A 134,839-nucleotide genomic window follows, 5' to 3' on the forward strand; every position below is an offset into this window, starting at 1 on the left:
TGCAGAAATTATAGCAAAGTATTTGGAGGCGTTAGACATGGAAAATATTTTTATAATCTTGCATCACTATACCTTTTCTGACAGAGGCAATGAACGTGGTGTTTCAATTATAGATCTTACACACACAACTGGGCAACAAGCCTACAATTTTCATCTGTGTATTCCAGGACCAGTAGCATTTGTTTAGCTATAAATTCAGAGATGCTGCTGGGAAAATGCATGCCATGATTAAGATCTTTTTCAAAATAGTTTAATTCAAATAATTGCTTTCCAGTTAAGCTCCAGAGACTAAAGCTAACAAAATGTGATAAAATTAGGAATACTTGATGAGAAATCGAGAAGGGAGCTTATGCTGCTGTACTGATTCTTTGTCTTCCAGTTCAGCAGCAATGTTAACATCAAGTCTTACCACAGTATAAAATGAGAGGTGGATGTTATGGAAGAGAACATTATGGTCATGAAATGTATGTCTTTCCTCTTTCACCTGGAATGTTTAGCATTAATTTGGCCAAAGCAACAGAAAAGTACAAGACAAATCTTGACTTTCTCCAGAGATGAGGACAGATGACATACCCACCTCTAATCTGTGTCATTTTATCTTCTGAAAATATTAGACTGCAAAGGTAGAGACAACAACATGTGGACATGTCTTCATTTTCTAGTAACAAATTTGCACACACAAAAACACATACACTTGCATAACCAAAATATGTGTGCAAATATATACAAGATACTTCTTAATACTACATCATGAGCAACAAAAAATACAAAATTTAGAGTGAATATTAGTGTCACCAGAAATACTATCATAAGTCAAATTCTCTGAATTAATAATGTCATGCACTGTTTGCTAACAGAAAACTAATAAAAAAAGTAAGAAAAAGAGTGAGTTAATACAATTTTTAAATTCAGTGTTATCATTGGCATCATTTTCATTATTTAGTTTTAATTTTTTTAAATAAATTCAAATTGAGTATATGTTGTTATCTAAAATGAAAATGAATATGTCAAAACAAAATGTTTTACTTTCTAGTATTTTTTCCATTTATTTTAATAATACCTATCACCAGATTCAGTTCAAACTCGCTGATCAGAAACTGCATAAAATATTTGCATGAAAAATTTTGCTCAGCTCTATTCTCAAGTTGACTGCTACAAACCTCAGAGAACTATATAAGATTCCAAATAGGTTTATCATTTTATGTACACCAAATGCAAGAAGGTCAGAGAACTCCACGCATCTGCAGTTGCAGGTTACATCTGTACTGCAAGCTGTCCAAGATTAGGCTTAATTCTTACCAAATCATCTAATCACTCCCAGAGTTTCTGTAATAATTTCCAAAGGGTACATTCATGTTCTGCATATCAGACAATCTACCCTGCAAATAGAGTTCCAGAGTTCAAATCTCAAACTTCTTCCTTTAGAAGACATATGACATCTACAGCTTTCCTGAGCTGCCCTAGGCTGCTGGCAGAGACTGCCAACTAATTGCTGCTGACTCAGATCAAAGACGTTCTCAGCACGTAGCTAGCTACCAGGAGAAAATATTCATCTCAATAAACACCTGAAAGGGATACTGCAAATTCTACTGTTTTGGCTACTGAAGCAAGAACATCCACCACTAAGGTTACCCAACTAAGCTCTCACAGGGCTATGTCAACATATCAGTTAAATGGAAAAGCAAAATATGAAACCCAGAGAACAGGTCACTCCTCCAAGGAGCTGAGCAGTATTGCAGCTTCCCAGTCACTGGCTCCTCCTCTGACAGCCCCATTCTTCCACGAGGAGATTTCTCCAGAAAGCAAGAAGAAGCACTTCTGAAGGAGAGCTCCTTGGATGTGACACTGAACCTGCAGGAAACCTTAGGCAATCAGCTCAAGACATCCTAAGGAATATGCTTGTGAAGCCATGGGTGATCTCACACAGGTGGACATGTACCAGCTGGAGCTTCCTCCACAGAGCACTACCTGCTGTGTTTGCTGCCATGTGTGTGGCTGTGGTGAGGAACTGACAAGATTTCATGATGAATGGCAAAATAATTTTTAGTGAAGGGTCTCTTCAGCTTCTCAAGGTCTGATTAAGTTTGTTTATGGTGGAATGACCTCAAATGCTGCTCTTCTCCCTTCTCTGTTCTAGTTTGAATATGGTCACCAGGCATGAAAAAATGTAAGATAGATAAGAAAAGAAAGATAAGAAAATTTCTTGCAGTTTCGCAATATTGCTTTATCGGTTCTCACACAATTGGACTGCCATTTGTTCCTCAAATGTATTTCTTTTAATACCTTGTCATCCACTTGCATTGTGTAAAAATATTTTATCCTTAAATTACAGTTTGTAAAAACAACAAACTAGAAGGAATGAAGCTTCTCCTGAGAACTGTGCATCCTCTTGAATGGAGAAATTCTGTCAGTAATCTATCAGTGTTAAAAGTGCCAGGAATCTGTTCTGTTTTTGCAAACCCCTCCCCAAAGAAAACTCACTTGTGGTAGACAGAAGATATTCTTTTTTCGGTCAGAGATCCTATTGCACGATTAGTGTTTCCGCAGAGTGAAATCATTGCATTTGGGAGAAGTGTGGGTAGTAATATTTTATCTTTATAAATAAGTTTAGTTTTATTAATGATTTTACGGTAGTACTCCAGATTGTCTTGTACTCAAACATGAAAAAGATTTACATAATCATCACCAGCTGAGCATCCAGTGCATTGTTCTCAAGCTTTTATTCTACTTGTCTGAGTTTAACAAAGGTCCATGTTTAACCACTTTTGTCCATTAAAAACCCCCCGTAATCATGACAAAACATTATGCTCAAATATAGTAAAATAAAAGTCTACCTAAACCATACAAATAAATACAAAGAATTCTGTTTAAATTACTAGATACATTATCCATGAAATCAGCTAACCTTTATCCAATACAATCTCTAAAATTAGTCAGCATTTAAGCTATTTCTATGCGAACTAGTAGAGCCTTAAAAAAACCCAAACAAACAGTATCTTAAGTCTCTTTTTAGCATCAGCATATTTCACAATATTTCATTGTGTACAGGACATCCTCTCGATTGAATCCTGCCAAATCTACCAGTTTTGACAGTAGTCTACTGCTTTTGATAATAGTGTATAGTCTTCTTACTTTGTGTGGTAAACTGCTAAGCTTATGTCTATTAACACTCACTATTAAGCATCCTAAAATTCCAGAAAGTGAAAATTTTGGATGTACAGAGTAAACTGATATACATATGTATATGTACCACCAGTCTGTGATTATTTCCTTGTCTATGTAGCTGACATTTGGGTAGTGCATGTGGAGATCAGCAGTGCAGTATGTGTGCAGCAGCTTAACACATAGCCTATGCAATGTGCAGAGGAGCTTTAGGCTAACACCTGGCCCACTGGAGTTTTGTTTTGTCTTTGGTGGGATTTTTTGTTTTGTTTTGTTTTGTTTTTAGGAGTGACAGCTTACTAAAATCCTCATACCATGGAATAGAATGAATCCTGTGGAACCATTAATTGTCTTTGTCTCCTTATCCTGTTTTGAAGGGTTTTCTAATTGCATTCAGCCCATATTGATAGTCCTCTCAATATGAAAATACCTCAGGATGTGGTTCAGGATGCCCAAAGTCATATACCAAACTGTTTCTCCATCAAAGGTATATATTTTAAGAGACATGTCTATACACAATCTGATCACAGGAGTGTTCCTAAACATGAGTCATTTGGTATTAAGAATATTTTCTTACTTTTCAGGTAAAAGATGCATTAGACAAGAATTGATGTTTCTCCTTTGTAAATTGCCATTTTAGCACTGGAGACTCAGTCGAAGCAAGTAACATTCCCCTTCTTAGCATGCTTAAATAACCTCCAGTAGTGGAGCTGGATCGTATATCAAAATCTGGAAACATTTTACAAAGATCTGGATGCAAATACTATGAACTATGAGATTCATTTCCTTTAAAAGGAAAAAAAAAGTATCTATTTTTGCACAGCAGGAACTAAATAGCCAGCTCTAAACACAGCCGGCACTTGCATCAGTCACCTCTATTTCAGGTAAACCTAGGAAGCCAGATCCCCTCAGCGGAAGATGGACATTCAACAGTGGAACAGTTGTGGAATGGGACCTCAGACATTTATAATCGCATGAACATCATCTAATAAATCATCCTATAACATAAATCACTTCCTTTTCTTTCTCCTATAATCAAAATGTGTATTAAAAAAAGTTGCTATCAAAGATTATTTTGAGAAAATAAAGGATGTGAATAAAAACAGTATCTTGTAGTTGTGGAGTAGTCTTTTTTTAGATCCATTTACCGTAGGTGCTGTAAAACGGCTACTTTGGCCAGAACATATCAAATATTTCTGTCATCTGTCATCCAAACAGATCATGAAGTCTTAGCCTTGACTTAAGACTAAGATCTGCTGTTATTAAGATTTGCTTAAACAGTCACTTGGATATTCATTAAATCATTTCTTCTTATTGCCAAATAATTAAAGCTTTTGTTTGTTTAGTATGATGAGGAAGAAAACAGTAGTTACATGGAGTAGTGATATCCTGTCATAGTGACAAATCTGTGCTATGGAGGACAAAATGTAGGCAAGATACTCTGAAGCCATTCCCTGCCCCGAAAACCAGCAAAAAGGACTGCTGTAGGTAGGAAAGCCATCTAGCACACACACCCAGCCAAGAATAGCATTGAGGAATATGCAGAATTCTAAGTTTATAATCAGCTCTTTTGATTTCAGTTCAACTCCTCACCATACATGTCAACAGCAAAGGCCAAGGCAGCACTTTGCTGGCCCCTTATGAGGGAAAAGATCTCCCATATCCCTTTGCCCATCCTCTATGAGGATCTGAATAGTTGCATAGCTGTGTCCTCTGAAAACTTTTGGGAACAGAGAATGTGATCTACGCAGAAGGGACATCATCATCCTCCATCAGATTATTATATTGTTACTACAAATATTTTTAAATAATCAGTTAAATAGTAATGAGAACATTTCTAAGAAGAGTATATTTTCTTTTGAGAGGAAAGGGATTCTGTTTTCTTCAGCAATACAACTATTTTCTTAATAATTTACAGTACAGGTTACAGATTTTAGGAGTGTCATCTATAGACATGTAAATCAAATTAATACAAATTAATGACAATTAATTGTGATGTAATTTCAATTTCAAGTATATTCCAATATAATAGGAAAACAGTCCTTTAGAAATCAGAGCTTCATTAAAGGAAAAGTATTCATTGTAGTAAACTTAAAAGACTGTCCTAAGATAATGGCAGATGAGACTGTGTTTGTAAGATTTGTTTCCCTGTCTGCACTTACTACATGACACTTGATCTTACTATGGTATTGCACTTTGGAATGGAAAAAACCCAACAGTTTAGTTAGGCTTTTAGGAAGCATTAGCTAATTATAGCTTTTATAATCCATTTCATTTAGAAGTAGTCTCTTGTAATAGTTGAGATCATCTCTATCTTGCAACATCCCACACAGTCACCTGCTGGATACCCTGTTTTTCCTACAAACATACCTCTCTGAACTCTCAATTCTATTAGCTTATCTTAAGCAAAGTTATACATTCTGGACTGTTTGCTGTTTACTTTATTCACATGATTGATTTCACCATAGATACAAATTCAGAGAACAGCCATTTATCCACACAATTTGTTTATCTTAATCCATTGTAAATTGTTTTTCTTAATCCAAATGTTATGAAATATAAGGATCATTGCTCAGCAATATTCCATATCCATAGACGATGTCAAAATCTCTGACTTATCCTCCTTATTCTATAACTCTGTGTGCATTCTCTATACAACACCTTTTTAATTCCGATAGCTGATCACAAAGAAAAACAAAAAAATTATCATTTTCTTGAAACTTAATATAATTCTCGCCTAGTGATCCATTTTTTTTTGCAGGAAAATATTTTATAACACTTCAGACAAAACTTCAATTCTGAGATCATAGAAAAATTCAAATTGGAAGGGACCCTGCAGGTTGGAAAGGACTTCAGGGAGTCATCTAGTGCAACCTCCTGCACAAGTAGCTACAGCTTCCCCAAAAATATTTCAGATATGCTTCAGAACTTATATGAAAATGGCATATTGTTAATTTAACTTGGCATATTGAGCTCACGTGTGCATGCAAAACTTATTCTGTTTCATTTCACTTATTGATACAAATTTTGGAAAGAAGTAGAATAACAAGTGGTATCAGTAGAAAAAAACTCTGGATAGAAAAAATATATGTCTTGTGTGGTTGGCCACATAAAAAGAAATGTGCAGTGTTAATGCACAGGAACCGTCCAGGTAGATCATATGCTGATATTCAAAAAAATAATATTGAAACAGTAAGGGAAAATAGAATTTCTGAAGTCCAAAGTCTCATGTTAGATGAGGTTAACATCTCTAGAAGGACAACTGGTTCTAATACAAAGACAACAACAATTTCAGACTGGACAATCAAGAAAACTTTCAGAGTACCACATCTGGTAAGGAAAATAGAGACCAGAAATTTTGTGGCTGCTGCATACAATTGCAGAAATAAAAAAATAAAAAATAAAAAATAAAAGAGAGCCCACCCTCAGTTAAAATTAGCATCTCCATCAACTGTAATAGTATCAAAGAATAAAGTTTTTTGCTTTATTGCTGAAACATAAATTGCTAACATCAAACTGTGGTTTGATGATATCCAAGATATCCAAGTTATCTGAATCTGCATTAGAGATACTCAAGGCAAAGGAGGGAGCCACAGGCCAGAACACTTGTCCACCACATACATTTCCCTCCCATCTTACAGTATGTCTTCAGTACCAGTCTGGTCCCTTTATATTTTGCACCTCTCAGATTTTTTTCTACATCCCTAACACTTCTTCAGTTCCTTCATTTTCCCATTGGCATCCAGGCATCCCTCCAAGGCTCTTCAAAATTTTCTGGTCGGGATCTAAATCACAGAACCCAAATATCTCTTATTTACAACTGTTTCCTTGGCACCTCAGGAAGCTGTCAGAGAGTATTAGACACATTTATTGGCTAATTTAAGTGACTTCAATCTTTCACAAAAGAAGCACAAGGTAACAGTCAATATAAATAAGGACAAACATTTTAAGACACTACTATTGGGAAATATGAAATTATGGAAAACTGTAAAGAAATGTACAGAATTTGGATTCTTCACCGAACTAATAATTCATATTTTTGACTAGTTATCCCATCACGTATGGATTTTGTTCAGAGCTGAAGTGAAATAGGTGGGAGACTTTTTTTGGCAAATTGCTGCTTATTGGCTAGGCCTGGCAAATGAGTGTCCCACTGTTTTGTTTTTTTACTGAGAAAACAGACCTGGAAAAAAAAGGAAATAAATTCTTTGGGATAGGGAAGTTAAATAGAGGAATGAAGCTTCAAGATGCCTCTCCATAGCATCCTCTTCGACTCCAAGAGGAAGGAGGTGGCCACCCACATCCCTGTTCTGTCAGCAGGCAGCAGCACAGGAAATGGTTTGGGGCAGGGGGTTCAGAGACATGGTTCAGGAAATGGTTCAGGGATGGGGGGGGGTTGTCCTCAGGGTTGCTTCTTACTTAACTTTTCCAAAAAAGTAAGAGTGTGAACGTGTGGCTCTACAAGCATGCATTTCTCTCCCTTCAGGAACACTCGTGTGTTGTGCCTGTCTGTTGTTGAGCTGAGCTCAGCCCCCTGGCTCCTTTCCTCCGTCTCAGTCTGTTTACATCATTTCAGGTTTTTAAGGCCATCTCTGCACAGAAAAGGGCTGGAAAACTTTTCTTTTTTTAAAACTGGGACCCACAGTCTGCTCTGTTGACCTGAGATTTGCACAATTCTCTCTGATCCTTTGCCAGGAAGGACATCAGAGGTGGGGGAGGTTTTTGGTTTTCGTTTTGCATCTGTGAGAGGAATAGCATAGCTTGATAGTACTCAGCGTGATTTCATGATGACAGGGAAATGCAATATGTGGTTTCTCTAACCTGCCACAGATTTTAAAATACTGGAGGAAACAGGGTAAGCAGGTCTTATTTTTGACATTTTCAGGCTTCTGTCAGAAATTTGGGGAAGCTGCTATTCATTTAAGAATAGAATAGGTATCTATCAACTGTAACACTTCAGTTATTAAAAACACCAAATGCCTCAGCCCTGTTTAGCATCATGGACTCTGTTACATCCCAGGGGAAGTGCCAACAGTGAAGTACTCTTTTTTTCTCAGTATGTGTGGCTGCTGCAAATACCTTGCTCTGTTTCTATATAATTTGCATTAAATCCTGACCATTCAACACATTTCTGTATTTCTGGTTTACACAATGGGATTCCCAATTAGGATGCCTGTTATTTCCACCTCTGTAAGAACTATAAGCAGGATAAGGTGGATTGTTTTGTTTTGTGTTGTTTTTAATATGGATACACAAATAGGGTGTCTGTAAGTGGCAACATTGATCTAGTGGTTGTTATGGTGTACTCATGATTTCTGTGGCATTTCTGAAGTTATTTCTCTTTTTTAACAAATGTGATTTTTAGATTACAATTGTTCAGTCACAGGTTTCAGATTTTAAACAAGCCCTAGTGGAAAGGCAAAAGTACTGACAAATCAGCCTTTGCACCATCCGTGCTGCAGACATGCCATCAGAGGTGGACACATTTACAGTTTGTACTAAGTCTGTGAGATTTAATGTAGAGTAGTCAAATAGACTACACGGCTAGAACCATTATATCTTTAGAATGAACATTAATGAAACTACATCTGTGATACATAAATATGTTTATTTGCATATGTACATATTTACTTTATACATTTGCAATAAAATCTACATACTTTACTTGTATTTCAGTACTCCCATAAGAGAAATACTTTCACAAAACAAAAGTCTTGCAACACTGAAGTTATATTCCCTTCATATGACTTTATTATTCATAACTCTTTCTGGAAATTCAAGAAATTACAACAGAATCATTGCAGCCACTAACAGGTTCACAGAAACTATTTTTTGTGCACACCACCAATGAGAATAGTAAAATTAAAAGATATGGCAAATTAAAGACAGAATAGCCATCCAGAAAACATTTCCAAGCAAATATAGCCTTAAATCAAGGTCTAAGCAGGATTTGATGGAAAAGGTCCAACAATCATAAAATGAAGCTTTCAAAAGCAATATATCATTTGTTTTTTTTTTTTTTACTTACTCTTTCAGAAGAAATAATGAATTTTCATGCTTTGTCACTGATGAAAGAAAAAAACCTCTAAAAATGCTACCCCTCCTGTTTTTCATTATATGAGGTATAGCTCAGTCTCTTGGGAGACTAGAAACAAAAAATACTCACAACCAACCAATACAGCTTACAATAAAATTTAAACTTCCTGTAACAATTTAACAAAATTCCTAGCATCAAAAATTACTGTAAGGCAAAAAGTTTACTTTGTAGTTATGTTAGAAATGTCACTGAATTGTCCCATTTCACCCATGTTTCAGGTCGAAGGAGCACAGGCTAAATTTCTTTCTTCCTTCTGTTCAAGCAAGCAGCAGAGGGCACAGTTCACTGCCGAAAACCTTCAAAGCAGGAAGCTGTGTGACTATGCCTCATCCTGGCCAAAACTAAGTTTTCCGTCTATCACAAGTGAAGCTTTGATTAAAATATCCAAAGCCAGCAATACAGCAATACATCTGAAGGAAGGGATTTGTGTTTCCTTATCTCTTCCACAGTCAATGGGGATAAATACACAAAACCGTGGGCTTTAGCTATGCCTTATTTGATTTCTAGAACATAAGTGTTACCATAGGTCACTGAAGTAATTATTTATTTTCTCTTTTTACTGAACTCGTAAAATTGAATACATTTGAAATAAAAAATACTGGTCACTTTGGACAAATGTCTCCACAAACAGAGCTCGATTTGTTCACAAACAATAGCAGTAGCACGAGGCGAAGCTGTATTACAACTGCTCAGCAGCTCCTGCTGAAGAGCCCAAATCCTGAACATTTATCATGCAGATATCATTCAGCATTTTCACAGCACAGAAATGTGATTTTCATCTTCTGGCCCCAAATCTTGGGGTCTATAAATTCTTTTTGAAAAGAAAGGCAACTAAAAGCAAGCCTGCTTTCAGCAGGCATAGATTTTCCATTTCTTTGCTGGTCAATGTATAAAGGCTGGAAAACAAAGGCTTGAAAACCCTTAATATAGGAAAAGTAAAATTTGTCATCATTTGTTACAGATCGAAGCCAGAGTCACTCTGTTGCAGCTGTACATAATTCTTTCACACTATGAGACAGAATTAAAAGGGAGAAAAAGCACAGAATTGCTCCATTATTTCTAATACCAATTGCTTAATGCTGCACCAGTGTAAGTGCAAAGGCATATAACATGTATTTATTACCATATCGTGCCTACCATATGAGGTTGCTTTTTGTTTGTTTGTTTGTTTGTTTGTTTGTTTTTTGCCCTTCAGGTCTGTTTTAGTATTGAAATATATTAGGTCAAATTCAACAGATTCCGTGAATATGACATGCTTAATGACACTTGAAATGTTTTATTACTAGAAAGTAGGGACTGAATAGGCTCATTGAACATCTAGAAACAAAAAAAAAAGGGGGGGAATACGTCATTATTTGGGGAAAACATTTTTTCTTGGCTTCAGACTTTGGCTGTTCTCATAACTAGGACAGGCAGTTACAGTACTGACAGTTTTATATTTTGCAGGTCTGTCTGCAAGTAAAAATAAAGAGCTATATTGTCTTTCATCACTTGTAATTAAGTGCTCCCTTAGTGTCAAGAACCTAGGGCTGTAGCTCATACCAAGTAAAGTTCTTCTGTTAAGGCGGCACTTTCCTGCACACGAAGGGAGGCTGGATTTGATCCTGAATGCACCAACCAGCTACAAATAAGCAAACTGGGCAGCATCTCTCCCCTTCCCAAACCCCAGAGTGAGAAGTACGTATAAGGTAATACGACACAACCCTCCGTGACCTGCTGTTTCCCACCTTCATGCCAAAGGCCAGTATTTAGTTTGCGGCTTATTTTTATTTTTAAGGAGATCTCTCTGTCTTCATTCCTATGTCTGAGCCCTTATCCTGATATGTATTCAGGAGCTTGAATTATCACTAAATTTAAGCCTGAAGTGTCAGTGAAAGTTGAGAATACCCAGTATTGTGCACTGGGCCTGATCTTTCTCAGATCCAGCAATGCCTCACAGCTTGGGAACCTCCTTCTCCTCGTATTTAATGCCCAAACTTTCCCCACCTTGTAACATTCCTATCACTAGCGTATCTACAATATCAATAGGGGAAGATTATCTAATACCTTCTATTTAGTTTAATCTAATAACAATGATATATTGACCCTGCAAAAACAAACTAAAAATGAGCACTACAGAAGCTAATGAAGAATTTTTGAAACTTTTATTATTTACAAAAAAAGTCACTATCAAGATATGTAGTGTTTGACACTTCAGAAATGCAAAGTTTCCTTTACTTGTTCTTTTGGTTTAATACTTTTTCAGAATTATTTTCTGCTTTTCTGGACAGTGTCCTTTAAATAAGACTGTTTTTCATTCATTCCTATAGAAACATTCATCTTTAATTTCATCTGCCCAAATAAGGTGAATTGGTGTTATACTATGCATAAAGTTAAACGCACCTGTACTGTTTTGCAGAAATAATGCTTTAGACATAAAAACTTTGTCCACACTGGTCTGGAAAGCCAAGGATCCACTTCTATTTATATGGTGAAGGTTTTGCCAAGGATATCACATTTCTTTAATCCTAGTTTCCTGGAAAGGTGCTAACACTTTCCCTGCAGACTGTGGATAGCCTAAAATGTGGAGGCAATAATCAAGGACTGATGGAATATAAACTTTTTTTTTAAGAACCTTATTATTATCCACGATCCACAAACTTTTTACTCCCTGTGCTTCTGAAATGTTTTCTGTGGTTGCTGCCTTAGCAGTTTATTTTTCTAGTTCTAATGCATTAGTATAATGTGACAAAGTCTGGACCACAAGTAATCTAGAGTAATGCACAAAAACCACAAAAGTAATTATAAAAGGATTTAAATCATATTATTTTAATTTACATTTGTAGATATTTTACTGCAATCACTATTGCACTTTGTAAAAGCTTTTAATTTCAGAATAACATTCATTGGGCTCCTACCATTATATTTTTGTAAAAAGCATTTAGTGGTTTTTGTCAGGTGGAAGAGAAAACTGACAGAAGTTGCCCTAAGTGCAAATGCTGTGCAGCGAGCAATAACGAGATGTCAGCCACCCTTCCTAAGCTGCATCAACTTAGTTCCTGTGACTTGGTCTAAAGTCAAATACAATTTCTTCCTCACCTGGATAAGGGCTGATCCAGACTGTTACTTCAGGAATTAACAAGTCATAAGAGTCTATTCACAGAAATATTTCCTTTGCACTCTGGTTCAAGAGCTCTTAAAAAGTGCTCCTTCCTAACATTAACCCTTTCATCTACATTCATGCAGCAAAAAAAATACATTTTTTCTTGGCAGTTTTTAATTTGAAATTGTAAGAACAAGCAGCTTAGACTTGAATTAAGCAATATTAATAATGAATTAATTTAGCAACATTGACAGAGTCAAAGTTAAAAACTGAAGTGCACTTAGGGGGTATAAAAAGGTGCATAGGGAGGAATCATAAGCCAGTTGTGTTGGGTTTCAAGAAGGAAACCAGTTGTCCTGTCAGTCACACATGGACTGCAGCATTTGAATTGGAGATCTAGAATTACTTTAGAGACTGTCTGATGAGACACTAAAAAGGTCATAACTGTGAAATCTGGCTCCTGTTCCAAGCGATCATTTTACTGAATCTGTGCCATGCTCACCTCGCAGAGAAAGAATATTTTTCATAGTCAGAAAATTGTCATTGATTATCTGACCAAGCAAAAGATACTGTGGCAGTTTTTCCACATTAAATTCCTATTGCATCCATCTAATAGGGCAAGATTTATAATTCCTTTGGCTATTATTCCTAACACTTAATTTCTTTCTTTCTTAGAAAATTCAGAATGCTCTCTCCCCAGTCTTTCTTTGGCACTGCATTTCTTAATATTATATTGTCGAGTACTGCGTCCAGTTCTGGGCTCCCCGGTACAAGAGAGACATGGAGCTACTGGAGAGAGTGCAGCGTAGGGCTACAAAGATGATCAGAGGGCTGGAGCACCTGCCCCGTGAGAAAGGGTTGCGAGAGCTGGGCCTCTTCAGCCTGGGGAAGAGAAGGCTGAAATGTCTACAAGTACCTGAAGGGAGGGTGTCAAGGGAATGGGGCTAAACTCTTTTCAGTTGTCCCATGTGAAAGGACAAGGGGCAACGGGCAAAATCTGAAACACAGGAAGTTCTGCCTGAGCGTGAGGGGGAATTTCTTCCCTGTGAGAGTGACAGAGCACTGGCACAGGTTGCCCAGAGAGGTTGTGGAGTCTCCTTCTCTGGAGATCTTCAAAGCCCGCCTGGATGCAACCCTGTCTATCATGCTCTGGGTGACCCTGCTGAGCAGGGAGGTTGGACTAGATGATCTCCAGAGGTCCCTTCCAACCTTATCCATTCTGTGATTCGCTGTGATTCTGTCCCCATATCATGCTGGAATACATCACCTGTTTAACTCAACCTATAAACACAATTTAAGATCTCTTTGCATGAGTCCTATCTAATAGGTCACTCATGCTTTTCCATGGTCTAGCAAGTAGCACTTAAACAGAAGGTCTTTGATTTTATCTTCATAACTAACTCTCATTGACCACCACTGCCTACTGATTACTTGGGCAAGGAATTCAGGGTTGTCTGACTCTTCTTACTAACTGCAGTAAGGATATTTCCTGCATTTGGTGCTATAGCTCTAGCAGAAATGAATCCTACATTATTCTCAAGGAATAGCAATGGTTGACATGAGAGCTGAGTCAAAACTCAGGATTTCCATTCTGCAAGAAATGCATTCTGTTTTAAAACAGTTCTTTAAATAGTTTACAAATGTTGCTAATAGCTGCCCACTCACCCCAAATTTGCTGAAAAGAGTCCTGATTCTCAAAATGAAAAACTATTGAGCCTTGAACACCTATGCCCTGACTTACCAGGCTCAGCCATCCCTGACTGCCTTGCAGGTGCAGGGGGCGGGCAGGAAGCTGGGACACTTTCATGCCACTAATACCACAACTTTGGGACTCAGAACCCAAAACTTGTCCTTCGCTAGGAGAAAGGCTGCCAAGTCCTGAATCTCTTTCAACACCAAAGAGGATATGAAGCAACAATAATTTTTCAGGGTCATGCTGGACAACATCAGCCAAGATTGCAGCAGTCCCCCACCCCTCGCTGGAAATGCTGAGGTGCCAAGGGCCTTGACGTGACCCAGCTGCTGAGCTCTTCACACTCTCTGCTAGGGAACTGGAAGCTAAACCCTTGCCACCACCTTGCTTTCAGGTGCTCTGCCAGTTTTGGTAGTGTTGTTTTTCATGTAGCTCGTAGAGCAAGGTTGCCTAGGGGCAGTAATGCATTCTTCACATTAAGCAGAAATTTCACCGTATAGCAAAAGACTGATAATCATCTTAGTAGTCAGGTTAGAAAAATGGCCAGAGACTAAGCAAATGAAGCTGTATCTTCCTCAGTTTGTGGAGGAAATTTTCCTCTGAATCTTTACATTCTGGTAATTCATAATTTCTGAATAAAAAAATTAACAAAAAAATGCTATCCACCTACAGCTGAGAAGAATCTAAAAGTTATTATATTCCTACATATCAGTGCCACAAGTTCTACAGGTTATAACATTACTTGCACAATAGTATCTGAAATTCCTGTCGTCAGCTGCAGACATCTGCCAAACCAGATATCAGTAGTTTCCTATTACCGAGAACAGTCTGTAGGAAAAACAGAAAATGTCAACAGATCCCTTTTTTGCAACTCAGGATGACAAGGCAATGCTCTCATAGTCTGTAATAAACCTTATTTTATATAGAAATAATTACTCACTGATGTGCTCAATTCAAATGGTTACAAACAGAGTTAGTAGTAGAACCATTTAACTATGCAGCAGGACTTGTAAAGCATATGGGCCTAAAAATAACAGTCAAACCAAAATCCCATATGTATTGGTAGAACTTAGCTTTACAACAAAGAGGGTCAGGACATGATATCTTATTACTGAAGAGAGAAGTGATTGTGTGTAAATCTTCTCAAAGAACATGATGGGCCCTGCTTCAGGAAGACACTTTGAGTGCTGTATCTCAATTTTGCACTTCGGTAAGTATCAATTCTAAAGAAGATGACCTTGAAGATTCCTATCACTACAAAAATGGCTTAAAATAATTCCCCAAACAGCTGAAGCAGGTAGGTTCTGGATCTCCTCTTTTATTAATGAAAGCATTGCTAATAATTAAAGTGATATTTAGTAATTATAGCAATCATTTTATCAGATCTTGACATTACTATTTGCTTTCCATCACTGAAAAACACTGAGATTGATTTCTTTTAGTGAATGCCTAAAGTATAGGGCCCTAAATCCACACATGGATCCATTGACATGGATTTTCAAAAAGGCTGAGCATCCACTGATTTCCATGTATGTGCACTTTTATACCAGAATCATCCTTTGGCTTTAGAAGGTTGAGTTAAGAAGCCATTGGCCAACATTTGAACAATTAGAATGATGTATCTTTTAATTTGGCATCTAACTCTTATCATATCTATCTTAATATATGTACTGAACCAAAAAGTAAATAAACTGTAATCCACTATTTCCTTGTTACAATCCATTCTCTTATTACAGTTTCTTATGTCATTCTGAAATCATATGAAATCAATAAAGGTTGATTAGAAAGTATTGCTGTCTTTATCATTGAAAAAAAATTGTATAAAAGCCCAGGCGTTAAGCCAGAAATTCAGAATAAAATCAAAGCACAGGCACCAGTACCTTCTTTTTAAAGAAGACAATATCTTTCAAGCAGAAAAAAAATGGCAAATTTGAACTGGAGTTATCAAGGCAACAATGGTAAAGACTTTCTTTAACAGCAAATCATTTTTTTTAAAAAATATATGGAATACTTCTTTCCTTTCCATTATAAAAATTCTTTAAAATGATATTGGCTACCTATCAAATATATTAACCGTTATGAATATGATTGGTTTCAAGGGAGTGGCACAAATTCAGCATTGATACAGAATTTAAACTAGATTTTTTGTTTGTTTGTTTTGTTTTGTTTTGTTTTTTGCCTAGAACCTGACCACTGGCACAAGCTATACCCTATAGCCAATGGAGACCATCAATCTCCTATAGATACTAAAACCAAGGAAGTAAAAAGATGCCTCTCTAGGGCATCTCCAGATCACCTGGAAGCCTTCCACATGCAAAGAGATTGTCAACATTGGACATTCTTTCCACGTGAATTTTGAGAATAAGGATCAGGTTAGTAAAAAGGCAGCCTGGAGAGAGGAACTGGAAACATTTTTTTCAATCTTTTTTCCTTACTTTGTATTGAAAACAAGACTAGCAGCTTTTCAGGAGTATTTATACAGCTCAGAGTATGTTTTCTGATTTTGTAAGTTAATACCAGCTGCCAGTACCCTTTAAGTGTCACAGAAGATCCAAATTATGTCCTTTAAATGTATGATTTCTTGGAAAGTGTTCCTGTGCTAATGTCAAAAGGATTGTTATTTCCTAGTAGAAAACCTCCAGGATAATCACTGATTTTAGGGTTGGACAGTAGGAGGAGAGCTTCTAAACATGATAGAGTTTGAGTGTTTGTTCATTTAACCAACACGGGCTGGGAGATTTATACATATATCAAAGTTACTGATGTGTGTAACTCCTTATGGAATCACTCTGGACTACGTTATTTTTCTCAGAGAATCTTATTATCTTGGCAACAAAGAAGGGGATTGATATGTGCTGTTGTGCAAATGCTATTGATAATACCATCCTAAAAGAGCTCCAGGCATGTATTGCTAAGCATCATGCACAAACGCAGGTTCCTGTCACCACAGTGGGAATGAATACACATTCATGTGCTTTTGGTCAGAGGAGCACTGGTAATAACCTAAAAACAACACATCAGTAACATCCAGGTATACCTGTAACATTTTATAAGTTAAATTCAGAAAATGTCAAGTACCCATAACTATTACCACTGTGTAGAAAGGGACTGCTACTGTCACAAATGAGACAAGTTTTAATGGGAAGGTGAACTCCATGAGGCAGGACTTTTCATCTGTAATTATTAAAATCTAATTACTCTTTCTGGAAAACTACTGTTTTTCTACTTCTGTTTTCACCCTGGAGTAGCTGCTCTAGTTACATGTATTTGATCTGAATTTTGGAACTGTGTCTGGGAGACGTGCAGATTTACTGTACCAAAGCACTCTTATACACATATTTAGAATTGAAACCTTAATAACTTTGGCTTAACTGCACAAACTTTTTTCTTTTTCTATGGCTAAAAACAGTTTGTTAGATAAATATGTTAACTTCCACTTTTGAGAAAAGTGCTTACATGTTATGAAATCTTTGAAATCTATGACCCATGGTTTTCAGGAAGAGTTTACTGATTAATGTTTTTAATTTGCTCCGTGTGTTTGCAGTGCTGGCTGGTGGACCCCTCGCTGGAAATTACAAATTGTGCCAGTTTCACTTCCACTGGGGGCAAACTGATGAACAAGGCTCGGAGTCCACTGTGAACGGGCAGCAATATGCCTCAGAGGCAGAGTCAATGAAAGAGATATCAGAGGCACTTTTTCAAAATCCAGTCACATACCTCATCCCCAGAAGAAACAAAATTGCATGTGTAAACTGCTCTGATAATTATTTTATTTTGTAAAACAGCACCATCTCTGCACATGCAAAGCTGACTCCACAAAAGCAAGTTAGGATCTATGGTCAGTACTGAATAGGATAAATTTTGATGATCTAAATCCATGTTTAAATAATGAACTAGGGCTGATAGGTGCACATACAGAAGTGAATAGCACCTGCTATCTTCCTATTGGTAAAAAGGTCACATATAAAGGCACATTAAGTTTTAGACTCAATTAGCTGTTTTTCAAAGAGTCCGAGCACTCAGTTCCCTGCTCTCATTGTAGCTGGAGCTGCCCAACTCCTCGCCAGTATGAGCGAGGTGATTACTGTGAGGTGCTATTCTTTGGCTTTTCAAGAGCAGCAAATAAGAAGGAAAACCAGAAGAAAATAATGAAGAGAAAGCAGTAGAAACAGGTACTTAACAAGAGTTCTAGCTGCTGCCAAGCACATTAACTATCTTCAGATAATGAAATAAGCTCCATTTTATAGGAAATAAACACCTGTAAACTACTTTTCATTTGTTTCCTAATGTCTTAGTATCATGCCATTAGTTAACAATATGCCAATAAACAACCCATGCTCAATCCATGTAATGTTATCTTTGGCAGCAATTTAGATTTTAAGAACATTACTAAATGCAAATCTAATGAGATAATTAGAATATTGATTTTTAATTCAGGCATTAGGAGCACAGAGCCAAAAGTGTGTTCATAATAGGAAATTTTCCACTGTTGAGAGTGCTGGAGCTATCTCATTTGATACAGCCAAGCTATGAAAGGGGTGTTCCTTTAGAATTACTTCCTGCCATAAAAAGATAGTGCACATAAGCTGAGTTTAAGCAGCACATGATTAAAAGTGTTTATTAGCTTTCTTTGAATCAGTAGTTTAGAATACTTTAAAACAATAAAGATGTTACATTGAAAAGACAGCTTTAAAATGTACCTGAGGATTCACAAAGGTGGAACCACAGTTTTAAAACTATTTGCATTATATAATGAATTCCATGTTCTGTCTCTAGTTTTAGAACCTCCTGCTTGTATTTTAGGAAGCTTTGATAATTTTTTTGACCATGATGCTGAAACATTATAGAAATAATCCTGGACTAGACTAATACCATGGAGTTACATAGTTGCGAAGGAATTGCTAAGTCTTCTCCGGTGTTCATGGATGAGAAGACATTAAAATAAGTTATTATGACATCAGCTTCTGTAAGTTTGGGGAATTTGTATTTTACACTTGAAAAAATAACTCAAGATATAATAAGCAACACACTAAACTGAACAAAAGTTTCTTGAAATACTTTTAAGGCAAATACTGTCAAAACTGCAAAGTTGCTGAAAGGTCTGTATTGAATATATATCATCCACAGCTATGATGTTTGTGCCATACCAGCAGTCTATTGCAGTAAATTGAACTACTGTGAATAAATAGTGCACCCTGTGTGACAAAGGGGTTACACTCCTTGAAATGCTATTTAATCTATTACATTTGTAAAGACATGGAAATAAAGACATGCACAGGTGGAATTAGAGGTGAAATTAGAAAAATCTATGCTCTGACACAGTCAGAGCAATTCGGCAGAATGCCAGAAGCCAACAGGCGCTCGTGAACATGCTCATGCTTTCAGGGTCAGATCCGCAGAGTGCAGTTTCTAATGTGTTTTACCTTAATTGCAACATTTCCTTGCAATAGAACCAGCAGAATTTATCCTGTTAATTGCTTTTTAGCTTCATCTCATTCACTGGAACTCAGACAAATATTCCAGCAGAGCAGAGGCTTTCAACAAGCCAGATGGTTTGGCAGTTGTCACTGTTTTCCTGAAGGTCAGTTAATGACATCCTGAAAACACATGTGTCTCCCCTCCCTATCTTAATCAAAGTTGCACTCAGTACTGAGATTTAGAAAAAAATCATCTTTGTACTAAATTGGTGGAGAAGACTGTCTCTCATCCTGATTTAGCCCCTGTTGCCAACTTTGCCCACGCTTTTACATAGGTGTTTTGCCCAGACTCCCATTTCACCCATACAACCTTCAAGAAGATCTGTGCTTAAATGACATGGTTACTAGTGAGCCTGTGCTCTTTCATCCACCTTTGCGACAGTTAGTGCTCACATATTTTGTGTTTGCCTTTCCCTCCATTTACAATGATGTGAACTTTCACAGAAAGACAATGTCAGTCACCTGTGCAATTATTACCAGAAAATAAATTTTTAAATCATAATTCCAAGACACCTTGAAGCTATGGATGTGACATATTTGACCTTTCAAAACCACTGAGGCAGCAAAAATAATTCCTTATGAATATATATATGGAAATGCGATATCACAATATTATAATATAACATAGTACTAAAATATAACTGTTCATAATTCACATTATAAAAAAAGATACCAGCAAAGCTACCTCTCTGAATGCTTCCAAAGAAAAGTGCATTTCAAGGATAAACACTACCACTGCAGAACAAAGCAATAGTATACCTCTTAACTATTCCCACTACTGGTAGAATTAGTTTGCCAAACAGAAAACTTTACTTCCAGCAAAACATCTTGTTATTTCCTCAAAGTTCTAAATATTATCTCCTTCACAGTGGGTTTGCAAAACTAATCAGCATTTGTAAAGCATATTCATATTTTTAGGTGGAAGGTGTTCCTTTAGAATAAAACTATTGTTACATATTTAGGATTTTTAAAATATTTTTTTATATTTACAGCTTGGTTCAGGCAATGAAAACCTGAAGGATGTTTTGAAGGCCTTGGATTCAGTGAAGACAGCCTCGTCATGGTAATATACAGAGTCATTAAATTAAAATCTACTCAGTCTCTCATCTGCCTTTTTGAAGGCTTCTGAATAACTCAGGAGTTCAGCTGCAGGAGGCTGTTGAGACATAAGGCTGAAAGCATCTTCCTGAAGATGAGCCTATAGGAGCCCATGAGATACCATGTATTCTTGGGTCTCTACCCTGGAGATGGCTGTAGGCTCTTGGTGAAAGATTAAGAGTTCTTATTTCCTGATTCCTAGCTAATCCTATGCTTCCATCCATCTGTCTGTCTATTTAAAATTATCCCTGGTGTCTATCATCCGCACACCCTAGCAATAACTGAACTGGAGTTTTGCTTGGTGGAGGAGGGAGAGGAAATGAGTGACACCAGAACTGCGCCTTTCTTAAGCGCTTGTGTAAACTAAACCTTTGGCTTTTCCCACTAAGTCTCACACATAATAAGCTGAGATAGGACCTGCATTTTCATAGGCATGTTAAAAATACAGTACTGCATCTTCTATAGGAGGAATGTGGGCTTTGACACAGAACGTCCAAATGTTATAAATATATGTGAATACGTTTATATTTTTATATAAAATTAGCCTCAGCAGGCAAATTTAAATTAATTGTCTGCTGAAGTGTTTCACTTTCTCAGCGGCATAGAGTTCAGTATCTCACAAAAAGAAACCCCTTAGTCAGTGCTGACAAAAACTCTTTGGTATCCAATAGCTGTTTCAGGGGATTTTTGTTTGGTTGGTTGGTTAGGCTTTTTTTTTTTTTTTTTTTTTTAAGATATGCTGCCTATTTTTGTTGATGTCAGCCTAGATCTATCTCAGTGTCAAACTTGCCAGCAATGTCAGCAAATCACCTCTGCTGCTGTGAGACAATGCTAGTGTTTTGAAGTGACCTCCTCTATATTTTGATTTAGACTTCCTTGTAGTCCCAATTTTATGTAAATCGTATCTTTCTCATGGATGGGCCTCATTAACTCTATGTATCTTCCACAGGGTAAGCATGCTCCATTTTCTAACTTTGATCCTACAAGCCTGTTGGCTAAATCCTTGGATTACTGGACCTACAATGGCTCTCTGACTCATCCTCCCCTCCATGAGAGTGTTAACAGGATTATCCTCAAGGAGCCCATTACTATCAGCTCAGAGCAGATATGGTATTGCAAACAACAAAAACCTCTCTTGTGTTTTAGCTTCAGTGGTGGTATCATTTTATAGCGTATTATCATTTTATATTATTAATCTCATTTTTACTATAAAATTAATATTACCTTTATACCACATTATTGCTCTTAATAAATACTTATGATTCTACCTCAGCCCACTTAGGCTACTAAGATCTTACAAAGTCTTGTGGGAATTGAGATAAGAAGACCAGATTTGTGGACTTGTTTCCACTACTGAGGTAAAGGCTGTTTGCTTATTTTAATTTCCTTGCAGTGCTGTGGCTCCCAGAGCAGGAGCCAGGCAGAAAGCTGAATTCTTCCTATCCTAATTCCTGCATGACTTCCCCAGAGAAATGCATATTCCCATCAGATCTCAGCCAAACACCTGCCTGAGCAGGGGGGTTTGAGGCATGCCACAAAGGTCAAATGGCCAGAGCACAGTTCTCCATTCAGTGATAGGTCTGTTCTGTTTTATTGTTCTGTTTTATTTCACCTGCATCATCTAATAAAGAACCAGATATGTGCACTAACATACATCCATGCAAATTAAAACACCCGAGTCTCATTGTACATTTAAGTCACACACTTATAATTCCAGATTTTTTTTCCAAGGAGAGCAGCACTTAACTTTGCAAATGGCTCCAGTAGTGACAACTGAATTATTCAACAACCCACAGGGGCAAAGGTCTAAGGAAGATAAGGTCAGATTTTACAACAAATGACATCATGCATTAGAACAGAAATTAGGTTTTCAGGTGACCTCATTACGTAACTTCAATGGTATTTAACTAAAATGATGAAGTACCTTCATTAATTTACATTGATAATTATTATCTGTTGCAAAATTACAGCATATGTTGCTACCTTGTTTCTTTTTAATGTTTGTATGCCTTTGACTATACAGCAAAAGTGGTGCAGTAAATATATACAATTTCTCACATTTTTCATAAGCTACAGAAAAATTTAAAATGCTTCTTCCCAACATATTCCAAAGCAGTATTGCTTTAAATGCAAATGTTTTAAATGCAAAATACCATCTATACTACATGTCAGCTGCATTCAGTAGGACACATCCCTTGATCTGCTTTACTCTTCAGTCAGCCAGTGTGTGAATCCAGTGACCAGAGCAATAAGGCCTTGGTCTGTGACTGCAATTTCTTGAGAACTGCACCATAATCTAGTGGCAATGGCATCAGATGATAAGATATTAATAATTAATTACTCACTCTGATTAAATTATCCTATACCTGTTTTGCTTCTATGTCATTGCTGCATTTTACATTGTGCCATTGGCCTTCTTGGCTACCAGGGCACATCGCTGGCTCATGATCAACTTGTTGTCCACCAGGACTCTGAGGTCCTTCTCTGCAGAGCTGCTCTCCAGCAGGTCAGCCCCCAACCTGTACTGCTGCATGTGATTATTCCTCCCTAGTTGCAGGACCCTCCACTTGCCCTTGTTGAACCTCAGGAGGTTCCTCTCCGCCCAGCTCTCCAGCCTGTCCAGGTCTCTCTGAATGGCAGCACAGCCCTCAGGTGTGTCAGCCACTCCTCCCAGCTTGGTATCATCAGCAAACTTGCTGAGGAGGCACTCTGTCCCCTCATCCAGGTCATTGATGAAGATGTTAAACAAGACTGGACTGCAGAACTTCTGCTAAGCTTTTTCTTATCCCCAAAACGATTAAACTGCTTCATTCTGCTAAAGTTCCCACATGTAACCTCAGATTAATTACACGTAACATTTAGCTTCTGATCAACAGGCTTCTGGTCAGGTTCCAGCAACACCTCCCATCTCTGGATGGGACAGCTGTAACAGGCACGTTAACTAGGACTCCTTCATTAGGGAAATAAAATCAAATTGTGTTAGTTAATGTTCCACACTCATTTTTGCTTTATCAGATGCTTCCTGGTTCCATTTTTCCTTCACGCTGAGGGAAGGAGTGCACTGTTATAAGCATGTAGGCAGTAAATGAACGATACAGAGCTGGTTGCCTAGAGCAGGTTAGAAAAGCTGTTTGCATTCAGTGAATTCTGCTGGGTTCTCAGTTTCTCCTGAAGAGTCAGGTGCCACATGCAGGATGTGTTTCACAGCTTTACAGGAAAATATCAAAACACTTTTTTTTTTGAAAGCTGAAATTCTTGACCTACTGTGGCTGGTCCTGCTTTTCCATCTTTCTTTTCCAGTCTTTTATCATCCAGTTCTCTCCCTCAGTGCTACCTAAATCAGTATGGGATGATAAAGTTCATGAAATTGGAGAAATTTTGTTTTGCAATACAGAGATCAGTGTAATAGCAACATTCATTTTCAGAAATAAAAGGTACAGTTATGGAGATCTATGAGTGGACAAGTAAAACACAATGTTTTGCTACACTTATTAATTCACATGGCTGCCAAATCTCTGAAAGCAGGGTATGTTGTAATGAAGTAAGGAGAAGCACCTGTTAAACAACTGAAATGAATATGACAGGAGAGTCTTCACAGGAGTGTCTTCATGCACTATGGAGCAAACAGAGTCTTTACACTTCAAGAAGTATTTAGTTCAGTCCTAAAACCCTTTTTTAGAAATGTTTTTCAGAAGGGGGTTTATACTCCTACTCAGACCTTACAGAAAGAATGTGAACATTCAGCAGAAGACTGGAGCCAGCGTCTCTTCTTTCTGTGAGGCCTCTAAGTGCAGGGCCAGGCTCATAAACACTTGTCGAACCATGGGACTGTTCTTTATTCCCAGGCACGAATTTGCTATGCCAGCTATAGAGGCGGCAGCACAGCCCTCCTGGTGGGATACTAAGCTTCTAGTCGTGTGATGGGTCTCAGCCAAGCGTCAGAGCAGTGCTCTACCCATGCTGTTTCCCCACCAGCCCTGCTGTCAGCAGAAAAACCCCACAGGTTGGTTGCACTAGCAAGATGGGTGACGCGGGTTAAAATTCAGTTTATCACAGTCCTACAGAGATCCTCATGAAAGAGGAGAGCATCATTGCTCCCATCTCTCTCTCATCTGGGGCCAAGCACACTCGCTGGATAAGCCCTTCCAGACGAGACAGCCTGAGGAAGACCTAGTTAGAGGCTCCTGGCAAAGCTTAGGACTTTACCGTAGGGTGTATAGATCTTTCAGAAAAGGAAAGACTTAGTATAGGAAGTCTTCCTTCTGTCATGGCACCTACTGGGAAGCCTCTGCATCACTGATCCCCTCTGCAACATGTGAAGCCCAGCAGCCTGGTGCGGGAAACTGAAGGAGCTGCAGCAGCTAACAACAGCGCTGGCTGGTGCAAGCAACCACTTAAAACTGAAGTCAATCACAGTAGATCATTCAGGAAGTGTCAGAATGTGATACTACATCTTGAAGCTTTTAAAATTATTTTCCTAGACAAATCATTGTTAAAATAACCACATTCTCTAGCTATTTTGAAGTTCTTAATTTCATTCCTTAGCAAAAAAAAAAAAAGAAAAAAGAAAAGAAAAAAAAAGACTTGCTGAAAAAGTCCACAGGATAAATGGTATACGGCTGCCTATGTTAAGGTAAGGCATTATAGCTTCATTGCTTGCCTTACTCAAGTTTTTCTGTGTTAGCACAGAGGTCAAGTAAAACACTTTCATTTTTAGACCACTTAATCCTTAGCGCATTACCCTTTTGCAGGTCTCTGAAGCAAGCAAAAGATAACATCGTAAACACCGTAAAATCAACAAACTGAATTGTACCACAAAGTCCACCGTAATACAGCTGGAGTCAGGCGAGCCGAGACGGGCGCGCTGCAGGACGAGCGCGCCGGCGCGGTCACGCTCGTGTCAGTGCAATACAGGGCGGCTAATTTCCCCGAGAGCTCTGGGCTACGGCGGCGCCAAGGCTGCGGGAGGCAGACGGCTCCCCGCAGAAGGGCGCTGCAGAACGAGCCGGGGGACGGCGAGGCGCCGGCCGCCCCGCGGCACCGCGCGCCCTTCGCCCCCGGGGCCGCTCGGCCGCTCGCGGCGCGGCCCCGGCAGCGGGTGCCGGAGCTGGCGGGGGGCTCTCGCGCCCCGGGGGGGGTCTCGGCGGCCCAGCGCCCGGGAGGGCTCCGCGTGCCTTTGCCATTTTGAGAGCAGCGGCGGCAGTGGCAGTGGCGGCAGCGCTTTCTGCTCCTGTGCTCTGAAACGAACCCTTCCCTCATGGCTAAACTATCGCCACCTGATCCCCTCTTTTCATGTCCGTTACATTCACTTCCTATTTTGTCTGTGGAGCACCACCGCCTGCTTTTGGATAAACCCAGGAAATCAAGAGGCTGGACTCTCACCTCTAGTATTCACCATATCATGCAGCTGTGGCAGCTATTTTCTCATAAACACATGTGTGGGTGGAAATTTAAGAGAAAACTTGGGACACAGCCCAACTTTCTCTCTATCCTCTCCCCCAAGGGGGATCAGAGTCATTTATCGCATACCCGTTGAACAGCAGCCACCCCTCCTCAAAAGACCCGTGAGCTTAAACTGATCCTCCCCGAGCAGGAGAAAGCCGAGGATGACCAAAGGGCGAGTGCTCCCGTAACCGGACACGGCGGGGAGGTTCGCGCGGCTCCTCAGACGCAATGCCGCCGAGCGCGGCCTGGAGGACGGGCCCGCGGCCCGGTCTGCGCCGCCTGCGCCACGGCCGGCCCGCGGTGTCCCGGCCGCCGCCGTGCAGCTGAACCTCACCCCGGCAGAGCCCCGGGGCCGGGGTGCTCGCGGGGCAGCCAAGCGCCGGCTCCGCTCGGGATGTTCGCCTACGACGGTGACGCACGAATATGAACCGTGTAAAAGACTAAATCTTCCGTTGCCCGTGTCGCCGCAGAGGCCGCCCCCGAGCGGGTCCTCCTGCCGTGCTGCGATGGTCAGGAGGCGGCAGCGGAGGAGCTGCAAAATCTGTTCGTCTGGGCTGCTCATTAAAGCCAACTGCCTCCTCGTGACAAGGGGACACCAACCCTTGGCACACAGACAATGTGCAGTCAGGAAACATTTAGATTTACCCTTGAAACATGCGGTAGGAGAGGTTTAGTAGAAGTAGCACAAAGAACCATCAGTATCTGACACAACAAGACCTTGCTGTCCTACCGAGCGGTGCTCCGTGAGGACGAGCAAGGAGCAGGACACCCACCGGCGCTCCTGCGTTTCCACCCAGGAGGGGTGTGCGCCCCAGGCAGCGCGGCTTCTCTGCAGCGCTCTGCTGGAGGCCAAACCAGCGTGTTGCCTCCTTTCCTCACGAGGCTGTGCGCCCTTCCACTGACTCCCGCTGCCGTGAGGTGTAGTCTAGGATCACATTTCAAAGTCATAAGCCATTTCTACAAAGGCACCATGCTTTTGAGGCACGATCCAGTGGAATCCTTGTGTTGTCCACCTGTAAAAATATGCATGTGCAAGAGGAATGCCTGAAATGGTCACACTCCTTCCACTATTCAGAGTGCTTTCAGGCCTTGAACAGCCCTTTACATTAACTTTAAGTAGGATCTTTACAAGGTTGCCAGCTATCAACATTACATATTGTCTCTTTCCATTACATCTCCCACAGAAAATTCTGCAACTTGGATTCTTTTGTGATTTGGTCAAGAGAAAGAAAGCCTCCAGGGAAAGCCTCCAGACAGCTTTGGATGATTATTGCAAAGGAAAGCTCTGCCAAGTCCCACAGAATTGTTTCCTATTTCACTCATTGTATCCTGCTTCTGGCCTCCTAGGTTTTCCTGCTATGAACATTGCTGACCTATCTCTGATCCCCTAGTCCTCCTTCCAAGTATTTGTTGTATGCACATTTCTTTCTTCAAGTGACATTTTAACTCATTTGAGCATATTTGATTGATGAGAGGGTGGGCAGAGAACAGATGTTTGGCTCAAGCCATTGCAAGACCGGACACACATCTCCACACAGGAGATCAAGCTCAAGGCCCATCTCTGAAATCTTATTTCTATACTAATAGATACTGAAGCAAGTTAGGTCTATTGTGAAATGAGCATAGAATGAACTCAAATAAATAATTCGGAATAACTATGTTGAAGTATAAAGAAGTAAATATTATAACTTAATAGTGGTGAAGAATGTGACATTCACTCTATTCATATTCATATTCATGTTCTTCTCTAGCTCTCTAAGAGTAAAGGGATATAGCTATTTTGATGAAATGGCTAGAGTAATGCTAAGATTCGGCATCTATTCCTGAACTCTTGCAGCTAAAGATTTGTGATTTGAAATCTCAAAGTATTGCAACATAAGTGACACAACTTGCTGTAGGCAGGAGCTGCTGTTGACTAAGCGATCTCTTTGGTAGTCAGTACTTCATGAAAATTAATTCTTTTAAAATGGCTAAATTAAGCTCCTTATTTCAGGAAACCAGCTTTTTTTTTTTTTAAAAAAAAAATTGACATTATGTGACCGCCCCCTCCAAAAAAAAAAGATTGCAAAGTTATGAAGAGAGCACAGCATTTCTGCCCTGTTCTCCCACCACTAGAGGTGGTTCAGCCCCAACACAGCTTTTCAAAGCTGCCTTCCATTGCTCTCCCTGAGATAGATACACGACCCACCGCAGCCTGAAAGTCAACTTCTTCCACCCACTGAGCCTTCCAGGCTGTGAACCAGGAGGCTCTTCTCTCCGCATAAAGAAAGGAGTTGAGACGGAATCCAAAAGATTTATTCTGGCATCTAAAATGAAACTTAAGCTAAATGTATGTGGCTAAATTCAGTAAAGAATTCTGGAAAGCCTCTCTCATTTATGAACCACATAAATATCACTGCTGTGCAGGAACGCCATGTGCGGTGGTGCCTACACATCAGCCAGCTTCCAGAGAACTAGGTGTCCAGATCTAGTGGGGACAAGGCGCAAAGGCTCCAGTGGGACTCAGAAAGGAGAGAGGCCCTCCTGAAGCCCAGTGTCGTACTGCTAGGCACAGCACTCAGCATGCACAAGTCACGGTGCCCGGGGCTCGGGCTCTGGCCATGGTCCTTTCTTCTGGGAAATTTTGGCATGATTTTGGCAGATATCAACGAGCACTGCCTGGGAGAGCGCCCAGGGGGTGGTGGCAGTGGAGCATGGGCCAGCAACCATTGTCCATAGGCCTTGTGGAGAAAGGGATCCACAGCTCCTGTGTCCAGCTGTACACATGCAGGGCATTTCCTGGACACAGGACCAGGACCACCACCCTTGTTCTCAGGACCAGAAAGCAGATGCTGCCCTGTTTCATTTACCATGATAGTCATACTTACTAAGTTCACTGCAAAGCACAGCAGACCCACTCACTTTTCTTGCTGGAGAAGCAGGGGGTGCTAGTACTTAAAACAGTCCTCTGAAAAGCAGTGGCTTTTCACCACTCATACTGAGGAAATCCTGCCATCTTTGCAAGTGTCCTAGTTGGTAGGCTTTAAAAAGTCCATCACGGTCATCCACTTCCCCTGCGCTGCAATCGGGGTGCTGTGCAAGCCAGGATGCTCCCAGAGGCTTGTGGAGGAGCTGGTCCTGCAGCCTTGCAGTCAGGCAAGGGCTCTAGTTTTCAGAGTATTTATTTATATCGCACAGTCGGGGAGCAAAAACTCCCTGACTCCAGTTCGTCACTAGAGTCAGTCCTGAAAGAGAGATCAGAAATTCATCTCCTCCCTCATCGTCCACTCCCCTTTCCCTCTGCCATTTCATTCAGCGATGCCTGCAGCAAAACGCAGTCCCGGCTTGACCAGTTTCCCAAAAGAGCTTCACTCTTACCCAAACTGGTACTGCTGTGAACACAGTCCTTTTCCATGCATTACATGGTGCCCCTGGTTCTCAACACAAACTCTCCACTGTTGATAGCACTTACCCATTAGCTATGATACAGCACCTCTCTAATAAAAGTTCTAGCAATGAGAATATGCAACTAAATCATTTCTTTTTACTAAGGACTAACTATTTATTCTGCTGTTGGTTTTGTGCTTTGACTGGGTAGCTTTCCTCTTCCAGATGATAAAGACATCTCTCACAGCCAGTAACAAGTATTAGGTAATGCTTGTACTGTGCCTACCAATGGTGCTAAACATGAGAAGTGAAGCACATCTTAGGACTCAAAAAAATGCATGTTAAGCAGCTGACTCAGTACCCAGACTGGGACAAGTCCTGAGGCCCACAGAGGCTGAATATAACCTTAAAACCATAACAGAAAAAACTCCAGTACAGATATACAAGTAACAGCATGTAAAGCACAACTAAACAGCAATACACATTTCAGAAAAGGAGAAGGGGCTTTCTCTGCTTCAATGCAAAGAATTTCAGTTGGTCACATTTTCCTCCTGCATGAATTACTGTATGCAAAGCACAAAAAAAAATAATTTAATCCTTTCTAATCTTAATCATTTTTAGTGGAAGCTCAGTGCAGGTGACTTGGCAACATTCAGGGAGTTGTTTTGTCATGAGCTACCAACACCCCTGACCACATTGCCGTGATGCAACACGCCCTCGCCCGGCACTAGGGAAAAGTGGAGCATCATTGTCAGACTTTGGTATTATTTAAGCAATATTGCATATAGGCAGGGCCTGTCTCCGACAGCTGTACAGCCCTGATATCCTGGGTGTTCCCACTTCGCTATTGGATGTCCAGGTTGCAGGACCAGATTATTTCCTGATTGTCGTAATGCAGCAGGGGTTATGTACACCCTCCACGCACTGACACTGCGGGCAGCCCAGATCACTGGACACGTGGACACACTGCCAGGGAAGCTGGTGGTGCTGGAATTTCATTCCAGCTCATGCTGTCTAGCTTAAGGCATCTAATATAATGTACCTGGATCCGGCACCTGGAACACTTCTGCAACCATGTAGGCAAGCTCTGTCACCTGATACTCTAGCAAGCATATGCTGATAGCATAGGTGTTTAAGCTAGATGTCTAAGAATAAATGGTGTCAGTGGTCTTTAAAAATCTGACAGTCAAATTTCACTTTTTATTGTTCAGCAAAACAACATTCTTACCAGATGCTCTAGGTGTAGTCCTTATTGGTTTATTACTGATCCTGTTTGAAAACTCAAATGAATTAGTTGCACTGTGAGTTTAGTGCTCAGAAAATGTTTTAGGCTTAAATTTCTGAGTTTTTTGACTTACCCAATAAATGATATAAAACAAAAGCAGGACAAAAAGGAAGATTTTGGTGGTTCATTGCCCTGTTCACAATCACATCTTCCATCTTTCCATGCTCACTCAGATCCATTTCCAGTTACTACATGTTTGCAGTTTGCTTGTGTGAACCAAGAAACTCACCTTGGCACCAGGACGGTGGGGAGAATTTAGTCTCCAAATTCAACAAAGTCATCCAGAAAGCCCACAATGCTTCGACTTCCCTAACTGTAGTGCCACCTAAATTCAGTTAATGCCTGTAATCTAGGCTGCCTTAAAATGAAGCTCAAATCTCAGATTTGATACAAACCTGTCCAGTACAGTTCTTGGTCCAGTCCTCAGCAGGAGTAAATTGTTTCTTCGCTGACTTTGAAAGTTCAGCAACCAAAGATCTAATTTGTTGTGTCAGCTTCAGGAGAGTATCAAGGACATTACATACAAAAACCTTTAAACTGCACTTCAGAGACCCCTACCTGGCAATAAGCAGGAACCAAACGCTCTTTGCTGTTCAGAGATTTAACTAGAGGGCAGGCACACTTGTGACTGTGGGATCTCAGCAGTGTGCTGGTCTCAGCATGCTTCACCATGTTTACTGCAGGTATTTGACAAAGGAAAAAGGAGTGAAATCCTTTGCATGTGTTTAACTATAGAGGCTAATGTATCTTGAGCCTGATTTTTTTGTTTTGGGGTTTTTTTTGAAAAGGACTTGAAAACTCATGTAAGTGATTTAAAATGTAAGTATTTAGTGACTGGTTAGCTGAATTCTGATTTTTTTTTTCTTCTCCTTTTTATCCTTTCTTTTACAGTTAGTGTTAATTATCAGTTGTTAGTGTTCCAAGATTTCTTTTAGTTCCTTTTTAGTTTAGTGAAGAAAGAGCTTCATTTTGCCAAGGAAAAATTCCTTACCTAGTACAAAGCCAAGATTAGAAAAAATGGCTGTGAGCACCTTTTGCAGAGCAAAAGACATAACGTTTCACTATTTCCTGCCTTAAACTCTACAAAGTGACCGACTCGGTCGCTGGGCCTGGAGAAGGCTCGTGTCTTCCTCCTGGAATGGTCTTTACCCATTACGGTGGGCAGTCGCGCCGAGAAAGTGGGCAGCTGGGCCAAGGCAGGGGACGAGACTCCAGCCTGGACTATCTCCCCAGGAGCCTGGCGCCAGGGTTGCTTGTGCCACTGCAAGACAGGAATACCATACTAAAGCAAAACTATAAAAATTTTGCAAGTAAGCTCGCTGTTTTTTATATTTTAAGAAGTTATTTAATTTCTGATGTAAAGGAAACATTTTGATGCATTAAACAGAATGAATCTAATTAATCTGCACTTGCCTGAATTGTTGTAGTGCTTTGTAAAAGATGCATTTTCACCCTTTCCGATCCGCTCCCCGCGGCGTGCTGGGACTCCTGCCCCGGTGACGATACCACCTTTCCCGCTGGGTGGGCACCACCGGGCACGCGGAGCGCGGCCCCGCCGCCCGGCTCGCCCTCCATCCGAGCACGCGTGCGAAGCGCTCGGGTCGGGACTGACGCCCGGGCAGCGGCACGTCCCCCGCGCCCGCCACACCGGGCTGTCGCAGCAGAAGCCGGAGCTGGGGACCGTTTCATTTAGCTCGACGAGCCCCATTAGAGACAGCGATCTCTGAGCGGGTCACCCCAGGGATCGGCACCCGACCGGGTGAAACCCAGCCTGAATGCTACTGCCTAGCAGAGGACGCATTTCGTTTGAGCTGAAATATCACAGGCACGCGTTTCACAATTTACCTGAGGACAACGTTTTCGGGAAGCCGCGATAGCTTTTGCTAGACCAGGTGATACATCTGGAGAAACCTGAAATGGCTGCAGATGTGAATTTATCTTTTTTTAATTTGCTGTCCTGTGACAAATGGTCAGACATTCTGACTTTTTTCTTCTTCTTTGGAACAAAAAGAAAGGTCAAATTAATGAAATTATCTATGGACAGGAATTTTAACTTTTTAGTGCTTTTAATTAATTTCTTTTCAAGGTCTGATGCACTTAACTGAGACTTGCACAGAGCTGTCCAAATGTTACCCATTCCTGCAGCGTTATTAACACTAAAATATCCTTTCTTATCCAAAATCTCCCCGCAATGTGCATTAAGATAAATTCTGTCCTCTTGAATCCCAGGCAAATTTTGTGTAAGAAAGAGGTTAATACAAATAAAAGAGTGGCATTGACACACGGAATTTCATGAATAATGGGAGACTACTACTCAAATAATGAAAATTTATTTTGAGTAGAATACTAGAATACCAGTCTGCCTCCAAGGATTTCACTCGAGCTGCTTCTGTTTACACCAATGGAGATGAGAAGAGAGCAAATCCAAAAGAACCGAGTTTACCACCGGTAGTTACACTGCAGCTGTGCACGAGTAGTCCCATTATAGACAAAATAGTTTTGTTAGTGTAAAAACTATCTGGAAAAAAAAAGAAGAAAAGTGACCCAGAATCTAAAAATGTTCTTGTCCCTCACTTACCAATCCCAAAGGCCAGGATTTCATTGAAGGGGGAAGGGTTGGTGCACTTGGGCTTGCAGGCTGTCACTGCAGCCCGCGAACCATGAAGCGTGGGGTGGAGGTCCGCAGGCGTGAGGCAGCCACCGTGCCCAACGCAAGGCTGCAGGTCCAGGCATCCTCCACGCTGCAGCGCAACACATTTTGACCAGGGCTGAAAAATATTTCTGCATAAAGCTTTTCCTCAACCCTGTGGTTTAATGAAATGGGCAAGTTCTAAATTGCTCAATGTATCAGTCAAGAAATAATCTCTCAAATTACATTTTCAGTGAAGAGATAATAAGCTCAGAGACATACCTTATATATCGAGCAGCATTTTTCTTTGATTCTACCTCTCCTACCCCAGAAAGCAAGCTTTCTGCCAGTCCAAAATAATATTTCTGCCTTTGTTCCATACAGCAGAGAAATAAATCCATAATTTATTCGTTATTTATTCATATTTCTCTGCTCCATCTTGAAGAATCAGGATGATCCTTCTGTTTTCCCCCAAGGCTGTGATAGGTGGTGGTTTTTTTAGAAGGAAATCCTCATCCACTGCTTCTTTTGCTCCTTCTGCAATCATACACTGATGTGTACAGGTACAGCAGCTGACTTCTTACACCCACCCGCAAGACTGAGCAAAGCCCTGCAGAACAGTTAGCATTACTAATCAAGGCATACAAAAAAAATAACAAATAAATAAAAATAAATAAAAGCAAGCACTCAATGATGATCGCCTTTGCTTGTCTGCGTTTCTGGAAGAGTGAATTTGTCCTTGCGCAGAACTTGCTCACAGAGCTAGGTGCGCCTGCGCGGTCCTGCCGGCTGCCCACTCTGCCACTTGCTTCTCGTATGCTCAGTAAAATCCAGCTAATCCACAACAAGAGGGATTTCCAGTGCCTGCTTGGCAGCACTGACCTGGCCGTGCCAGGCCAGGACGCCCTGCACCCGAACGACCCCAATTCTCTTTTTCTTTAATGCCTTTGGAAAATTTCCAGCTGGGAGAAAACACAGAGAAACTTGATTGTGTAGTGGCTATTTCCATCGAAAAGCTGCTAGGCTTGTGTAAACCTATGTGATGGCTATTTCTTATTAAGATGTACGGATTTGCCTAAATGTGGTGGTTTAAATCCGCACACGGGTTTTGTTGTGTATCGGAAACCCATCCTTTTTCCTCCACTCCTTCGTTCCCTCTTGAGAAGGGCAGAAGTCCCAGCCCACGGCACATCCTCGGCACTGGGTCGCGTCGCCTGCCCGACGTGGGTGTCGCACCTGCGCCTTGCTCGCAGTGACACCTTTGGCAAAAGCAGCCCGCAAAGGGCCTTGTATTCTATCCACGCGTTTTTCCAGTGTTTATCTCCCCAGCTTCTGTGTTTTTCTTCCCCTGCACAGCTCCCCAGGCACCTGTTCACATTCAGCTCAGCTGTCTACACTATTGAATATATTTTAGCCTGTCGTCATCCTTTTGAAGACAGTACCACTTTCCTCAAAGAACCGTATACCCGTCGCCTTCTCCGGAGGACATGCCAGCAGAGAAGAGGACTGTGTGACGCTCGTGGCTTGTCCCTGCACGAAAGCACAGGCAGCATTTCCAGCAACCTGGGAGCTACAGCTTCTGCTGAGGATGGCATGTTCGCAGTGTCATATATTTAGCGGTCCTACATCCTTATCAACTGATGCTAACGTAGCTGTCACCAGCACCGTCCGCAGAGCAAAACTGAGGTCTCTCCAGGCTCTAGGACATTGTCTTCAGATCTCAGGGGACTGGTGAAATCTAGTTTGCGCTCAGTTCAGCGATGCTCTGTACAATCTGCTGGGCTACCGTGTCCTCCTCTAGATCTTCCTACGTCCCGTGTAGTATCTAGCATGGGCAGTGTAAGGGGGTATATGTACATGCATAGTATGTTTCTAGGAAAAAAAAATAGGGAGAGAGAACATATATAGACAGTTTATTATAGTCCCTAAACTATTCAGGAATTATATATAGCAGCAGTAGGTACATTAACACTGTCAGACTGTGAGTACAGAACTATCCACAATGTTCATATAATAGCTTTGCTTTGATTATGCTATACACAGTTATTGCCATGTACCAGTCAATTGAGAACAATTTCTGTCAAACAGAAACAAGCCTGTTCTGACAACATTTAGCCATGGCCTAAGGGTCAGCATTGCCCTGATGAGTAATTCAGTTTCTGATTGTTTTAAACATGAAGTAAAAACTGGCACTGCAATTTATCTGTTCCCAGTAAACCAAGTAACTCTTATGTTAGCACTTCAGGACACCTTTGGTAAAAATAATCCTCACCTGCCTCTTAGCTGCAGACTCTCCTGGATTTTAGTCTACAAATGACATGGAACAAAAGACACATAATAGGATGCTATCAGGAAATAAATTGACCTTGAAAACAGATTCAGAACACAAATACTTTTGCTGGTGAGATCGCTATCTCATCTTTTACATGGCTACATGTAAGTCAGCCTTAGGAAATGTCACATATGAATATGCTCACACTCTTCCTCGAAAGCTTTCACCGTGCGAGGCAGAAGTTGGTGAAATTAAGGGTGCATCATTTTTCTTGGGAAGATTAAGTCTGCACAAAATACAAATCAGAATTATTCTAAATGTTAAAACCTTTCTAATCACCAAAGATGCTGGGTGCCCCCCAAAAAAAAGACAAGTTTTTTTTTTAAAAAAATAATTTATTGAAACCACATTTGCCTAGTTTCCATATAGCCATAGAAAACAAAAGAATTGGTAACAAAATGTTGACTTTTAAATAGTTGATGTTTCATTCAAAATATTTTCAAATCAGAGCCACAGTGAAAAACTAAATCAGATCTTCACAGAAACATTTATTTCAACTATCTCTTGTATACAAGCTGTACAATTTATATCTGAAAAAAAAGAAGCTCTCAGCAGCATCCAAAATTATTCAAATTTTATCTCCCCAAGTACATGAGTGAGCCTTGATAAAAGAGAAGCCACACAGGATCTGACCCTACAGTACCCACTGGGCCTCTTAAGCGGGGACAGAGAATCTTGGCTTTCACAGGAGAGTCAAGGACCCTCCTCCCGGAGCTGCCCACTGTCCCCATACTTTGTTGCACAGGCGAATCCAACACAGATTAGGCACGTAAATGTTTCACCACTAGCTGTGTGTTTCTAGCCCTAGCTCTCATTCCTCGCCCATGTTACCAACTTCTTTAAAACTTCATCTTTCCTGACTGCCTGAGTTTGTGGTTGACTTGTAATGGGTTTTTACCCGACCCATACAGACGAGAAGGACATAAAGAGCATTTGCCTTCCCAAGTAGAGCACCGTCCTGCTTGAACAAAAATATCTGCAGCACTGGATTTCGCCTTGCCCATTTGCAGACTGAGGGAAGCCCAGAAGATGTCTTTACAGCATAAGAAGGGGGCACTATGGGCAACCCTGGGAGACTGCTCTTGCCCACATCTTCCAGGGGAGCTCAAGGTCACCCGCAGGTCAGGAGGCAGCATGTCCCCATGTTCCCGGGTGGCCCCAGGGACCCACTGATAACAGAGGCCAAAGGCGAGAGCCTGACCCCACTGTACGCCAGGAGGGCAGATAGCCTGCTGCCCAGGTCATTTCATCGATATAAAGAAAATACGCAGCTAAAGGGTGTCCTTGTGTCCTGAAAGGCAGTATGAGCTTGACTGGCAAAGGCTACAACCGCAGCAGAGTGGACTGCTTCCCTGCCTGTTAGCTCCTGTACCGAACCCAGCACAGCAGACCCCAGGCACCTGCTGCAGTTTAATTCTGAGGATATGTTTATGGGTGACCGATCATCCAGCCGTATAAAACCCACCCTTGACAGCTACTGTTCTCAGCACATGCCCTGTATGTTTTTTGGTCATGGGGCATTTCATTCTTCTCAGTATGATGGCTCCAAGGGTCTCAGAGAGTAAAGAGTTGACCAAAGAGCCCTGCATATTTTAGCCTTGTCTGCCCTAGATTCAGTGCTCATGTAATCAGAGCACTGAAACCACACAGGAGATTTAACTCCACGGGAGCACCTGGCAAATAGTCTGGAAGAGATTAAGCGTAGACAGAGAGTAGGGTGAGCGACTGACCGAGGACGCAACCTAGTGCTCACTGCTGAGACTGAAACTTGCTCCTACTTTGCAGTCACAGCAGAGAGAGAATCTAGGAAGCTGTTCCTAAAGGATTTCAGAAAAATGAGCATCCTCAATCTTTCTGAGATGCTACTAGCTACCAGTCCAGATCCAGCACCATAATTTACTGCAAACAACAATATCTCCACTTTAGGAGAATTACTGTGAATTACTTCTTGTACCAGAAGTTATTGTATAAATCTATACAAACGCTCAATAGTTCAAAAGAGCTATCAAAATATTTAAATACAATCAATTAAATGTCTTATCATTGCCAAAGACACTTCATTTAGAACAGTAGACAAATACCAATACACTGCCTAAAGATAGACTTAAAATGAGAAGTGATTTTTTTTTCCAAAACTAGAGCCACAGGCTCTAGTTATAAAACTGCAGGCTTCTCTGTACAACTTCAATCTCTTTGATACAAAATACAAGATACATTCATAAAATCCATTTTTATTTTGATAAAATCCTTATAAATATCAAAGCTCTGGATCGGCTCCACTGTTTTCAATGTGTAAAAACATCTGAAATTTGCTTCTGATATGAATTAGTAGGCTTATTACTTCCTCTTCTCAGGCAAACAAGCTTTATAACCTTCATACAACTTGTAAACAATTTGGTCATGTGCTGCAGCTACTTACAATAGAGAAATACATCAGATGCAACGTTACATCTTAAAAAAGGGATGTGAAAATGCACAACACACTCGCTCTCTCTCCACGCACACTTTCCACAAGCCCTGATTCGGAGGGGACCAGGCTGAGGACTTTCCAGCTGGGTTTTTCTCCCTGTGCTGGAAAACATAAGAGTGCCTCCAGGTTTTACCCTGTGGTTAGTACTAGTACTGCTACTGCAAAACGCCTTTTTATTTCTTCCATGACCTATTTGTGCTTGTTCCTTCAGAAAACATTCATAAGGCGGAGAGGTCTCGCAGTGACACTAGCTATATCCAGGGGAGGAGAGAACAAAAATATCCACCTATCTTAAACTAAGCTAAAATATCTATGTCTCTACATCTATTTTATTTGGTTACAAACATGAACACAAAGTCAATCCAGTTTGTGATTTCTCTCCTATTTGTCCATCTAAGGTCAAAAACTCTGTTGAAGCAAGAGGCACAGCCTATAAAACCTGCGAAAGAACAAATTCATGGAGCTTAATAGCAGAAAATTAGTTTAGTCAGAAGTACTACAGAGGTTGGTGCTGCCCATGAAACTCGAGTTGCCTCTCAGCTATCTTTGGCTTTCACTATGTAGTTCCCACAGTCTAAGAGTAATCTAATCCTATACTTACTACATCTTATGGCTAGTGCATTAAAAATAATAAAAATAAATTTGACATAAAACAATTACATTCAAATAACAAAAATTCCTGAGAGAAACGCAGGCTCAAGCCAGTTCATAAGGATGGTCACTTCAAGGTATTGCTCGCAAGGTTGCTCTTCTGTTAGATATTGGCTTGATTATGATTTCTTTATCGTGCTCTCAACGCTATCTTTGGTCACGGAGTATTAAAAAGCGCAGCTCTTTGGGGCCACCTCTGCTGACAGCAAAGCTTTAGTGGGTTTTGCAGGAGGTGCCAGCGCCAAAGTAAAGCTGTTCTCCATGGTGAGACACAGGTGGACGACATGCAGCCAGGCTAAGAACAGGCTAGAGCACGAGTGCTCCCATTGCCCTCAGGAGCCGTAAGCAGCAGGAGCACCACGCTACAGCGATGTAGTGGTCCACGGGCTATCTCCAGCGCGGGACTGCAAGGTGCAGTCCCTTACCGATCACCGGGTGCGACAGGCTGGACTTTGGCAGGTACGAAGGAAGCCTCTCTGCCCTTCCACCTTGCAGACTGGCTAGTTTCAGGACAACTTCAGCACTATACCGGGTAGAACTTAGGAACGCCTCATCCATCATCCCACAATCCTTATTATTTCCTTCTTTTTTACTTTTTTTTTTCATAATCACTGCTACAAAGCAGTGGGAACAAAAGGATCATACAGATATCGGTATCCCTTCAATCTACATCTAGCTCATGGATTTAAACACTATTATTTGCTGCTGTTTCTTCAGGATGGTATCCCAGAGGTCAGTGAGGAAATTATGCCAGCCTTGCAATCTTTTTTCCTTGAGAACTACAGTGCAAAGACTCACGCAGAGGCTATATCTTATGTTACAGACCAGAAGCGTAGTCCCACAACACCCTTTACTGCCATTAACATCTGGGATTCCCTTCAGGAATTTGGTGGCAAATTCTGGCCAGCTCCTTCACTGTTTCTGGCCCCTAGGGTTAGCACTGCACTCCGTGCACTTAACACTAACATCTCAACACTCTCATACCCACACACCCAAATGCATTTGGATCGGCTAACGCTGATGAATTCGCAGCAACTCAGGACATATTTATCTGAGAAATGACTGCATGGTAACCAATAATAAAATAACACCTATTTGTTATAACTCACCAAAAAAAAAAAAAAAAAAAAAAAAAAAAACCCCACAACATATATTAACTATTAAAATTAATTCAGCATCCTAAATGGTTTTGGAGGTGACCAATTCTTGCTTTATTCCTTAATTCCTCCTGACTTCTCGTCCCTTTAAAGGCTGGGGAGGCCGGTAGTTTCTCAGCAGACAGCAGGCTACCTCGTCCTCAGCCGTGCTCAGGAGGCTGCGGAATTTGGCTAGCTGCAAAGAAAAACAGATACAAGGCTCAGTGGAAAACTGTCACACTCATACTAATGAAAAACTATGTAGTAAACATTAAAGATACTTTTTCACCTTTTTTTTGGCCAAGAAGAATGGAATCGCATTTTTCTATGGCATGTGTGGAATGGCAATTCTACCATTTCTGTCCTTGTAAATGAAAAACAGTGACTAACACAAAAAAACTCCTGAAATATATGTCAGCATGAAATTGCACAAGAAAGTTATTTATTTCATATATTCACACTTTTGTCTTCCCTAATCTGATCTGAAAAAGAGCTTTCTATATTCTTTCAGTTTGATTCTCCAGCTCAGAAACTCAGGAATATTTTGTGCTAAAATCAGATTTCTTATGCATACCTGTTTATATCCTCTTATTCAAAGAATATATTTACATTAACTTGGAAGAACAGGTGCTGTGCTATAGAAAGCTTTGTAATTACCACTTGGGACATATTAAATGTGTGCCCAAACCAGGAGAGATTCAGAACTTTTCCCTTATGCAGACACAGAACTGGCAGTTATTTAAATCTCAGCATAAACTTCTCTGCCTAAGCCTGTCTCAGCAGAAGTCCAAATCAGATGTCCATGTCTAACCCTCAGGAAACCAGAATCTTTTTAGTATTTTGTCCCATTTCTAATATACTAATTCTATACGCTTATTCTTATACTAACTCGATATTCAACATTTGATGTTCGATACTCTATATTCTTATTTCCTTTCTACATTACCACGGTAGAACAGCACAAAAATTGTCCCATTCAGTAGTGCATTTTCGCATAGTTGCGCAGCACACTGGGAGTGTCAGGAGCTACTGAGGCAAATGGAATATCTTCCTTCAGAAACCAAACCATTTTAAAATAAAAGTGATGCAAAGTATAAAATATCCAAATCCCCTCTCCTTTACTCATGAATGGAACTCCTGAAATTGTCCCATTCATTTCATCTAGGGCTCTCTCTTCAGTTTAGGGTTAAGTCAGTATAAAATCCGACCTGTTAGCAGAGCTGTAGGATGAGCCAGGAGACCCTGGGGATGCTCTGTGCCTGAGGCAGTGTGTGTATTTGTTACATGAATAAATACAAACATATTTCCAGTTGTTCACCATTCACAGTGCAAGGTACACAGAACAGAAGTATCAGCTGCCGAGTACTTTTAAAATCACATTTTCATTGACAAGATACCTTACTTTTGCATCAAAGTCGAGAACTTTCACCATTATGTCAAAGTACTTAAATAATCATAATTAATGCCATGCTTAACTAAGGCAAACATCTGATAATAATTAATCGCCCTAAGAACAATAAAAGTCAGTATTATCTTCCCCACCCCATTCTAAAGCTAATATTTGCAAACTCCTTGTGAGTGCCTACAAGCTTAAAATTTATTTTTAATTTCCTTCAGCCTGTAAAGGATACCAAAAAAAAGTAGGAAGAAAAATGTAAAGCCCCAAAGAGATACAAACAGGAAGAATAAAATTAAATGGTCATGGTATGAATCAGAACTGTGGGCATGACTGGAAACTAACCCCAGATGCATGTTTATATGACTACAGTACATTTATATTTGAATACATAAGATATACACAATAGCGTGTGAAAAACAACTAGTAAAGAATCATGTTGCTTTGTATCGTTTCCAGTGTTGTATCCTCCTGTCATACATGGCTGTTTGTGTTCAACATTTCATATCATAGAGCATATTAACTATAGTTTAGACCAAATAAAAACCTTCAAATCTGAACAAGGGCTTGTCTTTGGGAAGCTCGATACAAATTTTGCACTCTAGGGATATAAGCAATGCAGAGTCTCGCATCGCCAGACGGAGGGGTCGGGGGAAAAGATCCAGATGAACAAAATGGAAGTGTTGTGTGAGTACTTGACTTAAAATCAGGTACAAACAGCACTGGAGGTCTCCTGACTGACTAGCATATCCCACTCAGTGTCTATCCTACTCCACCCCCAGGGCAGAGACCGAGGTCCTCATTTCTGCTGAGCATGGGACTTATTTGTAACATCCATCACGAATTAGACAAATGCCGTGGTGCAAAGATCTTGAGATTTACAGTGTGCCCAGCATATGGATGACTTATATTACAGGAGAACTACTTATCAGCTTCCCAAATTAGAAGTTAATCTTTAGCATCTCCACTGGGAAGAAATCTTTAGATATACAGTGAAGAGCCCGCTGGATGTCACTGTTGCACCACTGCACACAGCAAGAAGCTTCACTGAACAGTAATGTGTGGTATCAAACTTCTCCTAACAAAGCCTAAACATGAAAACCAACAAATTATACTAGTATTTGCTATTCATTATTGTAGCAAAGTCACTGAGATGTCCACATCTGGAATGTGAGAAATTTACTGTACACCTGCCAAATTAGAGTGCCAGAAAATAGGTGTGAGCAAGACAAGGAAATAACCAAACTGAGCAGAATCCAAACATTTTTTAGTATCACTTGAGCAAGAATGAATTTTGTTTCCATGAGGGTTTCATCAGTTTTTTGTCAGTTACTGTTTTTTAGAGTATGCAGATTTCTTTTTAAAACACAGATAATAAATTCTTATACAAAGAAAGGCAACAAGAAGTCATGACAAACTTGAGAGATACATTTTGTTCTTTGGAAATTTGATAAGGTAAGCAGTGTCATGTTCTGCAAATAAATACATTTTTGATCAGCATTTAAAATTAGAAGTTTTGCAAAAGGGACTTTTAGAGCAGTGAAGAATTAAAGCGTACCTGTTCAGAACAAACATTTATGGGCTCTCTCAGAACAATCCAGATGACACTTTCAAGCAGAGGTGGAACAGTGAGAGAGCCAAAATATGTCCAGTAGTCCAGGGATTTGGGAAGCAGACAGCTAGGATCAAAGTTTGTGAATAGTGCTCTTTTACCCTGGAAAGAAAAAAAACAAAAACAAAAAAGCACATTATGGATCTAGATTAAATATATTTAGCAAATTATTTCTTAGGTAAGGTCACTGATGCCTTATGTTCATGAAGAAATTTTTTTAAAAGGCAAGACAATATTATTTAAAAGCAATGGGCCAAGAGGATAAATCGTGCCAAAGGATGTAGAGCTTGTGCAGCTATGGGGAGGGTTTGCACCATCCCGGATGATCTTAGCGGATGAGCTAGTGCCTTCAAACGAGGTCTCTCCTCCTTTGACACCTCTGCTGCTAGTATCCTTCTCCCCCTGTACCTCAGCAAAACCAGGGAGAAAACCTTTCTTTTGACTGGTATGTTCTTTTCCTGTTAATAAAACCTTTATTTGCCAGAGATTAAGTTCTGTGAGGAGTCAGCCCCTTCTCTGACCTCTTATCATACAAAAATTATTCTTTTCCAGCTTGTTCTTCAACTTTACCTAACTAGAACGCTCCTGAATTGCCCCAAATCAGAGTTAGAAAGAAACAGCTCAGAAACTAGAGACTAGGGGACATGACTGTGAAGGGAGTAGCAGCCAAGTTACTGGAAAATAAAACAGCAAAACCAGCGACCAATATTCATGTTCTTTCAGAAGCATTCATTCACCTTGATTCTGATCATGTCCAAATGGTCCGTAATCTTCTTCAGCTGAGGGTTACATTCACCAATCTATTAAAAGAGATAAAAAAAAATACTTGAGCCTTGAGCTCTGGAGAAAATAAACAAAAGCAAACGATCAGAAAGCAAATGCATACTGAAACGTATTCATATAGTTTTACTTAAATACCTGTGAAACCTGAATAATTTTGTGAGTATGAGCCCATGAAAAGCTGCAACAAATACTTACTGTAAGGAAGATCCACTCCTCTGCTGACAATATTCATTCTTCCTACTCATATTATTTACTTCAGCTACAAAGAAAACCCCATGAACTTTACACTGCAGGGGAACTAAAGCAACTTATTTTTCATGCTTCATGCTTTCTGTAGAGAAGCTTTAAGTTTTGGGCTTAAAACTGAAATCTGAAATCCTTGAAATACAGTGAGAAGTACAGAAGCACAGTCCCTAGGTATCCTGAGTAGAACTTTATCAGGAAGGAAGCGCTGCATTTTCGTGCCCGGATAAAACAAGTCTCTCCTTAGCAGGAGCTACAGCGGCACGACCCTTATCCCCCACCTGGGCTCGAAACGCAGATCTGCTGGCGGGCTGCGCCATTCTTCGCTCACCTTTAGAAACACGGCCATGACTGCTAATCCGTCCGACTGACGGGCCGCCTCAACAAAACTGGAATATTTTTCCGAGTTCCAGTGAACCACATGAAGCTGCAAAGCAAGAAGCACAGACAGCATCAACTCCTGCTGAACTGGGACAGCTACAAACTAATGCTTCAGTTGCACCGGGGTCAATTTTCTAGTTGTTCGTGTTCAGAGCCACTCCATTTTCTAACTGCAAATATTTATTGAAATCAGTAAATATATAATTCACACGAACAGCAAAAAAGCTCTGCCAATGGCTGGGATTACAGTCAAACTGGATTTGGCATAATCATGCCTGTAATCATCAAACCCTTCTGTCTTCTAGGTCGCTACTAGTGAAAGTCAAAATTCAGTAGCAATCAGCCCACGACCATGCCTGGGAAACTGCTGTTAGCTCCCCAGCGTTTTGAACAGAGAGGCGAAGACAAGATGTCTATATACCTAAAGCTAGGATTTTAAATCCATTTTTAGTACAGCTGATTAAAAAAGTGATTGAAAAGCATGTCATTAGTATTTTGCCCCTCTTTTTCCTTAATCAAATCTCAAGCTTTCAATAACATTAATCAGCTACATAGACAGCTACAGAGATAGCTAAAAGGTAGAGGAACATACATTAAACATTTACTGACCCTTTTTTGTTTATTTTATGCCATCTTTAATACTTTCTAAATGTCATTTTTCTACAATTACTAGTACTTAGGCACTTAAAAGTGGCTTTACTATCTAAGGTGTTGAGCGTTTGCATTTCCAACATAAAACTGTGCTAGTTGCTTAAGCAGCTCAAAGACCCCTTGGGCATATGAAATATAACTGCTTGAATGCCCAAAGAAAGGTTTAAAGGATGGAAGAACTCCTCAAACCTAAGATTGCTACCATCTAGCCAGGGTGGGGGAAGGAAAAGGTAGCGATTCCCGCCCCTGCACCACTTCAGTTGCTCCTCCTGAGCCAGGGTGCTGGAGCCGTGCCCGCTCCTCGGCGGGAGCTCCCAGGTCCCAGGAAGAGCAAGGTCCCAGGCAGGGTGCCCCAGCCTCGAGCAGGGCGCCGGCGGCCCAGCCGAAGAGGCCACCAAAAATCACACTCTGCTTCAGGCTAAGTGCTCCACCAACATTAATTACGCTCGCAAATCCTCAGCGGATCAGCAAATCTTATTATCCGTAGCTTTTAGATAAGGAAATAGAGGCTCAGAAGTAGGGCGTGCGATTAGTTTTTCTAAAATCAGTGCCCTTTGGGAATCCTGAAGAAAAGTCTTCCGTTCGGAATACGGAGCCCTAAAGGGCAATTTAGGAGAGCTGGAACTTGCTTTAAACAACCTGTATGGGAGGCAACACAGCTACGGAGATCCAGGAGTGCAAAGGGTTTGATTCTAAATCTCAACTCTTGCCTGGGTGCCGTGAAGCTCACCATCTAGTGACCTTCAAGTCTCCGCACCTGCGACATCTGTTAAACCCTTGGGCTCTAAACGGCTGGAACGTTACTTTCGGCAGGTAAGGACTCCCGCCGACCTCAGCAGTATCACGCAGATGCTCCCAGCGAGCGTGCTGGATCGCAGCCGCAGAGATCCTTGAAGGAAGGCTGCTAAAAGCTCCGTCAGTCAGAGCGGGAGGAGGACGCAGGAGCCCGCGGCTCGCCGCAGCCCACCGAGCCGCCCCGCGGAGCGCCCGCGCGCCGCTGCCGGAGCTGGCAGCGCCTGCGCGACCCACCCGCAGGGCTCCGCAGAAGCTACGTTGAACAAGTCACATTTTTACACACGCAAAAAGGAAACAGATACTCTCAGTCGGAATTGACTTTATTGTGGATTTTTAAAAAGCAAAAAAAAAAAAAAAAAAAAAAAAGCAAAGAACAAAAAGTGAAATTCCCACAACTAAATAAAGCTCACTCCCGTTCCCTCCTAACTTTGCCCCACTCAGAACCCCGAAAAATAATTTTTTAAAAAAATCAAAAACCCCAAAACAGAGCTGTGAAACATTTTTGGGTACAGCCCCCATTCTCAATGGCTTGCGACTTCTCTTTTAAGGAATATATCCCGTCTTACCACCGCTCTGTCACCGCAGCTTGTGAAGAGACCTTGATCAGACCATATGTTGTCACAAAGAATGGAGCCATGGATCCCTTCTGCTTCCCGGTGGGTTTAGGGGGCTGAACCTTGCAGTCTTCTTTACCCTGTAAACTACTTCTTTCTTCGTTTCGGCGGACGTTTTTTCTTGAAATCTTACACATCTTGCTCACGAAGGTGAGCACTGAAACCATCTTCGTATGTCCTTCTGAGGTATTTTCTTTCATTTGAACAGTGCTCAGAAGCCTTCATCTTAATTCTGGTTCCTTATCCCCAAACCAGTGTGACATCTAGAGAGCTTCTTGTGGCAGGTTACCAAACCAACAGGTATTGGAAAGGTTTTTAGACTGGCTAGAAATTCAGAGATATTTTCTCCTTCCATTTGGTTTCTTAGGTGTGAAATATATATATATTTTCTCAGCTAGAAATTTGGGTTTGGTACTTAAAGCACCTCTATTAATTCTTTATATTCCATCTCACCTGGTTCCTGTGGAAAACATAAGCCTTTAAACACTGCAAATGTTACTTTTCCCCATTAGTGTTAGAAAACTGATTTTTTTTTTCCTGGCCACTCTCTCTTATAGCATTTCCAATAAAATCTGATCACAGCACTGTGCACACACATTTTATTTTTTTCCTCTTTAGCATTATTTTAGTCTTTTATTTTTCCGTTACCATTTTTTTAATACTTTTTTCTTTTCCCTTCTTTTTAACCCAAAACACTCTTCACTGCCTGAGCTATGTGTTGTTAAAGATCTCAGTAGCATCAAAATAGTCCACATTGCTTCCAGTGGCAAAGAGAAAGCACACTAGCACACTGACTGCTTTTTACCGCAGACTATTCAAATGCACCAAAGGAGAAAGAGCAAAAGCAAAGTCTCCGTGCCAGGAGCAGACAGGGCGCTTCTCCTGCGCGACACCCTGCCTCGACTGCAACGCGGTACAACGGCTGCCGTCCTCCACAGGCAGCACAGACCCCACTGATTTTAAGGTGCAGTTCTCAAAATGCGCCACAAGATATAATATCCCTACGGCTTTCATAAGTGTTAGACTGCACAGGCCCCAAGTCAGGTAATTCTGTGGTTTGTGACCGAAGCTGACTTTGAAAATACTCTCCAAGGAACAGATAGTGAACGACAAAGATTAAAATAACTCTTCAACATTAAATCTCTGAATATCAAGTTTTTGTCTTCTGTATTCCTTTTTTTTTTTTAATCCTCTCCAAAGTTTTCAAACAGGTTCTCCTTTGAGAAAGGACCAGACATGCAACACACTTCAGGAAGACTGCTTGTCTTTTCAGAAAACGAGGGGAGAAGGAAAAGCGGGAGAGAGAGGGGGGGCAAAATAGGTCTTAAAAAAGTCAAACAGTAGGAAACTAGTCACAACCTTCAACACGCAGGCAGCTCCGTGCAAGACCTTACCTCTGCTGCGTACTTCATGCCGTCCACCGCGTGCTCAGAGCCAGCTTCATCGCTGGACCCCCAGTGGAAGTGGACCTGGCGCAGGCGGTACGTCCCACTGAGCGGTCCCCCCGTCAGCACTAGGAGCCAGAACACATGGAGAGGCTCAGCTGCAGGCACCGAACTCCACCGCCAAACCCTCTACACTTACGCTGCGCTCCCGCCTTCAGACCTTTCCCTCGTTCTCTGCAAGAAGGTATCTCAATGGAGTCTCATCCCTTTGGCGTTCCTGCAAGGATGGCTTTCAAAACTGCACCTATGTGTAGACTAGCAGGTTATTGCCAGCTAAAGCATATGGTGTTATCGTCAGCTTTGTCTTGCTATGGGCTGGATATTTCTCAGAAGATGGGAAAATATTTTGCAAATATGTTCTCTAGAACATATTTGAAAGGATCACTGAGAAATTAAGCCTAAAGAATATTTTATGAATATTTATGAGTACAGTTTTATGAACAAAGGGGAGGATCAGAAAAACTGAGAAACAGAAGCAAACACTAACATATGTAAAATGAATTCAGTACTGTATCTGCACGGTACAAGTGCAATATTAGTGGTGTTTAATTAGCCATTTATTTAAACTCAGCACCCACACGAGTGGGCTTTTTAGTGTTTTGCTTTCATAAGTATTCATCTTTTTCTAATCAGAGTTGAACCCGAACCATCTCTGTCAAGTCCATTTAGCGACTTCAGGTGAATGTGAATTGCCTCTACTTCAGGAATATTCCTTCTTCACCAAAAAAAAAAAAAAAGAAAAAAGAAAAAAGAAAAAAAAAATCACCCCATTCTCCTGCTCTGTATCTCCTCTGGTGATTTGGGGATCACTCTGGGTGGTTTTATTGGCTCATTACAGAGCTCTTGAGGAGAAAGGACCAGAACCTCAACCAAATGGGCTCTAAATTGGGAGCACGGGGGGAGGAAAGTGCTCTTTTTCATCTCTTCTAGGTTTAATATAAACCTTAAACTTTGTTAGGAGCAAAATAACACCAAACAATGGTAAAAGAAGAAATTCTTCAATTGCCTTTTTGGCTAACAAATAGAAACTGTAACTGTTTATTCGTGGGGAAAAATATTTGACCTACCTAAAACACCAACTCAGAGAGATGCTTTTACAGAGCCTATAAACCCAGTGAACAGAGGGGATGGGGAAGTGGTGCTCCTGAAAAAATCCCTCCTTTCAGGGACTGAAAACTTGGAAGCAAATGATCCTGAAAGCATGCAGAGATCAGTGCTCTGCCCTGCTTGGGAAAAATGATTACAGAGAAAAGTATCCACGCTCAGTGAACTGCCTCCGCTGAACACCACGGAAAGTGGCTTGACAATGTCCCTGCGTCGCACCACACAACGGCGGTGAAAATCTTCCAGCCCAACAGCAATTAAGGAGGAAGTTAACCAAAAGCTTTTCACCACAAGGATCAGTATCTCAGAGCTTGAAAAGAGCTGTACGAAGAGGCCTCTGAAACACTAATGGGGCAATTTTGCAGAACGGAGCTAATGTGGCACCAAATATGATAATTACACAAATAAATACAGTCCTGACAGCCTAATTGCAATACTGGGCAAAGTAAAGAAATATTTTTTGTCTTTTTGTGGAATTCAGTTAATAATGAATTAAAAGATGGCAATATATTTAGTATCAATAACTGGATTTTTTGTCATAAAACCATCATATGGCAGGAGCGCTTGCTTCATAGGGGTGCCCCAGAGACCAAATTTTGGCCCTAGAAAATTCAGTATTTTTTGATCAATGACCTGAAAGAAAACAAAAACATTACAGACGAACTTTGTCAGTGGCAAATATTAAGGGAAATAGCAAATAGTTAAGTTTATGGAAACAGAAGGATTTGGATTTTTTGATAAGTAAGGCATGATTCTGGCCAAAATGCAAGCTGTGCATGTGCGACTGAAGAACCTAGTCCATACACAGAAGTTATGAGGTCTTCGGAAAGAGACTTGGGATTACAACTCCTTAATTATCTGATCATCAGCTACCAGCACTTTGCAGCGACATGGACAATAACCTCAGATATATGGATAGCAATAGGAAGAGGCTCTCCTTATCCCTGTTCTGAAACAGGGCAAGCCTACAGAAAGAGTATGTTCAGTTCCTATCACCTCATTGAGGGAGTTAGGAAGCAGAAGAGGTTTTTGGTGCATTCATATTCACATTTATTTTAAAAAGGAAAGTAGTTTAAAGGCCAAGTTGATCAAACTCTCACCAGAAATAAAGCATGAGTTATATTTTTTTAATTGGGAGGGTAAGTAAGAATTAGAATAACTTACCAAAGGCAGTGGTAGATTCATCATTGCTGGAAATTTTGAAATCAAGATTTTGTATTTTTCTAACAGATGTGCTTTAGTTCACCCACACCTACTAGACTTGAAGCAGAAATTAATTCTGGAAGTCCTGTGGTCTCTGACACTCATGAGGTCAGATTAGATGACTGATGCTCAGCTGTTGGCTCTCAGGCAACACCCAAATGTTGCTTGTATCAACAGGAAACGTAAGAGAGAAACTAAGACTGTCAGGGAAAGCAAAATATGATGTTGTCTCCATCTATGTCTCTCTCTGTTGCCTCCATAAGTCAAAAACATTGCTGATGAAGTTTATCACTGACAAATGTTAAGGGAAATAGCAAATAATTAAGTTTATGGATACAGACGGATTTGGATTTTTTGATAAGTCAGTCATGATACTGGCCAAAATGTAAGCTGTGCATGAGCAGCTGAAGAACGTAGGCCATACCTAGAAGATACAGAGTCTCCTGAAGGAGACCAGGGATTACAGTGATTAGTAATACTGGGGACTAACTGTCAACATGATCACAAAGTTGCCCTCTTCTGGCTTTGCCACATTTGTGAACATATTATTTGGGCTTGGATCCTCAGCTATGTCTAATGCAACCACAAAAGGACTTTGCTTGAAGAAACTGCACTCCTACAGTTTCAGGGAAGGTATGCAAGCTACCATCCAAGAGAAGTATTCGAAGATGAAGACATTACAGAGACTACGCTAAACCAGAGAATGTCTAAATAATTACTGCTTGCAAAAGGGGAACCTGTGTGCACCGGTAAGAGTGGGACGACGACACTTTCCAGAGAAGAAAAGAGATCACTTGGGATATATTTCATTTGTTTTGCATTGGCTCTTTCCTGACATAACAAGTCCAGGCATGGATTATAAAGGAGAAAAAAATATATAACCAAACCTGCAACTAAAGTCAGGTAAGAGACTTGAGCGATTCGGTTGGAACGAACCTGTAATGAGACACAAAGGGTTCATCTGCAGTGAGAGAGAGCAGCATTTGAGAAATCGTATAACAACACTGTTGAAACCGGGGTGCTGACACTAGCGAGCTGGGTGGGGTGCATCCAACCATCCGTGAGGAAAGGGAACCCTAGACCTTTCTGACAACCACTACTTAGCACTTCTGTCACAATATGTTCCCAAATTATAATGCTCTGAAAGGCAGGGGAAGAAAAAGGGAATCTCTCATCCGGAGGGCCAAAGCTTTACTGTTTAAGAGAAGTCATGTATCTGGCAGTGAGGCATGCCCAGGCCATCCTCTACTCAAGAAATGGAGACAGGAAATACGGAGCAATATGAAAGGAACAAACCTGATTTGTTTACGGTGTCATCGAATTCGACACTGGTGGAGTGGCCGTTGTTAAGGATGATTTTAGCAGAAGCTGGATCGTAGTTGGGATTTAGAGGACGGAGAGAGGGATCATACTTGGTTTCCTCAGTTTTGATGTCGATGGGGGACTGGCGGTCCCCATTAGCGACAGGAAAAATCTCCTTCCAGTGGGCAGGCCCTGCAAGGCATTGGAGGAGAAGCCTGAATTGATGGCAGTGCTCTGCTTCATAAGAAAGATGACTCTGCTTGAACCTTTCTTGTTTACATTATTTTCTAATTCAGAACAAGTGCATTCAGAAAAACACACACCAAAATAAATATTCAGCTGCTTCTGCTGCACCACCTCTCAGGGCCCTTCTAGACACCTCTACCATGTGTGATGTATCTAACCGTATTTGGCCAGTCTTCGTGCAGTAGACAGATATTTAATTATACATCGTTAAGACTCAATTATGCATCAGACATATCCAACAAATTATCATTCTTATCAAGCATCCTGAGCCAAACAGACACTCTGCCCCACTACACTTATGGCATAAGACATCCTACTGATGTCTCATATGATTTACCTCTTATCTATCCGAAGTCCCTCCTTTAAGAGGTTTTTATATAGTAATCACCTGTTACAGAAGATCTGACAACACATCTGCCACTGACTGTGCTGAATAAGACTTGGGGGTGCCAAAAACAACACAAGAGTGGTGTGGGCAATCCGCTGGGGTCCGAGAGCAGGGCCTGCAACGCAATCATCTCTGCAGCGCGCGCGCGTGCGCGCACGCACCAGTGCACTGCTGCCAACCAGCGAAGAACAGAAACACTCAGGACAGAGGTGCCTGCCTGAGGCGCTGTTTCCTACCATCTCCCAGCGATAAACAACGGCAGACGTTGCAGACAGATTTGCACCATCATTTACCAGAGTTGGTTAGAAATTAAAATACTGAAGAAGCCATTAATCTATACTATTGATCTCAGCTAAACCTTTCTCTATGTAAACTAATCCCAAAATCCAAACCTGCAACTAAAACTGCTAAAAAGTGTTGTCTTTGTAAATCAACAATATGGAAATGAGAAAAATGGCAAAAGTCACTCTACAATAGTAAGAAATGTTTTGCAGATGAGAGGTATGTGTATTCTTACCTACCAAATATTAGGGAGCTCTCAGTAAGAATATATGTTATTTTTAAAACTTACTTCAATAAAAATCAATCTGGAAAGAGTCCAGAGAAGAAAAATAGAATAGTCATTTGTTTGGGGAATGTGTCCTATAACGTAAAGGTAGCAAACAATATTGAGTCTGGAAAAAAAAAGGAAAGTGAAAGTCTGCAGGGCTGATGAACCTTCACTATTATTAAGAGCATAGTACTTTTTTTTTCCTCCAGACTTTTCATGAGTAAGAAGAATAATGATTTGCTTAACAAAGAGATACTAGATATCAGAAAAAAATAAATATGAGCATCGGAAACTGAATTTATAAAATCTGCATGACTAGAAATCCTCATAATTCCTGCACTGAGGGTAATTGATTTCAGTTTTAAGTCAGCACAATGATTTGTGTCTTTTGGGGTAGCTTAGTGCTTAAACATGCTGACAAAAAAGGATCCAAATGGATGGATTTGAATGATTAACAATCTAACATCAGAAGGTGTTATTTCTCATCCCTTGACTTCAACAGAAGTGAACTAAGCTCAAAAATTCTCAAGCACCACAACAGGAAATCGGGGAGGCCACACTTGGGGCTGGGGGAGAGCAGCTGCAGAGCCTCCTTGGCAGAGTCTGGCAGTCTTTACAGAATTACACAGAACAGCTGAGGTTGGAAGGGACCTCTGGAGACCATCTAGTCCAAACCCCCTGTTCAAGCAGCATCACCTGGAGCATGCTGCCCGTGATCACATCCAGGTGGGTTTTGAATATCTCCAGAGGAGACTCCAGAACCCCTCTGGGCAACCTGTTCCAGTGCTCTGTCACCCTCACAGAAAAGCTTTTCCTTATGCTCAGATAGAACTGTTTCAGTTTGTGCCCATTGCCTCTTGTCCTATTGCTGGGCACCACTGAGAAGAGTATGGCCCCATCTTCTTGACACTCTCCCTTTGGATACTTACATACATTCATAAGATACCCCCTGAGCCTTCTCTTCCCCAGGCTAAGCAGCCCCCCCTCATACGAGAGGCCCTTCATCATCTTAGTAGCCCTCTGCTGACTCTGGGGAGCCTAGAATTGCGCACGGTACTCCAGATGTGGCCTCACCAGGACTGAGCAGAAGAGGAGGACTACCTCCCTCAACCTGCTGGCAACGCTCTTCCCAATGCACCCCAGGATACCCTTGGCCTTCCTGGCCACAAGGGCACATTGCTGGCTCATGGTCAATTTGTTGTCCACCAGGGCCTTCTCTGCAGAGCTGCTTTCCAGCAGGTCAGCCCCCAACCTGTACTGGTGCATGGAGTTATTCCTCCCTAGTTGCAGGATCCTCCACTTGCCCTTGTTGAACCTCAGGAGGTTCCTCTCTGCCCAGCTCTCCAGCCTGCCCAGGTCTCTCTGAATGGCAGCACAGCCCTCTGGTGTGTCAGCCACTCCTCCCAGCTTGGTATTGTCAGCAAACTTGCTGAGGAGGCACTCTGTCCCCTCATCCAGGTCACTGATGAAGAAGTTAAACAAGATGGACCCAGTACAGACCCCTCTGGGACACTGCTAGCTAAAGGCCTCCAACTAGACTCCACGCCACTGAGCCGCCTGACCTCCGCCTTTCAGCCAGTTCTCAATCCATCTCACCATCCACTCATCTAGCCCGTGCTTGCTGAGCTTGCCTGTGAGGCTGTTACGAGAGACAGTGCCAAAAGCCTTCCTGAAGCCAAGGTAGACAGCAACTACTGCTCTCTCCTCATCCACCCAGCCAGTTAGTCCATCACAGAGGGCTATCAGATTGTCTACAGATGATTTCCCCTTGCTGAATCCATGCTGACTACTCCTGATCACTTTCTTGTCCTTCATATGCTTGGAGATGATATCCAGGATGAGCTTTTCATCCCTTTTCCATGGATGGAGGTGAGGTTCACTAGCCTTAGTTTCCTGGGTCCTCCTCCTTGCCCTTTTTGAAGACAGGAATGACACCAGCTTTCTTCCAGTCCTCAAGTACCTCTCCTGTTCTCCACAACCTTTCAAAGATGATGGATAGTGGCCTAGCAATGACATTTGCCAGCTCCCTCAGTACTCGTGGGTGCATCCCATCAAGGCCCACGGATTTGTGGGTGTCAGTTTTGCTTAAATGATCTCTAACCTGATCCTCCTTGACCAAAGGAAAGTCTTCCTTTCTCCAGACTTTGTCTTGTCTTCAGGCTCTGGAATTCCTGAGGGCTGGTCTTAGCAGTAAAGACTGAAGCAAAGAAGGCATTCAGTAACTCTGCCTTCTCTGTATCCTCTGTCACCAGGACACCCACCCCATTCAGCAGTGGGGATATACTTAAAGAAGCCATTTTTGCTGTCTTTGACATCCCTTGCTAGGTTAAATCCTAGATGGGGTTTGGCCTTCTTTGTTCCATCCCTGCATGGCATCCCTGTATTTCTCTCAAGTGGCCTGTCCCCACTTCCACCTTCTGTGCACTTCCTTCTTCTGAGTTTTGCAAGGAGCTCCTTGTTCATCTGTGCAGGTCTCCCACCCCTTTTTCTCTGTTGCTCATTAGGATGCACCATTCTCAAGCTTAGGGGAGGTGATCCTTGAATATTTACCATCTCTCTTGGACCCCTCCCTTCCTTCCAGGGCCCTATCCCATGGGATTCTTCCAAGAAGGTCCCTGAAGAGGCCATAGTCTGCTCTTCTGAAGTACAGGGTTGCAATCACACTTTTTGCCCTGCTTCCTCCTCGCAGGATCCTGAACTCCCCCATCTCTTGGTCACTGCAGCCAAAGCTGCGCCCCGACCTTCACACCTCCAAGCAGCTCTTCCTTGTTTGTTAGTACAAAACAGGTCCAGAAGCACACATCTCCTCGATGGCTCCTCCATCAACTATGTCAGGAAGTTATCATCATGCTCTCCAGGAATCTCCTGGATTGCTTGTGCCTTGCTGTGTTGTTCCTCCAGCAGATACTGGGGTGGCTGAAGTCCCCCATAAGAACCATGGCCTATGATTGTCAAGCTACTTCCACCTCTCTGTAGAAAGCCTCATCTGCTTCCTTTTCTCCATCAAGTGGCCTGTAGTCAACACCAGCAACAGTGTCACCCAGGTTAATCTGCCCTTTAATCCTTTCCCACAAGCTATTGAACCACTCATCATCCACCTCTAGCCTTCTGAGCACCACAGAAAAATGAAGAGGGAAAGAGGAGTTTTTAAAGACTAGCTAAGGCTTAAATTTCAGGTAGAACAAAGGCATGGGCCTTCAGTCTTGAATTTGTTAGAAAGTCATTTTGCTAATGACTTAATTAACTAAATCCATTAAGCAAGCCATTACTAAGATACCAGATAAACATCTTCCTGGCTTGAAATATTTATGCACATATTTACACATTTAAATGTAGTACTTATTACTTCAAAAACAATAGTCAAAGTCATTCAGTATTTTAGCTGTTTAGAATATTACACAACATTAACTGTGTTTAAATTCTAGTACCTTGTAGTTAGTGATGCGGTGCACAACTCTACCCATTTAGGAAGCAACATTCCATCATTTATATCTTACTGCTGCAATTTAGGATACTGAGAAAAAGCTTATTGCTACTTAATTTTGAATACGCTTACAACATTGCTAAGCTGAGGAAAAGCAAAATATATTTATGTGCTTAATTACTTGGTCCTATTGCTTCAGCTCAGCAATAACTACAGTTACTATAGAGTAAACAATATAAAATATTTGTAATAGAAATACTACCCACTCAATTAAAGTTCATGCAAACAAAGTATTAGTAAGACAAAAATGGAGTCCCTCACTGGATTCTCCATATCAAATCTGCTCAGTTGTCTAAGAGGAACCTGAAATACAAAGCTATGACTGAAGCATTCTACAAAATCCACAGTGATGATAAAAAATATGCTCTATCTAATTTATCTAAACAACACCCTTAGATAGAAAATAAAGTAGCATAATTTATGCCAAGACTATTTTAATCTCTTGGACTTGGGACAAAAAGAGGACCCAGGTCTGTGGTCCTAGTATTAACTAATTATTCTACAATAAACTTTGGTTCTAAAAAGACACTGTATCTGCATTTGTACTTGTCCTTAGATCAGATTATCAAAATGATGCCTTTGCTTTGGTGATTAAGTATTTCTCACGAACATGAGACTGCCAAAAATCTTGCCTTTTTAACATATATAGGAAAATAACAAAAAGCTTACGTTCATTTTTCCTCTGTTGTATGAAGCAGTATTCCTTTACTAGATTATCCACTAACAATCTAGCAATAAAATTATCACTCGTCAGTCTAGGAAAATTGTGGCTAAATTTGTGGCTATGGAACACATCCCAAAGCAAACATCATGCATGACCATCCAAAAATACGTCATTACAAGAGGAGGACCATAGACATGATGTCCACATCAGGCAGCTGGATTTAAGCCAGTGGGACTTCCAGGGTGAAAATCACTTCTGAATTTGGACCTTAACTGCATGCCTCCATTCCAATGTAAGAGGCATTTTAATTTTCCAGGTACGTATTTAAGATATAGTCAGCAATGTGTAACTCATCAATTTATCTTCCTGAATGTTTTAATTTACTGAAGGAACTTGGTTACAATGAACCTATGAAATTCCTTCCTGTTTATGAAAAAAAATATTTTGCCAGGAGATTAGCCAATTCATGACAAAAAAGCGAAACCATCTGCTCTGAAGGTTGCGTGCCCTTACCTTGGACACAGAGCTGACTACATGCCCGGCACACCACTGCCGCTTTGAGGTTCGGCTACTGCTACTTATGGTGCCGCGGCACTGCATACACTCGCTCTATGAGCTGCATCTTGTAAGGAATGTGGTTATGAATTTGTCAGGAAATACAACTCACTACAGCACCTAAAAGCAGCTGCCAATTATTGATCTTTTCGCAGCTGGAGTTAAAGGCGAGGAGCGTCATCAAAAGCCCCGACAAAGCTGAAGGAAGCCTGGCGAGATGCTGAGGGCTGCGGGTCACAGGCAGCGAGCCTGTACATGTGCCTCGATGGATACGTACAGGTGAAACTGGGATTTTTTTGAACAGCTTGAAATTATGTGCAGAAAGTCTATCAGTTTGGTATGGGCTAATCTTTGCAGGACCACATCCTAACTTATTTCTAAAGAGAGCCCACTGCTCAGTCCATTACACACAAAATGCTTACAGTTGTAATATCAGGTTTGCGAGCAATTTAGTTATGTGGTGGTTTACAACACCATTATCACTAATGAAATCAATTAGAAATTCATAATGGGTAAAATTCAGTGACAGTTCTCAAAGCAGACATCAAGACAACGTAATTATTCCCAGAGAGAAAAAAATAAAATTGGGAATTCATAACACTTTTTTATTTATAAAACACTTGAGCATTAGACATTTTTGCAGTAAAACACAATATACATAAATACTTTCCATATATTTGATTAAATAAGTCACAAACTAAAGGCAATCAATTCTGAATGTGTCTTTCAGCTAAAGCAATGGCCCAGTTACCTAAAAAGAAAAGTTTATGTGAAGGGGTGAGGACATTCGCCTCTTCGCAGGAGACCATCAAAACTGTGAAGAACAGCACTGGCATAGAAATTAAATAACATCTCTTAGCATTTCAGAAATGCAGGCATCAAAGCAGTTGGAAACATTTCGTTCTGTTTATTCCACTCAGTCCTTACATATACATATATTATATATGTAGACAAATGTGTGCAATATTTGCAAGTTTACAGTAGGGACCAAATAACTTTTGTTATGGTCATTATGGCTAAGGGGGCAAAACATTTTTCCCCTACTTTTAAAAATAAGCAGTTTTATCCCTGCAAACAACAAATGCAGAAATCAAAGTGAATATAGATGTCTTTCCAACTTCTCAGGAAGTCAATCTTAGTACGTGACTGCAGCCAAATTTAATTAATTTTACTCCGTTGCTACTTCCTTAGTTGCAAGAGTTAATCTTAGCATCGGGAAAACTATTTGCAGCCACACAGGGCGAAAGAATTTGTCACGATTCGGAGCGATCTCACGCCTCCGCTACTCAGCAAAACAAGAAACAAGCTTAAAGCGATGAAATGAATGCCTAAAAAGAGAGAAGCTGACAGGTAAGCCTGCTGCCGGGGAAGCGGGGGAAGCCCCGGCTGCCCCGGCACCCCGCGGGCGAGGGGAAGGTGATGCGCTTGCGGAAAGCTGCCCACCAGCGACAGCCGGGGCTCCGGCGGGGAGGCAAGGGCAACCTCCCCCCGCACTTGCTATCAGCCAGAAAACAGAGTTTGATACCGGAGATGGGGCCTCAAGCAAGGTGCAGGGCGACTGCCCGATAGGAACTGGGGCACCCTCCCCTTCCTAGAAGCTGAGGATAGCCAGGGAGGGGGCTAGGATAAGGGAGGGAAAATGGGCTTCTTATCTGGACCTTGCAGGTGATGTCCACAGCACCCCTGGAAAACATATGGAGACGTAAATTTGAAAAACAAGCCCCATTTGCGTCTTAAGGGGAGGGGTACTGCACACTGCGTAATATTAGATAATGCGCCTAATCGTTGCAACATCACTACGATCCACCACCACCCAGTTTTTCTGGAAAAGTGTATCTATCCAGGAGAGACTGAACAAAAGGACCTTGAAGGAAAGGTAGGACTTGCACAAACACTATTCCAAACTCTAAATAAAAATACTCCTGGAGGTATTGGTATGTGCAATATACACTTCTCCTTACACACTTCGTGACTTACTATCACGGTGTTTTATTTCTCTATGTATTAAAACAGACAACACAAGTTTTTAGGACTTCACCAGAGCTGACTCTCTCCAACTTAAAAAGTACCTTGATTTCTGCAGGCGTGGAGCACCAGCCCGTCTGCACACCGGGCGCGTCTGCATGACTTACAACGCAAAGCGCAGGAAAGTCTTGAAGTCGGCTGATGAATCTGCAGCGTGACTTCAAAGCAGGGCTAGATTAAGGAAACTATGAAATAACTGAGACCTAAAAGCGTCTGCTCAAGACTCTCTCAAGTAACTAGCACCTAAAAGTTTCTGCTCCTCGGCGCCTAGCCGTGAGTTCAGATTACTCCGCTGACCGTAGCACCTGCCGCCGCCCCCGGGGAACACGAGCCGGGCACGGCCGAGCCGACACCGCCAGCGCCACCGTCCAACAGGCGCGACCCGCGCCCGCCGCCGGCCGAGCGAGCCGCAGCCGGGGGCGCAGGCACCGCCGCCGCCCAGCGCCCGCCGCCCGCCCCGCCGCCGCCCGGCCCCTACCGTTGTGCTCGTCGTATCCCCAGTGCAGCATGGTGCGAGCGCCGAGCCGAGCCGAGCCGAGCCGCCAAAAGCGGCCGTCGCGGCACCGCCGCCCGCTTTGAAGGGGGCGAGCGGCGCCGCCCCGATGCTGTGGCGCCGATAAGGAACATGCTGCGCGGCGCTGCGCACCCGCGCAGCCCGCCCTCGGCCCGGCCCGGCCCCGGCCCCGGCCCGTCCCGTCCCGTCCCGCGGGTGGGCGCTGGCGCCGCGCCCGCGCAGCCCCAACGCGCGGGGGTCTCCGCCGGCTGTGATGGCAGCTGCCCCCGCCCCGGCCACCGCGGGGAACCGTCGCCTGCTGCCGCCCAGCGCAGCTCCGCGCCCGGCGGCGGCTGCTGGCGCGGCGCTTCCGCGGGCGCGGCCGGAGGCGGCGGCGGCTCAGCGGGAACCGCCGCCCCGCGAGCGTTACGCGCCGCCAGACGCGGACGGGGGGAGGACGGCGGCGGGTCGCTCCTGCGCGCTCTCCTCGCGCCCGCCGGCCGCGGCGCCCGCGGGGGCAGCACGCGCGCGCGCCTCGGAGCCGGCGCGGGGCTCCTCGGAGGAAAACGGCAACAATACTGCTAGCAGCAGGGCGGCCCCGGCGGCCCCGGCCCCGGCCCCGGCCCCGGCCCCGGCCCCGGCGGCTCCCGTCGCGCGGCGGTGACGTCAGGCGCGGCGGCGGCTCCCGTCGCGCGGCGGTGACGTCAGGCGCGGCGGCGGCGCGGCCATGGCGAAGAGCCGGCGGCGGGCGCGGGCCTTCGGCGGGGCCGGCGCGAGGGCCAGGGCCAGGGGCCGGGCGCGGCCCGTCACCACGGCGCTGCGCAAGGTGAGCGTCGAGCTGCGCGGGAAGAGCGGGCCGGCGTGGGGCCCGGGTCGGGCAGCGCGCCCCGTCCGGCCGCGCCGCGCCGCGGTGGCTGGGGCGCCCCGCAGGCCCTCCCGCGGGCTGACTTGACACACCAAAGCCATGGGGAAGTAAACAAGCGAAAACGCAGGTTTTGCCATTTTAGAGGTTCAAACGGACTCATGCGAGGGCCCAGAGAGCGTCACTGGGAGACGATGGACTGCGCGGCCGGGGCGACGGGGGGAGAGGAACGGGGAGGGGGCTGAGCAGGGCTTTCCCGTGGGGTAGGAGCTCGTCAAGGTGTCGCAGCCCCTTCTCCAGGCCTGCCCGCAGCCTGGGCCGCGGGGAGCTCGGCGGTTCCCCCAGAACGGCATCGGATGATAAAGGCAGCAAGCGAGCAGGTTAATGCTCCCGTTACAGCGTGCTGGGCAAACAGAGCTTAACTGAACTGCAGCCCTAAAACAGCCCCCCTCAGATTTTCTCCTGGAGAAGAAAGCTGCTTGGCCAGCTAGCCTGGCAGACAGACGGGAGCATAACAAGCTCTGGACATTAACAGGGAGACCAAAACAGCTTCGGGTACTGGCGCCAAATCGCCTCTTAGTGAGTTTTGTATAATAAAGGGAGAAACAGCTTTGAAATCATCTTAATGAAAAATCAGTATCTCATTACGAGTAAAATTTTATTCTGTGTGTTTGAAGCTGTATTCTTTAATTCATTAGGCCTTTGGGATTTACTTATTTCACCAGTATAATAAGATGCTCAGAAAAATTTGTTCAAACAGGTTTTAACAGATAAAAGCCAGTTATAACTATTTAAGCAAATCTTGATATAGACACACATGGAATCTACAGAGCCTCTTCCTACAGATGTCATTTCCAGAGTATCAGAGATTATCACTTCTTAAAACCCACAGTACCCTTTCAGCGTCATCATGAGGCTGGAAAATGTTAGCAGGCCTCTAAACGCTTTGTAAATTGAGCTCACTACAATCCCATCTACTTTAATTTGAGCTACAAGCTGAATTATTTCTTGAGGCATTACAAATCAAACTGCTGCTCCTAAATAGGCTTGTTTGATCAGCTTCTTGCCACTGCCTTACTACTATTTTGATTCTCTTAGTCACTTGTTTGGAATAACGTGTCCATGTTGTGACGTTAAGGAAGCACTGAAAGCAACAGGCATAGGTTTAACAGTTTATGGTTTGCCTCTGCCTACATATTCTGCTACAAAGTGTATTATACTGGGAGCCTTTGGAACAGTAGTAGGTATCCTGAAATCTGGGATTGCCTGCAGAGGTATTACCATGCTTCTGGAACGTTTTGCAATGTAATATGCCGTTATCTGGCTAATATTCTGTTCAAAACTTGGTGCTTCAGAAGCAACAGGTGCCAGGGCTGAGATCAGCCAAATCTTTCTTTACTGCAGCAAAGAAAGTGCTCGTGGCTGTAGGTATCCAGCCTGCTCCTCTCCTACAGATTTTTGTCCCCAGAGCAGAGCGCAGCACATCCATGTCTTAGTTGTTCCCATTCAGAAGGAAGCATCTTTGTGAATGCTTGTGAACAAACACTGTTCTGCTACAGCTGCAGGTTCTTTAAAAAAGACTACCACAGCAAAATCTGGTAGACATTGTTGGTCAAACCTACAGTAGGAACAAATAGGAATGCAATGTATGATGCTCAAAGGTGAACTGCTGGAAAGTTTCAGACTGGTCTGATCATTTACAAATTAAGGAATCCTTCCCTGAGCCATGTTCTCTCACTACAGCTGAGAAGAACTGAAGGTAGCAAGGCGTATCTTCAGCCAGGCTTTTGTTCTCTGTGTGTTCCGTTTCTGGACCAGAAGCACATTCTCCCTTTCCAACAGAACATGTTTAACTATTTTCATGAATGTCAATTTACTAGAACATTATTAATGTCATGATATTTACATGAGTAGACAGTACAATGGGGTACCAACAAATAAACCCTAACTTCAGTGTTGCCTGCAAAAAGCAATTTGGAAGACACACAGTATGTAGGCTGTGTAGTAGCTGTACACAAAAGAGGCAATTTGACAATATGCCTATGGAATTCCAGTCTAAAATACCAACTTCTGGGTTTTTCTCATCTTTGCAGATAAATATTATAAACAATGAGAAAGTCAGAGCACTAAATAAAGTATTTACAGAAGTTCAGAAAGAAGTAAAGCATCTATCAAAAGACATGGAAGCAGAGCCTCAAAAGGAACATCAGGTAATCGTATTCTTCTCATTTCCCTCCTCATTTTTTTTAACAAAGTGCCACATCAAAGCATTGTGCTCTGTCTCTAAGACTGCAGACAATTCAATGTGCTGTTGCTCTAGTGCTGTAAAACAGCTTTATTTCAGTTGTGTGGTAATGCTGAAACCTGGTTAGCATACTGAAGTATTATATAGCTGTTAAAGTCAAAAGCAAAAAGGGTGGGCAACCAAGCCTGAGTGTGCTTCCTAAACATTTTAATGGTGATCTATTTGTAAATAAAATTTTAAGGGCAGTTCTAGCTACAGATTTAAGGCTTGCGTCTCAACGTGAATAGACAGAGAAAGTAAAAGTGACTTACAGGGCTAGATGGTTTTGAGCACTGGCACACAATTTAATTTCTGACATGCTCCTCCTTTTGCCAACTCTTTGATAATCTGGTCATGGTTTGCAGGACAGAAAAAAGCAGTGGGCCAGTAGGAAGTAAAGATGAATCCATGCTGGCTGTTAGGTGAAGCAGAACAATTAGTGCAGTAATGTGGCCACAAGTTTTATTTACTGTGCCTGAGGGGGTCAAGTGTCTGTATGGCTGGGAGCACCAGGATCAGCACCAAATACCTTAGGAAGAGGCTGTGAAGAAAAGGAACTGCAGATGACAGAGCCTCCAGCAGAGCCTCCAGCACAGGATGAAGCTGAGCAAGGGTTTCAAGGCAGCTGGTGCCATTGGCCTTAGCCCTGCTGGCTTACATATGGCTGGGAATTCAGACTGCTCTTCATGTGCTAGTTCATGACATAACCATGAATTTGATCACCCAGGCTGTAAGTAACAGTATTTCTTCCAGTGTTTCAAAATTATGCTGTCCAGAGCATAACTCCCTCAACTAAAAGCTGAGCCTGTTTCCATTCATGTTATTGGCACAATGTTTTGTCTTTCTCCCGTAGCAAACAGTACTGGCAACTGATCTGTCAGATTTAGTGAATCTTTTAATCTCCCCCAAATTATTGAATTATGACTGCATAATTAGCCTAAATTAAATATATCAAAGACTAACCTAGACAGCAGATACTTAATAAATCTTTTTTCCCAAGCTGTTATTAAAAAAAAAGAAAAAAGAAAAGAAATTATGCTCTACTTAAAAGTGAAACTTGTTATTTTCAGGTTTCCAAGCATCTGGAACATGAACCAGCAAACGTGGATGCCGCCACAAACCTATTAGCTCAGTTGTAATGTGTAATAGTTGATGCAGGAATTCCAAGAAATGAAGAGTGCACAGAGTGGTTGCTTTGTTTGTACAATTTTATTAAAAAAATCTTGTTAATATACAAGTATTGGCACACTTTAATACAAACTACAAACAGACCTTTCCTATAATCTAGGAAAGTGGAATGTCAGAAGTCAGTGTGAGAAACTTAAAGTGCTAAAACAGAAGGCACTTCACAAAATTGGTTCACTGAAACAATTTAGCATAACTCAAGTTGATGTCCTTCACTTTTCAGCTTGGCAGTGAAAGCTTCAAAATTGATTGAAAGGTTATTGATTGAAAGGTACAGAAAGCTTCTTGGCAGTAAAGCTTCAAAAAAAATGCTGATAACTGTGAGCAGGAAGCCAAATCATTTTTTTAATGATCAAAAGGCTGTAAAGTGTTTTTGCTTTTCTTACAAAAGAAAATTTCAAATCATTGGATTACAAAGGACATGCAAGTGAAAAAATTGCCAGAATTTTTGATGAAAGCCCTTTTATCTGGTTATTCCATTTGTTTTGTGAAGTAATTAAAGGAAGCAAAAGGAAATACACTCCCAGTCAGTGAACTAAGAAGTTATACATTCATTATTCAAATACTTAAGTTATGAAGAAGTCTAGAATGTTAGAGGTAGATAAGATAGTCTGGCTGACACAATATCTAATAATTTAGTATCTGCACATCAAAGAGATCACAGACTCCTTCATTATCATCCAGGTTAAAGTTGTAGTCATCTCCGGGAGTAGGAGAGAGTCGTAAGAGAGGAAAAACTGTAAAGCAGGAATAGTTTAGTTTAAATTAAAACACTTCTGGAATGTCAATCCTGTCTCATAATTCAGCATGTCTGTCATCCTCAGTGCCAGGTTTAGTCGTAATGATTAAAGTATTGTCTTGACAATCTGACAAACATGCTGGAATACGTGCTAGGAAGACCTGTATTGCCTTAAAACTAAAGCAGTAGATGATAAGTCTCCATTTTTTAAAAATATTTTAAGTGAATTCGCTGGCACGGAGTGATTGCTGTGGAATACAGAATTAACCTTTATTTGTGCAACAAAGGAGCTGCTAAGGAGCTTTTGAAATTTCCATCAGAAAGCTGTCACTTACATAGGTATTTTTCCTTCTTCCTGTTACAACACTGTAGTCTTCAAACATTTATCATTTCACGTAAGGAAGTTACCATCATCCCCATTTTACATGGATGGAAAACGGAGGCTGGCAGGCTAGGCTGTCTGTGCACCGCATTTCAAGCGTGGACTGGAAGCAGTCTTTGGGCAATGTAAGAAGAGAAGCCCTAGCCCTCATGGCTTGCCTCAGGAGCACAGTAACACAGCATGCCCAGCTACCTCATCTGCTCTAAAAGGGAGCCTACTTCCATTTTGGCTATGTATTTTATTGGCCCATTCACATACTCCTGTCTCCCCTCTTGGATCTTACAATTGCAGACTTCCTCCTGGATAAACCCTGAGGCTGTCTGCTTGAAAAGCAGATGATAACATAAGCTGCTCGCAGGACAGCATAGGGGAAGACGAAGAATGCTAGCTGAGTTCAGCTCTTTGCCTGGCACCCCCCGTGCAATACAACAGAGAGGCAGGGAGCACATACATTTACTAGCTCAGCTCAGTTCCACATTGCAGTGGTGACCAAAGTGCAAGACTAGAAGTAGGTTACATTTGTCTGTTCTGCCAGTGTACCAAAGCTGGCCATGTATCAGTCTGCAAGCAGGCATGTAAATACACTCTGAACTATTTACTTAAAGTTCCTGCAGGAAGCCTGGGGCAGAACAGAACCAAACCAGACCTTTTTTAAGGTAGCACCCTAGTCATTAACCTATTCCTTCTTGTTCCTAAATTAAGGACTGTTGAGTTATTTTTGCATGTAATTGCTTGCTGGATCGAGACGCTCACATTTTGATTGTTAGATAAAACTTACAGGGGAACTGAAAGGGGAGCAAAGACCAGAATGACAAGGATAGAGGAGACAATACAGGGGAAAGAAGTAGTTTCATGCTGACTCTTGGCATCGGATTTAATAGACGCCTACCAAGAGTACTGTTCATGCAAAAAACACATTACTATTTGTCACTATTAAAAACTGAAGATTCTGAATACTTACCATCAGAAGACATGAGTTCATCAATAATATCCCCACTGATAGTTCCTGTGAAAGACAGGAGAATGCATTTATGGTAGCTAATGCAGATTCTCTGCATTAAAACACTGAATTGCAAAGTACAGAATGGCTCATGTGCACATTGCAGGAGCTGTGGAGATAGTCAGTGTGCCATGTATACATAAAAGATGTTCGTCTCTTTATCCCTCAGTTGTTCCTGCTAAATTTCTCCCCCTCCTTGTGCTGTACAGCTGATCTCTTATAACCTTAAGCTTGGGTGCAATACAAAGTTTATTTGGCAGCAGAGGAGGGTCTTTTACTCTGAATAAGACTGCTACTCGAAAGTGGCTCAATGGCTTTGTTAGGAGGTAGACAAAGGCCTGTCATTTCCTCTGTAGCAAAAGTGTTCATCTTTATCCCTCAATAACTCATTGGTAACTTGGTCACAAAAAACAGCTCAGGAAACTAATAAAACTGTTAAAATAGTAACTGGTTCTTCCTACCTGTGGGCTCATCCATCTTTGCTATGTCAAATGAATTTGGCTTGAGAATACAGTTAACATCCAAAGGGAGCAAAGCCTGATAGTCATTCGAGCTAGCTGTAGCTTGGGCGACATCTCCTGGAAGGCTGGGGTATAAGACAGAGTCTGGAAGGCTGGAATAAGTAGTTGCTGAAGTTGTACTGTTCTGCTGCAAACTGCTGTCTACAAAAAGTGAAAAGCACATTATAAAGTCTGTTTTGGTAAAAAGGAACACAGAACACCTACACCTGTCTTTGTCTTACTAGAAGAACATAGCCAATGTTAGGGTTGAGGTGAATCTCCCCCTTCTGAAGTCATGGGCACAATTTAATCAGGATCCCTCAGAAAGCTAGTTTGCTATACTGATAGTGTTTTCTTAAGCACTTTTATGTTATCCTACCATTATTATGAAAAAAATATGTCGTGTGCAGGCAGTCTAACACTGGGATTGTGCTGAAGAAGGTGAGCCATCTTGTGGCACAAAAGCAGGAAGTGCTGCCTGTATTGCCAGGCATGTGCCATGCATAAAAGATGCATGTTCAAATCATATACTCCATTAGAGGTCGGCAATCTCATTCCACACTGCATGCATTCATTCTGGAGAAGCATCTCAGAATATTTAACAGGATCACATCCAAAATCTTTTTGGTGTAAGATGATAAGCTACCAAGGGGCAATGTGCTTCACCAGATGAAAGAAGAGAAGAGGTTTCTCTGCAACCTCCAGAGAGCTCTTAGTAAGTTCTTGGAGTAGCTTCTCAACAGACAGCTGCTGTGTTATGCAAATTGTTATCTGCCTTTCTACTCCCCTTTTAACTTCTTTCCTCCTTCTGGTCTCCTTCCTCCTCCCACCCAGCTGAAGTGGAAAACACCCCCTCCCTCCCAAACTTACCTGATGATGTGTCTGCAACAGATGTTTGTGGTAAATGTTGCCCCTGGTTAAGACCATGTTGTTCTGGTGGATTCTGAGTAGTGGTGGTAGGTTTAGGGGGAGTCACTGGAGTTGCAGGTTGAGATGGAGGTTGTGCAAGGTCATCAGGTGGAGGAACTGGAAACACCATGGGCTTGGAGGAATTTGATTCTTTATTTATAAGCAGCACATGGATGGGTCCTGAACTACTTTTAAGATTGATCTGGTATTTCTTTTGTCCATTCTGTCCCTGTGAAGCCACATATGAGGAAAGTTACAACTCCTTGAGAGCTTGAAATTTAAAAAAATTAACAGTAATTTCACATAGTTATTTCCCACAGAAAGTGAAGAATGTGTTTAAATAGAATTCTCAAATTGTTGTACCTTTTTACCTTCTAGGAGATAAGTGACTCTTCTTGTCAGAACACTAAGAGAGAACTGACAAACTTATCAGATCATACTCAGAAAGAAAAAAAGTAATTTAAAACAGATGTGACCTAATAAAAAACAAATTACAAACCTGTTATGCATTTACCTGACCATAACACAGTTACAGAAGACAAAAATATACACTCCTCCAAAATGCTCAGCTGATCTTGAATTAAAGTTACACAAGACTTCTATCAGGGCTACATCTTAGCAACAATGATAAATAATGATTTCTGTACATTTAGATTGCTTCCTTTTAAACTGAGCTTCACAATTATCTTAACTGGAACCAACCATCAAACTACAGCTGGATATCCCACTTGGATTCAGGAATCATGAGTCAGCAGAAACAATTTCTTAGCTGATTTGCCAATTCTTCTCATTGGTAAGTTATTTGAACAATTTAGCTAGGACTAGCTTCTTGTAGTACAGTTTCAATGAGATTGCTGACCTCACTGTGGTTAATTCAACAAACAGGTTTTCAGCAAATACATTCTGAAAAAAAAATGAGGATTAGGAAAGTGGAGAGAGGGGGCAGAAAGGGGAACAACATCCCATTTGAAGTTGCTGATGAAGACTGAGATCAGCTCTTTTAGTCCTCAACAAAAAGTCGAAAAAATACAGCAAGCAACTCTGGTCACATAGAGAATCTTACCACTGCCTGAACTGTCCTTAACACAGATAGATGAAGCTTCATGGTTCTAGTTTTGGATTTTGTTAGATATCAGTGTGCTTAGCCTCACTAAAAATAGCTTGTGAAACTTGTCACATGAATATTATCTTTCTACAAGCATAGCGGGTGGCTAACATGCTTCATACAATGGTTTCTCCCAATTATGTAAGCCCTATTTAAAACAGAGCACTGCAATACAAAAATTAAAGATGGACAGAGATAAGTAATTTGACTTCCTATTTCAACCCTGCTCGTTCAAGGCTTCTGGCTAAGGTAAGACTGTAGCCTGTGTTGCTCTGTCCAGTCTAGTGCCATATAACTAAACATATTTCTGCAAATATGTTTATTATTTTATAGATTATAAATCTAAAAGGCTTTTTCATATGGGATCTTGATATAAAGGTCAAACTGAGAAATTTGATCTACAAAAGTCAGTGCTACTAAATTATCAAGGGAATTCAAAACAAGTACGTCACACTTCAGAGCTGTAACTTTTAAGAGTAAGAGAAAAAAAGGGGGCACAGAAACCCTACGTTTTATCTTTTTTTTAAAAAACAGAAGACATAATTTATAATAGTCTATCTAGGTGTACAAAAGCTCTTATTCCCCATCCTGCCCCTCCACTTTCAAATGAGATCATCTTATTTTTCTTCTCCTCTAACACATGGCTAGGAATAAACTCAGTTCTTTTCCATTGCCACTCTCAAACACTTAGGTAAACAAGAAACCAGTACATACCATTTCGGGTATAGGTACTTCTAACTGTGTACCACAAGGTGCTTGAATTGCTAGAAGTGTGTCTCCTGGTTAAATAGCAATTTTTAAGAAAGTGTTAACTGTGCATATTTTTCTGAAGTCTTGCATGGTATGTACTGAAATGAGATACAGTAAATCTCTAAGGCCACTTAAAATACTGCCAAATTCTAGCATAAATAGAAGGCTTGGGGTGGGAACTCACATAGTTCCTATAAGATCCAAGTATATCACATAATATAAATCATAGTATTCCAACATTTAGACCATATCCACAAGGACCTTTTCTTGCAGCAGTGCCAGATTTAGCAATTCTTTTACCTGCTTGTTACTGTCCTCAGATCTCCCAGCTATATACATAATGTGATGTGAAAATATATACTTAATTAACTAGGTCATTTTGCAGCTAAAATAGTTCTGTGATACAGCTCACTTTATGGCTGTGAAGAATGGTGGCAATACAGAGAGAATTCACAAGGGCAGCAAAAGAAAGATCTTCATGGTTGTCTTCCATGACAGTATTTCCAAGCGTCTAAGTTCAAAACTTCTGCAGCACATACAACTGGGATATAAAAGCTGATTATCAAATTCACCTATAGCTCACTGTATGTGCGCTACAATTTAGTGGTTGAAGTCATGAGATTACAATTAAATCAACACACTGACACAAACTGCCTGATACTGCAGGTCACTCACTTATCTGCACTTCACTTTTCCTTTGCTCATAATTTGGAACAATGCTTTTCTCTCTCTCTGAGATATTTACATGAAGTACTATGTGACTGGCATACTAAATACTTTGTAATTACTAACACTTTTTAGTAAAAGCTCACAATACTTGTCCAATCTTGCACTTTTATTCAAAAACCAACCCTACCTTCCTTGTCACAAAGAAGCAAGAGATGGTATTAAGCCTTGCTGAAAGCTGAAAAACAATCTTCCCTTGGGTAACTCCCTGATCAGGAAAGGACATCAAGGGATGTAATCTCTGCCAGCAATTCTTGAAAAGTGCTTCAAACCTCCTGTATAGAAGGACTCCTTTTGATCTGGCAGTAATGTCCCACCTTTGAATTTTAGCTGGCTCCATTTACATAATATCATCAGGAATTCCCTCTGGCTGTAGTTGTCACCAGAAAATATTATTAAGTTTGGATCTGCCTGGTCTTTCTAGTGAATTTGACTAATATGTCCTCTACCTGGTTCTGTTAGTGTCCTAAGGCAAGCTGCTGCAAGTATGAATACATAAAAAAAAAAAACTTCCAAAACAGAGCTCTAAAAACAGATGAAACTCCATTCTATATGATTTGTGACTACAACCAGAAAATAACTTCCTTTATCTGCTGGGATTCATAGGTCGAAAACACTATGAGGGACATTCATTTACTACTGATTACTATTGAAAACATTTGCTAAATTCAAATTACTTTCATGGAAAAAGCAGTTGTTTTTTATTTCTAATATTCTAATGTTACTGGAAGACACAAAAACAATGCAATACATACAAGTTGGTTTTCAACAGGAACATTAAAAAATCCCTAATTTGCCTAGCAACAACTTACCATTGAAACAATTACAGATATCTTCATGGGTGACATATGAAAATGTGATTTTTGTCAAGGAATAGTTTTCTTCAAACAACATAAAACTGGTATTTGTTGCTTTTTAAGAGAGATTTGTCCAAACTGTGCCTAAACTATAAACTGCATGCTGTCAAGAACTGGTATTTAAAAATAGCACAGTTTTGTTTTGTAAAAAAGCCATTTTTTTGTTTGCAAGGAAAATACTACATAAAGAAAAATGAAGTAGCTTGAATGAGACTATTTTTAAATTGAAAATATGTAAAATCTTGTTTTTAAGAGTATCATTTGTCTCACAGACTTGACAATGGAGAATTCAACTATGTATCCAGACCTCCCAGAATCACAGAAATACACTACTAGAGAGGGTCTGGGTATTTATCTGCAGTCTCGGCCCCTTGCCTCAAGATAGGGCCAACTATTAAGACATTCCAGAGAGACATTTGCCTCTCCTGTTCCAGAAAAACTCTTATGATAGAGATACTACCATCTCCCTGGGGGATCAAGTCTAGTGCTTAACTCTCCTGACAGAAAATCCCTAATATCTAACTTAAATCTCCTTTGCAACAAAATCCATTTTATAGGAACACTTTCTGTAGAGCAACTGCATGTAATTTTAAGTACTTATCAGCATACTATAGATAAGAGGAGTATTTTCCTGCTCCAAATCCCGTATGTCTATTTTGCGCAGTATCTTGAGAGACAGTTAAATACATAGTTACAAGTAATGAACACAGTGTAGCTGAAACGCTTTGCTTTTGGAGTATTTACACACAGGATACTTTCCAAGTTCCAATCTGACCAAGCTTCTACACTTTGTCAACTTGATTTATCTTTGGGAGATGGCTAAATCTTTTCAAGAGAAGGAAACAACACAAAAAATAGTAACATGAAGTACTGCTAAGAAAGTGTAAACTGCCTGAAAGCAACATATTTCATTCAAAACCAGACACCTGAATTACATTATGGATTTAAAAATTACTGCCATATATACGTGTGCCAGATTATTTTCAGAACAGTTACACAGGTTAAAAGTAAAGTCACGTAAACAAAATTTATACTCTTTTAACGTTGAACCAAAACCAGAAAAAATTATACTTTCCTTGCTTATGGATAAATGAACTACGTTATGTTTCATCATACAACTGTTGTTTTAATTATAGTTCCAAGATGTGCACGATATTTGCTTAAAAGGATATTGGTGGTTTGTAGAGTCATCCATAACATTCTTGATACTTTGCTGTAGCCACAGTTTCTGTTGATCCAATTCTTTTTCTTTTAGCTCTAAATCTTCAATTTCAGCTTCAAGATATTTCAGTCTGTCTATGACTTCCTTTGTATTGCAGCCAGCACCTACTCCTCTTAAAAAGGTACAAGGGTTCATGAAGCCACAGTAAGAGAAAATCTGAAGCAAACATGCAAAGATCATTTATGAAGTCTACTTTACGCATTTAAAAATAATCTACTAATATTCAGTACCAAGCAAATGAATATTTACTCTCTCAGCAGTGTTTTAATAGAGAAAATGAAAATTCTAAACTTAAGATCAAATTTAAAATTCCTTTTTACCTAATTTTATATTCTTTTGGGAACATAAGTTCTTCTGTGTTAGAGCTAGTTTATAGAACCTTTCTCCTAGCCCTCCTCCTAATTCTTCAGCTTGGCTTTTCAACTTCAGTGGCTCATGAGAAAATAAGTGTGGCATACAGGCACAAATGTAGGTGGAGACAGTGTGTCCTAGTACCCTTCCCAAATGCATCCAGAGTAGATTTTTCAACTGTAAGTTTTATTTATAAGGCAGCAATACAAGTTTTCCAAAAGTTTCTCTCATATATGCTTCAAACCTGGTTTTGTGTATCAAAGATGCACGTTAAAGAGAAGACAAAGGGCATTTGCAACTCTACTGTGATTCTAATAAGCTGTATTGCTCATTGCTGACCATAATGTTAATTCTTTGTTAGTCTATCTAGTTAGAAGTGGAAGGAAGCAATTTTTGTTGCTCTGGAGCATGAGAAGATATGCAAGACTGACTTACTTCCACTGAATGCTGTTCTTTGACTTTTTCTCAATCAGATCAATTCCTTCCAAAACGTTGGTGATATCATAGATCCTTCTCTTCTGTCTCACAGCAAGAGTATCAGCAGCCTGTTAAGGGAAGAGTGACAAATGTTAGCAGCTTGCACACCGACAGCAAAAGACAGACTCCGTAAGCCATTTCTCTGGGGGGGGGGGGGGCAAGAAAGAAAAGTGCCAAGTAATAATTCTGTAATTCTGAAGGGAGAAGACTATTTTTTTCAACAGCCAGATAGATGTTCAGTCATGAATTCAAAGCAGAGCACCTGCTTCGAATGGCATGCAAAAGTGGCCTACTAGTGTCACAAAGCACACTGAGAGGAGCCACCTCTTTCAAGGCCAGGGAGCCTATCCTTGTCAGAGAGGAAAGAGTTCAAAAATATTGTGAAGACTGTGTTTGAACATGCACTCTTCATTCTCATAGAATACCTTGTAATGTTCTTTCTGGAAGGCAGGAGAAAAGAGTAGGAAAGGCAGACAGCGACACCTTGCCATGATATAAGCCTCTGAAGGCAACAACGTATCATCATTACACTCCCTCCCTCCTAACACTTAAGATATTGCAGTCCTTGTTTGGATTAAATTGTGGCCGGATCCAAAATGACAGTACTGTAATTTCACAAAGTGGTTTAAGAAGAGCCAGAACACTTTAAGTCAGAATTGTTTTACACCATTTCACTGTATTAATCTCCATTGCAGCATACTGAACTCGCTCAATCTATCACATTGAGCACTAAGAGCCATTTTGTGGCTACCAGAACTGATTATACTGAGGATCACCATTATCTCAATTTCACTTTTAGATTAAAGCTAGCTAAGCTGTGTTTCTACATGCTGTCACTGCACGGCACTCCAAGCAAAGCATGCACTCTCAGTCACTGGAAATACTCGCTTTGCTTGATCACTCTATAATTCTGTCCACGCTGATTTGCATCCCTGTGATGTGAAGTCTTCGGCTAGAATAAGCAAACCCCAGCTAGCAATGCCTTCCATACCCTTATCTTTTCAGTGGTGTAAAGTGGCTCAGGTTCAAAGATGTTACCAAAAGGAGAGAACACAAACAGGAACCTGACCCTGTAACTAGTCAAGGCACACAGACAGACATGATCCCTAAATAGTTTATCATTGTTGTATTAAACAATCAGGAAAAAAAATAATAGAAAGGGAGAGTGCAAGAGGGAGTGAGAAGATAGCTGAAAAAGACTTTTGCATCTCAAATTTGAATTTCTCTGTAAACCCAGATAATTTATATTGTAGACACATAAAAATGTATTTCAGTTTACCTAACAATCTACTAAATTCATGCTTTTAGTAAAGAAGCATATACAAGTAGTATATAGAACAACTGCAAACAAGGACAACCAAATCCTTCTTGTTATAGGATTATAAGCATAATAACCTCATAGGCAAAGCCCAAATAACTCCTTTTATAGTATTTCTGAGCTATAAACAAACTTGCTGGCCTTGCAAAAGAAATTCCATTTTCCAAATGGAGAGCTAATTACTAGGAATTAGTAGTCCAGTTCATCTTGGTGAATGTTTTGCAAGCAGAACAAAACTGTAGGAAATAGAAGGAGAAGAATGGAATTTTTAAGATTCTTATAGTCTGAATTATAAATACTGTTCTTTCTCCTTTACAATGTAATACCTACCAGTGTTACTACTGATAGTGTTACCAATACTTATCTTTTGTATGGTATTTCGTAACAGTCTGTTAAACTCTTTTTATATCGAGCATATATATATAAGTTATAAACTGCACACTTCAGTTCTCTCCAAGGAAAAAAACCTCCAGTCATTAGTCAGCTAGTATGCACCTGCCATCTTAACCTGCTGGTTTGCTGCATGCATAAATATTGCTTACAAAGATTTCTGGGAAAACCTTCAAAACCTCGCAAGTGACAAAACTGATGCTGCCTAGTGCAACTTCACCCAACACCCTGTATATTTCATAGGCTTCAGATGCACAACTTCTTACATGTCTACAAGCTCTCTATATGCAGTTGGAAGTGCAAACGGGCAGCACACACTTCAGCAGTGGCTATTCAATTCACTCTGATTTTTTCTCATTGTTCAATATATGGACCCTCGCCCTGCTGCCTGTGGTTTGAATCATGAAGAAACTGCTCTGGAGAGAGATTTCCTTTCTTCATGGTGAAGTCTAAAATGCCTGTCATACATTATATGAATGCTTCCCAAATGGTAATGTATTTTCCAAATATTCAAGTGGTAAAAAACACTGATACACAAACTTGTAGCTATAACACCAAAGGATATTAAGATTAAAAAAAAATCCACTAGTTTTGAGTGCTCAACCTCAGACATTTCAAACTTAGAGTATTCTTAGTACTCTAAATTATACTGTACTTATATAAAAGCACAGCTCCCATTAACATCAGCAGTGGAGATTCAGCACATTTGCAAACCAGACAGCAGAATACCAGGTCAGGTAGTGAGAAAATGAAGGTTACAATCAGTTATATGCATATTTGGCTTGACTATCATTATATACGCTTTCATCACAGCTATGAAGTCCAACTAACTATTACAAGAATTCCAACTGCAGAGAAGGCAAATTGGGACCAGTCTGGAAAGTTTAATCCAGCTATTTGCTTACTTTTTAATCTAATTATCTTCTCAAAATTTTACACAGCATTTCATACGTATTTTAGAAACAAACTGAAATGTTCCTCTCAGATACGCTAGCAGTTACCAATGTAGGCACACAAGTCAGTAGTGGAGTTCAGATCTCCCACATAATGCAGTCAATAAATATTTAAATAATAATTAAAAAAAAAAAAACTCCTGAGGCTTTTTAGCAAGTCTCTTGTTGTTAATAAAATTGGTTTTTAAATACTTATCATTTTTTAGCCTATGCCAAGCGGTTGATATTGATCCACCCAGCACAACAAAAGGCCATCTACCATAATTGCTCTGCTAAAATGGCTCCTTCCTCCAAATCATTTGTACTTGGAATTGCTTCATAAAATATTTTTAATGTAAAGCTACCATACTGCAGCCATTCTTTCTAATATATCTTCATACTTTGAATTAGTATGTACCCAAGACAAATGCTATCCGACAGTCTTCTAAAAAGGCTCTCAACTGGAACACAAGAACTTCAGCACGGTGCTTAGCTTCTGTGCCTATTCAGATCACGCGGATTCTGGAATACAGAAAATGTGCTGTTCAGCACAGTTTCAGCTGCACGCATACACACGCACACAACACCCTGCCCCCCCCCCCCAAAAAAAGGCGGGGAGGGGGTCATGAGAGCTTAGGCACATTCTTAGGCAACTCTTCCTTTGCTCCCTGGGAGCAGACGAAAGGCAACAGGAGTTATCAGCGCGTTTGCCGCCTTTGCACCGAAGGTACAGGAATCTGCCAGGGCACCAACGCACGCCTGACCCCCGTGTGTCCGAGGGAAGCCGCGCTGCATCTACCAGGCCCGTGCCAGCAGCAGACGACAAGGTGCTTCTCCCCAGGAGGGCTGCCGACAGTCTGGGGAGAGCTTTACACTCAACAGTGGGTTTGGCCAGCAGTACGTAAAAGTATCAAACATCACCGCACACACATGGATTAAAGGATTATAAAATTTAACAGACAGACTTTTTCCTTCTCTTCTATGGAGCAGGGCAAGTGTACGGCAGTTGTTACTTGCTCCCGATCAACACATTTCTAAGGGAGAGAGAGAAGCGTGTGCACACAGGTCAGGTCTGCAGAGTTTATGCTGCACAAGTTAAATCACAACTCTAATCTAGGAACCCTGTGGTCACTGAGAAGGCTGCTGCCAACAACACATATGAAGCCCCAAACATCAAACTAGATTTTAAAATGCTAATGGCCTAAAGTGCTTGACAAAGAGAGGCTAAATGTGGATTAGACGTTGTGGAAAAATAGGGAATTCACTGATGAGAAATTTTATTGACATTCTGGTTTCCAAGGAGTAAATATACCAAAACATCAAGTGCATTAAAGTTCAAATCTGAGTTTAGCAGTGATAGCAGGGAAGCAGACTGGGTAATGAGACAGTCTTTTCCTGTCTTGCTACCATATGCTTCCCTGACTACATCATCCGAGTGGCATACTAAACTGCCACTCTTAGATCCACACTTCCTAGGCATCCGAGACTAAGTCTGAAATGCTTTCTGCCATTCTCTTTCAAATCCTGACTCAACTAAGGGCAGAGGAGGAGGTTTAGATCACATCAGAAGCATCTCCCTTTATACCAGCATCACACAAGCAGATGAGAGCAGGGATCAGGGTCTCCTTCTATGGGGCACAAGCAGCACAAAGTGGCAGGACAAACTCTTCTCCCCTCTCCTTTTGCTTTCTCCTCTTGACTAATAGGAAGAGGCTTCAGATACTAAACACTAGTTCTTACATAACATACGTGTTTTCAGTTGGAAATTCTATCTGGGCATTTTTTAAATAGTTTTCTTTAGTGATTTGGAATTCCCAGAGACACAAGAGCCCCTTCAAGCAGCTTGGCAACAGCTGCAAATCCAAAGCTCCACAAGTGCAATGTTTTTTGTCTCTTGTGGAGGAATAAGATAAACTTCAGTGGCAAATAGGTGGATGTTAGATCACTTGATGTTTAACACTTTTGTCAGAAACACTATTTAACCTGACCTACAGTAGGGCTGGCATTATGCTACAAACAAAGCCCGTTCCAGAAACGGAGGCAGAAACACTACTCTGTTACAGAAGGGAAGAAATACAGTATGCTTTGGGAGCGATTTTGGGTGGCTTATTCACTCATTTCCACCTTTTCCTAATTTTATCTTCCCTGTAATTGATGAGTTGCTGATCACACAAACTTTTTCCTTTGTTTTCTTTCCCTTCCATCTCATCCCTTAATTTCCTAGGCTTACTTCCTTAACCAGACTTGCTTACACAGGCTTACTCAAAGACAGTTATTGGACAGTTACAAAGTTATTCAGGAAGAGCTGTATAACTTTAAAATGAACATTGTAGAATTTAATTCTAAGTAAAGAATATTCTCACTTCTGTCCCCAAGATTTCTTAGCTGTTAACAGAAAACGTCCAGTGCTAAAACATCGTCAGAAGTTAAGCGTACAGAACGAGCAGTGTTTCTTGCACCTAACGAACAGCGACCGCACAGAGGACTATGCGTCGCCCCTGTTTTACAGTGGGTCAGCACCACATGCCCAAAGTGCCACTCTACAGACTGTTTAACAATATTTTTTATTGAAAAAAAACGTACGAAGAAATGTTTATGATACCTGCAACTCCCATTTACTTTTCTCTGTCTGTTTAACCTACCAGTTGCTGTGGACAGTTACCAGCAGAAAGGAACGCCAGCCCCATTCCGTTACAGAGCCCCAACTTCACTGCTCGCATCCATCCTCTCTGGCTATTGAAGCTAAAGCTTTTGGCTTTACACACACGAATGGGGTTTTTTTGCTCCTCGGAGCGATCCGGAAGATCTCAGTGCAGGCGGCAGGTAACAGACCAGGCAGCCCCCGAGATGCGGGCGGCTGACAGAAGGAAACGGACGGTTCACAGGCGGCAAAGGCAGCGGGACGCAGGCGAAGCGCCCCGCGGCGCTCAGCGCCGCCCTGCCCCGCCGAGCCGGGCGCAGCGCGGCCGCCCTTGCTATAGCAACCGGCACCACAACAGCGCAGCGCAGCGCAGCGCAGCGCAGCGCAGGCCGGAGCCGCGCGAGGGACGCGCCGCCGCCCGGCCCGGCCCCGCCGCCGCCGCCGCCGCCGCCGCCCCGGCCGCCCCGCACCGCTTTGAGGTCCAGCACGCCGTCCTTGGCCTCCTGCAGCAGCGACACGAACTTGGTGGTCAGCAGCCCCAAGCTCTTCTCGTGGCGGCTGCTCCCGCCGCCGCCGCCGCCCGCCGCCTCGGCGGCCGCCGCCGCGGCCATGGTGCCGCCGGGCAGCGGCGAGCGGGGCCGCCCCGCGGCGCCACGTGCCGCCGCCGCCGCCGCCACAACGGCCCGAGCGCCCCGCGCAGCCCCGGCCTGGGGCAGGCCTGCGCGCCGCCGCCGCCGGAAGTGACGCGCGCCGCCGCCGTTGCCTGGAGACGGGCGGGCTGCGGCCGCGGCGCCTTGAGGCCCGGCGGGCCGGCGCGGCACGGCATGGCGCGGCGCTCAGACGTGCCGGTGGGCGAGGAGCCGCGGCCGTGCGCCCGCAGGACGCTGCGTTCAACCTGCTCCCGTCCGGAAAGCTCGCTGCCTCTGCCGAGGGCAGAGTTGCATTTTATTTTCATTTATTTAGTTATTTAATAGCTTCCAATCGTTGAATCACCAAGCTGAAATTTGTCCCCATGAATACTAAAATTTGGCATGGTTTTTAATTTCATTAATTTATCGTTTCAAGGCCTATTCCCAAGGTAGAAATTATAAGCCTAAAGTGGGAAATAACACTGAAGGCAGAATTAGTCAGCTGGAAAACAAAAAATCCAACCTCTGGGTAAACACCTGTTTACCCAAATTCCATAGTATGAGAGCAAGGAACAAAAATAATTTATGATAAAGAGTAGTAATTCTCTATGACAAAACCAGAAAATAGTAATAGAATGAAAGATTTAGAAGAAAAAATCCACATTTATGTTAATAAATTCAAAAAAAGAGTAAAATCAAGTTCCTTTATCCTGTTAATGCATTCCAGGAATTCAGTTATTTCATCAAAATTCTGGCTGTAACAAAAAATTAACAAATAAAAAAAGAGTACCACCTCAAAAGACACTGGTAAGTGCATGAGAAGAGCATTCTGATGCTTTTCAATGCTGCTGCTGCAAAAAAGCAACTCTTCCGCATGAGTGAAATCCACATAAATATTACAGGACAGTTTTCGAGATCAATGTTTTCTCAAATAACGTGGCTCCTGAAGGAGTATAGCGTGCAAAGAACAAAAATACATTTTCTGCATTTAGGTAATGATGCTATATGTATATATGTATCAGGGAATCAAGAGTTTGCTGTGCTGGGAGTGCTTAGAAAGCAGATAAATAAGCCTAATTTTAAGCTTTACAACAAAATTTACTAGATTGCCAATTATTAACAAGTTGTGAGTTCTTACCCCATATTAATCATTATCGTATGTAGTAATTATCACAGATTGACTACTAGCGCAGACCTCAGCGTCAGTCCTTAACAGTTATACCTAAACGAGCCGCGAGGGCACAGTACCGCAGAGCTGATGCCGCATCGTTAGCGCTGACGGCGATGCTCCTCGGTGGTCTCCGTCTCTGAGGTCGGGGCGGCCAGATGCGGGGACTCTTTGCTGAGGGGAGACGGAACTGAAGGAGGCGGTTTCTTTCTGCCCCCTCCCACAAATACGGGCTCTTACCCTTTTATCAGGTGGTTTAATTTCTAGACAATTGCCAGCCCATAAACTTCACCTCCCCCTTGCACTATGTTGCAGATGGTGCTGAGGATGTTACTGTGTTACTTTCCCAGGCCACTGCAGGCATTTTTTTTTATTATTTTTTGCTTTGTTGTTGTTCTTTTCTTTAAGCAAAAGCGGTCTTCTCCCAGATCTCAAGGTTGCGCGTTCTCAAAGACCAGTCAGGGAGTTGTTTATGATGCTGGGGCCTCCGCTTTCAACTTGTGCCCATGTTTCAAGGCCTTTGCTGCTATCCCACACTTAAGCTGCACATCATAACAAGAGACACCTGGCACAAAGCTCTGGTTCACACAGTAAATTCTCATAACAAAAACTGATAACAAGCCTAACAGGCTTTGCACAGTCAGCCAAGGGCCTGTGGCCCATTACCAGCAATAGCAAATAATATTTTTAGTGGGCCACTGGGCACACACACACACACAAAAATACCTATAGCATTTATGCTACATTAGTTTGCTTATGCTCAAGTTCAAAACAAACTCTGCAACTTAGGGGCTTAGGGGCTTTTGCTTTCACTGGTGCAACAGGCCTCTCTGCTTTAGCGACAATGTGTTTTGAGTTAGGAAGAAATGGCTCCACCTTGTGTACCAACAAATAATTGATTATTACTTCAGTATTTAACACTTTCAATTATGGTGTAGTGTAACAACATTCAATAGCTTCTGAAAATAAGCAAGTTGCATAAATGCATCAGTGCTATGGAGATTCTGAAGGAAAGTAGTCCATTATGAAAGTAGTGCCATTACAGAAGTGTTGGAAAAATCATATTAATGTAAGGCTTACAATTAGTTTCCATATGAAGATGTTAGTTCATTATCTCACATTTTTCAAAAGCCTGTTTGGAAACCTATTTCCACAGAGAACCAAACTGGACTAAAATAAGTAAGAACAGTAATTAAGATCATGTTTGTTACTTAGTGATTTCCTAAAGTCCAAGAACCATAATTTTGTCTGGAAGTAAATGCATATTAATTAAATAAAAACACAGTATTAAAAACTTGACTTGTTAGAGGAAACATAACGCCATAATCCAGAAGCAATCTATTCAGTACGAAAAGTCTTTGTCAAGCTCCTCTCTTTCCATTTTTATACTCCTGTGCTTAGATCCTCTTTGTATTAGATCTCCTGTTTTTACCTGCTTGTTTCTTATTAAACATAATGCTAGTTCCTAACTTCACATGATGCTTTTCAGTAGACTTGTTTTGACCCACTTTGACAGAACAGTTATAGAAAAGAATACCAGATACACAACGTAGAAATAATAATTTATTACAAAAATATTGTATAAACACTTATGCCTGATTCCTAAACTTTCAAAATATGCATCTCAGAGAATGTTTTCTTAAAATATTTCAAAGAAAAGAAGGAAAAAAGTGCATCATAGGGTATGTAAATGTTTACTTCAATATATATGCTAAGAAAGTGTATGAAGAGGAAAACTCTCAAATGTAAGGCATACCATTTCAAAGATCTTGTTGAATGTCACTCAGTGCATTTGTAAGTCGTCTTATTTTATTTTCCATTGATTTTTTGTTGTTTGCCATTTCCTGCAGAAGCTGACGCATTTCTTCTTCAACTTGGTAAACCTGAAACAGCATATAGAGATCAAATATAATTCCTGCTTTTCCTTGATATGCTTGATAATTTTTTACATTGATAAAAAAAAAGGTAGGAATTATGCACTTATATTAGCAAAGGACCCATGTTATAAACTTTACGTTGTAGCACAGACTTTTCACTAAAGCTCTAAGTATAGCTGTAAGTACTTTCAAAGAAGTAGAAATACTTCCTTGAGGAACTGCGTGGAAACATCACAAATAAAGACAAAATAAGATGAACAATTTCTGAGTTAGAAAAAACAAAGTCGATGATACATGGAATCAAATGTTTAAACAAGTGACACGCCACCTTTGCCAGTCTGTGCAGTAGCAAAGTTTGGCTTTAAAAAAAGTTTTCATTTGCTAGAAGGAGATGGCCAGTTTTCAAAAAGTAAAGCATCTGCCATGTACAAAAAGCACTAGTTATCATACCATAAAAAAGTAACATAATAGGAAAATACTGGCAAGAATAGTAATTGTTTAATCTGATTTAATCTGATATATCACCATTACTCTTTCCTCTGTAGATAAAGAATGTTTAGGTATTGACATAGCTACATAACTTGCCACTCTACTTTTTTTGAATATATAACTTCATGACTATAACGTTCTACGTATTCTCCTACTGCACAAAGACATAATACTATACAAGGGCTGTTTCCATGAAGAGATCAACCAACAGATATAAACAGGTGATCTGAAGTACCACCGTTATGGTGGCTGTAGAATGAAAGTACAACTAAACACATAATAATTTAGTATTAAAATTACTTTTTCATTTGCTTCTTCAATTTGTTTTTGCTTTTCATTTTCCAGCTGCAACAGTTCTGCCTGATGAGCTGTTAATGTTGATTCAAGTTGTTTTCTAAAAGCATCATCCATTGCATGAAGCTTTTCTACTGCAGCCCTAAAAGAAAAAAAAGTATCTCACCAGACAGCCAAAACAAACAAACAAAAAGAAGTATTATGCTTTGTCCAGTTCTGCCTTTGATAATGCTTCTAAAGATGTTGGCACCAAGACAATTCTTTCAATATCTAGCTTCAGAAGATCTTCTGTTTTCTCAAAAACACATTCTAGCTTTAGGCATCGTGTTTAGAGCTTTGGTATTCTTCGCTGAAGCAGTTAATCACTAGCAAACAAAAAAACCATTCAGGCTTGCTTCTGTCAACATGGATAAGAACTCCATGTGCTTTCAAACATTTACTTATCATAGAGGATAGTGTTTTTTCCCAAGAAAGTAAAAACTAGACTATGCAATCCTGTAAATTGCCTGTAGTCTAGTATTGCAAAAAAACAGAAAAAGTGCCTGCTCTTTATAAGCGGAGTAGACAAATCTAGCTATATCATGCACACCCTTCCACAGCAAGGAACGTTATTCCACTATGCTACTAATTTACAGTAAAATTTTGAAACAATTATTTTGTGACAAAATTTCAGTTTCGCTATTGAACTTCCAAGTATTCAAAAGCATTGTACCATCAACAATTGTTCCCCTCCCCCTCCCCCCAAAAAAAATCATCATCATCATGATGGTATCTTCTTTCACTTCTTAATCAGATGACAATTTAACCTCACCTGTCTTAAAGGAATAGTGAAAATGTGATTTTAAAAGTCTGTGTTTCACTTAAAAATATAAAGCAAAATTCCTTAGTAATACAAGCTCATTCCTTCTGTAACAGCGTGGTTAATGTTGCTTATTTATACAGTCTGAATGGAAAATTAGTTCCTTTCTTAAGAGTAACTAGGAGGAAGGAGGAAAAATAAAGATGAGAAAGGGACAAGTGAATAAGATAAAAATACTACTAACAATCCAGGCTTATCACAGGCAGCAGTTTACCGTATTTCTCAATACTGCCAAAAGCATCATTTAAATCCCTGGTCATTTTCTGGGGTGTGAATATTTGTTTCCCAGTCATCTCAAATTCACTATTAAGTGCTCTAAAAAATTTGACAATACAAGAGGAGTAATAAATTAAAACCCCATTATTAATTGTACGGGAAGAGAATGACATGTAATTTACATACAGTTTTTCATAAAGGCCTAAATTTATTAAAAATTTAAATATATATATACACATATCCTCCTTTAATGCTACCACAACAGCCAAATTAGTTTTTTCCTTGGTTAAGATAGCAAGTATTAGTAAGTCCTACCAGTTCCCTACACTGTTCACAAGACCTCTGCACATTCATCTTCCTGCACAGACATGTACTAAATCACTGTAGTCTCTCTCCTAACCTCAAATGTCAGCCACAGTTGCTTGCTTGGCTTGACCTGTGGCTTGCAACCAGTTCTGCCTCATGCACCCTGCTCACGTTCATGAGCAAGAAGTTGGGCAGGCTCCGTGCTCAAAAGACAACCCATACAGACATTGTCACGAGATGGTGCCTCACATGCACCTTCACTGCATGACTGCAGCTGGCGTGCGCAGATTGCATGCAAGTCACTATCACTTAAGTCTGACATGGAGTTTCCTGATGGTCAAAGATGTAAATTGAAAGCACTGTGGTGGAACAGGTGTTCTAGAGAGTGCCAAGTGTAGAATCTAACCATTTCCGAAGAAAATGGGAATACAGCTAAATATTTTAGAGGTTGTAACTGAATGCTACGTCCATGGAATACCAGCTGTATAGAAAAAATTACTTCTAAACAGAGAGTACTTAAAAAGGCATTATGCATTCTTTCATGGTATAATCAAATTTTTTTGTATACATATTAAAACTGAAACTCTAATAACTTAGTTATTCATGTTAAGGTATTTACTTCTGAGTTTGAAGACTTTTATTTCTCTCTTCAATCAACAACTTCTCTTTGGTATCAAAGCTCTCCTTCATTTGTTTAACTTGCACCTCCAGCTGGCTTAGTAGTTCTCCTTTACCTTGCCACTTCTTTTTCAGTGCACTGAAAATAGAATGTATGTATTTACAATGATTATAGATGTTACCACTTCTTAGGAGTGCAGGAAAAGTTTTCATTGTTTTCACTTTTCCACATTTCTCTATGTTTTAATAGTAAGCAGGTTCTCCCTGAACTAAAATTTCACAGGAGAAACATTTCATACAATTGGCAATAGCTCCTTAGAATTATAACTATATACATCACCTGTGTGATTTCTTAACATCCTCAAGTTCTACTTCTTTTTCTTCTAGCAGTTGCTTTAACTCCTCTTTTCTTTCATTTTGCCTTTCTAATTTTTCCATTAGCTCTTCAAATTCAGCAGCTTTTTCACCCAACTGTATCTGAAGAATCTTTTGAGCTTCAGTATTTTCTTCATGTTGTTTTCTAATTTGTTGATCTTTTTCTTTTAAACCCTTTAAAAAACAAATATTTTAGTATACAAAAAAACCTCTTTAGTCTAACTTTATTGTTACCCACTATCTGTTTATTCCATTCTGGAATCAATCACAGATTGATACGTGAAAGTTCACTCTTAACAAACGTAATTAAGTAATCTGACTAAATAATGGTTTTATGTTAATATATTTTGATTTTAATACATTTTTTTCTACATACATAAATTACTGAGCTCACATAACAAATAATGTATCCAATCTTGACTGCGTTAAGATACCATAAAACTTCATTCTGATAAGCTAAAGACTACAGGCTCTAAATGAGATGAATAGAATAAAAGGAACAAGCAGTTGCTCCGTCGTTATAATACTAAATTACAAAAGCAACAGAATAGAGAAGAAACATTTACATTGTAAAGTAAAAATGAAACAAATTTTAGTTTAGTTGTTTTTTCAACATGCACAGAAAAACTATGCTTTCCTACTTTTTATCTTTCAAAAGCCTTATCAAGAATAGCTTGTTTGGAAGTGATTCAAAGAGAAGCACGTCTTTACATAAATATGTTTCAGTAAGAGATTCAAAGTAATGCCTCTGACAGTCCACCAAGTTAATACAAGCTCCTCTTCCACTTTCAAAGAATTCAAATGGCACCGACAGCCTCATTATACTTCCAGAAACAGTAAAGCTTGGAACATGGAGAGGCCCTATAGTATAACTTTCACTGCAAGTCTTATTTTATATAAGCACAGTAATTGTAAAGCACTTGACTTACTTCTTTTAATTTCCTAATTGTTTCCGTCTGATCATCCACTATTTTGGTTTTAATTCTTAGAGCATCACTGTCCTGTTCCTTTTGCTTTTTTAAAATCTCAATTTCGTTTGTTAAAACCTCAATTTTTGCCTCCATTTTTCCCCGATCTTGAGCAAGATGAGCTCCTAGATAAAACAGGATATTCACACTAGAGTACTTGTTTTAAGGATGACTTCAAGATAAGTAATTTCAAGATAAATTAAAAAAAAATTTAAATCAGACACGATCATTTGGCCCACAGCAAGCACTGAAGGGCTTTAATCTACACATAGGTTATATTTAGGAGGAAATACAGAATTAAATAAATGTATTTTATCCTTTGAAGACTTATTTGACACAAATAAACAATAGCACAAATGCAAGCCACCTCAAAGATCCTACAACATAGTGCCAATTCTATATTAAGAGTCATATGGAGTGGGGTAGGGAGCAGAAGCCAAGGCCCTTTTTCATCCAATATTTAAGTCAGTTATTTTTAAGAGGTCTATTGAAATTTTCACTTTGGACTTCTGACAGATAAGCAACTTTACATAACACTATTTAGAAAAAGAAATATTTCAGAAATTTCACATTTAGAAGCACTTCATATAACATATAATGGGATTTTGGGGCAACATAACACCTGTATTCACAACTGAACCCAAATTGTAAGTGGAAAAAACCCTGCTTTTTTATACAAATGTGCAATTTATACCTAGGCCTTTTGTATGCACTGGCTTGACTTCTTGTATTTGCAGCACTCCTTAAGATGATCAGTTTAAAGTGACAGTATTTTTTTTTTTTTTTTTGCCCTCTGCATAGGGCAAACTCCCACAACTGCTGTTATAGTTCCCATAATGGCATGGGTACTACAGTAAACACAAAGACGACTTGCAATACAACTGGATAACATCAACATACAGGGACCCTGCGATCATTACCCCTATACTGGAATACTCGCTTGGAAAAGGATGACAATAAACACTAATATTTTTACCCCAACACAAAAATTTTATATTTTACCCTGTTGTGCCAACTCTTGTCCCCATATTTTTCTTTCCATTTTTAACCCATCAATCAGAGATTCCTGGGCTGCCAGCTGAGAAGCAAGCTTTGCATTTTCTTTCTTCAGAAGTTCAATTTGAACGGCCTTCTGCTTGTCCTCCTCAACCACAGTTTCAAGTTCTCCAGTTCGACACTGCATGAAAAGACAGTAAGATCCTTTTGAGTAAGTATTCAGAATTTCAATCAATTCTAACTTGCGAGGAAAGCAATACTGATATGCACTCAATTAAGCTAGCTGAGGAACATTCTGCTTACACGCAAAATTCTATCTGAAAAAAGCAAGCATCTCTGGATGCAAATGTTTTGTTTCAAATAGACACAGTTAATTCCCAGAAAATTAAGTTTGTAAAGCTTATTTCTAAATAGTCATCTTAAGTTTCTAATGCTTTAAAAAAAATGTTTAGAATTTTAAACACACAAGTTAGAAATAAGACAAATAAAGTCAAGGTAAGATGTTAAAAACCAAATGGCAAAAAGCCTACAGAGGCTGTGTTGAGCTTCCCCTTCCCATGAGAAAGTGTAATTGTAAATCACATAGGTTTCTGCTAGTGAGTGCTGTTGCTTTAAAAAAAATCTTGAAAAAGTACAAAAATAAAAATTACAATGTTAAGCAGCTGTAATCTGTAAAACACTAAAATTAGCCTATCAGCACTGTTTGCACATCAAAACAGCAACCTGCAGCAAGGAGACTAGAAACAGCTATGCAGAGGTTGTACTGCATAGATAATGATCATGATACATAGACTGTTATAAGAAGCTGTTAAATAGTTACATGTTCCTCAGAATATATATTATCCTACTTGTGGATAATACAGTATTATAAGATATATCAGTAGTACAAGGTAAAGCAATAGCACCCACAGTGTTTAACATTAAAATTACACATGATTATTAGATAATGACTCTGATATTGTTAATTACATGTAATTCTCATGTATTATGTTGCGAATACTACATTTGAATATCAGTGTAAGTTAGCCTTTACTTTGTATATAGCGGGCTCTCAGTATTTTATCTGCAGAACTATATTCTATTATTTTGACTTTACAAAAGTTCAGAGATATTAACATAGGTTTGTAAATCTCAGTTTACAGTGACTACTTGATTATATATAATATGCTAGCACTCACAAGCTTGAAGAGAATTTGTGGGACATGAATGTATGTTTAGATTTTGCTATATTACGAGCTCAATGTTTATGAGAAATGGGAAGTGGCATGACATAAAAAAGTTAAGGTTGATGTGGATATTGAGTACTGGATTTTAGTGTGACATGAAACATGTATCTTTCAGTTAATCTACCTTCTATGGATTTACTACTTTTATATATAAAAAGTTACAAAAAGTCATATGTACATGTGTGTAGTTGAAGTGTTTTGAAACAAGTACCTTGAGGTTTGCTGTGACTTCTTGTTTTGATTTTAATAATTCTGTAATTTTTGCTTTCTGTTCTTTCACTATACTTGTCAGGTCTTGGATCAGACTTGCCATCTGTTTTTCCTTCTGTTCAGACTGAAAGAGGGCCTGTTTATGTTCAGCTAGCTCAGCAGCAACATTTTCAAAAGCATCTTTAACCTAAAGTTTTAAGATAAGAAACACCCTTGAAAAATATTAACTTCCACAAAAAATCAATGGTGACACACACACACACACACACACACACAAATAACTCCACATTTCCTCTTTTATTTGAAATTCTTAATTGATTAGGAGCATGTGAAATTAACAAACATCCAAAGCAAGTTTTTTACTAGTTCCTTGATGACATTTTAACTCACTTTGCCAGTTCTGCTCAGCTACAAATTTGTAAAAAATTCAAAATAGTCTCTTGGGGGATGGGAGAAAAACAAACAGAAAAAAAATCATAATTTGAGAAGGGGAAAAAAATGTCTTTTTCCACCTCACTTAAGACTAACGCTGAAATCTGGAAAGGATCACTTAACAAGGAAAAAGAGTTGGAACTCACATTAAGAAAAATAATTGAACAGTTCTTCTTACCCCTCTTCTCTCATGTATCCAGGTTATTTAAAATTAAGTAAAACAATTTTAAATTAAAGACGACATATTTTAAATCTTTTGTGCATTTTAATTTCCATATAAAATGACATCAACACTAGCCATAGAATAAGTTAAGGACTTCAGCAAGAAAATTCCAGAAAAACTTTGAAAATTAAAACAGGGAACTTTGTTATTAAATACACTAGTAAACAAGTGGCCATAGCTTCCTGTCCAAAAAAGAGATTTTTTTTTAACAAAATACTCTATTAGCAGATCAATATATTCTAAAAAATTACCACCACCTGATAGAATCATAGAATGGTAAGGTTGGAAGGGACCTCTGGAGATCATTTAGTCCAACCCTCAGCATAGCCCATACGGGGATTGAACTCGTGACCTTAGCAGCACCACGCTCTAACCAACTGAGCTAAGTTTTCTTAACTTCATTTTAACTTTTATTTATAAACAAAAATTCAGTTTTTTTGAGTGCTAGCTTATCAACGCTTAGAGCATAGATACCAAATGTTATTTCAAAGCTTACTACCAGCATTTTACATGAATCCTTACAACTAAGACCTTAAGATCAGAAGAATTTGACACTCAAATTTAAGAGCCCCTTAACACTATCCAGTTCAAAATGGAATCCTCTGTTACCCTTACCTCTTTAAACCTTTTTGCTTCAATAGTTAAAGCTAAACGAAATTCATCTTCTAACTCCATATACTTCTGGTTTAATAAATTAATTTTCTCCTGAAATTCTTTAACACGTTCTTCATGCCTCTGTTCTTCTTTAGCCACTTCTTTTGACAAGATATGTTGGAATTCAGGTCCATTTAAAGCAACTCGAGTTTCAAGCTCTTTCCTGGAGTTACCAAACATATACATACGATAGGACCACAGCATCCAAAATGTTTATTTTAGTTGGTTTTCTTAATACTCCTTAAAAGCATAACAATGAATTTCATAATTAAAGGAGATACATTCCTTAGTTTCACTGACAAATTTCTGTTCTCCATGACATTGGCCCTGGGAGGACAAAGGTACGTCGACTACTATTAAAATATCCACAGAAAGAAAAAAAGAAATTTGCTTTTTAATTTGAATTTTAGTAGAAATTATTCAATTGCTCTTTTGGTGTTAGTGATATATCAAGGAACTATAAATATCTAGAAGACATATAGGGACTTGGGAAATCACCCTCAATCAAAAATCATTGCTCCTTACTCAACCCCGAAACCTGAAAAGTAGCAGCAGCGGAGACCGAAAGGATCCAGGATATCTGTCTGCTTTCTGACTGAACATCCCCACAGGAATATGCTGAAGCAAAAAAATCACGCTGTAACTTAAGTCTTTTCTACTCATCATTTCTATTCATCATTTAAAGTACAACACAAAACACGTCTGCTGTCCTTCACATTAAATCTTTTGGAGATCTATGTGGGAACAATTGAAAGTTCTCAAAACGCAAGTATCAGATCTTCCCCATTTATACCTGAAATTGTCTTGGTATTTGTATACAATTATCCTTGAAAAGTCAAACAATATTATCAACTTACTTTGTTACTAAAATTCCATGCACACTGCCTCCTCTATTTCTTACACATATTTGATTGTTAACTAAGTAGTAAAAGACTGCTCAAGTATTCTCTAAAAAAGGCAAATTTAGAAGGGAAATGGGAAAAGAGCCAATAAAACCACCAATCTGCACTAAAGCAAGATGCTATAAAAGCTTACACTTTTAGAGGAATATTTTGTATTATTGTAGTACATGCAGACTTTCAGATGACCAAAACTCAAACAGAAGAAGAAAGTACACAGGATGTGGAAGAGGGGACAGGCCACTTGGGAGGATTATAAGAACATGGTCAGAGTACGCAGGGATGCAACAAAGGCAGCCAAGGCCTATTTGGAATTAAATCTGGCAAGGGATGTCAAGGACAACAAGAAGAGCTTCTTCAAATATATCAGTAGCAAAAAGAAGACTAAGGAAAATGTGGGCCCACTGCTGAATAGGGTGGGTGTCCTGGTGATGGAGGATACAAAGAAGGCAGAGTTACTGAATGCCTTCTTTGCTTCAGTCTTTACTGCTAAGACCAGCCCTCAGGAATCCCAGAGCCTGCAGACAAGACAGGAAGTCTGGAGAAAAGAAGACTTCCCCTTGGTCGAGGAGGATCAGGTTAGAGATCTTTTAGGCAAACCTGACATCCACAAATCCATGGGCCCCAATGGGATGCACCCACAAATACTGAGGGAGCTGGTGGATGCTATCTCTAGACTGCTTTCCATCATCTCTGAAAGGTCATGGAGAAAAGGAGAGGTGCCTGAGGACTGGAAGAAAACCAGTGTCACTCCAATCTTCAAGAAGGGCAAAGAGGAGGAACCTCATGAAGTTCAACAAGGGCAAGTGGAGGGTCCTGCACCTAGGGAGGAATAACTCCATGCACCAGTACAGGCTGGGGGCTGGCCTGCTGGAGAGCAGCTCTGCAGAGAAGGACCTGGGAGTCCTGGGGGACAACAAGTTAACCACGAGGTAGCAATGTGCCCTTGTGGCCAGCAAGGCCAAGGGTATCCTGGGGTGTATCAGGAAGAGTGTTGCCAGCAGGTCAAGGGAGGTGATCCTGCCCCTCTACTCAGCCCTGGTGAGGCCACAGCTAGAGTCCTGTCTCCAGTTCTGGGCTCGCCAGTACAAGAGACATGGAGCTACTGGAGAAAGTCCAGCGTAGGGCTATGAAGATGATCAGAGGGCTGGAGCATCTGCCCTATGAGGAACAGCTGCAAGAGTTGAGCCTCTTTAGCCTGGAGAAGACAAGACTGAGGGGGGATCTTATCAATGTCTATAAGCACCTAAAGGGAGAGTGTCAAGAGGAATGGGGCCAGACTCTTCTCAGTGGTGCCCAGCTACAGGACAAGAGGCAATGGGTACCGACTGAAAGGCAAGAAGTTCTGTCTGAACATAAGGAAAAACTTCACTGTGAGAGTGACAGAGCCCTGGAACAGGTTGCCCAAAGAGGTTGTGGAGTCTCCTCTAGAGATATTCAAAACCCACCTGGACTCAATCTTGTGGAACATGCTCTTGGTGACCCTACTTGAGCAGGGGGTTGGACTAAATGATGTCCAGGAGGTTTCCCCCAACCTCAACCATTCTGTGATCAAATTCAATTCTATTTTTACCTGATTTTTTCCTGGATTAAAGACCAAGTATTTTAAACAACAATTTCAGCCATCTAATAATACCAGATCCTACAAAAGGAAAGACTGGAAGGACACAATTTATCTGTGTGGACTTCCAAGTCAGAAATCTAAAAGATTTGAAGACATTCTTCTCTGAGGAAAAATATGGATGGGAAGACGATCTATTTTAAAAAAAAAAAAAAAAAAACAAGAGCATCTCTCCTTTAACAAAAAGGAAAAAAATCTAGCAGAACATATTCAAACAAAACAGGCTAGCAAAACTAACATCTCCACGAGCTTGTTGTGAAAACAAAATTAAAATCTCCATACCTCTGTTCTTGCTCTCTTAATATGAGAAGTTCATGTAGTTGTTTAACCTTCTCCTTCTGTTGTCGAAGAGATGTCCGGAGCAACTGTACTTCTCTTCCATTTGCTGATGCTTTAAGTTCTGCTTCTTGAATCTGTTTCATCTGTGGAGAATTAACAAAAATGAGAGGAACAAGGTTTTGAAACTGTCTTCTATTCTTCATGTCTTGCACTAGAACACAAAGGAATAGCTGCTTTATTAACACTTCAGGCAAATCTATCTGGGCTATTATGTTTATAGCTTGCTCCACCTCAATCAATATTTTCACAAATTTTCATGGAATTTTATAGCATTATCTAACTCAAAAAAAAAGCTTTAATTTTTTATTGTTATGTTTCGTTACACTTGCAGAAATTTAAGTATATGTTTACAGTTAAATGCTAGCTTAATTTACCACAAAATAGAACAAAACACCCCCAACCAAACAGAAAAACTTCTGTGAAGAACCAAGGACATTTACTTAATATGAAGAACTGTTTTAGACATGGGACACGTATATTGGCAAAATGATTTCCTCAAATTACAAACTCTTGCATAGCAACTCTTGTGTTAGTCTCAAGGAAAATATTTTTAGATGTTTTCAACATTACCTTTTTGTAAACACTCCAATTATAACAGGTATCATTAAAATGTGCATCTTACTGAGTTTTACATTTTAACATTGCTGAACAGTGCTGCCTTCCAGTGAACTTATGAAAAACAGAATCACAGGATGAACAGAAGGTGGCATACTCCACTTTTTCCAATTGATACAAACTTTCATGAGGAATTCCTTTTTATAATGAGGCTTCTTACATACAAAGTGTATTTTCTGACTTGACAAGTAGAAAAGAAAGATCACATGGAAATAGTTATAAAAAAGGGTTTATTTACTCATGAAATGGTAATTCAGAATAAAGACATTTCAGAAGGCTGCAAGTTAGAACATGGGACAGAAACAACAGAGGCGATAAGAGATGCTCCTGCTCCTCCTAATCATTACTTGAAAAATTCATCTCTTTCTCTGTATGTCTATACAATGATGTGTCTATATACCATCTATATCTCTGTATGCTTAGGCAGTGAGTGCTAATCACTTAATTTTCCTGTCAACCTGTCCTCCAAAGCAAGTATTTAGGACAGCTTTCCCTCCACAGTCTATGCTTACACAATTCTAATCTCTTTGCTTTCCAGGGTACTAAAGCTGTGAGTAATTGCTAATTAATGAACTACTCAAGATTACCCCATGTGTTAGTTATCAAAGGGCAGAGCTGGAATGCAAAGACTACCTAGTTTACTTTTGAACTCTTGAAAGAAAAAACAAAACAAAAACAAAAATCTATTTTATCAGAATTGCATTTTAACTATTTTTCCTCCCTCAACTCCATCCCTGTTTTACAAACTTTTTAATGAGGCTTGTGTATGTTTATTTCTAAATCCTCATATTCCAAGTTAAGTCTCTTCTTGAGTAACATTTAGACACATTCCACTGTATCCTTACTGTTTTGGTGATGAAATGAGGCAACTGTCTCTTAAACTGAAAAACATAAAAATCAAAAAAAAAAAAAAAAAAAAAAATCAAGTGACAACATGTGCATACTTAAAGAAGGCCAGAAAATAAGGAATAACATAAATGTCTTGCATCCTTTGAAGCTATAATCTAATCACGTTAATTTAAATACTTAAACAGCAACTATATAGAGTAACTATCTTTCATCACTGATGGCTAAGGTTTCAGGCAGCATATTCATCTCCTTAACAGTAAGCTAACTTTCCACATGTACTGCAAGAGCAGCTCTATAAAATATTCTAAAATTACTATTAAAGTTGATAAAATAAGCTATACATATCTGAACATTCAAAATGAGACAATTCAGTTCTAGATCATGATTATTCTTTGAAACATAAATAAAGAGTATTTCTCTACAGGATCTTAAAGACAGGAGCAAAGACCTTCCCATAATAAAGCTTTTGCAGATACTAAAAACATACCCCTATTATTGAGAATAAAGATGGCTATTTCCACAAAATTGTTAAAAAAAAAAAAAAAAAAAAAAGGAAGAAAAGAAAAAGGAAAAAAAAAAGAATTAACAGCCTCATATAGCATTAAGTTATTTCCTATCTCAAAGGAAAAAGACATAGAAAACAGCCTCCTCTTCTCTACAGAAGATCAATTAATTTAGTTCTTTCAAAGTGACAAGTAGATATGTGAACAGAAGATCACCTGTAGAGCCATAGAAACCTGATACAGGAAAATAATTAAACAACAGGAAGTCTGATATTGGAAAGTGCAGCTTTTAGCCACAGGAGTTATGGAATGATTTCTTTTCCATCAAAAATAGTAGCTGTATCCGGTCTAGCATCTTGATTTTATCTATTTGCGTATTGAATAAAGAGCCTGTGGCAACAAAAATTTAGAAAATACCAGTTCTCAGTGCTCAGCACATCGGACTTAATCTCTTAGACAACATGTCACATAAAACGTATTTCCATTTTTAAAGACATTACCTAAAAATTAAAATAGATGTTTGTTACTAACTGGTACTATGTAGAGAAAAACAGCTTTTACTGTGAAAAACTCAGACTTAAGGCTTGTGACATCTAGTGTTTATTAATATCTAGAAACTTAGTAGCCCTCTTGTCACCATCATATTGTTCACTCATGAAAAATACTACCTCTATTGTTCGTTGCTGTAACCTCTGTGTCTCCATCTTGGATAGTGTTTCTTCTAAAGCTTGCATAGCCTTCTGGTATTCTGCTTCTTTATTTCTTGCTTGATTTAACTCGTTAGTAAGTCTTTCAGCTTCACCTTTCAATTGCTGTATATCTGTTTGCAATCTTGTTTTAACCTCTCTCTCTTTCAATATCAATTCCTTTAACCTGAAAATTAATGCAATGAAGTTGTTGTAATATTTATGTTAGTTTTTAGTCTGATGCCACTGAGAAAAAACACACATTTGAAGTGTTGCACTTCATTGTTCTTTGTTGAATTTTACTAAGTGCAGGATCACTATGCAGGACTGCTTAATAATATGTAAAATATTACTGAAATGTGTAGCATGACTATATTGAACTTAACTTGAAAAGAAACGAAGTTAGAGACAACCTGCTAGATACGTCTTTAAAGTCCTACTGGGAAGGTCATTTCTTATATAGGAATTGAATAATACCAATTTGTAATTTTTGATAGATTTACTTTAGAAAACTTATCAAACATTATCGGGATATTTAAGGACATTTCAATCCCTAAAGAAAAGGAGCTTAAATCTTTTAAGGAGGTGATAACAAATGAACACTAGAAATGAACCTAAAGCTAAAAGGAAAAAAAAAAAGTATTATACAGACAGTCATAGATGGTAACTCAGAAAATATTTGGCTTGTTTCTTTCTTACAAGAAAGAAAATGTGCCTTTTATACATACAGCACAATTAAGAAGACGACAAATAGAGCAGCTATCTCCAAACATCCAGACAACATACAGTATTTTGTTGGAAGGGAGGACTTCTGAGGAAGTGGAGAACGTTAGCCAGAATTGATAAGGATTAGGATGGTAACCTGTACAAAGATATGCTAGACCAGACTGGAACAACATACTCCCTATTGGCTTGCTTTGCTCTGCAAGAAATGTCTTTGTTCGGCTGTACAGGAAAGACAGAGAGCTGTGCATACAGATGGAAAGGGAGCTTGAAAATAAAAAGCTTGAAGTAAAATTTGAGGCCAGGTGCAGTAGTTAGGGCATGAGCTGAAAGGGAAAGTACAATTATGATAAGGATTGTTTAGGAAGTAGAGGGCTAGAATTAGAGGTAAGTGGTGCACTGATACTGGGGATACAAAGAGGAAGAACAGGGGAATAAACACTTTCAGAATTTCTTGTTTTCCCACATCTTCTCAAGTAAATAGTGACAACTCATCAGGTTTTGCACTGCACTTGTTTACAGCACAGTAGTGGGAACAATTTCATTAGGTAGCACTGAGAGAAGTTCTAGCAATAGTTCTTGATGCATCATTTTCCAAATATATTTTTAAAGCTGTTCTCACTTCTTGAGCTACATAAGGACTGTGACTTGATTAAGAAAAAAGAAAAAGCTAGAGCACTTTGCTTCCCTACCTATCTGTAGTATATACAGCCATACTCTGAATATTCTTTTCTTCTTTTGCATGTTTCTGTAGCTCTCTGACATGCTCTATTAATTTCTTCTCAGCTTGTTCTGCTTTCCACCTCCTTTCCTTCTCCTGATCCAGTTCTTGAATCAGTGCCTAAGCAAGAATATATTAAACATCAGCTTACTAGGAATCATTCAAGTGTAGCCAAAACTGACAAACAATATTCACAGTTGTAGAACAGAATTTCTTGATCTTTCTGGAACAGACAGAACACAGAAACAAGGCTCTGAACAGGCTAAACCTCCCCTTGAAAGTTAGATATAAAATAGTATCAGTAGGAAGAGAATTAAAAAAACTTCACTACTTTTCGATGCTATTTACATGCAGTTACTTTTGTCAGCTCTGATTTTAGAGTTTCACCAGGAGATATGTTTGGCTTCAGGTAAAAATAAACTCTTATTTAACCTGAAATGATGTAAAACATACTCGGTATGTGGATTCCTCTGTGCCATTTGAATTAGTTTCTTCTATTTTTTCTGCATGGTTCTGCTTTCCTATTAATAATTCGGCTCTTCTTCCTACTACTTCCAAGTCTGGATTATCCAGTGAAGAACTGACATGAGTGTCTCTCTGACTGGAGCGTGGACACTTTAAAGAACCCTTCTCTTCCCTGTAACAGCAGAAAATCAAGATACAAATAAGGATATGCAGAGTTGAAGCATCTCCTCATACATTATCATCAATGGTACAAGGGATTCAGATACTTTTACAGAACAAATGTTTTACAATTCTACATAGAACCTGAATTGTATACACATATAGAATAATGTGTAAACTGGTCAGAAGACTAACAACTAAACTGAAATTGTCAGCTGTAAAAATATGTAGTACCAGAAGACGTTACTTGAAAAACATCTTATGATCAGATAGTTATGAAACAACTTTAGAGGCAGAGTAGTTACAGAGCTGCAGTGGCTAATAAACTAACACAGTCCAATGTGTGTGTATATATATATATATATATATATATATATATATATATATGCATATATATATATTTTATGTAAAGTCCAATTATTTTCTTTGTCATACTTCTGATACTTACTATATAATCAAATATAAATTATTATAGCAACCTCAGCTGCATCACAAAATAAGGAGTTATATTCTTGGGTTACCAAGATGACTTTGTGAATGTATATATATATTTTAAAATCTGACTCAGGCAGTCATTGGTATATATATTTTTTACATAAACAGAATTCTGCCTCCATAAATTAAAATAAGAATGAAACTACAAGCTGCTAGAATTGTGAAAGTGTTTATTTTGGAAGATCATTTTCCCTATCTTCAATTCAGTTTCCCTTTAAATTAAAGGCAGAAAATTCTCATGTAGAGAAATGATTAAGTGAAGAATGAACATTAGAAAATTTCAAATAATCCATAAACTGAGTTTTCTAATGTTTATATATAAATATCATTTTAAAGACATGTTATTATTTCATAAAACAAAAGACGTGGAAAAACTAATAGGAAACAAGGATATAGGAGAGTATATGAAACAGGCTAGCAGATTAAGAAAAAGTGCCCATATATTAAATATTTATCCACAGTAACAGCTTAGTGCTGGCTGATTTTTTTTTTAAGAGAAGGGAGGAAACATTCAGGAGTTTGATGCAATTGCCTTCCTAAAAATCAATTTATTATGAACCTCTAGTAACTAGACTTTTAGAGCATTACTAACACAAGTAAATCAATCCAAACTACCACTTTAACATTTCAAATTAAATTACATTTACCCTGAAAACATTCAGCTTCACTTTGGCTTTATATGGCAAAACTGGAAATACCTGTCAGTTATTTTGCTCTTAGGATGATTAGCATGACATCTAGTAGATAAGGCAGCTCTACGATAAGTAGGGATCTTGCTTCTTTTCACAACCTTTCTGTCATTTTCTTTCTCACTCTCATGTTCACTCTCAGAAGTTGGATCTGTGTCTCTCTTAGCTTTGAGAACATTTGGAGGAGCATCCTTTCTTGAGGCATCAGATACCTAAGAACAGATCTAAGTCTTATTTGCATATTTTAAGATTTCTAATTGACTAACTCTAACTCTTATTGAGGTGTTACATTTGAAAAGTTAAGACTTAACATAACTTTAATAGAGAATTAAATAACTGCTTCCAAACTACCTATTCCCTCCTTACTAAAATATTTTGTTATTTTTAAATGGAACATACAACCAACAGAACAGCATGCTTGAGAATAAGTAGTTGTTTCTTTCTGGAATACCTGAAGCTTTTTAAAATCCTCAGGCATAGAAGTACATTAATAAGCTTGGTGTAAAATGCAATACAAACACAGCACTTAAAAACAAACAAACAAAAAAAAACCCCAAAACTCCTCACCCCTTTGCAAATCTTCTAGGCACAATGTAAACTCTTACAAAAACACATTTGTTAGGTATGCTTTCCTGTGTATGACACCAGCTTGACCTATTATTAGGTTTAAGGACTAAGAAGTAGCTTTCACAACCTTTATAATCCAGTCATTTGACTGCATTAAATATTTCACCTTGGTTTAATTACATATATTAATGGCGTCAGAATAAACAAATGCAGAAAACAATTTTCTATCTAATATTACATGATCAGATAGTTCTTCTAGTCCTCTACTGTATTTCCTATTTGGTACCGAGTTTTCACAATTCGGAGTACAATCTTCAGTTTTAAAGTCTTGCTTTTATCTTATTTACAGTTTTTCAAAATCATTAAGTATACATTCGCACAAAGTCAGCACATACCTACCAGTATAAATACTCCAGTCAGTCATGGTGAATTTTTGCATCATAAAGACACATTTAATTTTACAAAACTTTCTGTACAATTAAAGGAAAAAAATTAACCTTTTGCAGTATCTGTGAAATTTGATCTTCTATTTTTTTAATCCTCATCTCACTGTGCATTTTATCCAGTTTGGCCTTTTCTGGTTCTGAAGATGAGACAGCCTCTGTAGAGGAGCTGACAGCACTTTGAAGCGGTATTCTCGTTCGCTGACGAAAATGAGCTAATGCCTGGTCAATACGAGGTGTCACCACCGGTAACGTAGCAGAGTTCTATTAAAATGAAAGACAGCCCCTACAACATTAATGAGTTGTATGTGATATAAGTATCTGGTATACCAGTTTTAAGATCAGTACATGCAAACTATAGCACCTTATCTTTGTATAGGGAGGATGCAGATGGAACCAAACAGTCCAAAATATCACCTAAACATTGCAAGTTTTCTTCTACCAACTCTACTGGTTCACCATAAATATTTCTTCCATCTAGAACTGTTAGCTTAGGCAAAGTCTGAAGAACAAGTTCTCTGTAACCTTGAGGGGGAGAAAAAAAATCACATTTAAACCAAAATGAATATGTGAAAGAGATGCCTGGTATACTGTAAGTACCCTATCATCTATTAAAAATGCAATGCATAATTTAAGAAAAGGAGTAGTGCATTATCTGGATGTTGCTCCCATTTTCCACCCATAAAACCTATTAACAGGAAACATTAAAAATAGATGGTCTGAGAAGCTACCTTCATATTCCTGGTCTACACTGGCATTTCTCTACCACTATGATATCAGCACACTGCAGTTGCACAGGAAAGATTTAAAAAAAAAATCTATTGAGAATTTTTACAAACACTCAAAAATTTTATCTTTGTGAAAATAGAGCACGTAGTTTTAATCAGATTAAAACTCTTCACAGAAAAGACCTCATCTCAAGGAAGTAAGGGGACAAGATGCTGTAATATAGCTTGTTTGAATTCAGGGTGTAGTGTTTATTTGGCTCAAAAAAAGTCAAAAAAAAAAACCAAAACAAAACAAAACAAAAAATCTCAAAGGAACTCTAAACTAAACACTTGAAAATGATGTATCCACAAATAGTCCTTGAACTTCTCTCAAGCTGCCTAGTGAAATCTGTGCCTATTTTGATGAAAATGCTAATTTCCACGGAGCATCTTACAGTCTATCACTGCTTACTGAATCTGTGGGAAAAGCAGGAAGGGCCAACAGTGTTTATTACAGATAGCTCACAAGAGAGATCAAACAAAAGACCATCTACTTCCTATGTCTTCCTTCTATCGTATCTATTTGTAGTCTTTCTTTACATTTTCCATCCTCCCATTCTATAATATTCACACTTTCTTCCTCCTATTTCTGCAATACTTTCTGTTCCTATAGTTCTCTTTAAATCACTTGCCTTAATCTAAAATAACATATGAAAAGTTGAACCCGATCAAAGCACACAACTAGATTTACAATTCTGAAAACATTCCTAGTGGGGGGGGGAGAAGAAAAAGAAGCTGTCTATGTAGAACAAGTTCATTTTGACAAAATTCAGATTTCTGCAAGCTGGCCAATATATGAATTAGTTCACAAGCTTCAGAACCTGGTTTATGGTTTAAGCGAAATCACTGACCTGCAAAGCACAAAGTGATGACCTAAAATGAGATCCATACCTGCCATGTGACAAATTGGATTGGTCTTTCCATTTTTTTCTAATGTGAGACTGGTCAAAAAGTGCAGCCCCTTTGTGCACTGAAGTAAATGATTAATATTGTTTATGCAGTTGCTGTGAAGTTCAATACGACTAATCTTATGACTGGTTCCATGAAGGCATTGAAATCCTGGAAATTTGATAAAAACACAAAGTAGTGATTTCTGTTCTGGTTCAAGTCCAGTGGTCTAGGATCACACAGCATCTTGTTGAAAAACAGTCAGTAAACAACACATAACTGGAAACGTAACAACTATTACTTTACATTCCTGGCTAGATATATTAATTACAGGACAGACACTGCAACACCCAAGCTAGTCATGAGAGCTAACTTTAAAGAAAAAGGTATGTTTCCAAATGTTAAGAATCTCATAGAAATGAACATATTTTGCTTCAAGTTGATTTGCTGTAGCTTAGTTCATTAACAGAGTTGTTACAAATGTTATTCTTAATTTTGTTTTACCAAACCAATCAACGAATTTTGTAGCATAAAACTTTAATTAGAAACAATTAATTATTTAGATAAATAGTTTAGAAGAGAATACATTGTAACTAAAGTTTTATTTTTATCTTAAATAAAGGAAAGATTAATCTTCCAGAAGTATTTTGTATGATATTTTTATATTTCACTTTGCAGATAATAAGCATTTGAAACACTTATTTTACTTCTGTGTGAACCTAGTACACAGTTCAATACAAAAGACACAATACTAATATTTGTCAAAACTTTACACATGTAGTAGTAGTATAGCAGTAATAACAACTGGCAATATAAGATCTCTTAAAATTTTATTTCTTCTGCACAGCAAAAACATATAATTCAGTTCTTCATGGAAGTAAAAAGCTTTGCCTTCAGTATCCATTTTATACACAGTTAATACTTATAATACAAAACAAAAAACACGAAGGGATTAGAACAACATATTTGTTCACTAAATTACTACAATTATTCAACTTCCAGAATGATTTAGGTCAGATAACTGTAGTATATACACGAGAAAAATATTATGTAGTCCTTTTTTAAACCATTTCCTATGGACACATTCATATGGAATTATTTGTTTTAGGATTACAAACCTGAAAAAGCAGCCAAAATGAGAGTAACCACAGAGAACTCCAAAAACTTAACAAAGTTTAACAGTTAAGTCTCTGGAGAATGAAATACTACACTGAAGACTTTATCTTTTCTTCTCTAGGGAAAAAAAAATGAATGTGACCAAGGCTCCCCAGACACACAGCAATTGCTAGTGTGCAGTGTGCAGGTTACAAGAAAACTGAAAAAGGTTGCACTTAAAGATCAATTTTGACTTGTAACTCCGTGAAGATCACAGAGACCTGTTTCTGGCAGAAATGTCTGTGCTTGCTGGTTTTGGCTTACATCATTGTATACAAGGCTCTTTTGCTTCATGTAAAAGCTATGTAACCGTACTAGAGAATACCATTGCTGTGTTGCACAAAATTGAATTTCACAGTTCTCAGTGGAAGCCTTACCACAGCAGGCTAAGGCTTTGCGGCAGCTACAGTTGCCTGAACTCATGTTTTGAATGCAAAATCTAGTGATGATGGTAACTTTTTTCCACCTCTACTCCCCTATTAGCTGTGTAGCTAAATACGAGCAGCTCTAGACTGGCAGCTAGATGGCCAGGTTTACAGAGACGAAGCTCAGTCTGGTCAAATGCAGAAGAATAAAATCCAGTTCAGAACAACCTATACTGGAAGAAACTTTAGAGTCACAGCAGCTGTCACCTTTAGCAACACTGTCAGTGCAGTCAATTAGATGAGCTTCTTGAAACCTTTGAAAATACTCTTGGCTAATTCTTTTGAAATTGCAGTGAGCAGACCCTTCTTATTGCACTTGCTACTGAAAACCATAACATGCCAAAATCACTTACCAGAGAGATCATGTATGCGGTTATATGACAAATTCAGTACAGTTAAATTAAGGAGTTTTTCTAGCCCTAAACAAAGCAAGGGAAAAAGAAACAGAGTAAGATTTATTTCCAAAGTATGTTCTGCTTTCATCAAAACTTGCAAAACAAGTAAGGTTTTTAAAGTAGTAACAACAAATTATGACTAAAAGTTACAATCATAAACAATATCATAGCTTTCCATTCTCAAGTAAGGTATCTTGCTGTGACAGAACTTACAGAGACTACATACTCATTTTAAAACTTAGTGCATAATATGGCTAGTAATTAAGATGAGCTTCACATAACTTTAACTGTATGTATACTTTCAAAAAGCAAATTTTAGCATAAACCATAGAAAAAAATTGTAAGTTGTTAAACAGACAGAACTAAAGACTGCCAACCCTCCACTCTGGTGATCAAGTTACAGGACAAATTCAGCGTGCGCAGGTTAGCCAGGGAGTTTAGTCCTTCCATGAGCCGAATTTGGTTAGACGACAGATCCAAGTGCAGCAAATTCCGGAGGTGGTCCAGCCCCTCGATCCTGGCAATGCAGTTACAATGCAGGTTGAGCGTGTGCAGGTCCGGGCTCAAGGAGACCTCCAGCAAGCTGCGAAGACAAGAAACTCGGCGTCACCCGGCCGGGAGCCGCGGCCGCCAGCCCGCAGCTCAGCCCAGGGCCGGGCCCGGCCCAGCGCCCCCCGCCACGGCCGCAGCCTTCCCTCTCCCCCAACGGAGCAGCGGCGGCGGCGGCGCCTCGCCCGCTCCTCACCTCCGAACGCCCCTGTCCATGAGGCTGAGCTCCCCACGCCCGGCCCCCGCCATGACGAAGCCCTCGCCGCCGCGCCGCGCCGCGCCACCTTCCGCTTCAAATTTCCCTCGCCGCCCAACGGCGGCGCCCCGTGCTTTACGGCTGGGAGCCGCTCGCCTCACGACAGCCCTGCCGCAAAGCGCCACCCACTTCCCCCCCACCTCGCGCTTTGCGCCAGCGCCCCACGGTGGCAAAACGCACGCGCGAGGGGGGGGGCGCGGTGCCGTACGCGGCGGCGGCAAGGAGCAGAGCGGCGCATGCGCGGTGCCGTACCTGGCGGCGACGGCGGCAGGGAGCAGCGCGGCGCATGCGCGGTGCTGTGCGCGGCGGCGGGGAGCAGCGCGGCGCATGCGCGGTGCCGTGCGCGGCGGCGGCGGCCCGGGCGTGGGCCGAGGGCGGCAGTTAGCGCTGCGCGGAGAGGTGTTTGCTGCGCGCTGCAGCCGTCGGCGCGTTGACGCCGCTGCTTTCGGGCCCTCCCCGGGGCTCTGCCTGCCCAGGGCTAGTGTGCGGGGACCGGGGGCTCCGGCGCCGCATGCGTGCGCGGCGTGAACGCAGGGCGGTTCCGTGGGGCTGGCAGGCGGGGGGAAGGAGCTGCTGGTCCCCGCGGGGGGGTTCTCCCTCCGGATAGGCCCTGGGCGACAGGGAGAGCCTCTGCTCACCGTTGCAGAGCAGCTGAAATTACAAAGAGAAGTGTAGGCAGAGGTGCATTTTGGTTAGAAAATCCAGTGAGACTGGGCTGAACGTCGTAACAGACTTCTTACGTGAACCAGGAATTGTGTGTACTTGCTAATGTCAGTGCCCCTGGAGTACTCTGGCAGTACTCTAGATGTTTCTTCATGAATTACTCTTCAGAGCACCTGATCATCACTAGATGGACTTACAGTGCAACACAGAGTATTTGATGGAGAAAATGCAAACCCATCCCTGTTTGTGGGAGCAAATTTATCTAACTCTCCATCTGGAAGTAGAAAGGGAATAATAAACTGTGTGGCTAGGCTGCACAGCTCCACCTAGCACAGCTGTTGCTGGGATGAAAGTGCAAACATGGTAGCATGTCATGGGACAGTGGCTTTGCCCACTTTCTTTGGTTGAGCTATTAGCTATTCCATGGGGTTGTTTTCTTGATCAGTAACAAAAGTAGAATGGTAACATCTGGCAAGAAAATGAATAGATCCTTGGGTCTTTTACTAAAACGCCGATATAGAGTAATTTTGGGCAAGCACCAAGAGAAAAAAATCTCACCAAAGCACCTTGCCGAGGCACTAGACTATGATGTTCCTCAAGCTGCAGTTCCATTCTCTGAAAAAAACAAACCAGCTTGTGAATACAGAATCACAGAATGGTTGAGGTTGGAAGGGACCTCTGGACATCACCTAGTCCAACCTCTCTGCTCAAGAAGGATCACCAAGGGCATGTTGGACAGGATCACATCTGGGCAGTGGTTGAGTATTTCTGGAGAAGGAGACTCCATAACCTCTCTGGGCAACATCTTCCAGGGCTCTGTCACCCTCACAGTAGTTTTTACTCATATTCAGGTGGAACTTCCTGTGTTTAACTTTGTGCCTGTTGCCTCTTGTCCTGTAGCTGGGCACCACTGAGAAGAGTATGGCCCCATCCCTTTGACACCCTCCATTAAGGTATTTGTAGACATTGATCAGATCCCCCCTCAGTCTTGTCTTCCCCAGGCTGAACAGGCCCAGCTGTTGCAGCTGTTCCTCATAGGGCAGATGCTCCAGCCCTCTGATCGTTTTTGTAGCCCTACGCTGGACTCTCTCCAGTAGCTCCGTGTTTCTTTGTACTGGCGAGCCCAGAACTGGAGACAGCACTCCAAGTGAGGCCTCACCACGGCTGAGCAGAGGGGCAGGATCACCTCCTTTGACCTGCTGGCATCACTCTTCCTAACACACCCCAGGATACCCTTGGCCTTCCTGGCCACAAGGGCACATTGCTGCCTCATGGTTAACTTCTTGTCCCCCAGGACTCCCAGGTCCTTCTCTGCAGAGCTGCTCTCCAGCAGGTCAGCCCCCAGCCTGTACTGGTGCATGGAGTTATTCCTCCCTAGGTGCAGGACTCTCCACTTGCCCTTGTTGAACCTCATGAGGTTCCTCTCTGCCGAACTCTCCAGCCTGTCCAAGTCTCCACTGGGCACCACTGAGAAGAGTCTGGCCCCATCCTCTTGACATCCTCCCTTAAGATACTGTAGATATTGTTAAGATCCTCTCTCAGTCTTCTCTGGCTAAACAGGCCCAGCTCTTGCAGCCTTTCCTCACAGGGCAGATGCTCCAGTCCCCTAATCATCTTTTTAGTGCTACACTGGACTCTCTCCAGTAGTTCCATGTCTGTCTTGTACTGGAGAGACCAGTGTGGCCGATGGTAAACTGGCTTCTGTCTATTGAGACTTGTGGAAATCCTTAAAGAGCTGTCAATCAAAGCAAGACAAAGAAAATTGCTTTATAATCACATACTCTCCACAAAAGGTGAGCTAGAGAAGGGGAAAAAAGAAGGGATATACATACAATTTTTTGTTTTTTTCATGCTGACATATTCTGAAGAAAATTAACTTTTTTCTCTAATAACTCACTTCAGAACTCTCGTGTTCCTCTGTTGTATCTTTACTGAATGACAACAGCAGCAGTCTTCTTCAATTAATACTCAAAAATATTCATTGAAACTTTGCATTAGGTTCTGATTTTTGCTTCATTGTCTCCCTGCAAAGTATTTAAGTTGATGTAGAGGTAAGTCAACATCATATTTAGAACACTATGTAGTTAATTGAAGAGGAAACAATTAAAAATCCTGCACTGTTTAGATAGATGGGCTTCTTTTTTATCCATCTAATCAGTGAGTGGATCACAGAAATGATCCAACAAGTATGCAGAAAATTCTTACAAGAAAGTTTACATGGAGACACAGGATTCCTTATCAAAGTACAGTCAAATGCAGTTAATTACAATTGGGAGATAATACAAATCCATTTTAGACAGCTAAAATATTCATTTCTTTTTACTTTCTTTTAAGTAAGCAATGTATAGTGAGTGATGCAATGGTTTACAGAAATTGGAGGTATTAGGTTAAATTCTGTCCTGGAGCTGTGGTTTCTGTCACTGACTGTGCTCCGTAGTTCTAACGTGATGATGCACACTGACTTTCGCGGAATTCTATTGTTCAAGAAGCAATTCAGCACTTGTTCTACTTCATAATCAGACATGTTCCATATTCATGGTCAGAGAAATTGAGTTAAGATGAGGAATTAAGATTTTTCAATATACATATCAAATTGGATTTCTGGCCTTGAGATAAAGGCCAGAATCAACTTTAATCAACTTTTCAGTTGATTTGTAAATAAGGATAGCATTTAGTTGCCTAAAACAGTTGAAGAATATTTTAGATGCCTAACTAAGCCTCTAGTTGACACTCCAGAAGGGCATGAATATCCTGTAAAGTATGTATAATACTTGTCAAGATGCAAAGATGTCTTGAGATCCAAGAACACCTAAAATGGCTTTCAGTGCCTGTGTTTGTGCACCTGAATTACCCCTCATTTTTGTCTTTTTTTTTACTTCCCTGGGTGGTGCTAAACCTAAATTCCTAACACCTTTTCCTAGGTGCCCAATCTGATTTAAAGAAATGCTCAATATGCACAGCTACAGCAGGAGTCAGTGGAGTCATAGCTATTCACGAGGAACAAAGGTTCCTTCCTTCTCTGGCCTCTGTGTGTGTGCCCTCTCAGTTACGGTTCATCTGCCTATTTTGGGGTAGTAGTCTGTAAGTTCTACATCAGGCCCGATATTAACTATTATGATTTAGTAGGTCTGACTGTTTCTTGACACTTGCCAAATTTTTCCTTTGGTCAGCTGTAGTTAGTGATGACCGTACTGAGAAGATTTAAAAAAAAAAGACACTACGTATTGTATAAGCAACTGGGAAAAGTCATTGAAAAATTATAAAAAACCCAACAGTCTATACACATGCTTATCTTACCCAAAGTTTTTTTTTTCCTCCCCCATTGGCATGCTACACAAACCTTATTTTTAAGACCCATTTACTTTGTTCTTGAGTGACAATCCAGCTCTTCAGGACCAGTCTGCAGCACTGTGTCTTCAAGGTGGGCTTGCTAAGAGTTCTTTTGTCTCACTGGATTACTTTGACCAGTGATCCTCACTGGATTACTAGCTTTGACCTTCTGGACAAAACTGGTTCCACAGCTTGACTGGCAAAAAGTAAAAACTTTGCAGCTAGCAGTTTAGGCATAGTCCCTTAATAACTCTTAAGGTATGTGCTAAGCCATAGCTTCCTTTTTGGTCAGTTTCCCTCTTTCTGCCTATTTTTCTCTACATCTTCTGAAAATAGTGTTTTTCTTGGGGTAAACATCCACATCTGGTTGAAGAGAAGCAACTTTTCCATATTTTCAATATAAAATTTACTGGAGAATGTTGAATACTTAGAAAAATCAGTTGGCTGCACCTAAAAAGGCACCCACCAACCTACTGGGCATTTTCAAGCTTAATCTTTCTGGTTTCAAAATGTTTTGAAATCATTTGTTGAAAATTACCAGAGAAATGAAGAGCATTTACTATGTATTATTGTTATCCCAGTTTCTTTAAAAAAAAATCCCCAGACCTTAAAGATTTGCAAAGTACATATTAAACCAGCATTTATATGAGTTGTCAACGTTTCTGGAAGTATCTGGTTAATCATCTTCACACAGAAGGCATCAAAACCCAAAGTATTCTCTCCTTTCTGAATGATTAAGCCAGGCTTCCCTTAACATTTCACTAGCAAGGAGGGCCATGACCATCTTCTAACAGCAAAGTGAATGGGAAATACATGTAGTCCAGTCTCTGAAGTCGTATAATCTGCTGTAAACAACTGAAAAATGGGGAAAGGAAAGAGTGACCATGCCAAAGATGTGAAAAGAAAAGAAGAGGAGAAGATGCAACTCAAAAGAAATATAGGTTATTTTGAAGGGGTAAGTTTCATTGTAGGATCTATAGTAGGGGCAGGGATCTTTGTATCTCCCACAGGAGTGTTAAAATACTCCTTGCTTAATGTTGGGGTTGCCCTTATGATCTGGACAGCTTCTGGGCTAGTTTCTCTGATGGGTTCCCTCTGCTACGCCGAGCTGGGAACTGCGCTGCCGTTTTCTGGAGGCGAATACAGCCACATTAAAAGGGGCCTTGGATCCCTGCCAGCCTTCGTGTTCATCTGGACATCCACGTTTACCAAACCGGCGTCGAACGCTGCCCGAGCCTTGCTGTTCGCCGAATATGCCACCCAGCCCTTCTATGGGAGGTGCCCTGCGCCGCAAGTGCTGAAGAAGTGCTTGGCCTTGGCGGCTCTCTGGTCCCTGGGGATTTTGAACGGGCGCAGTGTCAAACTGGCTGCGTGGGTGCAGACGGTTTTCACTGTGCTGAAGATGATGGCGCTGTCTGTCATTGCCATCAGCGGCATAGTTCTCCTCCTGGGCGGCAGAAAGGAGCATCTGGCGAGGTTCGAGGATGCCTTCGGTTCGGAGATTCCCAACGCGTCGCAGATTGCCGAAGCCTTCTTCCAAGGGCTGTACGCCTATGGTGGTTGGTGGTCCCTCAATTACATGGCAGGTATCTCGCTGTTTTTCTTCAGATTCTGCTGTGCAGCTGTGCTGACGGTCCTCAGCTAACGTTAGCAGAACTTGTTGCTCAATCAAAACAGTAGCGTCTGTAGCTATATAAATTTTACAAAGCAAGCTTTCCAGAAGTTCTGTTTGGGTTGATAAAAGAGGAATTATGTTTCTCCATGGAACTTGCTTTTTCATGTGCAGTCTCCAGAATCAGACTGGTATTTAATAATAAAAGAAAAAATAATGTTTTTTTTTAATCTCATGTGAAAATAGAATTTTGTATATCTTAAAGAAATTGAATTCTTTCTCTCAATGTCACTGCCTTTCTAGAAGCAGATGCTTGGATTAAAATGTCTCTGCCAAGCCATATGTACAGTAAGAACCAAATTCATAAAGATAATCAAGGGATAAATTTGTATTTATATACCTACACCCTCTCTGAAGTTATTCAGCTGATTTTTATATAGACATTTCATTTTGAGTAGTATTAAAATATAGTAATTTTAAGGGATATATGGGATAGTCTGTCAGTAATCAGTTCCTTAGGAAAATACAGTTTTGCAGAGAGAATAGAGGAAAATGTAAGGAAAGTGATATAAATCCTTTCATGTAATTTATACTCAATTTTAAACATTCAAAACCCTTTTAAATATTCATTTGTTTATCCTGTTTTATACCTGATGATACCAGTGATAATAATAAATAGAACAACCATGAGTACAGAGTTCCATGAAATCTGCAAATAGTTAATGTTTACAATGTTAGTTATGCACTTTACAACCAGTTAAATGAATAGTGTTATAGTATCCCTAGATTTACAGAATTAAGTGGTAAGCCAATGGATATTGCTCTTGTATCTTTAGCCTTATTTATCCTTTCTGGCCTGTATCAGATGTCAAATATTAAATAAACCAAATGCGTGAAATGCAAAACACAAAGTTCAGTGATGAGAAGAGGGTGAAAATTGGGTTAATGTTTAAGGAAATGGCTGTTATTATTAAAATAAAGCTATTCCTGCCTTGAGAATATGCTGAAATTTAAAAAGTAGTATAAATCAGAAAAATACAATTTTGAAATATTAGGATTTTCTAAAAGCAAGCAATTAGTTTTGTAAAGCCCACAAAATGCAAAAATATTCATGAAATACTGTTTTATTTTCTGTTAACAATAGTAATAAATAGAATGCTTTAGACAGCACATCTGTTTAGACGGATGCAACCAATGTAATAGTCCTCTTTTGCAATGAATTTCCTATTTTTTAACAATAACTTTCATTCCTATGAGCTTGAGCTAAAGAATCAGGTGGCAGCTGGGTGGCAGGGCTGTAACTAGCAACAAAACAGAGAAGAATTTAAATCGGCAGTTCTAGTGATTGTCTCTTTCTGGGCTGACAATTACCAAGTGCGTTTCTTACATTTTAAATAAATCCCAAATCCTTTGCTAGACTGTATCTGCTTTTCACTGTTGTGCTCGTGCAGTCACTGTGGCGCTGGGCGCTGCACCCTGTTGGCCAGCGTTAAAACTGATGTTCTGAGTGGGAGACAGGAATGATATTTTGAGGGAGGAAAAACGATCCCTCTCCTACCACCTCGCTTAAGTGGATCCCATTCCTGCTGGACCTTTCAGTTCTCCCTCCCTTTGTGAGTTACCCATTTGTAATGTCTAGGAGTATCTTTTGGAATGCTTAGGAAGACTGGAAAAGGAGTGGGAGAAAAGGGGAAAGGAAGGAGTGAAAGAGGAGAAATGAGAAATGGCCAAGATGAGGATCAAGTATTGGAGCTTTGGAAAATGGTTACCTGTAAAGCCTCTCCAGGATGCTATCTGTGTGCAGCTTCCTTCAGAAATGAGGCCGGATCAGCTCCATCTTCTGCTGAGTTTACAGCACAGTCATTTTTTAGGGATATGTGTTAGTGAAGCACTGTGAGCGTTGTTCATATGTGAAGTTTGGAGCTTTTCCTTATTCTGATAAGGGTTGTTTTAAGCTGAGGTGACAGGCTTAGCCTTAAGTAGTGTTCTCCTGCCAGCTTTGCCCTGGCAAAGAGAATCAGCAGCAGAACCCAGCTGGGAATGGACCCTTTAAAATCACAGCATTACTGCTCTTCTGTCAGTGCTCTCCTGCTGTGTTTTCTGTATTTGCTGAAATAGCAACTGTGTTTTGTAGAGGAATAAGAAACTTTGAGCGTTAAGCTTCAAATCAGGACTCATGAGGTGATGTAAGAACAAATAGACTAATTTTAGAGTCTTGTGTTCAATCTTGTGATGTAAAAGTAAGGTTACTTAAAAATTTCTTATCCAATCTTTTTTTTTTAATGTAAAGTCAGATTTTTTGATTAGTCAAATCAGAAAATTTTGCCTGTATCTTTGCCTTCCCCCAAGATATCTGATAGTTGAAAAATAGGTAAGAAAAAAAATTTTAAACTATTATTTTTTTTTGTTGTTGTTCGTGCTTCTTTGATAACAAACTGTTTGAGAATCAGTGTAGTAGGACCTCATAGGCAATGTAGTTTAGGAGCTGTAATTATGATTTGAGGCATGACTTCAAGCCCTGTGTCAATTCAACATGGAAACACACTTGCAGAAGGTATGTTGCTTGCTTTATTCAATTTCTCTTTAAATTGTATTTTTTAGAAGAGATGAAAAACCCCAGTAGAAATATCCCCTTAACTGTGATGACTGCTGTTCCTGCAGTAATGGTGTTTTATTTACTGGTAAATGTCTCATATCTGACTGTCCTCACGCCTAAGGAAATTGTTTCCTCAGGTATGTATTTTATTTTCATCTCAGCAAAAAGGGGTGGTTCATCAGCATACCCGTGTGATGCCAGCTTGCTGGGTAGTTTGTGCTCGCCTATCATCACTGTCAGGAAGTTGGGGGTTCCCTCTCAGGTTTAGCAGAGAACCTGTGTTTAGTTTTACCATATGGCACAGGTTGAATGGAATACACAGATAGTGTTATGTATTGAAAATATCGGCTTATATCTATACTGTCTAAAGAGGAATCAGAAATGAATTAAACCCTGCTAGGGCTGCGTTTAGTATAGATTAGACCTTTGTTTTGCTGTAGTTTTATTCCTCTGTCCTCCTTCCTTCCCAACTTCATGGTGTCTTAGGCTAAAGTCATTATTATTTAGGAGATGGACAAGTCTGCCATGATAAACTATACAGAAAAGGATGTAGACTCCCAAATTGTAACCCTTTTGGGGTGGGGTTTTTCATGAGAAATATTCTCATTCCTTAGAAAAGCCTAGACAAAAAGTTCCATTTATATGAAGCCTGTCTCAGATGCTATACCTGTAAGCTGTCCGTAAAAAGTTCAAAGGAGAATTGTAGTTCTCTTGATTGTCCAACAGTACCTTTTAAATGCTACCCTCGTGTGACTGAGCTGGCCGACCTTTCCTCCAGGAGTGACAAAAGATATATCTCATTTAAATGGATCAGTTATTTTTCTTTTTGGCTGTAAATGGGAGTTTTGTAGCTGTCACTCAGTAACTTCATTTTTTCCACTCAGCCCCTTAGCAGGAGATATGCTAGGAGAGACGCACACGTTTGCAGATTTATTCCGAAGTGAAAGAAACAGTGAATACCAGAATATCAGTGAATACCAGCTGCCCAGCTGGCATAAACGGTTCCAAACATACCAGGGGAGCTATAATTATTTATTCAGTTGAGGAGAAAGCTTTAAGTTATAAACCCAGATTCAAACATTGCTGTATAATTCTGCAGTTCTTGTACATTCACTATGTTTTTTTTCCTCATTTAATCAACTTCCTGTGCTGCACAGATCACTGAAAGACCTATGTTCCTCATGATATTTGTTTACAGGCCCACTGAATAGTAATCCTCACTACAATATGGACCAGTTTCCAAGAAAGCCTGAGAATCTTCTGTTTAAAAATAATCTTTCATATCTTCTAGTTCCACCCAAAACCAAAACCCATTAATAACATATTCACTGACTGTGCATGTACATGCAGTCATTTTGGCAGTTTGTTCATGGTAGCAGATCGTGTCACTGCTGTGGTCCTGCAGGGAACTGATTTATTCATTTTCTTTCCCCAGATGGCCTTGCCCATGCGTGTGCATTCGTGACTGATAACGGTGCGGTGCAGCCGTGCAGTTCGCTCCCGCTGGGCGCTTCCATTGCCTCGGCACTGGCCACAGCACCTTTTCCCTGCTCTCTCTGACAGGCAGCAGTAATTCCTGCTGTGATTCCCTAGGAAGTTTTTAACTCCTGAATTAAATACTCTTAAGATTAGATTTTTGCTTGTTGTAACAAAAAACAGGCTTTGCTAGTAAATGATAAAGACAAGGTGTTTGTTGAGTTTCTTTTCTGTTCAGTCTGTTGCTAATTCGGAGCATGGTGCCTACGCTGTTGCTAATGCTTTGCTTCCTTGCAGTTGCTGTGGCAGTCACTTGGGCTGATCGAGTGATCCCCTCTGTTGCCTGGATCATTCCTGTCTCTGTTGCTGTCTCAATATTTGGTGCCCTCAACAGTAGCATGTTCGCGTTAGGTCGATTAAGCTACGCTGGCAGTCAGTCAGGACATTTACCTATTTTAATATCTATGCTTAATGTCCACTCCTGTACTCCAGCACCAGCCATGATTTTTTCAACCATCATTGCATCCATTTTTGTTATCCCCTCTGATCTTATTATGTTAACAAATTACTTTGGATTTTCTGCCTGGCTTATGATTGGATTGACTTGTGTAAGCCTGATTGTGCTTCGGTACCGGGAACCTAATCTACACCGACCATACAAGGTAAATGGAAATAAGTTATTACATGTTTTTACACATTTTTTTAGTAATGAATAGCACCCAAAAGTTGCAGAACAAGTGCAGTGATAGCAGCAATCATAAATTGCTAATCGCTAAAGACATTAAAATAATAATCACATTGTTTAGAGCCTTATTCATAGTCTGGAATACCTTTGTTTGTTCACTGTGCAAAGAGGGGACAAAAAACAGATATTCCCTGCCCCAGAGAGCTGAAAACTGAAATCAAGAGGTGGATTTAGACAGAAAGGGAAAAATAGGCAAACACAGTAAAATGGGAAATTGTAATAGTGTGACAGGCTGGGAGTTCATGGTAGAGTCTACTTTTATTTTTCCTGACATAACCACAGGCATTAACACAGATAAAATTTCATCTAAATTCAACTGTCAGAAAGCTGGGTTGAAAGGGTATGCTAACTGTCTAGACTTCTTCTAGGCACACCAGCTTGAGTTTCTTATAGATGCTCATGTTAACATATGTGGATGAATGACTTTCCGTGCATGCCTGCCTCTTCCCCATGACAGTAGAAGGAGCCTATACAAGCATTTTAGAAAAGATACATATCAGACAGTTTTAGATTGGATAAATCTCATGCAACAACATGAGAAATGGTATTTATAGTGCAGCAAAGACTGCATTATTACTCTTACAAATGATGCATAAAATTGCAGTTGGTCAGTTTACTTCCTCAAACATTTTTTTTCTTCTTTTGCAGGTGTTTCTACCAGTTCCATTTGTGATGGTGGCAATGTCTTTCTTCTTAGTTTTAGCTCCTATCGTGTGGTCTCCAGAGCTGCAATATGTTTATGCTTTCTTGTTTATGCTGGGGAGTCTCGTTGTTTATTTGCCTTTTATACATCTTAAATTGCATTTTGCGTTTGTTGATAAAATTACTTGCTACTTACAGTTACTGTTGGAAGTTTCTCCTGCTGATGGATCTGCAGACAGCAAATACGGATAATGGCAAACATTTAATTGCTATACAACCAACAGCCAATAGAGGATTTTCTTTAACTAAGGTTGCTGAAGCCACAAATTACATGTTAGATGTCAGGTGTATATGTGCCTGTGTGTGTGTGTATGTGTGTGTGTGCATAAATATATACATATATATATATATATATATATATATATGCAAACATCTAACTTCATGAGTTTATCTGTGTGTATATATATGCGTGTGTATGTGTGTATATATATGCATGTATATATATATACACTTTGGTACTTAAGTGCATATAAATTAAACACTTAAGTATTTAAGTGCATGTATATGTGTATATATACACACATACTTAAGTTTAATAAATGCAAATAATCTTTCTCAAACTGATGAAGTCTGTAAAATGTTCCTTCTTGCTCTTGAAACCAGGATTAAAGTTGGGTATCTATGTATGATTATCTAATAGAATTAAGACTAAATTGCAGTCCAAGTATTTGTCAATATTATAAGAAATAAGTAAATACATACTTATCAGCATCATTATACTATCAAATATACTTTTGGTCTGCAAAGTAAGCTCTTCCAATTATTTTTAGTTCTTAGTAGTTTCTTTATTAGACCTTCTTGGTTCAAAGGCTTTATAGTTCTGTTCTTCTGTTCTTATTTTTTTTTTCCTGAATTTGTTTTGAACAGAAAGCTTTGAAGAGCATTGTAATCTTGACTGAGACCTTTTTTAAACACAAGGAAAGAATATGAGGTGTACCTTAGCTATTTTAGAATAACACATGCAAATAGAGAGTGAAATCTTACTAAATATCAAATAAGGTGGTAAGAATTATTTCTCCCTTTGTCACACTGATGAAACTCAGATCTTTAAAGATCTTCACTAAATTGTTTAAATTTAAGTAAGCGTTTCTATTACAATATTCCTTACTTTATGCTTTACTGAGAAATATGAGCTTTTTTAGATCCTTTCCCTCCATTTTTATTTTGTTAATGAAAACAAAATAAATAAATTCTTGCCTATTTAATTTCGATAATTGGGCCCTGTTCAGCCCACTGAGTGTTTAAATTTAAAATCAAAGGACCAATACACACAAAAAATCACACTCTTAGGTGATTGATCTATTAATATATATTGTTATTGTTTTTATAATTACAGTAGAATTATGTGTGGAGATTGGTTTTTCAGATTTATCTGTACAGTGCTCTCCAGTACAACCACTAGATGGCTCTAGGCTGACATCACTCTGACAACACGATATGTTGCGTGGCTGAATGTTTTGTTGGTGAGAGAAATAGTTTTACAGAGCACCCCATTATAACGCTTACAGCCGAACAGATCATTCTATGCTAGAAAATTCAATTCCTTGATCAATCAATAAGTTAGATGTCAGGGTGATAGGTAGCTGGCTTTATATACAGCAATTCAAAATACAAGGTATCCATCAATAACAATGGAAAATATTTTAACTTTTAGGAGGATTTAATTTTCCAGTAGAATGGGTCTCAAAATGAAAACAAGTACAAGAGGTAAGTGGTTCTCCTTACAGCTTCAGATGTACATAGAGTGACAATCTGAGGTTGAAATAAGATCTTTCTAATGCTGTGGGAGCAAAAGTCTGTGCAAGTAAGGAGTGGAGTGAATAGAGCTGAGGTCCTGGAGACTGGACCCTACCATAAGCAAGATAGGAATCATTGTTTAAATTCACTCAGTTTAACTCTCAGAAAAGCTTTTGTCTTGCTATTTTAATTTTAAAAATCATAAGACTAGACAAATTTTATCGGTGTAGTATTTTAAGAGCTGAAGTCTACTGAGCACTAAAAGGAAGGAAGGATTTTACTGTGATTAAAGCACCAACTAGGGATTTAAAAATGCAAGTGTGGTGCCTGGCAGTATCACAGATATTCAGCTGACCTTGATCAAGTCACCTATTTAAAACTCATGTTTCAATATCTAAATAAAAATGGAAGTCATAAGAAAAAAAGGAAATGATTCAGTAATATTATAATGAAGACTACATGGTTTGAAAAAACAGAGGTCAAAGGGATGTTGCTTCATTGTGCGTCTAATTTCTATATAACTTCCTGTCAGTGGATCTACTATTCTGCTTGTATTTGTTTATACACTTGAATGTTGTAATGAATTGGTGTACTTAGCAAATAGATATGTGAGTGTATATTTGGATAATTAGAGCATGTGTCTGTTAATGGTACAAATCTTGAATTTAGAGTTTTAGTAGTCTCAGCAAATTAGGAAACTTAATACTACCAAAGAAATTTAGTATGAAATAGTTTGTGTCTATATACCTTTTTGTAATATTAAATAGGGGGTTATTTATAAACAAAAGTTTTGGAAAATGGCACATGTACAGGCATGCCTCCCCTAATACAAAGTTTATTACCAAATGATCACCAAAGAGAAGAACCTAACAGTTAGAAAAGATCAGAATTAAAACTGCCTGTGCAAACCTAATCAATGCCTATCCGTTCCACACCTCTGGATAGGAATCGATGCCTCTCGATATTGATCCTTCTCAATACAAATCGATATTGATCCCTATTGACTGGTGTTGATACCTCTCGATCTAAAAGGGCATCTACAGCTCACCATTGAGAACCGTCAGTCGTGACTGGCATCTAGAGCACCTAAGCAAGTGCCGCTTGCTCCAATTTTGCTCTCGGCAGGCACCAACAACTATCCAAGCTGACCGTTCACAGTGTGCAGAGGCCTCACTGAGTATCAGTTACCAGCCGTATTACTAGGGAATGATACGTAGCCCGATCAGTAGCCTTCAGTACCTCTTGATCTCCGCAGGCACCTCAGTTTTCTGTCCATTTCAGTTGTCTTAGCTAGCTTCTTCCTCCGCGTGTAGCCACACCCCCTGAAAAATATTTGGAAATAAAATCTAGTAATAATAGTGGAGTACTCACCAATAGTACCTATATACTAGTATTGGGTTATATAAAGAGAAATAGCAGAAAATAGTTGCACCAAAACATTTATCTTCAAGCTGTTCATGAGGCCATGCCTGTGGCAGCGTCTTCCTTTTGTGGCTATGTAAACACTCACTAGCCTGCTAGGCTCAAGAGTTTTTATATGTACCTACTAGTAAGAGTTACAACAGTCTCAAATAATCCCTTTCTTGCCATATAACTTGTCCTAACTTCTAGCTGTGTTTTTTTTTTTTTTTTTTTTTTTTTTTTTTTTTTTTTTTTTACTTAGCAGGAATGACTGTTAGTCCCATTTCCCTGAGTCACGTTAAAACAGCATGCAGCTGGCACAGTGAGGCGTCGGGGTGCCGCCTGCCACAGGACAGGAACTTCCCTGCTCCGTGGCCACTTGCTCCCCATCCCTGGTGAGGTGTATTCAGGGGGATGCTCCAGGATCAGGCAAGGCCAGTCTGCACCACTCTCCAGCGCAGCTCTCTTCAGGGTTCCTGGTGTGTTTTAGTGAACCATGTGAGTAAAAGATGTGAGATAGGCTTTAGGTACTCCTTCTGCTGAACTGTTGTGGGCAGAAAGCACAGTAGTCTGCAAATCTCTCAGTGACTTTTTGGCCAGCATGTTGGACAGTCAGCTGTCTCCATGACAATTGCCTCCTACTACTACCTTTTCACCATTTACAGAGTGAGCTTGTTTTTTCCATTGCTGTCATATAAAGTCTGCCTCCTAAATTGCCACTCCAGTATCGTGGGAGTGAAGACCCTTGTCTGACTTTTCTAATGCTGGTTTTCCTGTGGGCCCAGAGTTCTGAGACCCTCAACTACCAGTATCTCATAGAAATCTGTCACTTCCGAATCTCACTGTTCATTTGTTCCAGCCACTCTTCCAGCAGAACTTTAAAGTATTTCCTATGTCTATCTAAAAGAATAAAATAAAAAAACAATAAAGAAAGGGAAAGGAACAACCAAGACTTGCATTCTAACTGGAAGATGAGTTAAGGGTCCTCTTGTGACTTAGTTAAATTCCCTGAGGTCTTTAAGCTATCTAGTATATCAGCAGATGTCTACTCACTTGGCGTGAAAGTTTGTCAACAAAATGCACAGGAAATATACCTTCTATTTTTCAAAATGTTTCCTTCTGTGCTGAGAAGAATGGTTAGCACTATCCTTTCATTTTACATCTTAGTGCTATTCATCAGGCAATACTTTCTTTTTTCTAGAAAGATCACATCCCACAAACACAGACATGGCTGTGAGGTTTTCCAGATTTGACTAGTATCCTGTCACCCAGGACATATCTGAGATTGTCCCTGAAGCAGACAGAACATTTGGAACTTCTGTTCTATCCTGACCTCTAATAATTCCTGACTTTGTTCCTCAATCTTAGTATTTAAGTACTCCCTCCTTTTCTTGATTGCTATGAGGGCATCTCACTGGCTTAGAGGCAGAGACTGTTTGTCTTCCTCTTCTCTCATAGTTACCGGCCTTCTACTCGCAAGGTTTGCTCTTCCCTCTCACTGTAGCTCTTCTCCACTCTCACCTTAGGACTAGAAGAAAGCAAATGTCACTCCAGTCTTCAAGGGAAAAGAGGATGATCCAGGAAACTACAGGTCAATCAGCTTCACCTTAATCCCTTGAAAGGTCATCAAGTCCTGGAAACCTCTTCCAAATAAAGGCCAAGAAGTTGGTTGGGAGAAATCAGCATGGATTATTAAGCAAAAATCATACTTGGCCAACATGGTAGCCTTCTACAATGAGATGACTGGTTTGGTGGATGAAGGGAGAATAGTGGATATTGTTTATCTTGAGTTCAGTAAGGTTTTTGGCACTGTCTTCTATAATATCCTTGTGCACAAACCAATGAAGTACAAGCTAGATAAATGAACAGTGAGATGGACTGAAATCTGCCTGAACTGCTGGGTTCAGAGAGTTGTGATTAGCAGCACAAGGTCCAGCTGGAAGCCGATCACTAGTGGTGTCCCCCAGAGGTCAATATGGGAGCCAATACTGTTTAGCATCTTTATTAATGTCACGGATGACAGGACTGAGTGCACTCTCAGCAAGTTTGCAGATGATACAAAATTGGGAGGACTAGTTGATACCCCAGAGGGCGATTCTGCTATTCAGGACATTGACAGGCTGGAGAAACCAGCAAAGAGGAATCTCATGAAGTTCAACAATAGGAAATGCAGAGTCCTGCACCTGGGGAGGAATAACCACAAACACCAGTACAGGCTGGGGGCCAAGCTGCTAGAAAGCAGCTTTGCAGAGAAGGCCCTGAGGATCCTGGTGGGCATCAAGTTAACCATGAGTCGGCAATGTGCCCTTGCAGCAAAGGAGGCCGATAGCGTTCTGGGCTATGTTATGCAGAGTGTTGCCAGCAGGTTGAGGGAGGTGATCCTTCCCCTCAGCACTGATGAGACCCATCTGGAGTGCTGTGTCCAATGCTGGGCTCCCCAGTACAGGACAGACCTGGACATGTTGGAGCAAGTCCAGTGAAAGGCCACAAAGATGATTTAAGGATTGAAACATCTGTCCTCTGAAGAGAGGCTGAGAGAGTTGGGACTGTTCAGCCTGGAGAAGAGAAGGCTCAGGGGATCTTACCAATGTCTATCAATACCTGGAGGGTGGGAGGGATAAAGAAGACAGAGCCAGATCCTTTTCAGTGGTGCCTAGTGACAGGACGAGAGGCAGTGGACACAAACTGAAATACAGGAAGTTCCATCTGAACATCAGCTTTTTATTGTAAAGGGGATTGGCACAGGTTGCCCAGAGAGGTTGTGGATTTTTGATCCTTGGAGATATTAAAAGTCTGACTGGACATGATCCTGGGCAACCTGTTCTAGGTGACCCTGCTTGAACAAGGGCATTGGACTAGATGGTCTGCAGAGGTCCCATCCAACCTCAACTATTCTGTAATTCTGTGATTCTACTTCCAAATCTACCTCCCTTGTTTTACAAATGAAATATTTAAATCTTCCATTCAATTTTCCTCTTGAGAATACACTGGAAGGAAAATATTTTCTAACACTCACCAAAATAATATCAAAATGCATGGCCAGCTGAGAGTAACAAGTGAGGAACAAAGAGCTCTAACCATCACTTCCAGCTGCAGTAATAGTCTTTTCTCTTTCAAGTGCCAAGTATTGAATATATTAGAAGCATGATAAGCAACACTTTCTCAGGAACACTTTCTGGTTACTTGTGTTAATGCCACACTTAACTGCTGAACTGTGAAAGCAGTTAAAGTAAGCTATGCTATACTTTGGTTTTAGTTGTTTGCTTTTTCCACAATGTGGAACAGGCAAAACCACTTACCGCAGTACTTCTGAGGCATGATAAAACACTTCTTTTTGTCTTTTGATACCTAGTTTCTTTTCATGGATCTACATGTAATTATGAATTAAAGGAAGGGCAAGATTTGGAGAGAAGGATTATATTTTTCATCAATTGGTCCATCAAAAAAATTACCTTTCTTAGTACGCTCATTTCTCAGTTTTAACTATTAGAGTCCCAGCAACATCTATGGATATGAAGATGACAGGCAACATCAGCAGGGCAGAAAAGCATCACAGCTTTTATTAGGATTTGAGTATATTGCACAAAACCTTATCCAGAAAAACTGTAAGCATAATATGTAAGCTCAGTCTTATCATACCACCTCTCATTTAGCTATAACATTAAGTGGAAGAAGAATCAAAGTTAGCACTGAGAATGGAACTCCTCCTTGAATGTAATCTGAGCTGAGATTACAAAATACTATGATGTATCATGCAACTTTTTCTTAACAGAAGAACAGCTTACCTTCAAAAAAATCAGCTCAGTTCAGCCTTTCAGACAGGATTTATTCTCCTTATTTGAATGGAAGTAAATCTGTGTAATGTTTTCATGATTTTTTTCAATTAAAAGAACACACATGGGGCAACAATTCAGGTTGCAGCCTTCATGAAAAGGGTATTATCACTGTGGGATATACATATTGGAACAGTTCCCATTAAACGAGGACATATGCCATAACAAAACATTTAAACAATGCAGTTTTAGCCCATGCAAATTTCACAGCCCTTTCTACAGGGATCCCTTCCCCTCCCCCCCCCAAAAAAAATAAATAAATAAAGCACAGTGTTGAAAATCACCATATTGTCTCCTTTCAGGATTGTGCTCTTGATGATTTCTTATAGCAGTGTATTAGCAACTACTTATCATTGTTGCTTTGCAGAAGTACTTGCACACATATATAATATATATATATGTAGGCACATTTTTTGTTTGTTTGGATAATAAAGAAAACACCATTGACTGAGAAACAAGGATGAACATCTGAGGTATTCGGTCTTGGTTAATTTACTAACTGAGCAGAGATACAGTGTGTGTTGTGAGGAATCTGAAATTGATGTTTTGTAGTTCAGTTTGATGTTTTCTGCTGTGTTGTTAAGCTTAAAAATCAGCAGTTGAAAATCAGGAAGCCATAGCTTTCAGAAGATGTATGGTTTGCTTCTGATGGAAAGTGTGTTGTACTTGTCAAAGAAGAATGATGTAGCTTCACACATTCCCTGAGGTTGCTCTAACTTCTCTCCCCCCCCCCCCCCAGTGGAAATGCTGGGGTATGAATTATGAATCCCGATGCATTATTTTTTTTCATTGCTGGATAAGAAGGGAATATGTGAAAGATTTAAGAGCCATGGTCTTTTCACATTACCCATACAAAACAAACACTGAAATCCTAAAGGACGAAAAGACTTCCATAAATCTATGATAATCTTAGCAGGCTCAGGAAAATAGAGTAAATCCAGTTGAACTGATGGGATTCATGCACAGCAGTTCTTCTCCTGGCCATAGAGTGGTAGTAGCACTCCATTTACTGCTCACTTCTTGGGCAACTCTCCGGAAATGAAAGCACTGGAAAGATTTGCAGCTCATTTATTGCTACCCTGCCGGGCCTTTTCCCATCAGAAATTAATTCTGTTTCTAAATCTGAAAGTTTCTTAGAACTATCCCTAGAAAACTAAAACAAAACAAAGCCTGTTTTGTAAGAGCTGTGCAGAATCTATGCAATAACTCTTATCCTTGGTTCTAGCCAAGCTGTAACTGCCAAAAACTCAGCTTCCCATAGTATCTCAGTATTTCTAATCCTGCATGGGGATATTAAAATGAACACACACACACACACACACACACACACACACACAAATTCTCTTTTTGCTTCAGATAAAGCTGAAGAATCAGGAGCTGCTCCTTTTTATTAAAAATGCTATTATCCCCACCTACAACCAAAATGTGTAACACATGAATATGCATGTTGGTTTCTTGGAAGATGTTCCTTAGACAAAGTTTCTTGGACAATTTTTGTCAATCTTTTGAATAAAAATGTTACTCAGGCAAAAAACCCCCAAATGTTAAAACGTCTTTCAAAACTTTTCTAGGTTTAGTAGCTCTGACATTTCCTTCATAGTTCTGTACAACAGCGCTTTTCCAAGTAGAAAATGAGACACCATTTTGACACTAAAAACTACAACAGCAAAATCTCTCATGTTTCCTCATGCCAAACTTCTTCTTCTTCAATCAAATAATATCTGATAGGCCAGGTAATGTTTAATATGAGTGAAATAGCAACTGGTCTTTATTTTGTGCAAAAACTGAATCCAAATTAACAAAAAAATCTAGGGTCTAAAACATTTCTGCATATATAACTGCTATTTTTACAGTATCTTTTATAATGTTGTTGAAGAGCAAGAAAAGTGTTCTGAACTCATCGTTGCTTGCATAGGAAGGACCTTTTGTGATCTGAGTTTTGGCAGAATTAAAAACTTATGAAATTCTTCATTAATAGATAGTTTTTCATAAAAAAAAGCAAACAGTCTTGCTGCCTCCACAGGATGCCTATTACTCATAAATCTTCATTTGATTACTCTCAGAGGACGCAGTGGTGAATTTTGACCAACTGCATTGTTTTCAAAAAATGTTTATTTTGGGTCCTGTCCCTTGTGGGTTCTTTGTGAAATCTAATCTGTTAATCTTCTTTGGATGCAAAAGTGTTAAACTGTTAGGAAGAAGTCACACATGAACATAATAGTTGTTAAATAATAATGTTCTATTATACTCTACTAAGCAGTGACAAACTGTTTAGAGAATGCACATGGGATGAAGATGATAAAGTAACTGAATCCTCTTTACCAAGCCAAAAAGACTAGCAGCAGTCATTCTCCATAGTGCTGCCAGTCCTAATTTCCTGTGGCAGATACAGCAACATGAATGCAGTGAAGCTTGTGGACAGTTAAATCTAGAAAAGTAGATGATGAAAGAGTATTTAGAAAATCAAGGCTGTTCAAGAAAAATGAACAGGACAGCAGTATATCCTAACTGCATTTTGAGAGCAACTCAGAGCTGACATTAGAGCCAAAAGTCTCATTTACACAAGCCGCAGACTGAAAGCTTTGGGCAAGATTGATGATACTGTGTGAAAAGAAAACTTGGTGAAATTCTGACCCTTAGCATGAACCCATGAATACATGAAGTACAGTGTGGAGAAGACAACTTCTCAGTGTTTCTCACCTGCCCTTACAGCAGACAGGGGTCCTGTCTGAGCGGTCCCTCACTAGGACACAACGGCAGCCAGGCAGACTAGGCAGATATCCTAGCATACGCTGTATCCCACACCCTGGTGGTGTTGGTAACTAGACATGGGCCAGAAAATCTGCCTGCTTTCATTTTGCCTCCTTGCCCAGTGTACAATGTTGGCAAAATTTAAGTCTACTCTTTTGAGGACCATAAATATTAACAGAGCACAGTTCCTTCTCCGGAATAGCCGGTTTATGAAGCACTTCCCTGGAAATTTAGGCAAGAAAAAGCAATGAAACCTGTTCTGAGAGACTAATGGTAAATTATAGTATCTTATGAAAAGGTAAGATGTTTCTTATTATAAGCCTTGTATGACAGATGGAGGTAGCAGTGTTTTTCACAGAGTTTGAGACTAAGGAAGAAGAAGTCAACCAAAGGCAACCAAGGAACAGAATGCTTTTCATTCCTACCTCTGCAGAGGTAGGGTAAGGAATCTGCTGTATGGAAAACTGTTTAACTTTAAAGCTTAGAACTACTTAAAACTGCTTAAACTAGAAAATAAAGTAATAAATCCTTCAAAATGCTCCTTCAGTAGTGGAATACCATCGCATTAATACAAAAGCAGCAGGCAATATATTATTACTGAAATAAAAGGGAGACAATTAAACAAAATTATGGTAAAAATTAAGATCAGAGAAATGGAGGCATGGTCAGATGAAGGAGTGTTCATAAAATCCTAGGAGGTGATGTGCTCAAAGAGTTCTCTATTTCTATCTCTCTGGAGGGAACAGAGAAGAATGTTGTGGGAAGGCCCGTTATTAAAAATGAATCTTTTCCAACGTTTCTTGGGGGCAGTACTTGACATTTGTAACAAAAAGAGTTCCAGCACAGCTGTTTGCTACTGCACAGTCTGCGTTGTGCCCCTCTCTGGAGTCACACGCTCCACTTAGGTCCTTTAAGACAGTCTGCGGCCTTCTGCAGGGACAGACGGAGGAGTCCCTGGAGCAGAGCCTCTCTTACTTTTTCATTTTTCTTTGAAGATTTGTCAGCCTCTCTCTGGGTGACAATTCCCTTCTTCATAGGGGTGTAGTTCTGCAGTTACTAAGGGAAATGATAAAAAGCATAAGAACATGTTGTGCATCTCTTATTTTTCATGATAACAATGTTAAAAAATGCTTCTGCTCAGAACTTTGGAATGCTGTTGCCCTCTTCCTCCTCTACAGTGGGTTTTCTTTCAACAGTCTTGTCCAAAAAGGCTTGGACAAACTAGAAAGAAATTAAGTGCTACTATTCACTTGGCAACATTTATTATAGTCATGGACACAAATAACAGCTAGTCGCACCCCCTGAGTGCTGCTTTGACTTGCAATTTGTACAACAAAGCAAAACATCCTCTTTGGCTTCTGTTCAGTTTTATGACACATAGAAATCTGCACGAAGTATAATCCAAAAATTAGCATCATCATCACTGCAGAATTCTCTTAAACAAAATGTGTCATACCTCCTTAAAGCTTTGTACCTTTTGAGTCATTTCCATTGCTTGATTTAAATATATGCCTCTTTAAGCTTAAGCTTTATTTAATGTTAAATTTATCAATATATCTTTAAGCTAATATTAAAAATATCATTTTTAATTGATATTTACCTACATTCTTCTTATCTTCCATATAATAAAATTATTCATTGTGTGATGTCTGAATATTGTCTCGTTTTGTGCAGAGAGCTTGAATTGAAGGACAACCACAGGGTGAGAGGACCTAATCACAGAATCACAGAATCAGTAAGGTTGGAAGGGGCCTCTGCAGATCGTCTAGTCCAACCTCCCTGCTCAGCAGGGTCACTTAGAGCATGTTGGACAGGGTTGCATCCAGGTGGGCCTTGAAGATCTCCAGAGAAGGAGACTCCACAACCTCTCTGGGCAACCTGCCCCAGTGCTCCGTCACTCGCACAGGGAAGAATGTGAATTCAGGTGGAACTTCCGGTGCTTCAATTTCTGCCCATTGCCTCTTGTCCTGTCACACGGGACAACTGAAAAGAGTTTGTCCCCATCCCCTTGACACCCTCCCTTCAGGTACTTACTGCAGACAGCAACTCAGGAAAAATGTATGAAGGCAAAAAATAAGATCAGTGATTGAAGATTTCATGCAGAAAATGAAGATTTTAAAAATTTTAAAATCTTGGCAGCTGTTCGAACATGTGGCATTAATGCTGAGGTAGGATCCCAGCTTTACTAAGTATTGCAGCAGACAGCTGGTATCTGAAGGAAAGTAATTTTGTGTCTCCTATGAAGAAGTATTATAAAACAGAACTAAACATTTGCTGGGAAAATTCCTTCTGCAGCATTTCTAGGGCAGTAGAACTCTCTTTTTTCTTTTCTTTTTTTTTTCTTTTTTTTTTCCCACGGTGTTTCCAATATTGGTGCCTGAGCAAAGGACTGCTAGACCATATCTAATTGCTTTGATAAATCTCATCCTGGCCAGATCTCCAGAGTGGAGGAGGAAGGTGGGTATTCAGTCACGAAAAGTACCATCTGGGACATTTTAAGGACCATCCACAGCCTCCTCCTCACCAATATGCAAACATGTGCTCCAGCTGATCACTGCGTGGGCAGTCAGCAGCACAACTGCACGTCTGTCTTTGGCTTTTTCTCCTGCTGGTATTTCTGCCTGTGTTCCTTTTATTTGCTCCAGCACTAGGGCCAGCTTTGGCTGTCTCCTTTTTTCATTGCAAATGCATGACAAGAAAGTGTCATCTGGATACTGACATTCTCTGACAGTTAAGGTTGAACATGTCTCTCTTCCTTGATGCCACAAGGTTCAGGATCTCTGAAGGGTTCCCAACAGGCATAGCAGGAGGTAAGAGAGAACAGCTGCAACAGCACTTGTGTGATGCTACTATTTCTTAACGTCAAGAAGAGAAAGTCCTGTCTTCTTATTAATTTTAAATCGGAACAGTGATTCTGATCACTAGATGGTCAGCCGAGTGTTTTCAAGAGTGCTAGAAAAACACCATTTAAGAATACAACCACGTGAACCTTTAGGCCCCAGTTTTTGCAAAACCTTGTGCACGCAGCCAAGAGAGAAAGCCCATCATGAAAAACTGCGCGATGAGAAACCACTTGCCCTCATGTCTTTCGCTTGAACTACATCCCTGTTGAACCACACACACTTTCTAAGGCAGATATTATTAAATAAAATGACAGGTTTGTACAAACAGGTTTCCTTGCATAACACAGCGGTTTCGGTGCTCACTGGGGTGAGCTATTCTTGAGATGAGGATTAACACTGCAATACTCCAAGCTGCGAAAAATCAGCATAACGCTTAGTGGTTAGGCCAGCAAAACCTGCAGGGTTAGCTCACCGGCGCGAGCGGCTGCTTGCTGACTGTGGAGGTATCGGCCGGGGTCGGCTCGGCGCTGCGTGTGCCCCACGCCCCGGGTGCTCGGCCAAGGCGCCCCTGGATCCGAGGCTCGTGGGTTCGGCTGTTCTGAACCGGCTCCCACCCAGCAGACGGAGCAGCAACGCCGTCAGCGATCCCGTATCGCCCGCGGCGCTTGGGACTACCTGGTTTTGTGAAGTTAAGCATCTGTTTCTATTCTAGCTCTCCATTACTGTCAACAAAAAATATTACCGGCTACCACCCGACACAGCGTATGAGGCAGCGAAATGGACCTACTAAACGAATTCCTTACTAAAAGCGCTTTAATTCCTAGAGCTTTTTTTTAGCGCTACCGTTAGATTTTCACTCAGAGATTGAAACTCATCTGTTTTAACTGCAGTCTTGCCACATGAATCATTTCAGACAGTAAATTACCTGGGAATATTCACACACAACCTCTGATACAATTCAAGGAAGCAAAAAAATAAAACAAATGTTAAGCTGCCAACAAACCCACCATAGTTCGTTTCCTTTACCGTCTCTTTATGAAGGTCATTTTATGGGTCTTTTTTATTGAAAAAAATGTTAGCTTGATGGCTGTTCTAATCTATCTCCAACCTTTTAGCCGTTTCTCTAACCCGGGAAGTGTCAGCAGTGCCCTCAGCCTGGCTCTGCCTCTTGGCCAACCTTCCCGGGCCGCGGAGGTGTTTCCAGGTAATGGTGCAGTTGTGCTCGATGGTTTGAAATACGACCGGCGTTTGGCACGATTCGCTGCTGGGTCACAGTGCCAGCCCGACTTGCCTTTTTTCCTCTCCGTTTCTTTGACCCTACTGAGGAGACAACGGCCAGCGGGACCCGTCCTGAGCGCCCGCGCGGCCTGGCGCTTGCGATCACCCTTTCATCAGGTGGGCATTAACTTTTCTAAATAGGCTGCCTTCAGCGTTTCCCACAAGTGCTCCAAAACTGTGAAAAGCAGTTTTCAGGAATATTGCAAAAAAAAATATGTAAATTAAGGAGAATTTTGTATATGAAATTGGGACCTCAGCTCTGTAAGTGCTGCCAATCTATTTTATCCTGTGTTGCTGTGGGCAAAGCAGTCTTGACTTGGGGAATTTTACTCTAGTGTATTTAGTACCAACCAGCAAAAAACCCTCTGATTACAAATTTGGGTATCGAGAATGAGAAGAACACGAATAAAAAGTACTTATATAAACACATAACCTCCTGCATCCCCACTCTCAACTTTCCTTATTTCAGCTGCAGGTTACATTCGGTGCGGCGGTCCCTGCCCTGGCACGGGTCCTCCACGACCTGCGGTCCCTGGGGTGTCCCTCGCGCCTTGGCCGGAGAGTCCCGCCGAGAGCACCCCTCCAAACCATGCGCGGAGACTGCCAGCGCCTTTCTCAAAAACGTCTGAGCAGCAGCGCGGGGGGCTCCTGTCTGGCTAAAGTTATGCCACAGTTTTGGCCAAGGAGGTGTTTTTCCCTGGGGAAAAACATATATATATATATATATATATATATATATATTTTTCCTTTCTTACAAACAGAAGAGCAAAAGTGGAAGGCCTGGCAATCTCCAAGAGTCCTGCCCAGAGCCGTCTGTCTCAGACCCTCAGCTGCTTACCTAAATGCACCACCTTCTACCCCCTGTGTTGCAGAGTCGTGCACCGCTCTGCAGATGTGGTCAAAGCCTGTGAGATGCTGGACGGCCTCCTCGCCCTTGGAGATCTTGGTGCCCCATGTAACCCACCTTCTTTAGTTCCATATGCACCTATTACTGCAGCTTGTGTCACTGCTGCTGATAACAACATACCTACAATTACTAAACGTGTTAGCATGCAACACAGCGGTGTTTCCCTTTGTAGGGATGGGTCTGGAGAGTCTCTGCCCATGGAGAGATTTCACTGGCAAAAAAAAGCATTTGTGAGCCTGTGCTTCTTGTTACAGCTGCTGCTCACTTCCAGAATGCTGAAGGGTAGGCTTCACGGCAGCGCTTCTGGCTCGTCAGGAGGTACTCAGCACGTATTTGGTTTTGTTTTCATCTGCATCTGAATCAATGTCAGGGTGAATTTTCATGAAAAAAATGGGATAATGTTTTGGGCACCATCCAACACTCTATTTAGGTACATCTAGATCCAAATCTGAAACAATCTGCCAACATATCACACAGAACAGAAAATAATTTGAATAAACTTTTTTGGTATATGATCCAGTTATTGATGCTTAAAGCACATGAAAGAATTGTAGATTAAGCAATAATTTATTTAATTTGGACCTAAAGAAGATCTCTTTCCATTCTCCCATGTGAATACCATTTCTTCTTCTTCTTCTTCTTCTTCTTTTTTTTTTTTTTTTTTTTTTAAGTCTTTGATAATTAGTGCCAAAAGTGCAAGGTAGTCACTTCCAACTTTTCTTCTTCAGATGTCTGCATCAGGATTTCTAAGGTTTAGTAACAAAGAAATCTTCACACAAAAAAAGGCCTATATAATTATAGTACAGCCTTGCTACTGAGGATTTAAATACCAGGAAATGCCATAAACTATTTTGTCTAATAGAGTTCCCAAAATAACAGTTCAAAAATAAGATGAAACAGATAGTAACACGCTTTTTCTCAAGCCCACATGAACCTGATTTGAGTAGAGGTGTAAACTAAAGTCATAGCCTTTACCAGTCCCTGTGATCTGTAGAACACTGCCAAGAGCAGGATCTTTTCCCCATTCCCAGTAGTAGTTTGGTCTCTGATCCTCATACCACAGGGTGTTTGGCATTCAGAATTATGCGGTGCCACTAAAAGGGATTTTACTTTTGCAGATGTGACTGGGTGTCTTTCCTCCTTTCTCTGCCTTTGGACACAGTGGAGGGAAAATTCTTCCATAAAGGGAGTTATTTTACATAATTTTGTGAAGGTAAAGGTCTCCAGTCCTGGCAGTTATGCCCAGTCAAGAATTGACCCATTGGAGGTGATCCCAAGACTTGTAGTGTCATGTCCCACACTAAAGTTAAGCAGATTATGGCTTCTGAAACTCATGGTGATTCATCGAAGCATCTATAGACCTTTTGTAAGCTCAAAAATCAGATAAACATAGTGCTGTCTGATAGCTTAACCTCAGGAAGGCCTACAGATTCGGCTGCAGTATCTAATGAAGCTCCTGCCCCTAGACATCCACCTTACCCCTACACAGCAGATTAATGCAGCACAGGAGTATGCTACATGGTAGAAAGTTTGTTCACGTGAATTACAGAATAGTTGCTGACAGGCCAGGCTAAGCAAAGCTCTCACAGGTCAGGACTGTGGCTACAGCTAGGTGGATTTGCTATCGAGTTTCACTTAGAGAAGCATTCTTCACTTCCTCATAAGCAGTTGCATGATGTTGACAGTTTTTTAAGCTGTGATTCACTAATGCAGATGCGTTTTGCAGAGCTGATGCCATGTGGACAGCATGTGGGTGCCACGCTAAAAACAGTTTGGTCCTGTGTGAGCTGTCTCATTAGCAAAACTTTCTGTGCAACTCTTTTCCTCAGTGAACGCTTTGTGAAAGCGCTTTTACAAACAACAGCTAGCAAAAATTAGCATAAAAGGGCTTCTACATTAGCGTGAGAGAAGAGAATTAGAATAATATATAAGCGACAGAGCAGAGGATAAATGAGCTTAATGTTGTGTATAACTTATCAAAATTAATTAAATCTCACCCAGTAGGTTTCTATAGGTATTTCAGTCTACCTAACCCACCCACCCTTGCCCATTTCCCAACAAGGGCAGAAAATACATGCAGTACTGTGCATATGAAAGACCTCATTGCTGCAGATCTGCCTCAGGACTGCTGTGTTGTTGAGGAGCTTCATCTGCTCTTGAAACCTTTCATCTATTTATGGAAGGCCATGGTGGTGCAAGAGTTTCTACAGAAAAAGGAAGGTGACTTCTGCATGGCAAACGTAGCTTTGGAAATTGGCTACAGCCAGCGGACAGTGGACAATTTTGCTGCTCTACCTGTGCGGGAAGAATCAGGCTGAAAGAAGTCTGCAGGAAGGTGCTCCCACCATAAATGTGGTGTGAAAACAAAGAATAACTTGCTCTTTTTGAGAAAAACTCCAATGGAGGAAAACACACACTTCAGGAATTGTGTTGTATAGTAGAATTCTGCTTAGGAATCAGAATGGTCTTGTTCTAGATTTTAAGTCATGCTCTAGAATTCAAGAAATAATATATGCTGCATTTCAAGACTGGTCTTGAATAAAGCCTCAATGATAGAGTAATCCAGGCTGGCGTACACACAGACACACACATCTTCAATGTAAGTAAAGGGTTCACCAACCTCAAATGCCCTGTATTTGCCTGGTAACTTGTTCAAGAAGCCTTCGTCTATACTTGCATCTGTTAAATAGTGACTTAAATAAGTAAAAGGTAATATGGGTTTATGATAAGGTTATTTATGGTAAAAAATTCTGGTCCCTTTGCTAGCCAAGTTCTCCTGCTCCTCTGTGTATTCAGTTCAGCAATGCTAATATCCTATTTAAAAACACATTGATACTCTTTAGTGCTGTTATGGTCAAAGATCTCACTTTTCTAAGACATGAATTTGGAAGCTTCCCAGACTGCGCATCTGCCCTTTCTTTTTGCATCACACCTCTGCATGTGTGCATGCAGCTGAAGGCACATGAATGAAATGAAATGAAGCTGACTAGAGAAATGGAAAGAATTAATATATTTCCTCACAATGAAAAAAAATAATACATTTCTTCACTACCTACTTTCTCGTGCTCTCTCTGAATAACATCTGGATATTCCTCAGAGTGGCTGGCTGTCTAACTAAGAAATACATGCCAAAACATCTGCAAGTCAGCTACATATTGCAAAGCATCTGCAGGGCTGGAGCTCATGAGAGTTCCCTGAGTTATGGTCTAGGGAGCACTGGGGAGCAGGAGGAAAGGGGAAGAAAGAAAGACAAGGAAAAAAAACAAATCCTTCTACTACATTGTTTGTGTGAAGAAACATAGAAATTAACTCAGAACTACACCAGAAATTTACAACAGAAGATGCTTCTCAACAGAAGATGGAGATATATGGTTGTTAAAGTTGATGAGTAAAAATAAATAATAATTATAATAAGAAATAGTAATAATGAAAAATAATAACAAAATGTGAGTAAGAATAAAGAATGGTTGCTTCATTCAGCTAATCATTTTTCAGAGTTGCACCTCTTATTTATATCCAGAAGAAATATAATTTTGAATCTTGGGCATATCAATATAGATTTTTAAAAATATCATCATTCAGCATTCATGAATGACTAACATAACCACATAAAAAAAAATCAGACTAAAATTGATCTTTCATACTGGCTATCATTCTCATCCAATCTTCTATGAATTGTCACTTCATCATAAACCGTAAAATTCTCCATGATTGTAGTCCAGAGTCAAATATACTTTCGGGTAATAAAAACCTTACACTGTTCTCTGCTGAGGTCACAGACTGTCTTTATAAACTGCCTCACTAGAACTGAACGCAGAAATTGGTTTGAACGATCTCACCGAAAAAAAAATCTTCTAAAAACCTAACAAGCACTAGAGGCTTTTATATAAAAATCTAAAAAAGAGGCTCTGATGAGTCAAACCAGAGGTCACCGGTCTCCAGCAGGGGCAGTGGGCGATACTGCTGAAGGAGAGCGCCTGAGCCTAGCCATCCTCCGCCGCCCCGTCCTCTCGCACTCCTTCTTGAACCTGTTCATGCTGATGAAATGTCATCTGGAAGGGTTTTTGGTCAGCTAGTCCGACCTCTCGCTCAGAGTACGTCTGTCACTAACATTCAATCAGGTCTCTGCAGCTTTTTGTGGCAACAGATTCCAGAAGTGCCTATATGCACTGTATGCAAATACTTTCTTTTATCTGTTTTTATACCTATCTCCATATTGTTTCAGCACCTGCTCCCTTGCTATGCTATTACAGGATCTGATGAATAACATTTTTGCATTCACCTTATCCAGTGCCTTAACAATTTTGTAAACTTTGACTATATTTCCTTCAGCCTTCTTGTAGATGAGGAGAACTGGCCTTTTATTTTGCCACTGCTCATAGTGACCACAAGACCACTTTACTGAATTGTAACTGCTACAGTCAAGCTTAAGATCACAGAAACTCTATATAGAAGCTTATCTGCCATTTTTTTTCTCACTTAGTTCTGTGAGGGCCCTCTGGAGCTCCCTGCTACTGAGGCAGCATTTATTCTTATAAAATTTTCTAGGACATTTTCCTAAAACATCAGGAAAGTTTTTTTCATAAGCACAGAAGGCAGAAATAGACTCCGCTGTGAAGACAATAAGCACAGCACTCTTTTACCTAAAATGTAGGAGCTTCCTTTGGAAATGGGGCCATAGTGTTGAGCCTGATACCTAAGTTTTCTACTATACAATATAGATATGTTC

At 40.4% G+C, this 134,839-nt stretch overlaps 6 protein-coding genes across 11 annotated transcripts; 3 read left to right on the top strand and 3 right to left on the bottom strand.

The window, feature by feature from the left end:
* Nucleotides 1–15,955: 15,955 nt before the first annotated feature.
* On the top strand, nt 15,956–25,415 carry LOC134136644 (carbonic anhydrase 1-like). Its single transcript, XM_062568561.1, is given in 8 exon segments — nt 15,956–15,992; nt 16,218–16,299; nt 16,301–16,410; nt 17,579–17,697; nt 19,520–19,615; nt 20,504–20,563; nt 21,559–21,719; nt 25,361–25,415. Coding segments are annotated over 8 exon segments (720 nt in total).
* Nucleotides 25,416–37,881: 12,466 nt separating this feature from the next.
* Nucleotides 37,882–59,965, bottom strand: LOC134137501 (carbonic anhydrase 13-like). Its single transcript, XM_062570545.1, has 7 exons — nt 59,843–59,965; nt 51,447–51,644; nt 47,793–47,911; nt 44,289–44,384; nt 43,669–43,731; nt 42,878–43,033; nt 37,882–40,119 (listed from the first exon to the last, which is right to left on the bottom strand). The coding sequence occupies exons 1-7, from the start codon at nt 59,871–59,873 to the stop codon at nt 40,006–40,008; spliced, it is 777 nt and encodes a 258-aa protein (XP_062426529.1). The 5' UTR covers nt 59,874–59,965; the 3' UTR covers nt 37,882–40,005.
* A 596-nt stretch (nt 59,966–60,561) lies between these two features.
* Nucleotides 60,562–64,240, top strand: RBIS (ribosomal biogenesis factor). Of its 2 annotated transcripts, none has more exons than XM_062570548.1 (3): nt 60,562–60,683; nt 62,813–62,929; nt 64,074–64,240. In XM_062570548.1, the coding sequence occupies exons 1-3, from the start codon at nt 60,585–60,587 to the stop codon at nt 64,140–64,142; spliced, it is 285 nt and encodes a 94-aa protein (XP_062426532.1). In that variant the 5' UTR covers nt 60,562–60,584; the 3' UTR covers nt 64,143–64,240. The 2 variants fall into 2 exon arrangements, with proteins under 2 accessions (XP_062426532.1, XP_062426533.1); XM_062570549.1 differs by lacking the exon at nt 64,074–64,240 and adding an exon at nt 63,369–63,994.
* Nucleotides 64,202–78,820, bottom strand: E2F5 (E2F transcription factor 5). Of its 2 annotated transcripts, XM_062570546.1 has the most exons (9): nt 78,489–78,820; nt 73,165–73,274; nt 72,327–72,490; nt 71,112–71,153; nt 69,538–69,602; nt 67,680–67,947; nt 66,771–66,971; nt 66,271–66,315; nt 64,202–64,925 (listed from the first exon to the last, which is right to left on the bottom strand). In XM_062570546.1, the coding sequence occupies exons 1-9, from the start codon at nt 78,564–78,566 to the stop codon at nt 64,816–64,818; spliced, it is 1,083 nt and encodes a 360-aa protein (XP_062426530.1). In that variant the 5' UTR covers nt 78,567–78,820; the 3' UTR covers nt 64,202–64,815. The 2 variants fall into 2 exon arrangements, with proteins under 2 accessions (XP_062426530.1, XP_062426531.1); XM_062570547.1 differs by lacking the exon at nt 78,489–78,820 and having other exon boundaries at nt 72,327–72,534; nt 73,165–74,534.
* Nucleotides 78,821–81,959: 3,139 nt separating this feature from the next.
* On the bottom strand, nt 81,960–104,303 carry LRRCC1 (leucine rich repeat and coiled-coil centrosomal protein 1). 4 transcript variants are annotated; one of them, XM_062568375.1, is made up of 19 exons: nt 104,177–104,303; nt 103,809–104,014; nt 103,390–103,455; nt 101,460–101,627; nt 100,166–100,326; nt 99,856–100,065; nt 98,801–99,003; nt 97,437–97,620; nt 96,955–97,103; nt 95,522–95,726; nt 92,830–92,969; nt 89,989–90,190; nt 88,720–88,842; nt 87,289–87,463; nt 86,248–86,411; nt 85,284–85,492; nt 84,945–85,082; nt 82,951–83,086; nt 81,960–82,167 (listed from the first exon to the last, which is right to left on the bottom strand). In XM_062568375.1, exons 1-19 carry the CDS (start codon nt 104,227–104,229, stop codon nt 82,045–82,047), a joined length of 3,015 nt encoding a protein of 1,004 aa, XP_062424359.1. In that variant the 5' UTR covers nt 104,230–104,303; the 3' UTR covers nt 81,960–82,044. The 4 variants fall into 4 exon arrangements, with proteins under 4 accessions (XP_062424359.1, XP_062424358.1, XP_062424360.1 ...); XM_062568374.1 differs by having other exon boundaries at nt 88,720–88,905; XM_062568376.1 differs by lacking the exon at nt 84,945–85,082 and having other exon boundaries at nt 88,720–88,905.
* A 4,788-nt stretch (nt 104,304–109,091) lies between these two features.
* Nucleotides 109,092–115,552, top strand: SLC7A13 (solute carrier family 7 member 13). The gene is made up of 4 exons (XM_062568562.1): nt 109,092–109,815; nt 112,443–112,574; nt 114,211–114,575; nt 115,307–115,552. Exons 1-4 carry the CDS (start codon nt 109,092–109,094, stop codon nt 115,550–115,552), a joined length of 1,467 nt encoding a protein of 488 aa, XP_062424546.1.
* The last annotated feature ends 19,287 nt before the right edge of the window (nt 115,553–134,839 follow it).

The sequence above is a fragment of the Rhea pennata genome, chromosome 2, assembly GCF_028389875.1.
Source record: "Rhea pennata isolate bPtePen1 chromosome 2, bPtePen1.pri, whole genome shotgun sequence".
NCBI lineage: Eukaryota > Metazoa > Chordata > Aves > Rheiformes > Rheidae > Rhea > Rhea pennata.

Excerpts from the sequence above, each read along its gene's own strand:
- LRRCC1 (XM_062568374.1), bottom strand. The coding sequence starts at position 104,229 with ATGGCGGGGGCCGGGCGTGGGGAGCTCAGCCTCATGGACAGGGGCGTT. Across the intron at positions 97,621-98,800 it reads AAGAGCAAAATAACTGACAG|GGAAGAGAAGGGTTCTTTAA; the intron begins GTATTTCCAGTT and ends CTGCTGTTACAG. Across the intron at positions 97,104-97,436 it reads CAGAGGAATCCACATACCGA|GCACTGATTCAAGAACTGGA; the intron begins GTATGTTTTACA and ends ATTCTTGCTTAG.
- LOC134137501 (XM_062570545.1), bottom strand. The coding sequence starts at position 59,873 with ATGCTGCACTGGGGATACGACGAGCACAACG. Across the intron at positions 47,912-51,446 it reads TGACACCGTAAACAAATCAG|TGCTGACGGGGGGACCGCTC; the intron begins GTTTGTTCCTTT and ends TCTGGCTCCTAG. Across the intron at positions 43,732-44,288 it reads TCATGGCCGTGTTTCTAAAG|ATTGGTGAATGTAACCCTCA; the intron begins GTGAGCGAAGAA and ends CTCTTTTAATAG.
- E2F5 (XM_062570546.1), bottom strand. The coding sequence starts at position 78,566 with ATGCGAGCAGTGAAGTTGGGGCTCTGTAACGGAATGGGGCTGGCGTTC. Across the intron at positions 71,154-72,326 it reads TGACTCTACAAACCACCAAT|TTTCATATGTCACCCATGAA; the intron begins ATCCTTTTAAGC and ends CAAAAATCACAT. Across the intron at positions 69,603-71,111 it reads TATCTGTAATTGTTTCAATG|GAGACACACTTCTAGCAATT; the intron begins GTAAGTTGTTGC and ends CTATTTAACCAG.
- SLC7A13 (XM_062568562.1), top strand. The coding sequence starts at position 109,092 with ATGGGGAAAGGAAAGAGTGACCATGCCAAAGATGTGAAAAGAAAAGAA. Across the intron at positions 112,575-114,210 it reads TAAGGAAATTGTTTCCTCAG|TTGCTGTGGCAGTCACTTGG; the intron begins GTATGTATTTTA and ends GCTTCCTTGCAG. Across the intron at positions 114,576-115,306 it reads ATCTACACCGACCATACAAG|GTGTTTCTACCAGTTCCATT; the intron begins GTAAATGGAAAT and ends CTTCTTTTGCAG.
- RBIS (XM_062570548.1), top strand. The coding sequence starts at position 60,585 with ATGGCGAAGAGCCGGCGGCGGGCGCGGGCCTTCGGCGGGGCCGGCGCG. Across the intron at positions 60,684-62,812 it reads TCACCACGGCGCTGCGCAAG|ATAAATATTATAAACAATGA; the intron begins GTGAGCGTCGAG and ends TCATCTTTGCAG. Across the intron at positions 62,930-64,073 it reads AGCCTCAAAAGGAACATCAG|GTTTCCAAGCATCTGGAACA; the intron begins GTAATCGTATTC and ends TGTTATTTTCAG.